The following is a 133,450-nucleotide window of genomic DNA, read 5'->3' on the forward strand; positions in this document are numbered from 1 at the left end:
GCCCTATCCCCCCAGTGCCCCCCAGTCCAGCCAGCCCTTCCCCACCAGTATCTTCCAGTCCAGCCAGCCCGTTCTGCCCAGTGCCCCCCAGTCCGGCCACCCCTTTTCCTGCTATCTCTTCCAGTCCAGCCAGCCTTTTCCTCCCAGTATCCTCCAGTCCGGCCAACCTTTTCCCCCCAGTATCTTCCAGTCTGGTCAGCCTTTTCCCCCCAGTAACCACCAGTCCAGCTACCCCTTTCCCCCCAGTATCCTCCAGTCCGGCCAGCCTTTCCCCCCCAGTATCCTCCAGTCCAGCCAGCCCTTCGCGTCCTTCAGCTTCCCGTGCGTCCTGCAGTCCAGCCAGCCCTTCTCCTACCGCAGCCCCCCCCGGCTCCCCAAATCCTGCCAGCTCTTCCCGGGCAGCCCCCTGTGCCCCCCCCAGTCCAGCCAGCCCTTCCCGTCCTGTGCCCCCCCATGCCTGCCCCAGTCCAGCCAGCCCCTGTCCTACCGCAGCCCCCCCCGGCTGCCCAAACCTAGCGAGCCCTTCCCCTTCCCCTTCCCCGCCTACTCCCCCCTGGGGGTCCCCCAGTCCAGCAGACCCTTCCCCTTCTGCACCCCTCCTTGCATCGCCAAGGCCACCGAGCTCTTCCCTTGCTACGTCCCCCCCCAGCCCAGCAGACCCCTCCCCATTTACACCCCCCTGCACGTCCCCCAGTCCAGCAGACCCTTCCCCTCCTCCAGCACCCCTCACGCCCTCTCCCCGTGCACCCCACAATCGCCGGACCCCCTCCCTCACCACCCCCTGCAGCCCACCCGGCGCCGCGGCTCTTTGTCCCCTCGCCTGCACGTCTGGGGGGTCCCCTCCCCACCCCAAAACCCCGCCACGCCCTGAGCCGGCCCCGCTCCCCGTCCCCAGCTGCCGCGGGACCCCCGTCCCCATGGGGGACGCGCCGGTGCCGGAGCTGGAGGCGGTGCTGGATGGAGGCTCTTGGGACGTGGGGACAACTTTCGAGGGGTCCCCCGCGCCCCCCGGGCCCGTCCGCCTGGGCAGGAACGTTTGCTACGTGGTGCTGGCCGTGCTCTTCAACCAGGAGGTGAGGCAGCCCCCAGCCCCAGTACCCCCCAGTCCAGCCACGCCTTCCCCCCCAGTATCCTCGTGTCCAACCTCCCCTTTCCCCCCAGTATTTTCCAGTCCAGTTACCCCTTTCCTCCTGGTGCCCCCCATTCCAGCCAGCCTTTCCCCCCAGTACCTCCCATTCCAGCCACTCCCTTCCCCCCAGTACCTCCCATTCCAGCCACTCCTTTCCCCCCAGTACCCCCCATTCCAGCCAGCCTTTCCCCCCAGTATCCCCCATTCCAGCCAGCCTTTCCCCCCAGTACCCCCCATTCCAGCCACCCCTTTCCCCCCATTCCAGCCACCCCTTTTCTCCCAGTGCCCCCCAGTCCAGCCACCCCTTTCTCCCCATTCCAGCCACCCCTTTCCCCCCAGTAGCCCCCCATTCCAGCCACCCCTTTCCCCCCAGTACCCCCCATTCCAGCCACCCCTTTCCCCCCATTCCAGCCACCCCTTTTCTCCCAGTGCCCCCCATTCCAGCCACCCCTTTCTCCCCATTCCAGCCACCCCTTTCCCCCCAGTAACCCCCCATTCCAGCCACCCCTTTCCCCCCAGTAGCCCCAGTCCCACCCCGCAGGACGCGGTGCTGCTGGTGCAGGAGGCCAAGCCCGAGTGCCGGGGGCGGTGGTACCTGCCCGCGGGCCGGATGGAGCCCGGCGAGGGCATCGTGGCCGCGCTGCAGCGGGAGGTGAAGGAGGAGTCGGGGCTGGAGTGCGAGCCCCTCACGCTGCTGGCGCTGGAGGAGCGGGGCCCGGCCTGGATCCGCTTCGCCTTCCTGGCACGGGCCACAGGTTTGTGCCCTTTGATGCTCCGAGGGGCACGGGGGGCTTGGTGGGGGTGTCCCCAGCTGGCCCCGTGATGGGTATCAGTGTCCCCTGCCAGCCCCACGATGGGAAGTGGCATCCCCTATAGATATCCCTGTCCCCGTGATGGGTATCAGTGTCCCCTGCCAGCCCCACGATGGGAAGTGGCATCCCCTATAGATATCCCTGTCCCCTGCCAGCCCCGTGGTGGGTGTCAGTGTCCCCACCCACCCCTGTGCCCAGACATCACTGATGTCCCCTGCAAACCCCATGATGGATTTTAGCATCTTTGTGCCAGGGCATCGCTGTCCCCTGCCACCACCCCCCCAAACCCCACACTGGGGTATCAGTGTCCCCTCTCAGCCCCCCCGCTCGGGGGTCTCAGTGCCCCCACCCGCCCCACAACCGGGCCCTTTCCCGCTGTCCTGCTGTCCCCGCCATGCCGGGCCACCCCTGTGCCCACAGGTGGGACCCTGAAGACCCTCGAGGAGGCCGACGCCGAGTCCCTCCAAGCCACCTGGTGGCCCGGGGACCCCCGCGCGCTGCCGCTGCGCTCGCTGGACATCCTGCCCGTGCTGGACCTGGCCGCCCGCTACCGCCGGAGCCCCCCGCACCCCCCGACGCTGCCGCGGGAGTTGCCCTGCTCCCCGCTCTGCCTGCGGCTCCTGCTGCCCTTCGCCAACACCGCCGGCGACCTGTGGGTGCTGCTGGCCACCGCTGGCACCCCACACCTGCCCGTGGTGGCCTGCGGCACGTCCCCCTCCGAGCTGCGCGCGGGGCTGCGCCCGCCCCTGCTGCGGCTGCTGCGGGACTGCCTGGCCTGGGACCCGCAGCCCGGAGCTCTGGGGCTGCTGGGGCTACAGCACCGAGCTGGGGGGCCCGGGGGGGCCGATGGCATCTGCTTCAACGTGGTGCTGAGCATCCCCCCGGGGAGCCAGCGGGACGAGCCCCCCGAGCCCCGCGACCCCGCGCTGCGCTGGTGGCCCGTGCGGGAGGAGGGGCTGCGGGGCCGCATCCTGCAGAGGCTCCGAGCCGCGGTGCCCGTGCGGAGTTAGGGCCCGAAAAAGCTGGATTTGGGAACGGGGGACTGAGCGGGACACGCAGCCCGGGGTCCTGCTGGCCGTGGCGAAGGGGGAAGCCCCGGGATGTGCTGCCCGTGGATGGGGGGTGCTGCGGGGGTGGGTCGGGGTCTGGGGGTGCTGAGAGCAGAAATAGAATAAACCCGGCTGCTGCTGCTGCTGCTGCTGCTGCTTCCATGGCCTTGGCTGCGGTTGGGGGAAATGGGGAGTGGGGTTTTGGGGGTGTTTGGGAAGGGGCACAGGAGGTGGAGCTGAGTCACAGCTTTATTAGAGCAGAGTCCCATCACCCTGGGGAGGGGCTGTGCGGGGTCTGGGGGGGGACAGTCCCCTGCCAGACCCCACACACGTCACACACACACACACACACACGTGTCACACATGTCACACTCCCCCTGCCACAGCGCCAGGGCAGGGGACAATCGAGTCCTTGCAGCTGAGAGGGGGGCACTGCCTCCCACACCCCATTATTGCCTAAAAATTCCCCGCTGGAGCCTTGGGGGGTTCGGGGCAGCTCCGACAGCGCGGGGGGAGCAGGGACCCACCACCCAGGAGGAGCCACAGCACCCATGGCTCCGCACCCAGCACGGGGACGTGGCGTCACCTCGGGGCTGGCCAAGGTGACAACGAAGGACTCGGCGCCTCCTCGTCCTCCTGCGAGGTCCTTCCCGCGGTGCCACGGCCATTCCTGGCTACTGCAGGGCCACCGGGGGCTACCGGAACGTGGGCTGGGCCATCCCCAGTGGCCACCGCAGCCCGGTCGGAGAGGGGAGGGCTCAGAGAGGGGCTCAGGGTGGCCCTTCGGGTGGCCCCTTGACCAGAGCGATGGCAGCCAGCTCCTTGCAGAACTCCTCGAGCACCACCACGCCCTTGAACAGCACCGTGTGATCCATCCTGCGGGGACACCAGCGATGAGGGGGGCTCTGTGGGGTACAACCCCCTTCCCAAAAGGGCATTTTGCTCCCCCCCCCCCCCCCCCCCAGCACTCACTGCTCTCCCGGCACCAGCCCCAGGAGCTGCTGGCGCACCAGGAGCAGCTTGGCCCTGGAATGGGGCACGCGCTGGAGCCGCTGCATCAGGTCCCCGATCACCTGGGCAGGGAGAAAAGAGTCACACCCCGTGTCCAGGGAGTGTCCCCGTGTCCCCACACCCCGGCGGGTGACGTTACCCTGACGAGGACAGAGAAGAGCGAGCGGCAGCCGGGGGCCAGGTTGAGGTAGGGATCCAGCAGGTACTCGTGGAGGTGGGGGTGGGGGAAGGCGGCCAGGTGGGACAGCACCGAGGTCACCTGCAGGTTCAAGCTGTAGGGCTGGCAGGATGGGGGAGATGCTCAGGGGGTGGGGGTCCCCTCGTCCTGAGCCCATCCCCACCGAGCACTGCTGATGCTTTTGGCCACTTTGTCCCCATTATGGGGGTCATGGGGGGGCAGAGGGCAGAGCCCGGTGGGCACCCAGGTGTATCCCTGGTACCTGATCCAGGATCCGGCTCATCCGGTCAAATAGCACCTTGAGGAAGTGTCCCTCGTAAAACGCCACTCGGGGCTGACAGGAGTCCAGGGGCCGGGGGGTCGAAGGCCACCCCCACGGGGCTGCGCTGGCACGGCACGCCTGGACCTGGCAGGGAGGTGACAGCAGGGTGAGAGCCAGCGCGGGGACAGCCACCAGCGGGCTGGGGACCCCCCCAGGCACCCACCATTCCCAAGGCATCGTGCACGTAGGTGTCGTATCCGCCCTCCTCCATGCACGAGGAGGTCTTGGCCTCCTCGGGGACCAGGCAGAGGAAGCTGGAAAAGAGCGGGAGAGGGATGGGGAGGGGGCTGCAGCCGCCCCATTCCAACCCAGTCCCTCCAAACCCCTACCTGCTGACCACCTCGCTCACTTGCCCCTTCCCCGACGGGGCCGATGCCGGGGAAGGATTTTTCGTCGTCCCAAAGTCGTCTGGGAATCCGTCGGTGAAATAGGGATCCTCCTCCAGGTCCCTGTGTGGGGTCAGCGTTAGCGGGGTGGGCGCTGCGGGGCTGCCCCCCCTTGCCGTGCCCCAGCCCCCCTCGCTCACAGCCCGTCCTCCTCGGGGTCCGTCTCGGGGGGCCCGCGCTCCTCGGGCGCGTGGGGGCCGCTCTGCAGGTACGCCCTGGCCTCCAGGTTCCGCAGCACCAGGTTGTGAGCCACGTGCTCGTGGGGCTTCCGCAGGAGCTCCTCGAAGAGCCGCAGGCTGGCCAGGCTGATCTGGGCACGGCCAGCAGGGTGAGAGCCCTGGCACTGCCACCCCTGACCACCCAGCCAGCCCCCCGGGGTGAGCTCACCTCGTCGCACAGGTGGTCGCAGCGGTCGATGAGCTGCGCCCGCAGGGGGTGTGGGGTGTCCCCGGGGGTCTCGGGGTGCCGGTGGGGCCCCAGCAGGAAGAGGACGAGGCGGTTGAGCAGGGTGGGCGCGCGGAGCTGCCGCACCGTGCCCGTCAGCACGGCCGTGGCGCCCAGCACGGCCAGCTCTGACCTGCCAGGGTGGGAGAGGATGGTTGTCCAGTTGTCCAGGGAAAAAGGGGAACCCCCTGCTCCTGGCCCCAAGGGGGTCCTGGAGAGTGAAACACCCCAGCTGGTGCCACTCACATCTGCAGGAGCTGCGGCTGCAGGATTCCCTGGAAAAACTTCTCCTCCACGGCCTCGGTGATGGCATCGGCCACGAGCTGTGGGGCACAGAGGGGCTGAGCGTGGGGAACCCCCCAGGATGAGAGGACACAGTTTTGAGTTGCACCCAGGGAGGTTTAGGTTGGACATCAGGAAGAATTCCTTCACAGAAAGGGTGGTGGGACATTGGGGTGGGGCTGCCCAGGGAGGTGGCGGCGTCCCTGTCCCTGGGGGTGACGTGGCACTCAGAGCTCGGGGCATTGGGCACGGGATGGTCTTGGAGCTTTTTCCCAAACTAATTAATCCTGCGATTCTCACCGGGTGAGCGCCCAGCACCAGCTCATCCAGGAAGTCCAGCCAGCCCAGGAACTCAGCCAGGCTCTCCTTCCCCGGGAAACCCGCGGCACCGGCACCATCCCCCTGCGACCTGCACGGGAGGGAGGACGCGGGGCTGTGACACAGCCTGGGTTGGCACCTGGGACCTCCATCCAGCCCCCCCCCTCACCTCCAGCTGGCCCTGTCCATGGCGAGGACATCAGCAGGGTCAGTGCCGGCGGGCACGGCGCTGTAGAGGTCGCAGAGGTGGCCCGTGAGCAGCTGGCACAGGGCACTGCCCCGCACCAGGCAGGTGGCAGCCGCCTCCTGGGACAGCCCCGCCAGCAGCAGCAGGTTCTCCCGAGCCTTCAGCGCCACACGGCTCTTCTGCGAGGAGGAAGAGGAGGAGGAGGAGGAGAGCACAGGGGTTGTCACACGCCTGGCAGTGCCCGCTGTCCCCTCGTGCCACCCCTGTGCCCGTACCTTGCTCCTGCACAGCCCCACCAGGCAGGTGACGAGGTTGCTGTCCCGGCGTGGCGGGGAGGGCTTGGCTGGAGGGGAGCTGGCAGCAGGGCCCGGGGGATGCTCCGAACCCTCTTCCCTGGGGTTGTCCGGCGGCTCCGGGGCTCTCCTTCCATTCAGGATGTTCTTCCCCTGGAGAGGAAGAGGAGCGGCATCGTAGCCACCACCTTCCTCCTCCTCCTCCTCCTCACCCCGAGGAGCTTTGAGGCGAGGAGGGGGCTGCAAAATGGGTCAAAAGTCCCAATTACAGGAGCCCAACCCCCACTGAGGACCCCACACTGTCCCACCTCCAGGATATAGGGCAGCAGGCTGGGATCCTGCTGGATTTTGGAGCAGAGGACGGCGGCAAACTGCATCTCCTCTTTCTCCGTGCCAGAGCCCAGGCGGTCCCCGCTGAGCTGGAGCAGCTTCTGGGAAGGCAGGGACAGGGATGTGGGGATGCTGGGGGCTCTCTCGCCCCATTCCCGGGGGTGTCACTTCCCAGGGGTGTGGTGGGGACAGGTGGGACCTCACCTGCACGGGCCGGTGGACGTTGAGGTAGTGCAGGAGTGGGTGCTGCAACTGCCCCAGCACCCGGCCGAAGAAGAGCAGGACCTGCTGCCTCATCCCGGGGGGATACTGGGACAGGGACATGTGGACACAGGTCAGATGGAGCCCCGATTTCCCTGGAATTGCCCCAAATCGATCCCCCAGCACATCCCTCCTCCCCTCCCTTTAATAATTAGGGGCTGAACTCGATTCTCTGCATTGAAAGAAAAAAAAACCCGGGGGATTATTTCCCATTTCCCGGCAATGGGGAATTAAAACCCCCAGCACCCCAAAACCCCCGAATCCTCCTGGGTGTGAAAGGACCAGCGAGTTTCCACTTAGATTTGAATAAAAATCTATTTATAGGGGCCATGTTGCTATTATCAGCAACAAAGGCACAGCAGAGGCGTTATATTTGTTGTATATTTGGGCAATATTTACTTTTCCAAAGCTGGCACCTTGTCCTGCAAAGCCAAGTGCAATATGTTAAAAAACCCTCTGTGTACCAGATATTTTAAAAAAAAAAAAAAATCCTTCCTGTGCAAGCGGAGATGTGATGATCCCAGAAAGGATCCCAGTGGTGAACTTTGAATAATCCAACACCCTCCCAAAAAAGCCAAGTTTTCTCTCACAAAAAGCCTATTTTCACCCAAAAAGCCAATTTTCTCAAAAAAGGGGCAATTTCCCCCCCAAAAGAGCAATTTTCCCGAAAAAAGTGCCAATTCCCCCCCCAAAAAGGGCAATTTCCCCCCAAAAAGAGCAATTTCTCCCCAAAAAAGCCAATTTAAAAAAAAAAAAAAAAAGAGCAATTTCCCCAAGAAAACCCCAAGCCCCGTGACCATCTCACGCTTCACAATCTCCCTTTCCCGGTAAAAATGCTCCAAAATGAAAATTGTTGAGGGCCACCACGTAAAGCAGCTGGGAAACGCTGCGGGTTCGGCCCCTCCGGAGGGATTTTCCCGGTGCCTTCTCCCACCTCCGCCTTTCCCAGTGTTCCCAGTGTCTCCAGCAGCTTGTGCTGGAGCAGGTACTCGAGGCACGGCCCGGTCTCGCCCGCCGGGCGCTGCTTCTCCTCGTACACCAGGATATCCAACATCTGCCGGAGGCGCCAGGGAATGTCCGTCTGCCGCGCCGGGATGCTCTCGTCTGTGGATACCGGGATTCGGGGATTCGGGGATTCGGGATTCGGGATTCGGGATTCAGGGATTCGGGATTCGGGGATTCGGGATTCGGGGACTCAGGGATTCGGGATTCGGGGATTCGGGGATTCGGGGATTCGGGGATTCGGGATTCGGGGATTTGGGGATTCGGGATTTCGGGACTCGGGGATTCGGGATTCGGGACTCGGGGATTCGGGATTCGAGGATTCGGGGATTCGGGGATTCAGGGATTCGGGGATTCGGGATTCAGGGATTCGGGATTCGGGGATTCGGGATTCGGGATTCAGGGATTCGGGATTCGGGGATTCGGGGATGGGGGGCTGCAGCGGGGCTCCTCCCCGGGCACGGCAGCCCCGGTGAGGTGCCAGCCGTGCGGCTGGGGCTCTGCCAGGGGTTTTCCCTGATCCGCGGCTGCCCCAAATCCCGCTCCTCCGGAGTGGGAATGACGCTAGATGGCAATGTGAGTGAGGATGGAGTCGCAGCAGCGGCTCCTTCCGCTCCGGCCTAGGGCGCTGCCGGACATCCCGCTCCTCCCGCCGCTGTCCGCTCTCCCGGCGGGCACCGGAGACCCCCCCGAGCACAGCCAGGACCGAGATCCTGCTGGGAATTGGGGCCGAAGCTCTCCCGGCGCTGCTTTGGCGCTCCCGGGGTGCAGCGGGTTCCAAAGGGACGTGTCCCAGCCTGTGCGGCGCTCCCGGGAGTGTCCCCGGTGCGCCCAGCCCGGCGGTGCTGATCCCACCGCGGTGCCAGGGGGTCGGGGCTGGGCAGGGCAGGGCACCCCGGACGGGTAAATCCTCCCATGGTTTGGGAAGGGGTGTCCCGTGCCCTGTCCCCACGTGCCAGGGCAGCCACAGGGCACTGGGGTCCTGTCCCAGGGCATGGGGTCCCACCCCAGCGTGCAGGGATTTGTCCCAGGACTGGGGGTCCTGTCCCAGGACCTGTCCCCTAACCCTGTCCCAGGGCACAGGTATCTTATTCCTAGGCCGGGGACCCTATTTTGGGACACAGGGACCCTCTCCCTGGACACACGGTCCCCTCCCAGGATATGGGATCGTGTCCCAGGGAATGGGGCGCCCTCCTAGAGCACTGCAACCCCCCCTCCTTGGGCACAGGGACCTTATTCCGGTTTCTAGGACACCCTATTTTAGGATGCAAGGATGTCTCCCAGGACACGAGAACTCTGTTCCCACACCACAAGCAAGGAATTTATTCCCACGTTACAGAGACCCCATCCCGGGGCACCGGGCCCGCATCCCGGGAAAAAAGGACCCCACCCCGGAGCACGGGGACCCTCGCCCCGCACCCCACTCACCTGTGGCCTCCAGGTAGTAGCCGGTGATGCCTTTCCAGTGCTCGGTGAAGGCTTCCAGCAGGTCCACGCTGGGCTCCCGCTGCTCACACCGGGATTGGGGTCAGGGGGGCACGGAACCCCCCACTCCCACTCCCTCTCCCGTTCTCATTCCCATTCTCGGTCCCGGTCCCGGTCCCGGTCCCGGTCCCCTTTCCCCCGTGTCCCCCCGGGCCCCGCTCACCGTCTCCACCGCCTGCTGCAGCAGCGCTCCCAGACGGCTGAGCATGGCTGGGACCCCCGGGACCGGCCCCGGCCCCGACCCCGCCGCCGGCCCCGCCGCCCCCGGCCCCGCCCCGCGCCGCTGTCACCGCCCCGCCCCGGGCCCTCCCCCGGCGGCTCCGCTCCGGCTCCCTGCGCGATGGGGCGGGATCCGGGCGGCATCGGGGCGGGAGAAGGGTGGAGGATGGAGGGGCTGGGAAGGTGCCTTAGCCCTAAATTTGCTCCGGGGGGGCGGACTCAGGGCACCGGGATGGGGGCGGATCCCACCAGGATCTTGCACCGGGATAGGAATGGACCCCACGCACCTGGATGGGGACAAACCCCGTGCACACCAGGGTGGGGGATCAACCCCTGGATGGATCCCACAGACTCCTTCACCGGGATTGGGATTGACCCCACAAACTCCTTGCACCGGGGCGGGGATGGAGCCCACACTCACCAGGACAAGGACAAGGACACCCCCCCTTTCCCAGCTCACCCATTCCCGCAGCACAACCCAAGTTGTACGACATTTTTGGGGTTTTATACCTTAAAAAAAATAACATTTCTCCAATTAAAACCAAGCCCTGACAAGCACAGCTGTTGGAAAACCACCCAGGGCCCAGCCCGGGTCCCGCTGACTCCAGGGAATGGACAATCGGATTCCTCCCAAATCTGTGTCCCCCACAACTGCTGGATCCGGGGTCTATCCATACCCATCCCTGTAAATTGGGGTCCTGGGAGGGGGTCTGGGGTGCTGCTGATGGACTGGGCCCACGCTGGGGACAGATCCAGCAGCTCCTGGGAATTCTGTACCCCAGAAACCAGGTGCTGGGATGGGTGGGGGTGCAGCGGGGAGGGACTGGACACCCGCGGGTGGAGAGCTGATATGTGTGTATCGATATATCTGTATATAAAAAATAGATGTGCGTAGTTGTAGCGTTGATACTGATGGATAAAAGTCGAATTCCAGGCTGAATCCAGGCTGGTCCTGCACGATCCACGCGCAGCCCGAGGTTCTCTGGGAGACTCCCGCTCCGGCAGGTGGGTGCTCACATCGCAGACTTCATCTCCCACTCCTGGACAAACGGGGGTTGGAGGCGGGGGGGGTCAATCCCTCATTTCCCTGTGCTGTGGGATCACCCAAACCCTTCCCACCTCCTCGAATCCCGGAGTTACCTTTGTCTTCCGCATCACATTTCCCTTCCCCACGGTGACCGGGGATGGGGGCGGCCTCAGGGCGCTCCTCGCTGACGTGGTGCGCTTCAGCAGCGGCCTGAGGAAGGATCCCTGAGGGAAAACCAGCGGAGAAAGGGTGAGGGCTGCCCTCCAAACCTCGCTCTCCCTGTATTTCACACCTTCCCCAGTGTGCCGCACCTCGGAGCCAGCCGAGCTGGCGGTGGCAGCGATGTGGCCCTTCAGTGACTTGCCGAGGGCCAGCAGGTTCATCTCGGAGCCGGCTTTCAGCCTGCCCTTCACGCGGCAGGCCCTCTCCAGCTGCCCCACCTTCTCCTCCAGCTTGGGAAAGGCTCTCTTCCCTGCAAGGACAGCAGGAGCGCTGCCAAGCCCGGGCACCCCTCAACCCCGCCGGCTGCTCCGGCCAGCACCAGGCAGCGTCCGGCCCAGGGCCAGCGCCCCTCCGTGGTCCTACCGATGAGCACATCCAGCCCATCCCGAGTCCCCTTCCTCTCCGGCAGTGTCAGGGTGTGCTGAGACCGGGAGAAATCCCTGCTCTGGAGGTTGGGGGTCTCCTTTGCCAGCTGTGCGCTGGCAGGCCTGCCCCGGAGAGCTGCCGGTGGTGCTGGGGAGAGAGGGAAGAGCAGGGAGGGTCAGGAGGAAGGGCAGGGGAAGGACGGTGGGGAGGAGAGGCAGGGAAATGATGCTCGGGGGAAGAGCACAGGAGGGATGGTGGGGAGGAAGGGAAGAGGAGGGACTCTGGGGAGAAAGGGCAGGGGAAGGACACAGAAATCCCGGCTCTCGTGGGCATCGCAGCCTCCATCCCAAGCACGAGGAGCTGGGGAATGTGGGGAGACCCCGCTGCACCCCGGTGGAGCACCCAGCCCCTCTCACCTGCCTGCGAGGGTCGGGCAGTGCCCGGGGCGTGGCTGCTGGCACAGGTGGGCAGGGCAGACACGGGTCTCCGGCGCTGCCCTTGCACTGCCCGGTCCAGGCTCTGCTGCTGCGGAGGGAAGCCCGGGAGAAGCCCATGGGCAAGGGGACAGTGGGAGTGGATCCCCCCCACGCTGGCGGTCACGAGTGGGGGGCAAAGAGCACCAGCAGAGGTTACCAGCTGCTGCAGCCGCTCCGCGTTCGAGTAGAGATGTTTGGGGGTCTCAGCTGGCGGGGGCTGCCCGAAGGGGTCGTCCATGTAGGTGTTGGGGGTCGGAACACGGCGCAGCAGCAGCCCCCTGCAAGGAGGGGATCCCGTTATTTCCCACACCCCACAGTGGAGCGGGAGGGCTGGGGGTGGCCAAAATTCTTACCCGGCAGCAGGGCGGCTGCTCGGCCTGGGGGGCCTGGGGGGCCTGGGGGGGGGCCCGTCACCCTTCTTTGGCTCCACTCCTCCCCTGGCCTGCAGGGTCTTCAGCCAGGCTTCCCTCTCCTCATCCGAGCGGGCCTGGCGTGGGGCAGAGTCTGGACTCAGAGAGTGCCCCACGGGGCAGGGTCTGGACTCAGGGAGTGCCCCACGGGGCAGGGTCTGGACTCAGAGAGTGCCCCCCGGGGCAGGGTCTGGGCTCAGCGGGTGCCCCCCGGGGCAGGGTCTGGGCTCAGAGAGTGCCCCCCGGGGCAGGGTCTGGGCTCAGAGAGTGCGCCCCGAGGCAGGGTTTGGGCTCAGGGAGTGCCCCCCGGGAGGGACACAGGGGTACCCCAGCAGTCACTCACCTGCAGCAGGGCGAGCTCCCGGCCGCGCTGGGCGATGCAGATCCGGAGGTTTTGGGGGGACCCGGTGGCCGTCCCCGGGGACACCTCGCAGCCGTCCAGGCGCAGGGCACAGACGGGGCGCTGGGCAGCGCCGGGCTCTGGGAACATGCGCAGGGCTCCGTGCCGGACCGCGCACCACAGCCGCTGCCAGCGCCCGCGCAGCCGCACCGCCAGGAACCCTGCGGGCAGCGCAGTCAGCCCCGGCACGGGGGGCGGGACCCCCCTCGCCCCGTCCCCTCGCACCCCCCACCTCCTTTGGCATCCTCTCCAGACCGCGGGCTGCGGGCAGCGCTCTGCCAGGAGCGATCTTCCTCCTCCTCTTCCTCCTTGCCGAGCTGGGGTGCGGCAGAGAGTGGGGATGAGGAGAGCTCCATCTCGGTGGGTTTTCAGCCCCCTGCACCCTGAGGCCCTCCGCAAGGCAAGGAAACCCTCCCCAGCATCATCCAACAGGGACACCAGGATCTGGGATTGGGTTGTGTTCCTGACCGGTTCCCATTCCTGGGTTTCCCGGGGACAAGCTCACCCTGCTGAGCCTCGAGGAGGGGGACGCTGGCACACTGAGGGCTGCCAGCCCGCTCGGGGCATCGCTGCTGACCTCCTCGATCACCTGCCGAGGGAAACGGGCAGCGCTGCACCCCGGGCTCCTGCTCCCCCATCTAACAAAGCTCCACACAACCCCGGGGTGGGAACTGGGGACAGACAGGATCATCCCCAGCCCCGCCGGGAGCACCGGAGCAGGGCTGGGCTCCCCTTTCGCCCTACCCACCCCACTCCTGCCCGGCTGCAACACCTCCAAACCTTCCTCCAGTCCTCAGCCTGCTGCCGGCTCTGGAAGCCGATAACCAGCACCTCTCCTGCCGTCCCTGTCACCTTCAGGGCGTGGGGCATCTTCTTGCCTCGCTTGTCCTTGTAGGTGACGCGGCAGCCGCGCAGGTCCAGCTCCAGCACCGGCTGCAGGTCAGCGGCGCACCTGAAGCACTGGGGGTGGCACGGAGGGGTCAGGGGGGCACGGAGAGCCGCTGCCACCCTCCATCCCTTCATCCATCCATCCTCCTCTCCAGCCCCTCACCAGCAGCACGTGCTCCCGGACGATGAAGAGCTGCTTCGCCCACTGGCCGAGCCAGCGCTTCCTCCAGAGGAAGCCGCAGAGCTGCGCCTCGGGGCGCCCGGGGGGCTCGGCCTCGGCGCTGGTGGCCGATGGCCAGCGCAGGTAGTGGGCACGGTCCGTCACCCCCTCCTCCTCCTCCTCATCCTCCTCCTCCTCTCCGTACGACTCGTAGTGGCTGCTGTCGCTGTCGCCACCGCCTGGGAGCCGGGATGGGGTCAGGGCGCGGGCGGCACGGGGGTGCTGGGGAGGGGGCGTGGGGGGACCTCACCGGTTGTGCCACGGCCGGGGGGTTCGGCGTCTTCGTAGGAGTCGTCGGCTGGGGGGGACGGGGGAACGCCCGGCACTTTATTCTGGGGGTACAACGGGTGCTCCAAAGGCGCTGCCCCCCCGGGGAACCTCGCAGGGTCCCCCAGGCACTGCCAGGGGGCTCTGCCAGGAGCGGGTGGGCACCGAGGGAACCTTCCAGTCTGGTTGGACGCCTCGTGCGAGCAAGATCGGCCACCGGTGCCATCCCGGGCATCCCCGGGCTCCTCTCCCACCCCCGGAGCCTCTGTGTGAGCCCCCACAGCCCTCCGCCCGTGCCCCCCTCACCCCTCCGTGCAGGCTCAGGGCGCTTCCCGGGCGGCACTCGCAGGCTCTGCCTCCGGCTGCATCCGCCGGCCTGGATCCTGTCGGGAAAAGCGGGACCCGCAGCGCTGTGCCGGGGTGCTGAGGGGTCGGGGACCCCCAAACCGCGCACGGAGGCGGAGATGGGGGGTGAGGCAGAGATGGGGGGTGAGGCAGAGATGGGGGGTGAGGCGGAGCGGGGGACTCACCCGGGCTGGTCCGGCCCTGCGGGGTGCCCGGGGAGGGCGAGAGGCAGCGCATGATCATGTACTCTGCATCCTCTGCTGCGGGGGGAGCGCCGGGTCACGGCCCCGCTCCCCGACCCTGCCCCGCTGCCCACCGGGCACCGGCCGGGGGCTTCCCCCGCCCCCAGACCCGCACTCACACGGCGGGCTCTGCAGCCGGGACAGGAGGTCGGACACCGATTTTTTCTTGGCCCGAGCTGCGGCGCTGAGGCTTTCCCGGTCCAGGATGAGCAGGAAGGACCGCAGGTCCGACAGCAGCTTGTCCAGGTCTGCAGGGGACAGGGACGTGCCACCGCACGCTCCAGGGGACGCTGTGGGCAGGGGTCCCCATCGCTGCCCCCTGCACTGGGCAGGGCTGGGGAGGCCCCGATGCCGTGGGGGTTACGTGTCCTGTCCCACCGGCCCTGCCCTGCTCCGGCACCTGCCCTGGCCGGGCACAGTCCGGCCATTGACGAGCCCCGGGGGCCGGGGGAGGATGAGGAGGGGGGCCGGGACCTGCGGGGATGAAGGCTCCTCTGTGTGCGCTCACAGGGCCGGTTTGTGCCCGGTTGGACCGGGGGAGCCACGGCCGGGGGCTGCGCTGGTGCTGCTCCTCCACGTGCAGAGGAGGAGGAGGAGGAGGAAGAGGACGAAGAAGAGGCCTGGCAGCCTGGAGCAGCTGATGAAGGCTGAAACGCTGGGCATTCACCCACCGCCCCCTCCGAGGGCAGGGACAGCCGGGGACCCCGGCGCTGCCACGCCGGGAAGGACAGGGAGGGACAAGGAGCTGCTTTGTGACTGGAGCGGGGACAACGGGAGAGCCGAGACAGCACCGCCTCCACCCCGTGGTCCCCCGAGAGATTCCGGGTACGGGGAGAGGCTCCCTCTGTCCCCAGAGGTGGCAGTTTGGGGTCCGTGCAGGTGTCGCCTGCACTGAGGGAGCGCGGGGCAGACCAGGACCAGGAACACCCTCAGTCTGTCCCCTGTCCCCACTCGCGCAGGGCCCCCTCACCCCGGGCACCTCCAGCTGCCACCACAGGAGCGGGCAGATGTCCCTGGGTCCCCCGGGGTCTCTGCCCGGCTCCCCCCAGGCCCCTTCCTGCCGTGCATCTGGAATTGGTTTGCATGGCCCCGCTCTGGCCTCTGCTCCCTGCTCCCAGCTGGGATCAAACATTCCAGACCCCAGCAGCTCCTGGCACAGGTCTGGCTGTGCCAGCTGCCCCCACACCGTCCTGATCCCTCCTCCAGTCCCATTTCCCAGCTGGAAAGTGACAGCCCCAACAAAGCCACCACCAGATGCTCCCCCTGCAATGCCCCAGGTGACCCCGACATCCCACATCCCTGAATCCCACATTTCCCTGGGCTAACAGGGATGCAGTGCACCCCAAAAAGAAGGTGGCAGCCCCTGGATGAGGAGAGGGCAGGCGGGGGAAGGAGCCCCCCAGTGCCGGGTGTGTTACAGGGGGCGGGGGTGAAGCCCCCTCCCCCCGAGGTGCTGGCACGGGGGGACCCCCGTCCCCTCCGCGGTGTCCCCGGCCGGGGAGCACACACCCTGCCCGGAGGGAGAGGAAACATCTGGCAGCACAGTCCGGCTGAGCAGCGCCGGAGCTGGGCCCAAACATCTGGATTTCCCTGGAAACCGGGCAAGTGAAGGGGGGAACCAGCTCCCTGCGGGAAAAGGCGGGGGGGGGGGCTGGAGCAGGGGCTGGCTGAAGGGACCTGCGGGCGGTGTGGGGCACACGGGGACTGTCCCCGCTGGCCAGCGGGCCTGGCTCTTCCCCTCCCTTTCTCCTCTCCTCCGCCCAGGCCGAATTCCTCGGCAATGACATCTCCGTCCATTCACCCTTTTGCCCTCGCTGCAGCCCCCCCGCGCTCCCCCCGGCCCCGCTGCCCTCGCTGGGGCTACGATCCGTGCCCGGCGGTGCCCAGCTGTGCCCAGCTGCGCCCGCAGCCGGTGCAGGGCGGGCAGGGGCTGCCCTCAGCCCTGGCCAGGTGCCCGCTGCCTGCTGCCGTGCCAAGGGCAGGCGGCCGGGATGGAAAACATCTGCCTCGGTCTCCAGGGCGGGAGGAAAACGCCCCCCAAACACACACAGAGCGTCTCCTAGCAAAGCTCCCTGCTCCCGCGGGACGCGTCCCGGCACGGTGGCATCCTCATCCTGGTGCCATCCGCGGCGTCATCCTCGGGGGAGGAGGAGGAGGAGGAAGGACGGGGCGGCCCCAGGGATGCCATGGGAACGCGCAGTGCCCTCCTGATGCCAGGCTGCGATTCGGGGCTGCCATTTGGGCTTGGCGCCTCTGCCCGGCGTCCGCGTGGGGTTTTATCCGTGCCATGAGGTGCCCGCGGGGTGCAGGGGCTGGCGAGGTGACCCGGGGGACCCCGGGGGTGGCTCTGGCCCAGCGCGGGATGACTCAGAGGAGGCTGCAGGGAGCTGCTCGCGGCCGCAGCGTGACTCGTCATGTGCGGAGGCTCCAGGCCACGGCTCCAGGGTGGGGACGCTCCCCCCACGGCTGCTGCACCCGCAAAGTGCCCCTGGGAGGGCGCTGGAAGAGGCTCTGGCCTCGCCCACCCTGCCGTGGCACCGCAATGTCGGGGGTGACACCGCGTCCCTCCTCGTCCCCTCGTGTTCATCCCTTCCCCTCCAGCAGCCATCCTGCAGCCCCCCGCACCCCTTTTCCACCCTCTCCTCCTCCCTCTCACCCCTTTTTCCCTTCCACGCCCTCACGGGCACCCCACACCCAGCCGCACCCGCGTGGGCACCCCGACGCAGCCTCCGCCTCGCGCTGAACCCTCTTTCCCCCCTTTTGAGGTTTGTCCCCCCCTCGCCAGCCTCGCATCCCTTTGGACCCCCCGTACCTCGCTGCCGGGACATGGTGCGGGAGCGCTCACATCGTGCTGAGATCGGGACCGGGACCGGGACCGGGACTCGGGCAGTGCTGTCCCGGCCCGGCTCGGCTCGCACACGCCCTGCGGGCCCCCAGCACAGCCCGGCCGGGGCGGGAGGAAGGCGGGGAAGGGCTCCGCATCCTCCTCGGAGCAGCACCGCCATCTGCAGGGACCGGGGCTAGGGGACAAGGCGCGGGTCCGGTGGGGGATTTTTGGAGGAGGAGGGAGGGGAAGCAAAGCTGCGAAGCCGGGCTGGATAAAGCCATTTCACCTTTAATTGTAAGCAAAAAATCACTCTCACGCGGATTCTCCGACACCAGCAAATAAAATAAACTCTAACAAAAACAGAGAAAGTGAATCACTGTAGTCCAGTCCGAAAACAACCCATATTTATATATATATTTATAGATATGTCGTTCGTAGCAGTGAAAGGCAAGTATGGGCCAGTGAATTCCCGATAAATTACATTCTTTACATCCCAACAAGGTCTAGCGGCTGGAAAAGTGGCTGGAAACAGAAACCGGGGAGCGTGGGGGAGGGGGCGACGGGGGGGGGGGGGGGGGGGTGCGGGGAAAGAGGGGTCCTGCCCAAAACGTGTGCCTGGAGAGGGGAGGGGGGTGACAAGGGAAGGTGCTGCCCGGTGCCGAGCCCTGTCCGCGCGGCCGGGAGGGGCCAGGGACACTGCCCAGCCCTGCCGTGGGTGGCCGCGGTGCCCATCGCGAGCCGTGCCCTGCTCCAATCCATCGCCCCGGTTCATCATCCCACTTCAGCATCCCAGTTCATCGCCCCAGCGCCCTCCTGTACCCCCCAAATCATCGCCCCAGTGCCCCCCTGCACCCCCCCAGTGCATCCCCCCCGCCCCTCCTGCACCCCCCCCCCAGTGCATCCCCCCACATCCGCAGCTGGAAATGCACCAGGAGCTGCCTCAGGGTCTCATTGGGACCCCCCCCACACTCCAGTTCTGCCACCCCCTGCCCAGCCCCAGGGTGCTCCCCCTGCCCCTCCGCCCAGGCCGGAGCCGGGGGGTTTGGCAGTGTCCTTGGGGTCCTCGCTGCAGCACCTGGCACAGGCGGGACCGGGGGTGGGGATAAAATTGAGGGGCTGGAGGCGGGCAGGGCAGGATTTGAGCCTGGCTTTGCCGGGAGATCATCGCTCTGGCAGTGTCGGCCCCCAGGCTCTTCCCAAGCCTCAGGGTGGGGGGCAGGGGCACCTTGGGGGGCACAGGGGCACCCCGGGGTGGGGAGGCTGGGGGCGGCGGACCCGCAGGGAGGAGGGGACCTTCCTCACTGCCCTCCCCTCGGACCCAGCCAAAAGCAGAGCCAGGCACTGCTCCACCAACATTCCCGGGGGGAAAAGGGGGGGGGGGGACACAAAGCTCAGAGACCCCCCCAAACCTCCCCTCCTGGCTGAACCGTGCCTGCTGCCGGGCGGGGGCTGCCCCAGGCAGGTTCGAGCCGCCCCAATCCCGTTCCCTGCAGGAGAATTGAGCCGGGGGGGGGGTGGGGGAGGGGTGGGGGGCAGATCTGGGGGACTGGAGGGGCCGGGAAGGGTGGAGGACCCCAATAAAAACCGGCTGAGAGCCCTAAAGCGGTTACACGGCGCGACACGGACGGAGCTCGGGGCCGAGGAGGGCTCAGAAGAGGAAGGCTTTCTTCTTCAGCTCGTTGCGCTTCCACAGCGCCAGTTTGCTGAACTCCTCCGGCGGCATCTCGAACACCTTCAGGAAGTCCTCGGGGGACAGGTGTCGCTGCGGGAGGGGGGCAGAGGTGGTGACAGAGTGCAGGGACCCCTCCCCGGCGCCCCCCGAGCCTGGCGCAGCCCCTACCTCCAGCCTGGTCCTGTCCACGCCGGGAGGGAGCTTCACGCGGCCTCGGTTCGTCACCATCAGCATCTCATAGGGGTAGATCTGCAAGGGGGGGGGACATGGGGATGTGAGACCCTCTGAGAGCCCTCTCGGCCGCATCCAAGCCCCCCCAGTCCCTTCCAAGTCTCCCGGCCCCTTCCAAGCCCCCCAACCCCATCCAAACCCCCCCAACCCCATCAAAGACCCCGCAGTCCCTTCCAAGCCCTCCCAACCCCATCCAAGCCCCCCGGCCCCATCAAAGGCCCCCAACCCCATCAAAGGCCCCCGGCCCTATCCAAGCTCTCCCAGCCCCTTCCACGCCTCCCCCCGGCCCCTTCCAACCCCCCCAACCCCATCCAAGCCCCCTCAGCCCCATCCAAGCCCCCCCAGCCCCGCTCACCTTCTGCTCCAACATGCTGGGCAGGGAGTTCCCTCTGTCCATGCGCCCGCGCTGGCCGTTCTGGGGGGCAAAGCCTGAGGTCAGCCCGGCCCCCCCAAGCCCCCAAAGTGCTGCTCTCCCCCACCCGAACCGGAGCCGAGGTGAGGGGCTGCAGCCTGGGGGTCGCAGACCCTCCCCTCTCCCCTGCAGGGACCGTCCCAGAGGTGGCCCCGGTGCCCGTCCCCCCCTGCCCCGTACGTCACCCTCTCGCTGGGTCTCCGCGTCCGCAGCCAGGTGAGTTCTTACCTGCAGGGCTGGACAGAGAGGGGAGCAGGGCTCAGCCCGGCGACCCCGCTGTGCCCCCCACATTCCTGCCCTAGAGCTGCTTTTCCAGCCTCTGCTGAGCCCGGGTTTGTCCCAGCACTCCCAATCCCTGGGGACACCCTCACATGTCCCAGGACACCCCCGCATTCTCTGGGACACCCCGCTGAGACACCCCCCTGGGACACCCCCACATCTCCAGGGCGTCCCTACATCCCTCCAGGTCATTCCAGCATCCCCAGGAACACCCCCACATGTCCCAGGAACACCCCCACAATCCCAGGGACACCCCCACAACCCCAGGGACACCCCCACATTCCCGGGGATCCCCCCCATCCCATGCTCTGATCCTCACCCGGACTGCCCTTCTCGCTCCCCGCCGAGCCGAACTCCGCCGACTGCAGCTGCGGGGGGACAGCCACAGGGTCAGAGGGGTCACCCCAAACCCCCGAGCGGGGTGGGGGGGACCCCGGCAGTGGGAGGGGGGCAGCTGAGAGCCACTTACCCGGGTGAGGGTGCTCCGGCCGGAGGCGGGGAGGGAGGAGCTCTTGGAGCTCGAGTGCAGGGCTGAGAGAGAGGCGGAGACCGTCAGGGACGTTCAGGGATGGGCAGGGATGGGGAGGGGTGCAGGTGGGATTTGGGGGTGCAGGTGGGATTTGGGGGTACAGGCGGGATTTGGGAGGTGCAAGTGGGATTTGGGGGTACAGGCGGGATTTGGGAGGTGCAGGCAGGATTTGGGGGTACAGGTGGGATTTGGGGGTACAGGCAGGATTTGGGGATACAGGGGGGATTTGGGGGTACAGGCAGGATTTGGGAGGTACAGGCAGGATTTGTGGGGTACAGGCAGGATTTGGGGGGTACAGAGGGGATTTGGGAGGTACAGGTGGGATTTGGGGGGTACAGGCAGGATTTGGGGGGTACAGGCAGGATTTGGGGGGTACAGGCAGGATTTGGGAGGTACAGGGGGGATTTGGGGGGTACAGGGGAGATTTGGGAGGTACAGGGGGGATTTGGGAGGTGCAGGCGGGATTTGGGGGGCACAGGCAGGATTTGGGGATACAGGGGGGATTTGGGGGTACAGGCAGGATTTGGGAGGTACAGGCAGGATTTGTGGGGTACAGGGGGGATTTGGGAGGTACAGGGGGGATTTGGGAGGTGTAGGCGGGATTTGGGGGGCACAGGCAGGATTTGGGAGGTACAGGGGGGATTTGGGGTGTACAGGCAGGATTTGTGGGGTACAGGGGGGATTTGGGGGCTACAGGCGGGATTTGGGAGGTGCAGGCGGGATTTGGGAGGTACAGGCGGGATTTGGGGGGTACAGGCAGGATTTGGGAGGTACAGGCAGGATTTGGGAGGTACAGGGGGGATTTGGGAGGTACAGGGGGGATTTGGGAGGTGCAGGCGGGATTTGGGGGGGTACAGGCAGGATTTGGGAGGTACAGGGGGGATTTGGGGTGTACAGGCAGGATTTGTGGGGTACAGGGGGGATTTGGGGGCTACAGGCGGGATTTGGGAGGTGCAGGCGGGATTTGGGAGGTACAGGCGGGATTTGGGGGGTGCAGGCGGGATTTGGGAGGTGCAGGCAGGATTTGGGGGTACAGGCAGGATTTGGGAGGTGCAGGCGGGATCTGGGGGGTACAGGCGGGATTTGTGGGGTGCAGGCAGGATTTGGGGGGTACAGGTGGGGTACAGGCAGCCAGAGGTGAGGAGGGGAAGGGCCGGGATGCAGGGAGAACAATCCCACTCACACGTGTGGAAGGGCGTCCGGTCCGGCAGCGAGCGAGTTTTTCTCCGGATCGGGAGCGACTTCTCCATCTCCTCCTTCAGGATCAGCTTCCCGAGGTTGGAGGTGACCTGGGGACGAAGGGATAGGGATTGGGATCTGTGCCAGCGCATCCCCAGCCCCTCACAAGGTGCCACCCGCCCCTGACCTTGCTCAGCTCCTGCCGCTGGAGCTCCCGCAGGTTCTTCATCTCCTCCGTGAGATCCTCCTCCTCCTCCTCCCCCCTCTTGGACGCCATCCGCCTCCTCCACTCCGTCTCTGCGGGAAAAGTGGGGATGTTCCACTCATTCCCAGCCCTCCCTGGGGTCTCCAGGAGGGAAAACCCCGCTGTTCCCACCTACCCACGACGGCCAGGGACGGGGGGCACGGCCAGTAGTCGGTCTCGATCTTGGCGGGCTGGTTGGGATCCGGGGGCTGCGCCGCCGGGAATTTGGAGGATTCGATGATCAAGTCCTCTATGAGATGCTTCCCGTGGTGGGCGCTGGAATGGTGGTCTGGGGGGCACAGGGAGGGTGAGGCAGCATCCCGGGATACCCCATCCCGTGGGATACACCCCTCCCACCCCACTCACCTTTCTGCCGGTAGATCGGGGGCTTCTTGTAGATGTTGAGCTCTGTCGTGTCGGTCTCTGGAAGGAAAAAAGGGTTTGGGGTTGGGAATGGGAATGGGATTGGGAAGAGGCTCCGGGACCATCTGGATGGGTCAGTTTGGGGTGCCAGGGGGGTGTTACCGGGTCGGTGGAAGTGCTGGACGCTGCTGCGGGTCGGGGCAGTGCCCTGGCGCGAGGGGGGCAGCGGGGTGCTGCTGGGGGGCCGGCTCTCCAGCCACTCCCGGATGACCTGCGGGAAAACGGGATCGGGGATCAGCGAGACCCCTCCCCAGTTCAGCATCGCCCCCTCCTTCCCGCAGTCCCAGCGGTGCCGGTACTCACCTCTGGAGACGGAGGAGGAGACATGGATTTGGGAGACAGGGAGCGCTGCAGGAGGCAAGAATTCCATGAATTTTAATAGTTTTTAATGAATTTTAATGATTTTAATAACTTTCACGAGCTTTTATGGATTTTTATGAATTTTTATGAATTTTTATGTCTTTATGAATTTTTATGATTTTTCTAATTTTTATTAATTTTTATTAATTTTTCGTGCATTTTAAGTATTTTTACGCTGGAGTTTTATTCCAGCAGCCCCAGCTCTGTGACCCTTTTATCCAGGTGGGATTCTCCCAAAAAAACACTCAGGGAATTCCCCCTCACCTCCCGGCTCCGGGGCAGCTCCACGTGCTCCATGAGCGAGTAGGTGAAATGGGGCTCGTAGATCATCAGGTCCGGGCGTTCGATGTCCAGGATCGCTTTGTCCTTAGGGATGGCAGCCAGATCCTTGTACCCCAGGACCTCGTTGTCCATTTTGGCCTGGAAGGAAGGGAAAACGCCTTAATTCGGAGTGCAGGAAGGGAATTTTTGGGAATGGGGAGAGTTCACATCATCTGTGGCCCTGCCTGGGGGATGGAGAGGGTTTGGGGGCCACATCCCGAGCCCATGGATTTAGGGATGCGGTGGGAAGATGGGAATGACTCCTTACCACGATGCTGGAGGGAGATCCAGGAACGCTGGATCCGCGGGAAGAACAGACGCTCCCAGGGGAGGTCAGTGGCTGCTGGACGGAAAACGGGAGATTTGAGCCCAGGGAGGGGCTCTGGGGTGTGGTCGAGGCGTCGCAGAGGGGCCCAGGGACACCCCTGTGCCCACGAACCCCGGATTCCTTGGGGGTGGGGGATTTCTGGTGGGCACTGGGCGGGCAGGGGACAGCCGGGAGGTGGCGGCGGCTTGGCCAGGACACGCTGCCACCAGAGGGTGCTGCCAGCCTGGGCTGGAGGAGGAGGAGGAGGAGGAAGGCAGGGCCCTGCTAACAGCAGCTCATGACTGCCCCTGTCCTTGGCCACCAGCCCCTGTCCTTGGCCACCCGTGTGCCCTCCCTGCTCCCCGTTCTCCACCACAGTGCCAGCACCTCCAGCACCCTTCCCGGACCCCCAGAACCCTCCCCTGTACCCCCAGCACCCTCTCTGGACCTCCAGAACCTTCCCTGGACTGCCAGTACCCTGTTCTGTACCTCCAGAACTTTTCCCGGACCCGCAGCACCCTCTTCTGTACCCCAGCACCTCGTTCTGTACCCCCAGAAACCTTCCCTGGACCCCCAGCACCCTGTCCAGACCCCCAGAACCCTTCCCGGACCCCCAGAACCCTGTCCAGACCCCCGGAACCCTTCCCATGCCCCCCATACCTTCTGCAGTCTTTCCATTCAGCTGTGGGCTGGCGGGGTTGTGTCAGTCACAGGGTCCTGTGGGGACAGCGGGGGGCTCGGGCGCTGCCAGGGTGGGCACAGAGCGACCCCCGGGCTGGGGGTTCCATCTCCCACCGCCCTCCTGCCACGGGGCCGAGCCCTACACCCCCCAAACCGGGCCCTAAAGTGGCACGAGGCTGGCACTTGCCCAAATATTGCTGTGCTGGCAGCAGGACAGGCGTGCCAGGAGATGCCCGCAGTCAGAGCACGGGCGTGGGGCACCCCACTCACCGCTGCCTCTGTGGCTCCACATCCCTCTGGGCGCCGACACCGCGCTGGGGCTCGGGTGTTCCCTCTGCAAGGGACAGAGAGAGGCGACGGTGACCCGCAGGCTGATGAAGCCACCCCTTGTGAAAGTAGGGCTTTTCCCCCGTGCCTGCTGCGTGTCCCCTGCCCGTGCCCGGTGGCTGCTGACGGTGCTGGCAAGCGGAGCAGCGGCAGTGACGCCCTTTTGTCCCGCGGCCTCGAGAAGGCTCCAGCGGCTGCGGATCGGGCGTTGCTGGGCTCAGCCCCCCACAGCCCCCGGGCCCCGGCCCTGGCCGCGCTCTAAACCCACAATGCCACACACAAAGGGGAAAATTCCCCATTCTCCTCAAAACTTCTCCTTTCACAGGGGAGGGAGCTGGGAAAGCCTCGTGAGAGCCGGGCAGTGACAGCGACAGCAGCGCGGGGACCTCCGGCCTTGACCCCAAGCCTGCAGCCTGGGCACGGGGGGTGAGGGGGTGGCACCGCCTTTGGGAACCCCGATCCTGCTGCCCCACAGCCCCGCGGCTCCCAGGAAGCGCAGAGCCCATTCCCATGGGATGCAGAGATGGAGCCGGACCAGATCTGAGAAATCCCGGAGCATCCTCCGGCAGCGAGGGAGGAGCGGGATGAGGGAGCTCTGCCGGCAGATCCCCTGAGACCCCCCTGCCACGAATAACCCCCAGATTTGTCACTGGGAGGGGGCTTTAGCCCGATGATCCCCATCCCCAGCACCTCCCCGCCCTCCCCAGGGATCCAGGACCGGTGGGATGGGCACTCCCGGCTCGGCACAAGGGCGGCATTGTCCGGGCGGGCACATCCATGAGCTCACACTTTCCAGTGCCGGAGCCAGCGTTGCCCCCCGCCTCCGGCCGCGCTCCAGGGCGCTCGGGACACCGGCGGGGACGCGGTGGCAGCGAGCAGATGGAGGCGATGGCGGAGAACGGGAGCGGAGGGAGCGGCGGGAGGGTGGGTGCGGGGCCGGGTGGATGCGGACGCCGGAGGGGAAGGAAAACAAACGCGAGCCGGGGGTGCGGAGAGACGCCACAAAACTGGCGAGGGGTGCCAGGGCTGCACAAGCACCTCGGTCACGGTCCCCCCCCCGCCCTCCCCGCGCTCCGGGGGACGCGGGGACAGCTTATCAGGCGCAGGCAGGGAGCCGCCGCCCCGATGGCAGCCGCGTTCCCCATGGCAACCTCCAATCTCCCCGCGGATCCGCTGCCAGGTCCCCCGCGTGTCCCGAGATAAGGGACACTCGGCGTGTTTGGGATTTTCCTGGCCAGGAGGGCGAGGGGGAGAGGGGACAGGACGGGGAACACAGCGTGTCCCCCTCCCAGGGCGATGCTGAGAGGACCCACGAGAGAGCTGGGCAGGGAGCATGGAAAAATGGGAGAGATGGAGGAAGGCTGGCTGGATGGATGGATGGATGGACGGACGGACAGGACACGTTCCGGCGGGGCTCACCGGGATGGAGGGGTGCCGGTCCCCCCCCGTGCCGGGGGAGCCGTGGCCGGGGCTGTGCTGCCGCGGGAAGAGGCCGGTTCCCTCCTCCCCACCCCGAGGAAATCCGGATTTGACTTTTCGCAGCCGCCAAAGCCATCAGTGCCCGGCTTCGGGCCAGGGGCCAGGCCGTGAGAACCTCCCCACCGCCCGGGGGGAGAGGGCGGGGACCCCCAGCCTTCCTCCCATCGCCCTCCTCCTCACCCTCACTTCCCTGCCCGTGCCACCGTGCGGGGCCCGGGTACCCGAATTGTGCCGCGGCTGTCGCGGCTCGCAGCCATCAGCGAAAGGCGGGGGACACCCGAGGTCACAAGTTCCCTGAACAGACGGTTCCCGCCAGCCCTGGGAACGGTGTTCGGTGCTTCCCAGCCCAGCCCAACCCCGGCCTCCTCCTCCTCCCGCTCCTCCTCCCACCACAACCTCCAAACAAACACAGCGCAGCCGAGGCCCGGAGCATCCTCCCCGCTCACCGGGGAAACCGAGGCACCGCCACACGCGGGGCCCCACCGGCGACTTGATCGCGACAGGGACGAGCCACGGGGAGCACGTGGGTCCCCGACCCGTGGCTCGCCGGTGTCCGGTTCCTCCTTTGTCCTGATTCTCCCTTTCCCGTCCCCGCCGGGGCATCTCCCGCCAGCGGGGGCGACCCCGTGGCTATTGACAGCCCATCGCTTCCGCTGCATCCTGCGCGGGGACCTCGGTGGCCTTAAAAGCCACCAGCTGCCAGCCCCGGGCGTTTTTCCATGGCTCGGATGGAGGGCGCATCCTGCCGCGGGCACAGGGACGCTCCGTGCCTCAGTTTCCCCGGATGGAAGGTGGGGGGGGGGGGGGGTGGGTGAAGTAGCAACAACCCGCCCACCCCACCGCGGAGCGGGTGGCGATGAAGGAGGCATTTCCACCTCCTCGGTTCCTCCCATCCGTGGAATCTGGGCCAGCGCAGCTGCTCCCCAGCCCTGCCGGGAGGCTCCGGGCCCCGCAGGTTTAGAGAGGGGGGATACGTGGCCTGAACCCCAAAGCTCCCGGCAGTGGGGAGGGGGGGCTAGTCCGTGCCCGGCCCCCCTGGGCCGATGGCCACGCCGCAGCCCGCTTTGGGCCGCGCCTCACGTGGCTCGTAATCTGGGATTAAAGTGGGATTAGCCTGCTCATCCCGCACGCGGAGGGACCCGCTGGGGGTGTGTGCGGAGGCCGCGCCCTCCGGGGCTCCCGCTGGGGGTCTGCGGGTGCCCCCGCGCCCCAAAGGACCCCCCCGGTCCTGCCAGCTCTGGGATAAGCCCCATGGCATGCCCAGCATTGGGTACCTCGGGGTGGGGGGGGGGCCTGGACACCCCAATACCGTGCATGGGGTCACCACAGCGAGGCACCCACCTGGCAGGACAGCGGGGCTGTGGCCGCGGGGTCCCGAGGTGGCAGGTCGTGGCCCAGGTTTTCCTGGGAGAGGCTGGAATTAGCCCAGCCTGGCCACCCACCCTGCACGCCCACAGCCAGGAGCTGATCCTCCCCTGCCCGAGATGGCTCCATCCGTGGCCAAGAGATGGGGGGGGGGTCGCGCTTTGCACCCCAAATTCTCCCCCCAAACCGCTCCCCGATGCTCCATGGCGGTGGGGTGACAGGAATTGGGCCCCTTGGTTCTTTGCCAGGGGGGTTGGATGCGACCAGGGGTGCTCCAAAATCCCCGGGTCCACGGCAAAACCGCGACCACCACGGGCCCGGGAGCATCAAACCCTTCAAGGGGGGTGGGATTGGGGGGTGCCCTCCCAGCAACAGCGCTGAGACCCCACAAACTCACTCCTCGAGTGGGGCTGGGAAGGGCTGGGCTGTCCCGGCCTCCTCCCTTGGGGTACGCGGTGCCCATGGCAGTGTCCCCAGGGAGGGGGGACAACGGTGTCCCGGGGGGGCCGCGGGGTGCTGGGAGCGCTGTGGTGCCGCGGAGGGGGGTGGGGGGGGTTCGGGGAGGGGTCAGCGATGGAGCCCCGTGTCCCCGCGTTCCCCCCTCGGGTCCCCGCCCTTCCCATCCCCCCCGGCCCCCCAGCAAGGGCAGCACCCCGGGGAATGGGGACAAGGTGGGAGCAAAATGCGGGGCTCCCCCGAGCCCCCTCAGCTCCCCGCGAGAGCGGCGGCACCGAAAAGCGACGGCAAAGCCAAGAGCGGCCGCCACGAACCGTCCCCCCCGCACCCCCCCGGCGGCCTGTCCGCCTCCCGTGTCCGCCCGCCGCGTCCCCGTCCCTCCCGAGCCGCGCGGCCGCGCACTCACCTAAGGACGGGGACACCGCATCCCTGCGGCCGCGGGGGGCTGCCGGGGGGATGCCCTGGGCTCGTTCAGCTCGCCCGGCGGCCACCGACTCGCGCGTGGGCTCCCGGGGCTGCGGCGGCTGCGGCTCATCCGAGAGCGTGACAGCGGGGCGCGGGCGGGCGAGCGGGCGGGCGAGCGGGCGAGCGAGCGAGCGAGCCTATCTCCCCCCGCCAGCCCCGCCGCCCGCCGCCCGATAACCGCGGCTGGGCGGGCGTGCGGGGGAGGCTGCGTGGGAGGGTGGGTGGGAGGGTGGAGGAGTGCGTGGCTGCCCGGGGGGGGGTGGCAGCGTGGGTTCGCCTGTCCCCACCTCGCTGCTGGCTCAGTCCCTTTCCCAACAAGAGGAGAATTAGCCGGCATCATGACGAAGCAGTATTGGCTCCCGCTCCTCCCGCTTCCCCGGCACAAAGAGGGAGGAAAACAGGGATAACCCGGCCTGCGCCGCTGCCAGGGACAGCCTGGACCCCCAGCACCTTTCCCCAGCCCCCGCTGGACTCTGGGCGCGGCCACCCCCGCTCCCCCCGCAGCCCCTCGCGGGGATTTTGGCACCCCCAGCCCCTCTCTGGGGGAGGGGTGAGCACCTCACGGGGCTGCGGCAGCCTGGGGTGAGGGAGGGGGGATGGCACCTCCCGCCCAAGCCGACTCCCAGGCTGGGTTTGGGGGTGCTGCGCCCACCCCTCGCTGCCCTGGGAGGGGAAATCCAGCGGGAATTTTCACCCGCAGGACCAGCGCAGCCCAGTGAGGGCTGGGACGAGCTGGGAATCTGCCAAAATCAAGCGCTGGGCTCTGGCAGGGACAGATGTCCCCCCCGCCCCAAGCCCCCCGCGCCTTGGGGGTGGCGGTCCAGCCCCTGTCCGTGGGAAGAGCCCCCAGGTCTGGGAAGCACGGCCGGGCTGGGGCAGGGCAGGGAGGCTGCGGCCGCCTCCATCCCTCTGGAGCCGCTCGGAACGTGATCCCGGCCTCCGGCACGGGAGCGGAGCCGCGGCCGGACCCCGCCGGGGGCGGCGGGGCTGCGTTGGTGCCGCAGCGCTGGGATCCGGAGTCTATTCCCGGCTCTGTGTGGGAGAGCTGCCTGGTGACAGCAGCTCCGTTTCTGGGGCTCCTCCTCGCTGCTTCTGCTCTTTGCTGCCTCAGTTTCCCCCTCCCGGCTCAGGAAAGGGCTGCTGGACCCCCCCTGGATGCACATCTGGGGGGGGTGCGGGCTCAGGGATGCACATCTGGAGGGCGGGATGGACACTCAGGGGGAGGCTCAGCCTGGGCTGCGAGTCCGGGGATGGACACCCGGGGTGCACATCTGGGAGGAAACACCCCCGGGGATGCACATCTGGGGGGATACAGGCCCAGCGGTGAACATCTGGCGGGGATACACCCCCAGGGGGAATCGCACGCGTGTCCTTTAATGCCAGGGCCAGCCTGGCTCTCCGGACCAGGAGCATCCCGGCCTCGGCTCCGAGCTGCCGCCGTCCCCCCGCGCTGTGAGGGGGCTCCGCCGGCCCCAGCCGCCCCCCGGGGCCGTGCCCATGAATAATCGAGGCTGCGGCCGCCTCCCCCTCGCCACTAACCCAGTTTCTCAAGCATGAAGACCATCGCAGCGGCTGCTCGGCGGCTGCCACCTGCGCCCGGGGGCTGCTCGGGCGCCTGACCCGGCCGTGGCACCCGCCAGGGCTCGGCCTCCCAGCCCAGCACCCCACGGGGACGGCGGGAGGAGTTTGGGGACGCCCCGATCCGGCTCCATCCCGCACCACGCGCCAGCTCATGCACCCACCCCCAAAGCCGAGCCCGGCCACGCTCCCCAGAGCTCCCCGTCCCCGCTGGGTCACCCCTTGTCCCGGCGGTGCCCTTCACAGCCGGGCCCAGCGCACGGGGGTGCCCGGGGCGGGGCCCGGGGTGTGGGGCAGGGGGATCAGGCCCTACCTTCACGGGAGCCCATGGCCCGCCGCAGGCAGGGCTGCCTGTCCGCCGGGAGCCATCCCCGCGCCGAGCATCCCCTCCCCTGCGCCGCACGCGCGTTGCCACAGCGACCGCCTCCCGCCGCAGCCCCGGGATGGAGCGCGGAGGATGTGCAGGAGCGGCCCTCGGGCTCGCCGGGAGGTGGAGGGTGGGCAGGAGCGGCCCCTGGGCTCTGCGAGGGATGGAGGGTGGGCAGGAGCATCCTTCGGCCTCACTGAGAGATGGAGGAAGCGCAGGAGCATCCTTTGGCTTCAGTGAGGGATGGAGGGTGGGCAGGAGCAGCCTCTGGCCTTGCCAAGGGATGGAGGATATGGAGGAGCAGCCTTCGGCCTCGCTGAGGGATTGAGGATGTGCAGGACAATCCTCTGGAGCCACTGAGGGATTGAGGATGTGCAGGAGCGTCCCTCGGCCTCCCCACCCTGCGGGATGTGGCCAAGGAACATCCCCACATTCCCAGGGGGACAGGACACAACCCCTGCGTCCCTCTGCGCAGCAGCTGCCTGACCCCAAACCGCCCTCACCGCCTCCCTGCAGGGCCCTGGGGTTTGCTGGGGCAACACCCAGAGGAGCCCGGTGACCTCCACCCTGCGAGGGGCGGCCTGGACACTCCCCACGCCCCAGGGGACACCAGTCCTGTCACGCCAGTGCCACCCCCAGCCCAGCTCATGGGACACGTCTGGCATGACTGGGACCCTGGGGAGGGCAAGGACTGCAGGGATTGGGATGGCAGCGGGGTGGGGGCTGGCACCCACCACCTCTGCAGCCAGGGGGGCTCTGGGGAGGTGCCCTCAGTGGCCTCATGGCCCCCTCGGAACCCCCAGGGCATCCCCAGCCCCTGGAGCACCCCCAACTCCCGGGCCATCCCCGACCCCCTGAGCGTCCCCAGCCCCCAGAGCATTCCCAGCTCCTGGAACATCCCCAGCCCCTGGGAGAGCAAAGCCTTGGGAAAGGCTGGGACGAGACACCCTCCAGTGCACTTTCTGCACAGAGGACATTCCTGTCCCCACCTCCGTCCCCCGCCCCAGGTCTCACCTCAAAAAACAAGAAAGAAGCCGTGTGAGGGTTTTTTTTTTTTCTCTCCTTCTCCAGCCATAATTAAAAAGGACTCACCCTTCCGAGCCCTTTCTATCCCGGGAGGTCGAGAAGAAAGAGAGGGGAGGAAGGGGAAAAACCCTGAAAGAAAAGAGAGGAAGGGCTTGGGAAGGAGAAGAGAAAAAAAAAAAAAAGGGACGGGGGAAAAATTAAAGCGGAGATTACACAAAGGGAACTCCTCTACCTTTGAAGCTTTGGCTAAATTGGGGAGGGGGCGGCGGGGGCAGGGAGGGTCCAGACCCAGCCGGCTCCTTTCTCAAAGCCTTCTCCTTTCAAGAATGTCTCGAATTCCTGCAGGAACAAGGAGCCGGGGCTGTGGGGCCGAAGGAAACGGGAGGGGAAAAATAAAATCACCGTGGCCGCTCGGCTAATTCCGGCCGCCACACCTGGGCAGCGGCGCCGGGCGCATTGTTCGGCCCTAATTGCTGGGTGTTGCATTTCCCTTCTGCTTTAAAGCTTCATTTAACTCAAACTGTTATAATTTTCTCCCCACTGCCCTCCCCAGCCGTGCTGGCGGGGCTTTGTAGGGGCTGGGGGAGCCCCGAACCGGGGATTATGTCCCCCCCAGGGTCCGGCTGCCACCTCCCAGGATATTGTCACAGGGGAAGGCGGTTCTGGGGAGGGGGGAACAGCAGCGGGGTCGGGGGGCGGCGGGGCTGGTGGCCCTAAAAGGGAGAAGAGGGGGGATCGTGATGGTGGAGGCTGAGGGTGATGGGATTTGGGGGGAACAGGGGGTACCAGGCAGAGGGTGGTGGGATTTGGGGGGAACAGGGGGTACCAGAGTGATGCCCTGAGTGTGGAGAACAGGGGGTAGCGCCCTGGGTGCCACTCCAAGGGTGATGCCAGGTGAAGGAACAGTGGGGACCAGGACAATGCTCCAGGGGGGAGCTTTGGGTGCCACAGTGGGTACCAGGCTGAGGGTGATGTCCTGGGGTGGGGAGAGCAGGGGGTACCACACTGGTGCCACTCCGAGGGCTATGGCCTGGGAGTCTGCAGTGGATACCAGCTCTGGGTGATGCCCTGGGTGGGGAGAACAGCAGGAACCCCACCGAGGGTGATGTTCTGCGGGGTAAAACAGCGGGTACGGTGATGGGAGCCACGCCGGGGGTGATGCCCGATGGGGGAACAGTGGGTGCCCCTCTGGGGGTGATGCCCTGGGCACCAGGGCGCAGTAGCCACCCCCAGGACACAAGCTGAGGGACACAGACAGCGATGGTGGCCCCAGGGTGGCCCCAGCAGCAGCCACCTTCAGCCTCCTGCTTCTGTCCCCAGGCACGAGGTGGTGGCACAGGGCACCCTGTGCTGGGTCCCCCCATCCCCAAGAGGGACACAGCAGTGGCAAAGCCTTGGCACAGGAAGGAAAACACCCCCAGGCCCCAGAGTTTGGACACTCACTTTTATTTCCTCGGGGTTTCCTCCTTTACACCAGGAAACTCCCAAGTCTAAAGGTTTAGGCCTAAAACTGACTCATAAACAACAGAATTGGTCAAAACACACAAAATAGGAGCAGTAGCAAAGTAAAAATCACCTAAAGGCATCTTCTCTTTGGCCTGGTGGGCACCCGGGGTGTCCCTGTCCCACCCAGTGCCACCGGGAGAGGGCACGGACCTTCCCCTCCAATAAATAACGCGGAGACCCCACGGGGGTGGGGAGACAAGTGCTGGCCCCGGGGGCTGTGACCCAGAATCCCACCCCAGAGGGGACATCCCACACGTTCATGGCCGGTGCCATCCGTCCCTGGCACCGAGAGCAGAGTCCAGGGGGAGCGGGAGTGTGTCCGGGGGTGGTGGCACGGGGACAAGGCTCTGGGGGCTGACAAGGGCACAAAGGCACGGGGCGGTGAAGGTGGATTCCACGGGATGCTCCAGGGATTCAGCCACCAGTGACCACCTCCTGAGGGGAGTGGACAAAGGCACTGGACACCACAGAATGGTCCAGGGGTTCAGCACCCCACTGCCCATCCCCAAAGGGCTGAGGAGGGAATGGACAAAGGCCCTGGACACCATGGGATGCTCTAGGAATTCAGGGTCTCAGTGACCATCTCTGAAAGGGAGGGGACAAAAGCCCTGCCGCCCCTGGGATACTTCAGGGATTCAGGACCCCACTGCCCATCCCTGAGGGGAGTGGACAAAGGCCCTAGATCCCCTGGGATACTCCGGGATTCAGGACCCCACCCACCAGCGCCCACCCCCAACCCGTGCCCTCCCCGCCCTCGGGGCGCTTAAACCCCGAAGCGCTTTCAGAAAAACGGGGAGACCCTCGGGGCGCTGGGAGCCGGGGCAGCGCCGGGGGAGGGCGGGGACAGCTCCGGCCCCGGGCGGGGACAGCTCCGGCCCCGGGGTTACGTGCGGGGACCGCGGGTGCGGCGGGAGCGGCGGGTGGGGGACGAGGAGCCCACGAACTCGAACTGCTGCTGGCGCTCGGCGTTGGGGAAGGGCAGCTGCCCCCGGTAGAGGCGCTTGATGAAGTGAGCCTCCCGCTGGTTCTGGCGGCTGCGGGAGGCGCGGCGGGGCCGGCCCCGGCGGGTGAAGGCCATGTACCAGCCCTCGTAGCGCGCGTTCTGGAAGGCCGTGTAGTTGTTCTCCAGCACGATCTCGGTGAAGATGCAGTCCTTGCTCTTCCCGTTGGGCTGCGGGAGGAGGAGAGAGGGGGTTGAGGGCCGGCGGCGGTGGGATTGGAGAGAGGTTGGAATGAGCCAGACCATCCCTGCCATGCCTCAAATCCATCTTTATCACCCCAAAACCCAGCTCTGCCACCATCCTTGACACCATCCTTGACACCCCTCAGCTCATCTGTCAGCCCCAGTCCACCCCTGACACCAACCCAAGCCCATCTTTGTCACCCCCCAAAACCGGTTTTTTCACCCTAAAACCCATCTGTGTCACCTCCAGCCCACCCCTGCCCCTCCCTGCATAATCTTTGTCGCCATCTCTGAAACAGCCCAGCTCATCTGTGCCCCCTGCCACCTCCCAAACCCATCTCTGCCACCCCAAAACCCATCCCCACCACATTCCCTATGGATTCCACCCCCGTGCACCAGGAGCTGCTCCCTGGATCCTCCCCTTGTGGTGTCCGGCCCGAGCAGCACAGGGAGGACGGAGGAAAAGGGCTCAGGGAGAGCACCCCAAAGGTGCCCAAAGCGACCAGGGACCGGTCTGGCCGGGTTCCCAGGCTGAGCTCCAGGGATCTGGGGGAGCCTGGGGGTGCCCAGGACTCACTTTCCCGATGAGTTTCCCCCTCTTGCTCATGCAGATGTACTTCTCGCTCTCGGCCCCCTTGATCCGCACGCGGCTTCCGAACGTGTCCGTCTCCACGATCAGCTTGGCTGCGAGGAGGGGACGTGTCCTACGAGAGCTGGGACACCCCCCCGAGGGGCTCCCAGCCCCCACATCCCCCCCATGCCCTTCCCCCTGCCTCCATATCCCAAAAAGAGGGGCTGGACACGGAGAAAGAAATGTCGTTTCTTTGGGGAAAACCAGGAGTTGTCCCCTGTGCTGCTCCCTTCCACAGCAGGGCAGCCCCAGGCTCCTCCAAGGAAGCTTCCTGAGATTTTTTTTTTTTCCTTCCAAGAGGAAAAAAAAAAAAAATCCCTCCAGGATCCTTCCGAGCGAGCCAGGAGGGCAAAATTTCCTTTCCCAGGGAATTTCCCCATCCGTGGTGCCAAAGGGACTTTGTGGAAACCCAAATCGGGCAGGTGATGAAGGCACAGCACTTTCCTTCCCCTCCGGCACATCCAAACCATCGGAATTCAGGGATTTCTCCAGGAATTCCGTGGGTTTTCCAGGCCCAGACCGAACCCAGCACCTGCCGGGTTAATTATCCTCGTCCTCATTGTTCCTCCACAACATTCCCAGCTCCGGAGCAGCACGGAAATCCGTGACTGCGGCCGGGAGAATCCAGGGAAAGCCCTGGAAAGGCCGTGACTCAGCGCTGGGAAAAGCCTTTCCCGAAGCTTCGGGCTGTTTGTGGGGCTGTGATGCCCCCTCAGCATAGAAAACCCCTCGGGAAAGGTGGGAAAAGCGGGAAGGGATCTGTCCCAGGTGGACTCTGCCCACCACCTATGGGTATTTAGGAGGAGGACTCCGGGATCAGGCGATTTTCCTCAGGGAAAAGTTGTTTGCCCGTCTCCGGGAAGGGATTGGAAAGCACAAGCCCTAAGTGTAGGGGTTATAAATACTTCACAGAGCCAGAGAAATCCACAATTTGGGAAGTTTTGAGGTCAGGGCTGGCTCTTCGCAGCTGTGCTCTCACGGGAGAATGATTTTTTTTGAGGCGATTTTTGGGTATAAAACCACCTGGAGCCGGAATTCCTCCACACACCACGGAACTCTTTGGGAAGAGCCGCTTCCCAGGTGATTCCCAGCCTTTCCCTGAGCACCACGGGCGGGGTGTTGGCAGCGCCGGGATCCCAAACCCCTGTCCTGCAATCCCTGAGGAAGAACCCGAGAAAAGAGGTACCAGGGGAGGGGGATGCACGGTGGGGGTGTGGGGTTGGGTGAGGGGGTCCTGACCCATCCCTTTCCCTGCCCAGGGCTCTTCCCGGCTCCTGCGCAGCCGGGTCAGGAGGAAAGCGGCTCCGTCGGAGCAGGACAGCTAAAAATCCCGGGAAACCTCTGCCAGGAGGCTGAGAGGAATTCGCTGCTGCGGCGTCAGGAGGGAGCCTCACCGTATTTGTTCCCGTCCTCGGCGGTGGCCGTGATCCTTTTTCCGTGGACCTGGACGTGCTTGCCGCTGGTCCGGCTGTAGAGTTGGTACTCCCGGATCTGGCGCCGGCTCAGCTGGTCCGTCATGGCCCCCTGGTCCCTCACGTACTGGTTAAAATTAGGAGACGGTTGGTTCTCCCCCTTTGTTTACAAAGGGAAAAATCAAATCAATTCGTTTTGGGATGGCAAAGGGAAGGGATGGGTGGGAATGGGCTCGGAGGGGTCGTGGCACCTCCTTTGAGGGTCGCAGTCACCTTCCCTTGGAGCAGGGAAGGCTTTGGGAGAGGCAAAGAGCGTTCCCTGAATTCCAAGCAGAAGCGGGATGTCGGGAAGGATTCTCCCCTCCCATCCCCGGGGTGCTCAGCAGGAATGAGGGACACGCTGGGAAGCGGGAGCTGAGCTGGTGAAACACCCAGCGGGTCCCTCACGGGGGGTGAGGCGCCCTAAATCACCCCCCCAGATCCCAGGAGCAGATGCCCTAAATCCCAGGAGAGGAGCCACCCGTTCCCAATCCACCCTGGGAACGGGGTAAACGCCGCGGGGACCCCGGAATAGCTCCGTGGCTTTTCCTAAATGAGGGATGTTGGAGGGAAAAGCGGAGCTGATTAGGGCAGGTGAGGAGGGGGATTTGGGGTGGGCAGCCCCTGCCCCGCTCCGAATTCCAACCAGAACATCCCAAGGGAAAACTCGGCTTAATCCCGGGGCTTTGGGGCAGCATCTGAGAGACCCCGACCCCAAAACCAGCTCTGAAGGGGGCCGTGGGCAGGGGATGAGAACCAGGGGTGGCATCTCCTGCTGGCAGAGGGGGACATTTGGGGTCCCAGGGCTCAGTTTGGGGTGCGCAGCATCGCCCTGGGGGGGTGGGTCAGGACCCGCCTCCCGCATTCCCAGGCTGCGGAATCGCCTCGCTGGGTGGGAATGCACGAGGGTATCTAGCCCTGGGAGGGTGGGGGGGCACGGCCCGCCCCCCCCAAATCCCTCCCCACCACCTTTGTGTGTTCCCGGGGACTCATTTCCTGCCGGGATCCGCTTTAAAGCCTTTGGGGTTGGCCGGGGGAGGTGGGATGGGATTGGGATTGCGGGGGGGGGGGGGGGAAGCGGCCCCTCCCCATCAAAGGCGCTTCCCTTCCCCTCTCATTTCCAAAGAAATAAAAGCATTTACCTTGGGAAGGGGGGAAAAAAAGAGGCGAAAAGAAAGAAAAAAAGGTCCCGAGGATGTTTTAATGCCGCGGGGGCCGCAGCCCCGGGGGTTTTGTTCGGGCGCTGGAGCAGAGGGTGCTGATATGGAACAGTGGATTTTAAAAGCTGCTGCTTTTCTAAAGCTCAAAAAAAAAAAAAAAAAAAAAAAAAAAAAAAAAAAATGGTCGGAGCAGCCCCAGAGGGTTTGGGGGAGAGGGGAGGGGGTGTCCAACCTCGCACCCCCCCGCTGGCGGGGTCCAGACCCCGTTAATCCCCTCGGGGCGAGCCCCGGCAGTGTCCGGCAGCTCGAGGGTGACGGAGCTGGCACGGCCCTGCCCGAGCGGGGCTGCGGGAAACGCGTCCCTCGCTGGGCTGGGGTCCCTGCCGGCCTCATCCCGACCCTCCGGAGGGGTCTGAGGGGGTGACCCCCATCACTGAACCCCCTCCTGCAGCCCCTCGAGGTCACAAACACCTCCGGTGGGGACACGACCCCACGGGCACCATCCCCGCATCCCGCCCGGAGCTCTGCCCCACTCGGGATGGAACTCCCGGGAAAATCCCAAACCCCAGGGCACCAGGCGCCCCCCAAAAGCGAAGGGTCAGCTCAGGGGGTCACCGAACGCAGCCTTCGCCCACCCCGGGGTCAGCAAAGCCCCCACACCTACCTGGGTCTGACAGGAGAACATGAGCAGCTGGAAACATCTGCGGAAAAAAGGGAAAACCGGCGAGTTTTGGGTGGTTTCTCCTTCCCCCCCACCCCGGGAGAAAGCCAAGAACAACCCGGGGACACCCCCGCGAGCCGCAGCGGGAGCTCGGCGCTTACATGGAGAGGTTCTGCAGGGTCAGGGGCTGCATGGCGCTGCTCGAAGCCCCCCGGCCACCGCCGGCCACCGCCAGCCCCTCTTCCCTGGGAATGCTCCGGTCCCCTCCTTCTCGGGGCGGCCGAGGGGACGAGCGGGTGAATCCCGGGATGCGCCGAGCCCACGTGCGATGCCCAAGGCTCCGGAGCAGCGACGGCTCATGGGGGAGGCAGCGGGGCTGGGGGCTTCTCCTCCTCTTCCTCCTCTTCTTCTTCTTCCTCGGGCCCTGGGGGCTGCTCGTCCTACGCCCGGGGGACATCCAGCGCCATCCTGTCCCCTGCGCCCCCTCCCCATCAGCCGCCCGCGCTGGGCCCGGTGCCCCCGGGCAGGGCGGTGCCCGCAGCCCCCCGCCCCATGGAGCCCTCGCCGTGCCGGCCCCGAGGGGGGACACGGGCGGCGGGGGCGGCTTTAAAGGTGGGGAGAGCCCCGCAGGGAGGGGCTGGAGGTGGCCCGGGAGGGAGAGGGTGGGATGGGGCAGGAGGAGGGGACGGCGGAGGTGGGCTCGGCTTGGGGGTCCCCATCTCCCCCCGCCCCAAGCCGCGGGGACACGGTGAGGGCAGCAGGCCGAGGGGACAGAGGGGTTTTGTCACCGCCTCATCATCAGGTGCCTCACCCAGCACAGCGGGGTCTCACCCTCTGCTCCAGCGCTGGGGGGCTCTGGGGAGCCCCCCCTCCTCTTCCCATCCCGCAGGGGGAGGTCGGGGACCCCCCCCCAGGCACCGTTTGCTGGGCCAGGGAGGTGCTAAACGCCCGATAAAGACCCCGGCGGGGAGCTGGGGATCCCCTGAGGGGTCAAACCGCACCGGGGGGGTCAGTTCAGAACTCACCTGCCTTCACTCGTGCCTCAGTTTCCCCCAGGCGCCGTGGGAAAGGCAGGAGAGGGAGCAGCAGGGATCCACCCCCCATCCACCGGCGGGGGGGGGGGGGCGATCCCATGAAAACAACCCAAATTAACCCCCCCGCTGCCTCCACACCTCCCGGGCCAGGAATTCAGCCCAAACCCCCCCCCCCCCCCCAAACGGGGCAGCCCCCAGATCTGGGATCCCCTCCCACCCCCATCCTGGGGGGGCTCAGCAGCCCTGGGGGCTGCGCCTCCGCCCCCCCATCCACGGGGGATGATTGATGGATGTGGGGCCGTCATCACCCCCGGGATGTGCCCCCGGTGTGGGGCGGGGGGCCCGGGCGCTGTCAGCACCTCCCGGGGGGGCCCCGCTGTGCAAACAGCCCCTGCGGGGTGAGGACAGGCGGGAGGGACAGCGCTGCCTGTCACAGCTCCCGCGGTGGCCCTGGAGGACAGAAACGGCCCTGTGCCCCCCGTTCCCATCCCAGCAGCTCCTCAGCCCCCTCCCGGGTGGGTGCAGAGCGGGATTAACCTCCCTGAACTGTCCCATCCCCGCCCCACACCTGGAGCAGCCCCATAGCGGGGGTCAGGTTCCCTCTGGGAGCCCCCCCTTAGGATACAGCGGCACCCGGGGGGCTCCGGGCCCTCCCCAAATCCCGGTGCCAAGGCCAGGTCCACGGGATCCAATCCTCTCCCCGCTGCTCCCTAATCCCCCTTTGTCCCCTATCCACAGCACCCCACGGCTGAGGGGCAGCCTCCGGCGCCCCAAATCCAGGGAAGCGGCTTCCAGCAGCTCCATCCAGGGTGGGGGATGCTCCCACAGCCCCCCCCAGCGCCAGCACGGGGAGCCAGGAGTGCAAAATGTGCTTTATTTAGGAACGCCACCACCACCCCCAGCGGCTGCTGCTTCCAGGAATCCCGGCACCTGGAAGGGAAGGAGAAAAAAGGATTTTACCCGCGGGGATCCCAGGATGACCACGCCGTGGGGACGGAGCCGCCCCAACCCCGCACTGGGGGCTCCCCCGGGTCCCTCCCAGCTCCGTAGGGAGCCGGGCTCCGCATCCCAATCCTCACCGGGCCGGGCTCTGACGGAATTCCCGTTATTTCTTTGGTGCTTTCCTGCCCCGGCCGGCTCCGCGTCCCTGCAAGAACGGGGAGGAGGCTGAACGTGGGGACCCCCCCCCCCCCCAGCCTGGGGGGCCCCAAACCCGCGTTTCTCCCCCATTTTTGGGTCCAGCAGCTGCTGCTCATCACACACCGACCCCTTTCCCTGCCCCGGAGCCGCCAGTCCTGTGTTATCCCGTGGGAGAACGGGATGCAGGGGAACACCCCAAGCAGCTCCTACCTTGCTGGGAAGGGGATCCTCAGGGGCGAGGCTGTTCCTGCTGGGAGAGAAGGGGAGGGTTGGGATTAGGGGTGCCGGCAGTGGGAGATCCCCCGCTCCAGCTTCTCCCTCCATACTCACAGCTCATCCTCCTTTTCCAGCTTCCTTTTCTACGGGAGAGAGAGAGGGAGGGAGAGGTGGGATGGGGACTCTTCCTCCCCGAGGGATGAAGGCCACGGCTCATCCCCTTAACAGAGAGGGGTTTGGGGTCCCTGCCCCCTTTCCCCGTGGCACAGGGACCCCTCCCCACTCCTGACCCCACCCGCGGGGTGCTGACCTTGGCAGCGCTGCCCTTCCGGACACCCGAGCCCTTGGGGGGCTTCTTGGGGGTCTCTTCTGCTGCTTCCTCTTCTTCCTCCTCCTCCTCCTCGTCCTCCTCATCCGAGCTCAGGGTCAGCACTGCGGGAGAGCCTGGCTGAGCCCCCAGACCCCGCTGGGGGTAGGGGGGTCACGGGGTGGGGGGACCCCGATACTCACTGGACACGTGCTGGCCGCTGACATAGACGGGGCCGGAGCCGGCTCGGAGGTGGAAGGTCACCGGGGGGGTCAGTTCCAGTCCGGCCAGCATGGCCTAGAAAACGGGAATGGGAACAGCTCCTGGCAGAAATCCCCTCCCCAGGGGGAGCAGAAACGCCCTCCCCAGGCACTCACCGTGGGCAGCACCGACGGCTTCAGCGTGGCCAGGGGCACGGGGGTCCGGCTGTCCCCGTCCTCGGCCACCACCTCCACCACGTGGAATTCATCGCGGGCCGTCTCCCCCAGGCAGATCTCGAGGGGAAAGGAAATCAGGAAATCCCCTCAGGACCCCCCCAAAACCCAGGTACTCCTCGCCCAGGACTCCCGGGGATTTTTGGGGCAGAGGGGCAGCGGGGTGTGGGCATCCCCCTGCCCATCCCTCACCACACGGAATTCACCCCAGGCCACCTCCCTGAGGGACTGAGGGGAAAATCCCACCCAGGTACCCCTCTGCGGGATCCTTTGGGGGGCAGCGGGGTGAGAGCAATCCGTCCTCAGCCGCGATCTCCACCCCGTAGGATTCATCCCCCAAACTGCGGGAAGAAGATTCCCCCCAGGACCTCCATCAATCCCAGGAATTTGGGGAGCTGGGGGGGGGGGGGGGGGGGGGGGTACAATCATCCCCCTCCCTGCCTGCTCCGATCTCTCCCACGTGGAATTCATCCCGGGATATCTCCCCTGGACAGCGAGAAGAACAATCCCCCCTTCACCCCCTCCCGAGCGTTTTTGGGGTCACGCACCGTGCGCAGGACCAGCTGCTGCTCGCAGTGCCATTCCTCGGGCACCTGGAAGGTGTAGGAGCTCCTCCCGCTGCTCAGCTCGCACCCTGCGGGCACCAGGAGGGGACAAATCCATGGCATTGGGGGGGTCCCGGGCAGGGAGGGGCACCCCGGAGCACCCCCCCAGCCCTACCGGGGTGTGGGGCTCGTGGCACTCACCCCAAAGGATGGACACGGGTTTCTCGGATCTGCTGTCGGTGCTGTCCGTGAGGGACATGGCTCGGGGGTGTCACAGCCTGGGGGGGGACACGCAGAGCTGTGGGACCCCCCCCCCCCCCAACCTGCAGCACCCCCAGTCCCCCCTCCCCAAGAGGCTCACCCTAAAAAGCGCCTCAATTCTCAGCCCAAGGGGAACCCCGAAGACAGCACGGTAACCCCACAGCGGGCACTTATAGGGGCACAGGGACCCCACCCACCCCCCCAGTCGCCAATTAAGCAGGTAATTAGTTAATTACCCCCCAGCTGTGGGTGCTAATGAGCCCCCTCCTCCCCGATGTGTCACAGGTCACCGTGTTGTGACATCCCTGGTGGCCCCACCCCGCGTGTCCCCTCGCCCTGTGTGTCCCCCGATGTCCCCCCCACGTCCCCACGCGTTGTCCCGTGTCCCTCGATGTCCCCCCGTGTCCCTACGCCTCCCGTGTCCCTCCAAACCTCCCATTCCCCCGTGTCCCTGCGCTCTCCGTGTCCCCCCAATCCCTCCTGTCCTCCTGCCCCCCGTGTCCCCCTGCCCCCGTGCCCCCCCCGTCTCCCCCGTGTCCCCCCGATCCCTCGTGTCCTCCTGTACCCCGTGTCCCCTCCACGTCCCCCCGCGTTGTCCTGTGTCCCTCGATGTCCCCCCGTGTCCCCTCCCTGTCCCCTCGTGTCCCCCGCCCCGCGTGTCCCATCACACACCGGTTCTGCGTGTCCCCTCGTGTCCCTCCGTCCCGTGTGTCCCCCCCACGTCCCCCCGCGTTGTCCCGTGTCCCTCGATGTCCCCCCGTGTCCCTACGCCTCCCGTGTCCCCCCATAACTCCCATTCCCCCGTGTCCCTGCGCTCTCCGTGTTCCTCCGATCCCTCCTGTCCCCCTGCCCCCGTGTCCCCCTCGTGTCCCCGTCGTGTCCTCCTGTACCCCGTGTCCTTCTGCCCCCCGTGTCCCCCGCGTGTCCCCCGCGTGTTCCCCCCGATCCCTCCTGTCCCCCTGCCCCCCGTGTCCCCCCCGTGTCCCCTCCTTGTCCCCCCCCGTCCCCGTGGGCGGAGCCGCCGCTCCTCTTCCGGCAGCGATGGCGGCGGCGGGGCTGGCGGGGCTGGTGAGACCGGGGGGGACCGGGGGGGACCGGGGGGCCGTGGGTGACCCTGTGTGACCCTGGGGGGGCCATGGGGGCCGTGTCCCCCCGCTGTGGCAGCTCCGTGTCCCCCGCAGGGCCCCGGCGAGGCCGCGGCGGCCGCTCAGGCGCTGGCGCTGCCCGCGGAGTCCTTCGGCAACGACGTGAGTGGGACTGGGGGGACTGGGGGGCCTTACTGGGAGGGGTCAGAGACTGGGAGGGAGTCACAGATTTGGGGGTGTCACAGATTTGGGGGTCCCTGTCCTCGCAGAGGGGTCCCAGACTTGGGAGGGTTCCAACTTTTGGGGTCCCTGTCCTGGGGGGTGTCAGATTTGGGGGGGGGTTCCAACTTTTTGGGGTCCCTGTCCTGGGGGGTGTCAGATTTGGGGAATTCCATTCCTGGGGAGTCCCAGTCCTCAGGGGGATGTCCCGGTCCTGGGAGGGGCGTCCCAGCTTTGGGGGTCCCGGTTTTGGGGGTCTCAGTCATGGCAGGGGGGTCCCAGCCTTGTCCCCCGAGAGGAGCAAAATCCCAAAAGGAAGAAAATCCCCCCGGAACAGGAGGAGAGGAACCCCAAGAGGATGAAAAGCCCCATGAAGGGGGGAAGAAAACCCCCAAAAAGGGGGAGAGGGTCCCCCAAATGGGAGGAGGGACCCCCCCAAGGGGAGATTTGTCCCCAGAGGGGGGGTCCCAGCTGTCCCTGATCCGTGTCCGGCCCCGCAGCCCCGCGTGGAGCTGGCCTGGGCCATGAAGGCTCATCAGCACGCCCAGGTCTACTTCAATGTGAGTCTGGGGGCTCCGAGTGCTTTGGGGGGGGGAGCTTTTAGGGGGGTCCCAGCTGACCCTGCACCCCCCCCCACGCAGCTCATCTCCTCCGTGGACCCCAAATTCCTGAGCCTCACCAAGGTGGACGACCGGATCTACGAGGAATTCCGCAAAACCTTCCGGGACCTGCGCGTCGACGTCCTGGACCCCGAGGAGCTGAAATCGGAGCCGGCCAAGGCGGTGGGTGGGGGGCTCGGGGGGGGTCTCAGCGGGATTTTTTCCCCCCTTTTCCCGGGATTTTGGGGGTGCTGAGGGTATTTTTACTCTTCCCCCCCCATCCCAGAAGTGGCGCCCGTTCTGCCTCCGCTTCGAGGGCGTGGTGGAGGATTTCAACTACGGGACGCTGCTCCGGCTGGATTCCCGGCGGGAATACACGGAGGAAAACACCATCTTCGGTGGGAAACGGGGTGAGAGAGCTGTAGGGGATCTCAAATCCATAGATTTCCTTGGAGTCGATCCTTTTCCTGCTTTTTCAGCCACCAGGATCCAGTTTTTCGCCATCGAGATCGCCCGGAACAGGGAAGGCTGGAATGACGAGGTTTACAGCAGCGCCAGGGAGCCGGCGGCTTCGGAGGGAAAATCGGGATGAGGATTGGGAAGCTGGGCCGGGATGAGGCGGGCAGGAGCCCCCAGGCTCGATTCGAGGGGAGCAGGAGCCCCCAGCCCCGCTCCGGGATCGTTCCCAGGCTGGGAAGGCTCTGGAAGGACGGAGGGGCTGGAGCTGCTCCTGCTCCTCCAGCTCCGACTGTAAATAAATGTTTGGAAATCCCAATCCCGGTGTTGGGATCCCTGTTTGAAAATCCCAATCCCTGTGGGGTTTGGGGGTTCCCTGGGGTGTCCCCCCTCCCCTGTACCCCCCAGCTGCTCGCAGGGATGGGGAGGTTGTTCCCTAAAATGGGGGAAAACTTCCAGGAATTGGGGCCAAATCCAGGTGGTTTTTGGTTGGAGCTTTGCTCGCTCCGCTCGGGGCTCGAGGATCATCCACCCCCACCCCGAACGAAATCGGATTTTGGGGATTTGGGGATTTGATTGGGAAAAGTCACCCTGCAGGAGAGGGCTGGGGGTGTTGGGGGGATCTTGGGGTGAAGAGGGAGAGCTCAGGGGGAGATCTCGGGGTGCAGGGAGAAATCATGGGGAGAACTCGGTTTAGAGATCTTGGGGTTCTGGAGGAAAACTTGGGGTGCTGAGGAAGGTCTTGGGGTTCTGGGGGAGATCCCGGGGTGCAGGGCAAGACCTTGGGGGCCGGGGGGGGGAATCTCAGGGTTCTGGGGTGAATCTCAGGGTGTAGGGGTGAACTTGGGGTTCTGAGAAGGAACTCAGGGTTCTGGGGTGAATTTTGGGGTTCTGGGGGTGCTCTCAGGGTTCTGGGGTGAATCTGGAGGTGCAGAGAGGACTCTGAAGATGATGGGAGGAATCTCGGGGTTCTGGGGGGGTCTCTCAGGGCTCTGGGGTGAATCTTGGGGTTCTGGGGGTTCCCTCCCGGTCCTGGGGGGACTCTCAGGACTCTGGGGTCAATCTCAGGGTTCTGGGATGAATCTTGGGGTTCTGGGGGGGACTCTCACAGTTCTGGGGGTTCCCTTACGGTCCTGGGGGGACTCTCACAGTTCTGGCGCAAATCTTGGGGTTCTCTCACAGTTCTGGGGGTTCTCTCACAGTTCTAGGGGGACTCTCAGGGTTCTGGGATGAATCTTGGGGTTCTGGGGTTTCTCTCATAGTTCTGGGGGGTCCCTCACGGTTCTGGGAGTTCTCTCAGGGCTCTGGGGTGAATATTGAGGTTCTGGGGGTTCTCTCACAGTTGTGGGGGTCTCTCAGGGTTCTGGGGGGACTCTCAGGGCTCTGGGGTGACTCTCGGGGTTCAGAGCTGAGTTTTGAGGTGCAGGGGGAATCTCGGGGTGCAGCCAGAGCCGTGTCAGTAGAAACCATTGAGTTTTATTTGCAGTCACAATGCTTACACTGTTTGCAGCAAACACCCTTACAAGTCAACCAGCATCTGCTCACGCGGAAAAGGACCCAACACACAATCGCCAGAGGAAAAGAAAAAGAAGAAAACAAACCAAAAAAAAAAAAAAAAAAAAAAAACCAACCAAAACAAAATCCAAAATAAAATTAAAATCAAAATAAAATTAAAAAAAAAAAATTAATTAAAAGAGTTTAATTGGTGTCTGGGAAGAGAAACTGAAGCCCTAAAAGGCCCGAGTGTCTGTGGGGAGAGCTGAGCAAGAGGATGCACACGACTAGCAGCAACAATAGTGGGGAAATACAAGGCAAAGGGGTTCCCTCCCCCTCAGATCCCTCAGATCCGTCAGTTTTCCATCCGTGGATATCCCAAACATCGCTTGGGGTGACTCAAGAGAAGAAATGGACTCGTTCCCAAGGGCTGCTCGACGCTTCCTGCTGGGCAAACCTTGGGAAGAACCCGAGGAGGAGGAGGAGGAGGAGGAGGCCCCTGTGCTGCCGCCAGCTCCTGCTCCAGCCCGGGAAAAACGGGAAAAAGAGATGGAAAAGGAGGAGGAAAAGGAGGAAAGGAGGGCCCTGGGAGGGGCTACTGCTACAGAGGGGACAGGAGGGACACCCACGAGCAAGCACGAACGGAGGGGTCACGTCATGGCTTCGAGTTCCCAATAACGAGGGCGAGACGGGACCGGGAAATTGTGATTTCGAGGGGGGGCTTAATAAGAAAAAATATACATTTGGAATTTTACAATGCCTTTTTTTTTCTTTTTTTTTTTGTTTTGTTTTTTTTTTTTTGTGGTGGTTTTTTCTTTCGTCGTCGTCGCTGTTTTTTAATTTTTTTGTTGGTTTTTTGTTATTTTTTTTGTTTGTTTTGTTTGAGTTTTTGCTTCTCTCTACAGCTCATGTCACTAAATAGATCTCTGCACTTTCACACAGCCACCCCCTCGCCCAGTAAAGCTTCAGGCCACGCTTTCCTCACTCGCATTCACAACCCTCACACCAGCACTGGGTGCACCAGGACTCTGTAAAAATTCCAATCACACTTTGTTTTTTGTGGGTTTTTTTGTCATTTTGTTGGCTTTTTTTTTGTTTTTTTTTTTAAATCATCATTTTGGTTTTTGTGTGGGTTTTTTTTTTTTTTTTTTTATTTTTTTTGTGTTTTTTTTTTTTTAAATTTTTTGGGTTTTTTTTTTTTTAATTTTTTTTGCAGTTTTTTTGTGTCCTCTTTTTTGTTGTTTTTTTTTTTTTTTTCTTTTTTTTGTCTCCTTTTTCTGAAACTCAATATAAACCTTGTTCCAAAATGTTATGAAAAAATGTACATGTTTTATACAAGGCAGGCTTTGCAGCAGAGCAATTCCACATTCCAGCCTGGGAGAGAGAGAGAGAGAGAGAGAGAGAGAAAAACCTTGGAATTCCTGCACCTGGATGATGCCCTTCCAATGGAAAACACCTGCCCAGGTGAGCTCAACCTGCTGCTCCCTCCTCCCTCGGGGTCCGGCCGCGCTCCAGCCCTGGGGAAGGGCTCCAGCCCTGGGGAAGGGCGGGGATTTGGGAACGCCCTGGATTCTTTCCTCGGGAAAAAGGGAGCCCTCGGGGCCAGGAGAAGGAGAAGCTGCCGGAGGGAGGTGTCAGCTCATCATGTCGTTGCTGTTGACGCCGTAGCTCGAGTTCTTCATGGAGTCGTTGACCTCCCGCCGGAACGCCGACAGGTTCTGGGTGAACCTGGACGGGTGGGAAGGGAGATTCCATCATTCCAGAAGCTCTCACAGGGTGTGGGGTCCTACCCAAAACCTGGCAGTGACCCCCTGGGTGTTGTGGCCGTGGGGTTTTTAAAGCCCATCAGGGATGGGGGTCCAGCACATGGGAAGTTTCTAATTGGAATGGGGATATCTGGAAGGAATTCCTCCCCCTGGGAGGGTGGGGATGGGATTCCCAGAGGAAAAGCTGTGGCTGCCCCTGGATCGCTGCAAGTGTCCAAGGCCAGGTTGGAGCGCTCTGGGATAGTGGAAGGTGTCCCTGGATGGGATTTAAGGTCCCTCCTAACCCAAACCATTCCATGATTCCAGGCATGAATCCATGAAGAAATCCCATGGGAAGTTTCAAACTGAAATGGGGATATTGGGAAGGAATTGCTGGCTGGGAGGGTGGCGAGGGGCTGGGATGGAATTCCCAGAGCAGCTGTGGCTGCCCCTGGATCCCTGGAAGTGCCCAAAGCCAGGCTGGAGCAGCCTGGGATCGCAGAACGTGTCCCTACCCACGGATATTTCAACTCCCTTCCCACCCAAACCATGCCAGGAGCCCGACCCCGAGGCAATCCCACGGGAAGGCGCCCATTCCAGGTTTTCCTGGCGGGAGGAGCGGCTGGCACTGACCTGTCCCTGTTCTTGGTGAGCAGGTTGCGCTCGATGCCCTCCATGAGGTTCTCGAAGCAGAGGTGCATGGCCTGCTGCTTCTCCGGGGGCTGGCTGTTCACGATGCTGTTCCTCAGGTCCGAGAAATACTGGGAAAGCAGGACAAGGAAGGGTTAATTCCCAGCTTTGGGGTAGAGCACCCACTCCCCAGGATGGTGGGAATAAGGAGGGAACGTGGGTGGATGAATGGATGGAGTTGGGACTCCGCAGCTCCAAGGAGGGCTGTGGCCTTTCCCAGCCACAGCATCGCTCCAAGGCTTCCCTGGGAATGTTTGGGAATGTTCTCCTGCCTCAGCCAAGCTGGAATGGCTTTGGGATGGAGCACACAGCCCCAGGATGTCGGGAATAAGGAGGGAATATCCCAGCTTTTGAAAGGATGGAGTTGGACTCCTCAGCTCCAAGGAGAGCTGTGACCCCTCCTGGCCATGGGATCACTCCAAGGCTTCCTTGGGAATGTTTGGGAATGTTCTCCTGCCTCAGCCAAGCCCTTTTCCAGCTGGGATGGATCCTTTACCTGCTCGTTGAGCAGAGGCTGGGACATGGACCTTGGCTTTGGGATAGAGCACAAACCACCCAGGATGTTGGGAATAAGGAGGGAATATCCCAGCTTCTGAACGGATTTCATTGGATTCCTCAGCTCCAAGGAAAGCTGAGACCCTTCCTGGCCATGGGATCATTCCAAGGCTTCCCTGGGAATGTTCTCCTGCCTCAGCCAAGCCCTTTCCAGCTGGGATGGATCCGTTACCTTCTCGTTGAGCAGGATGAGGCCGAGCAGAGGCCGGGACATGGACCACTGGTTCCTGCAGTCCTCGAAGATGATGATGTTCAGCACCGTCGAGAGCATCTGGGATAGGGAAAGGAGGGTTAAAGGCAGCCCTTCCATCCCATCCCATCCCATCCCATCCCATCCCAGCTCCCTCCCTGCCCTGGGAGCTGGGAATCACCTGGGATGCTCCTGGAACAGAGCTCTGAGCACTGGGAATCAGGGAATTCAGGCTGGAGGGACAGGACAGGGGAGTGACTTCATAAGAGGGTGGGATATCGGGAAAAATCCTTCCCTGGAGGGTGGGGAGGGGCTGGGATGGAATTCCCAAAGGAAAAGCTGTGGCTGCCCCATCCCTGGAAGTGTCCAAGGCCACGCTGGAGCAGCCTGGGATAGCAGAAGATTCCCAGGGGGTGGGATGGGATATTTCAGGTCTCTCCCACCCAAGCCATTCCATGATTCCACGGATCCAACCACCTGCCCAGCACTGCCAAGGCCACGTCAGGGACAAGAAGAGGATCTGGAGCCTCCATGAACTGCTGGAGGCTTCCCTGAGGTGCTGAGAGCTGCTGGAGTGGTGATTCCTGACACATCCCAAGGCATCCACGGGAATATTGCCCCATCTCCACCTAAACTGGTGTTTAAATACCTTGGGAATCTCCTCATCCTTCCCTGAGTTTCCTTCCACAGCCACCTCAGGCTGAAGCCAGGATCTAACCTGGGCTTGGAAGACGAGATTCCTCTTTTTAGCCTCAGAAAACTCAGCCTGCATCCCAAAAAAAAGCCGGATGCACCGGCGAGGGGGGAACAAAACTCCCTGCTCCCACACGGGAATGGTGCTGCCGCTGCTGAGCACCAGGGGAGAGCACCAGAACTGCATTCCCTTAAAAAAAAAAACAGGGAAAAGCCCGTTTTTTGGGCAGTCCAACTGCTGTTCCTTGGGATCAGCAAAACCTTGGAGCAAGGCTTGGAATTGCACCTGAGGAGAGGTGGAATGCTGGCAAAAAACAACTCCCTGTTTATCCCAAAAAACGATTCCCCGTTTCTCCCGTTTATCCCAGAAAACAACTCCCTGTTTCTACTGTTTATCCCAAAAAAAAAGCTCCCTGCTTATCCCAAAATACAACTCCCTGTTTATCCCAAAAAACGATTCCCTGTTTCTCCCGTTTATCCCAGAAAGCAACTCCCTGTTTCTACTGTTTATCCCAAAAAAAAAGCTCTCTGCTTATCCCGAAATACAACTCCCTGTTTATCCCAAAAACCAACTCCGTTTCTCCCGTTTATCCCAGAAAACAACTCCCTGTTTCTCCCGTTTATCCCAAAAACCAATTCCCTGTTTCTCCCATTTATCCCAAAAACTAGCTCCCTGTTTCTCCCGTTTATCCCAGAAAACAACTCCCCGTTTATCCCATAAAACAACTCCCTGTTTCTCCTGTTCATCCCAAAAACCAACTCCCTTTTTCTCCCGTTCATCCCAAAAACCAACTCCCTGCTTCTCCCGTTTCTCCCAGCAAACACTTCCTTGCTGCAGAGCAGGGAAGAGGCAGGCTTGGCGCGCTGAAATGCCAGCTTTTCCCGGGAATTGGGGCGCTACCTGCTGGATCATCTCCGGGTGCTGCTGCATGATGTGCAGGAAGCGGTCGCTCTCCTGGGCCAGCGGCGTCGTTCTCTTCTTGGTGCTGCGGGACAGTTGCTTGAAGAGATAAGTGACGATGTGGTCCAGGCAGGAGCAGCAGCCCGTGCAAACCATGGTGTCTGTGGGAACAGGGAAAATCCCCAGGTTGGGATGCTGCTGGAAAAGCTCCCGGGAAGCGTCGGCGTTTATTGGGGTCGTTGGTGTTTGTTGGGGTTTGTTGGTGTTTGTTGGGGTGGTTGGTGTTTGTTGGTGTTTGTTGGGGTTTGTTGGTGTGGTTGGTGTTTGTTGGGGTTTGTTGGTGTTTGTTGGAGTTTGTTGGGGTGGTTGGTGTTTGTTGGGGTTTGTTGGTGTTTGTTGGTGTTTGTTGGGGTGGTTGGTGTTTGTTGGGGTTTGTTGGTGTTTGTTGGTGTTTGTTGGGGTTTGTTGGGGTTTGTTGGGGTTTGTTGGGGTTTGTTGGGGTTTGTTGGTGTGGTTGGTGTTTGTTGGGGTTGTTGGTGTTTGTTGGGGTGGTTGGTGTTTGTTGGTGTTTGTTGGTGTTTGTTGGAGTTGTTGGTGTTTGTTGGGGTGGTTGGTGTTTGTTGGGGTTTGTTGGTGTTTGTTGGTGTTTGTTGGTGTTTGTTGGTGTTTGTTGGTGTTTGTTGGGGTGGTTGGTGTTTGTTGGGGTGGTTGGTGTTTGTTGGTGTTTGTTGGTGTTTGTTGGTGTTTGTTGGTGTTTGTTGGTGTTTGTTGGTGTTTGTTGGGGTGGTTGGTGTTTGTTGGGGTTTGTTGGGGTTTGTTGGGGTTTGTTGGGGTTTGTTGGGGTTTGTGGGGTGGTTGGTGTTTGTTGGGGTTTGTTGGGGTTTGTTGGGGTTTGTTGGGGTTTGTTGGGGTTTGTTGGAGTTGTTGGTGTTTGTTGGAGTTGTTGGTGTTTGTTGGAGTTGTTGGTGTTTGTTGGTGTTTGTTGGGGTTGTTGGGGTTTGTTGGTGTTTGTTGGGGTTTGTTGGGGTTTGTTGGGGTTTGTTGGGGTTTGTTGGGGTGGTTGGTGTTTGTTGGGGTTTGTTGGGGTTTGTTGGGGTTTGTTGGGGTTTGTTGGGGTTGTTGGTGTTTGCTGGTGTTTGTTGGGGTTTGTTGGGGTTTTGTTGGGGTTTGTTGGGGTTTGTTGGGGTTGTTGGGGTTGTTGGGGTTTGTTGGGGTTGTTGGTGTTTGTTGGTGTTTGTTGGTGTTTGTTGGTGTTTGTTGGGGTTTGTTGGGTTTGTTGGGGTTTGTTGGGGTTTGTTGGGGTTGTTGGTGTTTGTTGGGGTTTGTTGGGGTTGTTGGTGTTTGTGGGGTTTGTTGGGGTTGTTGGTGTTTGTTGGTGTTTGTTGGTGTTTGTTGGTGTTTGTTGGAGTTGTTGGTGTTTGTTGGTGTTTGTTGGGGTTTGTTGGGGTTGTTGGGGTTGTTGGTGTTTGTTGGTGTTTGTTGGTGTTTGTTGGAGTTGTTGGTGTTTGTTGGTGTTTGTTGGTGTTTGTTGGTGTTTGTTGGGGTGGTTGGTGTTTGTTGGTGTTTGTTGGTGTTTGTTGGTGTTTGTTGGAGTTGTTGGGGTTTGTTGGTGTTTGTTGGTGTTTGTTGGTGTTTGTTGGTGTTTGTTGGTGTTTGTTGGTGTTTGTTGGGGTTGTTGGTGTTTGTTGGTGTTTGTTGGTGTTTGTTGGTGTTTGTTGGAGTTGTTGGTGTTTGTTGGAGTTGTTGGGGTTTGTTGGGTTTGTTGGAGTTGTTGGTGTTTGTTGGAGTTGTTGGTGTTTGTTGGTGTTTGTTGGTGTTTGTTGGAGTTGTTGGTGTTTGTTGGAGTTGTTGGGGTTTGTTGGGGTTTGTTGGAGTTGTTGGTGTTTGTTGGAGTTGTTGGTGTTTGTTGGAGTTGTTGGTGTTTGTTGGTGTTTGTTGGTGTTTGTTGGAGTTGTTGGTGTTTGTTGGAGTTGTTGGTGTTTGTTGGGGTTTGTTGGAGTTGTTGGTGTTTGTTGGAGTTGTTGGTGTTTGTTGGAGTTGTTGGTGTTTGTTGGAGTTGTTGGGGTTTGTTGGAGTTTGTTGGTGTTTGTTGGTGTTTGTTGGTGTTGTTGGTGTTTGTTGGTGTTTGTTGGGGTTGTTGGTGTTTGTTGGTGTTTGTTGGAGTTGTTGGGGTTTGTTGGTGTTTGTTGGTGTTTGTTGGTGTTTGTTGGTGTTTGTTGGGGTTGTTGGTGTTGTTGGTGTTTGTTGGTGTTTGTTGGTGTTTGTTGGTGTTTGTTGGAGTTGTTGGTGTTTGTTGGAGTTGTTGGGGTTTGTTGGGGTTTGTTGGGGTTTGTTGGGGTTTGTTGGGGTTGTTGGTGTTTGTTTGTTCAGGGATCAGCCCGAGTTCCTCCCTGAGAGGAGGGTGAAGAAAAGTCTGGGAGAATTGGGAATGTTAAGCCTGGAATGTTCAGGCTGGAGGGGTTTAACTGTGGCCTGAAGGGAGGTGGAATTAAAAAGGAGAGAGGTTGTTTATAGGGATGGGATACACGGAATGCCAGAGGGCAGGGATGGATGGGATTTTGGGAAGGAATTCCTGGCTGGGATGGAATTCCCAGAGGAAAATCCGTGGCTGCTCCATCCCTGGAAGTGTCCAAGGCCAGCTTGGAGCACCCTGGGATCGTGGAAGCAGTCCCTGGGATTGGAACTGGATGGGCTTTAAGGCCCCCCCCAGCCCAAACCATTCCAGGATTCCCTGATCCTACAAATGGTTCCGTTTGGAAGGGATGAGCGTTGGGGTCACCGCTCCAACCTCTCCCTCTCCACAATTCCAGCTTTTCCCAGAGATGGAACTCCCCCACCTGCTCTCCCAGTTTGATGTTCGACCTCAAACTCTCCACTCAGAGCACCGGAATCTCCTCCCACTTCCAACCCGAATCCCTGAGGGCCCCGGGAGAGCAGCAGGAGTTACCGAGCGCCGTGAGCCCCTCGGAGATGGAGGACAGGATGTACATGATCACGTGGGGCTCCAGGCTGGCGATGAAGTTCATGTGGTCCTGGGTGAGAACTTCCAGCAGGGAATAGTAGGACTGGCTGAGCTTGGGATAATCCTGTGGGAAAAGGAGGGAAAAATCCAGTTTTAAGGACTTGTGGAAGCACCTTGGATTCCTAAATCCAGCCTCTCGTGAATCCCCTGGAATGTGCTGATGAATGTCATGGGAAGAACAAATCAACCTCTCTTCCCAGAATATTCCAACGGATTTCCCACCTTTTCTTCTCTCCCAACAAACCATTCCATGATGTTCCCAGTGCTGCTCTATCCAATCGTTTTTCCCGCTGTTTGTTTTCCTGGGGACAGGATGGGCTCTCTGAATTCCCAAAAATCACCCTGAGGAAGGGCCACACACCTTCCCCATCTCCCAGCACTCCTGGGATTTTTCCAAAGGGTTCCCAGCTCCAGAGCTCTGTGTTTCCAGCTCTGGCCATATAAATATCCCAAGAAATTAAACCAGGAACGTGCTGGATGCAGCCAGAGGTGGCACAAATCCCTTCACATCCCGGTAATAAGGATTGGGAGGAAAACTTGCTGCCCTCTCTCCTTGATTTTGGAATGATAACAGGAATTATTCCTTGGAATTGCTTTTCCAGGCAGGATTGTGCTGATGGGAGTGACAGGGTTTGGGAGCACGGTTCCATGGAGATCCCAGCCCGCAGGGAAGCACAAACCTCGCTCCAGGATGCGGGGTTTGGATAAAGGAGCTCCAGGAGAGCTGGAGAGGGATTTGGGACGAGGGATGGAGGGAGCAGCACCCAGGGAATGGCTTCCCAGTGGAAAAGGGGAGATTTAGGTGGGATATTGGGAAGGAATTCCTGGCTGGGAGGGTGGTGAGAGGCTGGAATGGATTTCCCTGGAGATGCCCCCTCCCTGGAAGTGTCCAAGGGATAACCTGGGATAGTGGGAGGCATCCAAGGCAGGGGGGGAGGGAATGGGATGGGATTTAAAACCCATCCCAATCAAAATCCTGGGAATTATTTGCACGATGCCTTTCCAACCCTCACCCACAGCAGGTGGGAATGGGATGAGATTTAAAACCCATCCCAAGAGAAATCCTGGGAATTATTTCTGTGGTGCCTCTCCAAGCATCACCCAGACCCCGCATCACAAATCCCTCCGTCCCTGCAATCTCTGCATTCCCTGTTCATGCTCCAGCCTTTCCTGGGATGCTCCCAATCCCTCGGGATGCTCCCAATCCCTCGGTGTAGGAACCCAGAGTGCTGAGAATATTTCTCTGCCTGTTTTTAAGGGTTTTTACCCCCCTGAACAACGCTGGTTTAGCTTCAAACCTTGGAAAAAATTAGCAACAGTCAGACAAGAACTGGAAAATGCAGAGGTGGGAATGAGGTGATGGACGACGATGGGAGATTGGCACAGGGTGGAAATTTAGAGGTTTTGGGCTTCTCTTTGTAGTAAAGAGATGAGAGTAAAAAAGATCCAAGTGGAGGATTGTTGTTGTTCTCTAAACCTTCTTCTCCTTCTTCTACCACTCCACGTTCTGCAGTAAAAGTGGTTTGGGATGATTGGATAGAGAATTCCGCAGTTCCTGCCCGTGTTACTGAATAACGGGTAGGAAAGTGAAAATAATGCACGTTTTTAGTAACTATTGGTTAAAATATCTTTAAAAGGCTGTGTAAATCTTGATAATTGGACTCATTCCTACTTTCCTTCCTTCCATGCTGTACCTGGCTCACGCTGGTGGCTCTGTTCCTCTGATAAGACTCAATAAAGAACTCTCTGGAAGCATTGAAACTCCAGGAAAAGTCTTGGCTTATCTTTGAAACTCCTTGCAAGGATTTCAGTAAATTCTCTCCCATCAGGAGGGATTTGATTTAGGGCACGGCTCGGTGTCACCTCACCTCGTGTCAGAGGTCAGCAAGCTGAGTCTCAGAAGTGATGTTCTTCCTGTATGACCTGACAGAACCTATCAGTGGCCAGTTTGAACATGGACAATTCTCTGAGCCACTTAAAGTTGTGACCCCCTCTGTGATCCACACTTAAGAATAAACAAACCCCCCCAGCTCTCTCTCGGTTCCAGCGCTGGGACAGGTGGCTGCGGGGCCCGAGTGGGGGCCAGCGGGCCCAGTGGGCCCGGCTCAGGCCAGGCCGGGCCACGGCTCCAGGATGACCCCCCCAGCAGGGCTGTGGTAGCCAGAGCGGCTCGGAATGCCCCCCCCCCTCCACTGCCATAAGCCACATTCCAGCTGCAAGGCCGAGGTGAGATTGACCCTTTTATTGCTGTGAAGAGCTGAAAACCTGAGGGAAGAGAGAGAGGAGATGCTTAAAGCTGAAATTCTGTTGTGAAGCTCTGATATATCAGAGTATCCCGTTGTAATTTCATGAAGATCTGGGGGGTGGAGTGTTCAACTCGTGAGCAAAAGCACCTGCGCTGAGATAGGCAGATGCTGACACAGCTGTAATTTCATGAGAAGTTTGGACAGGGAGAGATGGAAACGATGAGGACTTTGGCTCCAAATGGGAAAGGAGAAACCTCAGCTCCTAGAGATGGACCTGATGAGGACTTTGGCTCCAAATGGGAAAGGAGAAACCTCAGCTCCTAGAGATGGACCTGATGAGGACTTTGGCTCCAAACAGGAAAGGAGAAAACCTCAGCTCCTAGAGATGCTCCCAGAGATGGTCCTAGAGATGAAGATGAGGGGGACCCTTTGCTCCCAGGGAAGGAGAAGGGCCTCTGTTCTTAGAGATGAAATGCTCCCAGCGATGGGTGAAGAGAACTTTTGTTTCTGAACGGCTCAACCTTAAAACTGTACCCCAAAAAACTTCAAGAGTGGACCCTCGAAAGCAGTTGTGGGAAAAGCTGCAAGTCGGGGGAAGGGGCTCACATGCGAGCAGAGAGACTCCTCTTCCTAAATGGACTGAACAATATTTGGATGTGGGCGGCTGTCTCGTTGTGATGATGTTTTCATAGCACGAGCAAGAAGAGACTTCTCTTTCTAAATGGACTGAACAAGGTTATTATGGAAGTGGTAACAGACTGAACATCTCCAGGGTTGTCTTTTTCCATTGTCAGTGGGAGAAGGGAGGAAGGTGGGGGGAGGAGGAGAGTTCTGAAGGTGTGGTGTAATTTTTTTTCCCTCTTTTAGGTCTGTTCATAAACTTCTTTCTATTCTTTCAAGTTTGGTGGCTGCTTTTTTCCTCCTAATTCTTATCTCACAGAAGATAAACAGTAATGAGTATTTCGGACCAAACCACGACACCTTGGGATGCTCCCAATCCCTGGGGAAGCTCCCAATCCCTCGGGATGCTCCCAATCCCTCGGGATGCTCCCAATCCCTGGGAATCTCCCAATCCCTGGGGAAGCTCCCAATCCCTCGGGATGCTCCCAATCCCTCGGGATGCTCCCAATCCCTGGGAATCTCCCAATCCCTCGGGATGCTCCCAATCCCTGGGGAAGCTCCCAATCCCTGGGAATCTCCCAATCCCTGGGAAGCTCCCAATCCCTCAGGAATCTCCCAATCCCTGGGGATGCTCACAATCCCTGGGAATCTCCCAATCCCTGGGGAAGCTCCCAATCCCTGGGGATGCTCACAATCCCTGGGAATCTCCCAATCCCTGGGGAATCTCCCAATCCCTGGGAATCTCCCAATCCCTGGGAAGCTCCCAATCCCTCAGGAATCTCCCAATCCCTGGGGATGCTCCCAATCCCTCGGGAATCTCCCAGTCCCTGGGGAAGCTCCCAATCCCTGGGGATGCTCCCAATCCCTGGGAATCTCCCAATCCCTGGGGAAGCTCCCAATCCCTGGGGAAGCTCCCAATCCCTTGGAAAGCTCCCAATCCCTGGGGATGCTCCCAATCCCTCGGGAAGCTCCCAATCCCTCAGGAATCTCCCAATCCCTCAGGAAGCTCCCAATCCCTGGGGGAGCTCCCAATCCCTTGGGATGCTCCCAATCCCTGGGAATCTCCCAATCCCTGGGAATCTCCCAGTCCCTGGGGAAGCTCACCAGGAGGTCGCTGTGGGGGATGGAGAGCAGCAGTTTGATGAAGGTTTGCAGGGCGTTGTCCAGGGCGTCGTCCCCGTAGAGGCGGAAGACGCCGAAGTTGACGTAGCTGCCGCTGAGCGCCGCCTTCAGCATGGAGAAGCAGATGGAGATTCCCTTCAGCTTCAGGGCGTAGACCTGATCCTTCGGGACCTCTCCCAGCGTCAAGATGCGATTCCCTGCGCGCACCGGGACGGGAGCGGGGTCAGCATTCCAGCGGCCGCATCCCAACCCGCGTTCCTGGGATCCCCTCCCTCCAGGGTGCGGGGAGGTTGTGAGGATTTAGCCCCAAGGGAGGGTTCAGGGCCTGGTTCCAGGGAAAAGTCAGGCTCTGCAGGGTAAGGGGGAATGGACTTAAGCGGAAAGATGGGAAATTTGGGGGGGAAAAATGGGTTTTTTGGAAAAAATTCCTCCCCCTGATGGAGGCGGAGTTGGGATTCCAGTGGTTGTATCCCAACCCATCTTCCCAGGGTTCCTCTCCTTCAGGGGGCAGGGAAGTGAAAGGGGAGTGAGGGGTGGGTGAAGGTTCCAAGGATTTATGGCCAGGGAAAAGTCAGGCTCTGCAGGATAAGGGGGAACAGCCTTAAGCTGAAAAATGGGAAATTCAGATGGATTTGGGGAAAAAATTCCTCCCTGTGAGGGTGGTGAGGGCTGGGATGGAATTCCCAGAGAAGCTGTGGCTGCCCCTGGATCCCTGGAAGTGCCCAAAGCCAGGCTGGGATAATCTGGGATAGCGGAAGGTGTTGGGATTGGAAGTGGATGGGATTTAAGATCCTCCCAACCCAAACCATCCTGGAATTCTCCAGCACAACTTTGGATCAGATGGGATATTGGGAAGTGATCCCTGGCTGGGCTGGAATTCCCAGAGAATTCCACATCCCTGGAAGTGTCCAAGGAACAACCCAGCACACTGGAACCCTGCCCATGGATATTTACAGTCTCTTCCAACCCAAACATTCCATGACTTTCCTAGGAACCACGGCAGAACCCAATCCCACGTGGGAACAGGCAACCCCGAGGACGGGAATGTTTCTCCCTGTCCCCTGGGGCTGCCAACTCCTTCCCTGTTTCCCCGGTTTTTCCCTGCCCACCCTGAGCTTCCAGCAGCTCCCAGGGTATCCAGGGTGTGTCCATGGATGCCTCCAGGGCAGCTGCAGGCCCTGGCATCGCTCACCGTATGTCGTGATCATCTTGCTGGTCTCCCGGAAAAGCAGGATCCCGTTGGGAGAGGACACATCGAACTGCAGCCGTTGGGATCTATGGGAAAACAGGGCATGGTCAGAGCCACCAGACTGATCCAGGGGCTGGGAGAGCTGGGAATGTTCACCTGGAGAAGGGAAGGATCCAGGGACACCTCCGAGCCCCTGGCAGGGCCTAAAGGGGCTCTGTAGATACAAAAATGCTGCTAGCGAGGATTTTCTTGCTATTTTCTAAGTCCGTGAGAGACTTTTCTCTCTCACAGGAGAGGTAGCAGGGAATGTAAACACCCAAGCCACCTGCAACCTTGGAAAGTCTTGTTTATGGTAGAGTAGAAAAATATTTTGACAATGGATTTTTTAGGATTTTAGCCAATCACCCCAAGGGGGGCTGATCCTTAGTTCAAATAGATTATGAAGAAAAAAGCCTATAAAAGAGTTTGTAAAATAATTAAATCAATCAATCTTGCTGCACAATTCCTGCCTGCTGGATCTTCTCCTCCTCCTCCTCCCTACGGCTGCGGGACACGGTGATGCACCCTGGGGCCCAGGCCTGTGGTTAACGGGGCTCCAGGAGAGCTGGAGAGGGACTGGGGACAAGGGCTGGAGGGACAGGACCCAGGGAATGGCTTCAAAGTGACAGAAGAACGGCTTAGATGGGATATTGGGAAGGAATTCCTGGCTGGGATGGAATTCCCAGAGCAGCTGTGGCTGCCCCTGGATCCCTGGAAGTGCCCAAGGCCGGGTTGGATTAACCCGGGACAGTGGGAGGTGTCCCTGTCCCTGCCATGGGATGGCATTTAAGCTCTTTCCAACCCAAACCATCCCAGGATTCAGTGAATTCCAAACTGCAGCTCCAACACCCCTGGGAATAAAACGGGAGCGAGCATTCCAGGAGCTGCTGCTCCTGGGACTCCCTGATCCCAGGGCTGCTCCCAGAGTTCCCCACAGCGCCCTGGGCTGGTGGAGAATCCTGTTGGACACAGGCACAGGGGACAGGAGCTGTGCTGGCACACCAGGAGGGGCCTGCATCCCTGGGATCTCGGGAATATTCCGGCTTTGGGGCTGGAAATGCTGCCCTGGCAGAGCCACACCAACATCCTGGGAGCAGCCCAGGCTCGCCGACAGCTCCAAGAATTCCAAGCCGGGCATTTTTTCCCCTCCAGTGGCTCCAGCTCCCAAGTGAAAGGCAGAGAGCAGCCCTGGGCACCTCTGGAATAAATCCCTGGATGATTTCCAGCCAGGATTGCATCCCAAAGATGCAGCCTGCCAGGATGGATTCCCAACAGCTGGAATCTCAACCTCGTGTCCCTTCCCACCGGAGCCAGAGCATCCTCCTGACAACATTCCAAATTATCCCACACAGATCCCTCCCTGCTGGAAGAACAAAGGCTCATCCTAAGGGATACAGGGCACCCCCAATTCCCTCTGGATTGATCCCAAGGCATACAGGCACCTCTCTGCCTTCTGGATTGATCCAGAAGGATACCCCAAGTGATACAAGCACCCTAATTCCAGAGGGATACAGGCACCCCAATTCCCTCTGGACTGATCCCAAGGGATACAGGCACCCTAATTCCAGAGGGATATGGGCACCCCCAGTTCCCTCTGGATTGATCCCAAGAGATACAGGCACCCCAATTCCCTCTGGATTGATCCCAAGGGATACAGGACACCCCCAATTCCCTCTGGATTGATCCCAAGGGATACAGGGCACCCCCAATTCCCTCTGGATTGATCCCAAGGGATACAGGACACCCCCAATTCCCTCTGGATTGATCCCAAGGGATACAGGCACCCTAATTCCAGAGGGATATGGGCACCCCAATTCCCTCTGGATTGATCCCAAGGGATACAGGACACCCCCAATTCCCTCTGGATTGATCCCAAGGGATACAGGGCACCCCCAATTCCCTCTGGATTGATCCCAAGGGATACAGGACACCCCCAATTCCCTCTGGATTGATCCCAAGGGATACAGGCACCCCAGTTCCAGAGGGATATGGGCACCCCAATTCCCTCTGGATTGACCCCAAGGGATACAGGACACCCCCAATTCCCTCTGGATTGATCCCAAGGGATACAGGGCACCCCCAATCCCCTCTGGGCTGGAAGGGAAGCTCCCTTCATTCCAGCTCCAAATCCAAGCAGCTTCCAGGGAAAACAAGGTTCCTTTGGGAATAAGAAGATTTTAAGAATGAAATGAAGAGTTTCCTGCCACTTGGAAATGGAAGCATCCAGGGCTGATGGATTGCAGCTCTGAATCCCAAATGTGGGATTGGCTTCCCTGTAAAACATTCCCAGTTTTCCCCTCCTTGTTCCCCTTTTAGAGCAGCAAAAGATGGGAAGAAAGAAAACAAAACCAGGCAGCAACAGCCACACGAGGCAACAACCACACACCCACAGAGGGGCAGAATCAGCTTTAAATCCCTTCCAAGCTGAACAATTCCACGAAATCCCAGATTTTTGGGGATGTTCCTACCTGTTATGGACCAGCTCAGCCATGAGTTTGAGGACAGGGGTGGTGCAGGCTGGGTCGTGGTACCAGAGCTCGATGGCTCGCTGCAGGATGGGCATGTAGGAGGGGTAACTGCCAGGGAAAGCTAAGGAATTCCCAGCTTTTCAAGGCCAAAAATTCCCTGGAAAAGGAATTTTCTGTGAGCACTGCAAAGCAGGTTCATCAATAGGCTCGGGTAAGGACGCTGGGATCTGCTCTCCTTGAATCGTTGTTGTTTTATCCCAGACCAAAGAAAGGGTAATAAAAATCAGGATGAAATCCTTGAAGGCTCAAAGACAAAAATCCCAATTTTTTAAGGCCAACCAGAAGTCAGAAAGGTTTTTTTTGGAAGGAGAGGGAAACCCCGAGGATCTGCCAGTGCCTGACCTTCAGCAGGCACGGAGCAGTTGGAATGGCTGCGTGTTCTCAGCAAAAGGACGCGGATTCCTCGGGAAAAGGACACGGATTCCTCGGGAAAAGGACGCGGATTCCTCGGGAAAAGGACGCGGATCCCAGCGCTCCAGGGAGCGAGAGGAAACGCTCTGGGAGCTGCTGGGATGTATCCGTGCAAAGCTCTGCCATGCATCCATGAAAAGCTTTGTGTTTTCCAGGTCAGGCGTGGAAAAACCCCAGCAATTCCTGGGGGAGCAGCTTTTTGGGATAACTCGGGAGCAGAGCGAGGCCGAGCTGCTGCAGGGCTCGGGAAAAGGACTCCGAGTCATCTGGAAACAAAGGGGAAGGCCCGGCCAGAGAATTCCCAGGGCAAAGGGGATGGTTGGAGGCATCCCCTGAGGGATGGGAGGTTGAGGGCTTTGGGAATGTTTGGGAATGTCTGGGAATGTCTGGGAATGCAAGGATACATCCACTCGAAGAGCATCATGAAGCTGGTCTTGGCGTTGAAGGCGAAGGCGATGCCCCGCAGGTCCCGCACCAGCCCCACCAGGGTTCTCTGGGGGCACGAAAGGGTTAAAGCATCAGCGAGGGAGAGGGAAAGGGAATAAAACAGAAAAAAATAGAATGGAATGGAACAGAATACAATAGAATAGAATAGAATAAAATTAAATAGAATAGAATAAAATAGAGTAAAATAGAACAGAACAAAATAGAATAGAATAGAATAGGATGGAATAGAACAGAATAAAATGAAATAGAATAGAAAAAAATAGAATAGAATAAAATAGAACAGAACAAAATAGAATAAAAGAGAATAGAATAGAATAGAATGGAATAGAATGGAATAAAATAGAATGGAATGGAATAGAATAAAATAAAATAAAATAAAATAGAATAGAGTAGAAAAAAATAGAATGGAATAGAATAGAATACAGTAGAAGAGAATAAAATGAAATAGAATAGAATAAAATAGAAGAGAACAAAATAGAATAAAAGAGAATAGAATAAAAGAGAATAGAATAGAGTAGAATAGAATAGAATGGAATGGAATAGAATAGAATAAAATAAAATAAAATAGAGTAAAATAGAATAGAATAGAAAAAAATAGAAAAAATAGAATAAAATAAAAGAATAGGATACAATAGAATAAAATGAAATAGAATAGAACAAAATAGAATAAAAGAGAACAGAATAGAGTGGAATGGAATAGAATAGAATAGAACGGAATAGAATACAATAGAGTAGAATAAAATAGAATGGAATGGAATAGAATAAAATGAAATAAAATAAAATAAAATAGAGTAGAAAAAACCAGAACGGAATAGAATAGAATACAATAGAATAGCATAAAATGAAATAGAATAGAATAAAATAGAACAGAACAAAATAGAATAAAAGAGAATAGAATAGAATAGAATAGAATGGAATAGAATGGAATGGAACAAAATAAAATAAAATAAAATAAAATAGAGTAAAATAGAATAGAATAGAATAGAAAAAAATAGAAAAAATAGAATAAAATACAATAAAATAAAATAAAAGAATAGAATACAATAGAATAAAATGAAATAGAACAGAACAAAATAGAACAAAAGAGAATAGAATAGAGTGGAATGGAATGGAATGGAATGGAATGGAATAAAATAAAATAAAATAGAGTAAAATAGAATAGAAAAAATAGAAAAAATTAGAAAAAAAATAGAAAAAACAGAATAAAATAGAATAGAACAGAATAGAAAAATAGAAAAAATAGAATAAAATAAAATAAAATAAAATAGAGTAAAATAGAAGAGAAAAAAATAGAAAAAATTAGAAAAAAATAGAAAAAACAGAATAAAATAGAATAGGACAGAATAGAATAGAAAAACAGAAAAAATAGAATAAAATAAAATAGAATAAAATAAAAGAATAGAATAGAATAGAATAGAATAAAATAGAATAAAATAGAACACAATAGAATACAATAGAATAAAATAGAATAAAATAGAATAAAATAGAATAAAATAGAATAAAATAGAATAAAATAGAATAGCATAAAATATAGTAAAATAGAATAGAATAGAGTAGAATAAATAGAATGGAATGGAATAAAATAAAATAGAATAGAATAGAATAGAGTAAAATAGAATAGAATAAAATACAATAAAAGAGTAGAATAGAATAGAGTAGAATAAAACAGAATAGAATAAAATAAAATAGAATAGAATAGAATAGAACACAAGAGAATAGAATACAATAGAATGGAATAAAATAGAATAGAATAAAATAGAATAAAATGTAATAAATACAAAAATATTATAAAATATAATAAATGAAATAAAAAATATCATAAAATACAAGAAAATGTATTAAAGATAATTCAAATAAAATATAAGAAAATATACAAAAGAGAATAAAATAGAATAAATACAAAAATAAAATAAAATAAAATATACAAAATAGAATAAAATAGAATTAAAGAAAAGAGAATAAAATAAAATGTAAGGAATACAAAAATATAATCAATAAAATGTAATATCATAAAGTACAAGAAAATAGATTAAAGCATAATTAAAATAAAATATTAGAAAAGATACAAAATAGAACAAAATAGAATAAAATAGAATAAATACAAAAATAAAATAAAATAAATAAAATATAATAAAATACACAAAATAGATTAAAATAGAATAAAATGGAATAAAATAGAACAGAATAGAATAAAATAAAAAAAAAGTAATCAAATAAAACAGAACAAAATAGAATAGGATGGAAAATATATAAATAGAATAAAACAAAATCAGTATAAAAATAGAATAAAATATAATCAATAAAATAGAATGGAGTAAAAGATAAAAATAGAATAAAAGATAAGAAAATAGATGAAAACATAATAAAAGAAAATATGAAAAATAGATTCAAATAGAATAGAATAAAATAGAATTTCATCAAATGTCATAAAATAAACCAAAATAAAATCTAATAAAATAAACTCTAATATAAGAAAAGAAGTAAAATAAAATACCATAAAATGTAATAAAATAAAATAGAACAAACTACCATAAACTACCCTAAAATAAAACAAAACAAAATAAAAATAAATAAAAAGATAATAAAAGAAATAAAATAAAAATAGCATCAAATGTAATAAAAGAATAAAATACAATAAAATAGAATAAAATAAAATTAAGTCGAATGAAATAAATACGAATTTAATAAAATAGAATAAAATAGAATAGAATAGAATAAAATAGGAGAAAACAAATAAAATAGAATAAAATAAATAAAATAAATAAAATAAAGTACAATACAATACAATAAAATAGAATAAAATAGAATAAATAAAATGGAATAGAATAGAATAAAATAAATAGAATAAAATAAAATAAATAAATAAAATAAAATAAATAAAATAAATAAATAAAGTATAATACAATACAATGAAATAAAATAAAACAAAATAAAAAAATAAAATAAAATAAATAAAATACAATAGAATACAATAAAATAATAAAAATAAAATACCATAAAAAAAAATACAATAAAAGAAAAAAAAATAAATAAAATACAATAAAATAGAAATAAATAAATAAAATAAAATAAAAACAAATAAATAAAATACAATAAAATACAATAAAATACAAAAAAATACAAATAATAAAACCAAATCCAATAAACTAAAAATAACAAAAATAAACTACAATAAAATAAAACCAAATCCATCAAATACAATCCAATAAAAATCCAATCAAATCCCATCAAACACCAAAAAAATCGGGATTTGTTCCCCCCGTGCTCCCCCTGGGCCCCCGCCCAGCCCCGGGAAGGCCCCGAGGGCACCGGGGGGGCACCGGGGGGGCACCGGGGGGGCAGGGCAGGGGCAGGGGCAGAGCAGGGGCAGGGCAGGGGCAGGGGCAGGGCAGGGGCAGGGCAGGGGCAGGGCAGGGCAGGGGCAGGGCAGGGGCAGGGCAGGGCAGGGGCAGGGGCAGGGGCAGGGGCAGGGGCAGGGGCAGGGCAGGGGCAGGGCAGGGGCGGGGCAGGGGCGGGGCAGGGGCAGGGGCAGGGCAGGGGCAGGGGCAGGGGCAGGGGCAGGGCAGGGGCAGGGCAGGGGCAGGGGCAGGGGCAGGGGCAGGGCAGGGGCAGGGGCAGGGGCAGGGGCAGGGGCAGGGGCGGGGCAGGGGCGGGGCAGGGGCAGGGCAGGGGCAGAGCAGGGGGCAGGGCAGGGGCGGGGCAGGGGCGGGGCAGGGGCAGGGCAGGGGCAGAGCAGGGGCAGAGCAGGGCAGGGGCAGGGGCGGGGCAGGGGCAGGGCAGGGGCAGAGCAGGGCAGGGGCAGAGCAGGGCAGGGGCAGAGCAGGGGCAGAGCAGGGCAGGGGCAGGGGCAGAGCAGGGGCAGGGCAGGGGCAGGGGCGGGGCAGGGGCAGGGCAGGGGCAGAGCAGGGCAGGGGCAGGGCAGGGGCAGGGGCGGGGCAGGGGCAGGGCAGGGGCAGAGCAGGGCAGGGGCAGGGGCAGGGCAGGGGCAGGGCAGGGGCAGAGCAGGGGCAGAGCAGGGGCAGGGCAGGGGCAGGGCAGGGGCAGTGAGGGGGCAGTGAGGGGGCAGCGAGGGGGCAGCAAGGGGGCAATGAGGGGGCAGCGAGGGGGCAATGAGGGGGCAGCGGGGCCGGGCCGGGGGCAATGAGGGGGCAATGAGGGGGCAGCGGGGCCGGGCCGGGGGCAATGAGGGGGCAATGAGGGGGCAATGAGGGGGCAGCGGGGCCGGGCCGGGGGCAGCAAGGGGGCAATGAGGGGGCAATGAGGGGGCAATGAGGGGGCAATGAGGGGGCAATGAGGGGGCAGCGGGGCCGGGGCCGGGGGCAGCGAGGGGGCAATGAGGGGGCAGTGAGGGGGCAATGAGGGGGCAATGAGGGGGCAATGAGGGGGCAGCGGGGCCGGGCCGGGGGCAGCGGGGCCCGGCCGGGCTCACCTTGGCCTCCTGCTCGTTGAAGGAGTTGGTGCTGAACATCTGCGCCACCGTCTCGAAGGCTGCGGTGAGCGGCAGCATGAACTGCTCGTACTGATCCTCGTCCTCACCTGCGGGCACAGCGGGCACGGCGTGGGCATGGGGTGGGAATGGGGTGGGAATGGGGTGGGAATGGGCATGGGAATGGGAATGGGCATGGGAATGGGCATGGGAATGGGGCATGGGAATGGGGTTGGAATGGGGTGGGAATGGGCATGGGAATGGGAATGGGCATGGGAATGGGGCATGGGAATGGGGCATGGGAATGGGAATGGGGCATGGGAATGGGCATGGGAATGGGAATGGGCATGGGAATGGGTATGGGAATGGGTATGGGAATGGGGCATGGGAATGGGGCATGGGAATGGGAATGGGAATGGGCATGGGAATGGGGCATGGGCATGGGAATGGGGCATGGGAATGGGGCATGGGAATAGGGCATGGGAATGGGCATGGGAATGGGGCATGGGAATGGGAATGGGAATGGGGCATGGGAATGGGAATGGGGCATGGGAATGGGCATGGGAATGGGAATGGGCATGGGAATGGGTATGGGAATGGGTATGGGAATGGGGCATGGGAATGGGGCATGGGAATGGGAATGGGAATGGGCATGGGAATGGGGCATGGGCATGGGAATGGGGCATGGGAATGGGGCATGGGAATAGGGCATGGGAATGGGCATGGGAATGGGGCATGGGAATGGGAATGGGAATGGGGTGGGAATGGGCATGGGAATGGGCATGGGAATGGGAATGGGAATGGGGTGGGAATGGGCATGGGAATGGGGCATGGGAATGGGGCATGGGAATGGGAATGGGCATGGGAATGGGCATGGGAATGGGCATGGGGCATGGGCATGGGAATGGGCATGGGAATGGGGCATGGGAATGGGGCATGGGAATGGGAATGGGGTGGGAATGGGCATGCGAATGGGAATGGGGCATGGGAATGGGGCATGGGAATGGGGCATGGGAATGGGGCATGGGAATGGGAATGGGGCATGGGAATGGGCATGGGAATGGGCATGGGAATGGGCATGGGGCATGGGAATGGGCATGGGAATGGGGCATGGGAATGGGAATGGGGTGGGAATGGGGCATGGGAATGGGCATGGGAATGGGCATGGGAATGGGCATGGGGCATGGGAATGGGCATGGGAATGGGCATGGGAATGGGCATGGGGCATGGGCATGGGAATGGGCATGGGAATGGGAATGGGGCATGGGCATGGGAATGGGAATGGGCATGGGAATGGGAATGGGGCATGGGCATGGGAATGGGGCATGGGAATGGGAATGGGAATGGGGCATGGGCATGGGAATGGGGCATGGGAATGGGCATGGGAATGGGCATGGGAATGGGGCATGGGAATGGGGCATGGGAATGGGCATGGCCCTGTTCCTGCAGGAAATGCCCCTTCTCCTGGGAATGGCCCCTTATCCTGGGAAATGCCCCTTTTCCTGTGGATTGATCCCAAACTTGGTGGGATGGGAAAATTGATCCCAAGTTTTGGAATGGGAAAATTGATTCCCAGTTTTGGAATGGGAAAATTGATCCCAAAGTTGGTGGGATGGAAAATTGATCCTCAAATTTTAGGATGGGAAAATTGATTCCCAATTTTGGTGGGATGGGAAAATTGATCCCCAAGTCTTGGAATGGGAAAACTGATTCCCAGTTTTGGGATGGGAAAATTGATTCCAAACTTGATGGGATGGAAAATTGATCCCAAATCTTGGGATGGAAAACTTGATCCTCAATTTCACCGGGATGTTCTCAGCATCAACCCCAATTCCCAAACCCTTTTCCTTCTCCCATTTGCGTTTTCCCATCCCAAATCCCTTCCTGGTGATGCTACAGCTCCCTAAACATCAGGATCCAGCTCCAAAACGCTGGAATTGTGCTGGAATTCCCAGGAAAATACCTAAATCCACCATGAGCAGCCGTCCCAGGGCCGTGTAGAACGTGGTCCGACACCTCATGTCCGTCAGGTTGGATTGATTGTTGATTCCCAGGAAGGAAAAGTGCTCGCTCTGGAAAAGGAAAAACGGGATGGGTTGAGGAGGGAAAAGCCTCCCCCCACCACTCCAGGCTGGATGCAGGAAAAATTCCCTCATGGAAAAGGTGGTGAAGGGTTGGTACGGGGTGGCCTGGGCAGCAGGGAGTTGTTTTCCCTGGAAACGTTGGGAAAACGTGTGGATGTGGCACTTGGGGACACAGGGAATGGTGGTTGATCCTAAAGGGCTTTTCCAAGCTGGAAAATTTCGGGAAGCACCACCCTGAGCTGGCTCCTGGGGATGCCAAGTGGGTCCAGGGTTCTGGAATGGGCACCTGCAGCATTCCCGGAGCCACCAGAGGGCAACAGGAGCTGCAAATCCCGCTGGTCTCCCTCCCTCTGGAATTCCCGGCTGTGCCTCTGGAGCAGAGCAGGAATGTGCTCCTTTAGGGAATCCCTCAGGCTCATTCCCAGCTCTTCTCCAGGGAAAAATGGAATCCCAGACTGAACCCAGACTGTGAGAATGCCTGGAAATATCCCCTCATTCCAGGGATGCATCCCTCATTCCAGCAGGGAATGCAAACCCTCTGGAAGTGCTGCTGGGAGCCCGAGGGCTCCAGTGCTGGGAACGTCCCGGAATGGAAATCCTGGAATGGTTTGGGTGGGAAGGGATCTGCAATCCCATCCTTCCACCAGCCCAGGCTGCTCCAAGCCCCATCCAGCCTGGCCTGGGAAATTTCCAGGGATGAATCTGGATTTAGTGGAGAGCAGATCCCACACGGATCCTTTGGGAATGGGAAGCGCCAACAAATCCCAGCCCCTCCAAACCCAGGAGTTTTAACCAAAAACCCCAAAATTTTAACAAAAATCCCATTTTCCAGAGGCTCCTCCAGCACCACGGAAGCACAGGGAGCCGGATCCACTTCCAAAGGGTGTGGAATTCTCCCAGCTGGAGATGCTGGAATTCCAAAGGGTATCCAGGTGTGGAATTCTCCCAGCTGGAAGGGTTGGGAATGAGGCAGAGAGGGAATGGGAAGCGCCACCAAATCCCAGCCCCTCCAAACCCAGGAGTTTTAACCAAAAACCCCCAAACTTTCACAAAAATCCCATTTTCCAGAGGCTCCTCCAGCACCATGGAAGCACAGGGAGCCGGATCCACTTCCAAAGGGTATCCAGGTGTGGAATTCTCGCAGCTGGAAGGGCTGGGAATGGGGCAGGGAGGGAAGGGGAGCGCTCACCGTGTGATTGTTCAGCATGAACTGCACGGCGCTGAGCTTCACCAGCTTCCTCACGCTGCTGTAGGTGCAGGGAGGTCAAGGAAGAAACCCTGGAATTCCTGGAAAAACACTTCCAGAGGCAGGCTGGAGGAAAGGGATTGTGCCTGGATTGCTCGAGAAATTTGGGATTCTCTTTGGTTTTTTCGAGGATAACCCAAGCTGGCCTTGGGGAGACCCCCAGTGAGCACCGGGGGAAAAACTGGGGTAGAACTTCTGGAATTTCTGGAAAAACTCGGGGTCTGGAACTTCTGGGACTTCTGGAAAACCAGGAGAGAGACTGGGATCTGCTCAATTCCAAAGGAATTCTGATCCACAATTAAAAAACCCCCACTCCAGCCACCCACTGGAATTCCTGGAAAAACACTTCCAGGGCCAGGCTGGAAGAAGGGGATTGTGCCTGGATGACTCAATAAATTGGGAATTCCCTTCTGGTTTTTCCAAGGATAACCCAAATTGTGCAAATCTCGGCTTGGGGAGACGCCCAGTGAAAAAGGGTCTGGAATTTTGGAATTTTTGGAACTTCTGGACTATTGTGGAAGTTTTGGACTTTCTGGAACGTCAGGAAAACCAGGAGAGAGACCGGGATCTGCTCAATTCCAAAGGAATTCGGATCCACAATTAAAACATCCCCACTCCAGCCACCCACCGGATGAGGCCTGGAGCCTCATCCCGCCCTCCTCATTCCCAAAAACTCCGGGGAAAAGCAGGAATGTGCAGGAACTTCCGCCTCCCTCGGCCCTGCTCCCAAGGGATCCCGAGGATCCAGGAGCTCTTCCCAAAGGATATCCAATGGAGAGGTCATTGAGCAGCTGCAGCGTCTTGGAGGTGATGGGCTCGCAGCGGCCCCAGTACTTCAGGTTGGTGATGCTGCGGGAGAGCAAAGAGGGACGGTCAGCGGGATGGGCCGGGATTCTGCCGGGAATTGTGGCGGATTTTGCCGGGATTCTGCCGGGAATTGTGGAGGATTTTGCCGGGATTCTGCCGGGATTTGTGGAGGATTTTGCCGGGATTCTGCCGGGAATTGTGGCGGATTTTGCCGGGATTCTGCCGGGAATTGTGGAGGATTTTGCCGGGATTCTGCCGGGATTTGTGGAGGATTTTGCCGGGATTCTGCCGGGAATTGTGGCGGATTTTGCCGGGATTCTGCCGGGAATTGTGGAGGATTTTGCCGGGATTCTGCCGGGATTTGTGGCGGATTTTGCCGGGATTCTGCCGGGAATTGTGGCGGATTTTGCCGGGATTCTGCCGGGAATTGTGGCGGATTTTGCCGGGATTCTGCCAAGATTTGTGGCGGATTTTGCCGGGATTCTGCCGGGAATTGTGGCGGATTTTGCCGGGATTCTGCCGGGAATTGTGGCGGATTTTGCCGGGATTCTGCCGGGATTTGTGGCGGATTTTGCCGGGATTCTCCCGGGAATTGTGGCGGATTTTGCCGGGATTCTGCCGGGAATTGTGGCGGATTTTGCCAGGATTCTCCCGGGAATTGTGGCGGATTTTGCCGGGATTCTCCCGGGAATTGTGGCGGATTTTGCCGGGATTCTGCCGGGAATTGTGGAGGATTTTGCCAGGATTCTCCCGGGAATTGTGGTGGATTTTGCCAGGATTCTGCCGGGAATTGTGGTGGATTTTGCCGGGATTCTCCCGGGAATTGTGGCGGATTTTGCCGGGATTCTCCCGGGATTTGTGGAGGATTTTGCCGGGATTCTGCCGGGAATTGTGGTGGATTTTGCCGGGATTCTGCCGGGAATTGTGGAGGATTTTGCCGGGATTCTCCCGGGATTTGTGGAGGATTTTGCCGGGATTCTGCCGGGAATTGTGGCAGATTTTGCCGGGATTCTCCCGGGAATTGTGGAGGATTTTGCCGGGATTCTCCCGGGAATTGTGGAGGATTTTGCCGGGATTCTACCGGGAATTGTGGAGGATTTTGCCGGGATTCTGCCGGGATTTGTGGAGGATTTTGCCGGGATTCTGCTGGGAATTGTGGAGGATTTTGCCGGGATTCTGCCGGGATTTGTGGAGGATTTTGCCGGGATTCTCCCGGGATTTGTGGAGGATTTTGCCGGGATTCTGCCGGGAATTGTGGCAGATTTTGCCGGGATTCTGCCGGGAATTGTGGCAGATTTTGCCGGGATTCTCCCGGGAATTGTGGAGGATTTTGCCGGGATTCTGCCGGGATTTGTGGAGGATTCTGCCGGGGTTTGTGGTGGATTTTGCCGCTTTTCCATCTCCCGCCAGCACCAGGGCAGAGAATCCCTGAGCTCCCATCGGGCTGGCTGGAAAATGATCCTTTGGATAACCTCGGATGCCAAGGTGCCCCTGGAATTGTGTGGGATTGCCTTTGGAATTGTGTGGGATTGCCCCTGGAATTCCATGGGATTGCCCCTGGAATTGTGGAATGCTGCTGGGCTGGGAAAAGCGGGATGAGCAGAGCTCCAGGGGAGGAACGGCAGCGAGGGCGGAGAAGGGCTGGGGAGCTTTGGGATGCGCCGGGCACCGGGCTGGGCCCAGAGGCTGCAAGGAATGGATCAAAAATGGATCAAAAATGGATCAAAAATGGATCAAAAATGGAAAAAAAAATGGATAAAAATGGATAAAAAAATGGATTAAAAAATGGATGAAAAATGGATTAAGAAATGGATTTAAAAATGGATCAAATGGAAAAAAAAATGGATTAAAAATGGATAAAAAAATGGATCAAATGCATAAAAGAATGGATAAAAGAATGGATTAAAAAATGGATAAAAAATGGATCAAATGGATAAAAAAGAGGATAAAAAATGGATAAAAATGGATAAAAAAAAGGATAAAAAATGGATTAAAAAATGGATCTAAAATGGATCAAATGGGTAAAAAAATGGATGAAATGGATTAAAAAAAGGATAAAAAATGGATAAAAAAATCGATAAAAAATGGATAAAAATGGATAAAAAAAGGATAAAAAGTGGATAAAAATGGATTAAAAATGGATCAAAAAATGGATAAAAATGGATAAAAAAATGGATTAAAAAATGGATCAAAAAATGGATCAAAAAATGGATAAAAATGGATAAAAAAATGGATTAAAAAATGGATGAAAAATGGATTAAGAAATGGATTTAAAAATGGATCAAATGGAAAAAAAAATGGATTAAAAATGGATAAAAAAATGGATCAAATGCATAAAAGAATGGATAAAAGAATGGATTAAAAAATGGATAAAAAATGGATCAAATGGATAAAAAAGAGGATAAAAAATGGATAAAAATGGATAAAAAAAAGGATAAAAAATGGATTAAAAAATGGATCTAAAATGGATCAAATGGGTAAAAAAATGGATGAAATGGATTAAAAAAAGGATAAAAAATGGATAAAAAAATCGATAAAAAATGGATAAAAATGGATAAAAAAAGGATAAAAAGTGGATAAAAATGGATTAAAAATGGATCAAAAAATGGATAAAAAATGGATTAAAAAAAGGATAAAAAAAACGGATAAAAGATGGATTAAAAAATGGATCAAAAGGATAAAAAAATGGACAAAAATGGGTAAAAAAAAGGATAAAAGATGGATTAAACAATGGATCAAAAAAATGGATCAAATGGATCAAAAAATGGATTAAAAATGGATAAAAAAAGGATAAAAAAAGGATAAAAATGGATAAAAATGGATAAAAAAAGGATAAAAAGTGGATGGATCAAATGGATCAATAAATGGATAAAAAATGGATTAAAAAAAGGATAAAAAAATGGATAAAAGATGGATTAAAAAAGGGATCAAAAAATGGATTAAAAATGGACAAAAAAATGGATAAAAATGGATTAAAAAATGGATCAAATGGATCAAAAAATGGATCAAAAAATGGATTAAAAATGGATAAAAAATGGATCAAATGGATAAAAAATGGATTAAAAATGGATCAAATGGATAAAAGAATAGATAAAAGAATGGATTAAAAAAATGGATAAAAAATGGATTAAAAATGGATCAAAAATGGATCAAAAAATGGATCAAAAAATGGATTAAAAATGGATAAAAAAAAGGATAAAAAAATGGATAAAAGATGGATTAAACAATGGATCAAAAACTGGATAAAAAATGGATAAAAAAATGGATTAAATTAATAAAAAAATTGATCAAATGGATAAAAAAATGGATAAAAAATGGATCAAATGCATAAAAAAATGGATGAAATGGATTACAAAAAGGATAAAAAAATGGATAAAAGAATGGATAAAAAATGGATTAAAAAATGGATAAAAAATGGATTAAAAAATGGATCAAAAAATGGATTAAAAATGGATCAAAAAATGGATTAAAAATGGATAAAAAAATGGAAAAAAATGGATTAAAAAAGGATTAAAAATGGATCAATTGGATAAAAGAATAGATAAAAGAATGGATTAAAAAATGGATCAAAAATGGATAAAAAATGGATTAAAAATGGATTAAAAAATGGATACAAAATGGATCAAAAACTGGATGAAAAGGATCCAACTGCAGCTCGGAGCCGTCGGGTGCCGCGTTTGCAGCGCTCCGGCTCCGAACTCCAAGGAAAAGCCTGGAAGCAGCTCTGGGCCCCTTCCCGCAGCGCCAGAGCTGCCGGGGACCGGGAACGTGGGCTGGGAACGGCGCTCCCGGCGTTCGGATCACCGGGAAAGGATCCCAACAACCCCCGGCACGGGGCTGCTGGGGGCGAGTCCGGGCGGCAGAACTCCAACCTCAGCTCCGGGAGCGCCCGAACCCGGAGCAAACCTGGCCTGGCCTGGAGCAGGCAGAATTCCAGGGTTTGGGCAGGAATTGCAGGGGTTTGGGTGGAAATTCCAAGGGTTTGGGCAGGAATTGCAGGGGTTTGGGTGGAAATTCCAGGGGTTTGGGCAGGAATTGCAGGGGTTTGGGCAGGAATTGCAGGGGTTCGGGCGGAAATTCCAGGGGTTTGGGCAGGAATTGCAGGGGTTTGGGCAGGAATTCCAGCGGTTTGGGCGGAAATTCCAGGGGTTTGGGTGGAAATTCCAAGGGTTTTGAGCAGAAATTCCAGGGGTTTGGGCTGAAATTCCAAGGGTTTTGGGCTGAAATTCCAGGGGTTTGGGCAGGAATTCCAAGGGTTTGGGCAGGAATTCCAGGGGTTTGGGCTGAAATTCCAGGGGTTTGGGCAGGAATTCCAAGGGTTTGGGCGGAAATTCCAGGGGTTTGGGTGGAAATTCCAGGGTTTTGGGCTGAAATTCCAAGGGGTTTGGGCTGAAATTCCAAGGGTTTTGGGCTGAAATTCCAAGGGTTTGGGCAGAAATTCCAGGGGTTTTGGGCTGAAATTCCAAGGGTTTTGGGCTGAAATTCCAAGGGTTTGGGCAGAAATTCCAAGGGTTTGGGCTGAAATTCCAAGGGTTTTGAGCAGAAATTCCAGGGGTTTGGGCTGAAATTCCAGGGGTTTTGGGCTGAAATTCCAGATTTTTGGGCTGAAATTCCAGGGGTTTGGGCTGAAATTCCAGGGGTTTGGGCTGAAATTCCAAGGGTTTGGGCAGAAATTCCAAGGGTTTGGGCAGAAATTCCAGGGGTTTTGGGCTGAAATTCCAAGGGTTTTGAGCAGAAATTCCAGGGGTTTTGGGCAGAAATTCCAAGGGTTTGGGCAGAAATTCCAGGGGTTTTGGGCTGAAATTCCAAGGGTTTTGGGCTGAAATTCCAAGGGTTTTGAGCAGAAATTCCAGGGGTTTGGGCTGAAATTCCAAGGGTTTGGGCTGAAATTCCAGGGGTTTTGGGCTGAAATTCCAAGGGTTTTGGGCTGAAATTCCAAGGGTTTTGAGCAGAAATTCCAGGGGTTTGGGCTGAAATTCCAAGGGTTTGGGCAGAAATTCCAGGGTTTGGGCTGAAATTCCAGGTTTTCAGGCTAGGACCAATCCCTCCGAGTGCCGTTTTTCCCGGTGCTGGCTCCAGGAAATCCCAGGAATTGTGGTTTTTCCACTTACATCTTCCCGATGAACACGCTCAGCACCATGGTCTCGTCGTTGAGCCCCAGCACCTCGGAGAGCCTCCGGTACAGCTGCCCAAAAACAAACAAAAAAAAACCATGGAAAAAAGGCTTAAAAATTGCCAGGAAAACCAGGAATGATCCCAAAAAATCTGTTTGTGCTGTGCAGGAGAAAGGGATGCTTTGGGATTTTGTTGTTGTTGTTTGGGGTGATTCCGTTGATCCTAATGCTGATTTTTGCTCTTTTTTTTTTGGTCATAGCAGCAGCACTCTGAACTAAAGGAGGACTGGTGTTTTCCCTGGAAAATTCCCAGGAAAATGGGACAGAACTGTGCTCCTCCACCTCCAAACACAGCCAGGGATTTGAGGGGATTTCTTTGGAATTCTCGGCACTTCCCAAATCCCTGTGAAGAGATTTGACCCCACTTTGATTTCTCCTCCAGGAATGAAGAGAAGCCAAGGCTGGAGCAATATTCCCACTGGTTTTTCCATTGGAAAAAGGTTATTTTCCATCCCAAAAGAGGCACCAGCACAGCTCCAAATGCCTTGGGATGAAGGGAATTGGGATTTATTCCCATTTTAAAGCTCAGGGGGCTCCTGGGTGTTTGAGGTGACCACAGGAATAAGAAAACCAAGGAAAAATTGAATCCAAGTCTCCAATCCTTGGCTCTTCCCGAGATTCCCAACCCAGCTGAGCGTTTGCAAAGTCAAAACTTGGGAATAAACGCAGGAATCACAGAAAATGGGATTTATTTTTGGCTAAACCAAGGAGAAATCCGTGAATTCCGCTGGTTTTCCTTGGAAAAGAGTGGGATCCCTGGAATTCCCGTTACCTTGGAAGACTTCTGCACCTGGTCCCCGATGTAAATCTTGCGGAATTGCTCGAAGAAGCTCAGCATGGCCAATTCCAGCTTCTCATTCCCGGCCTGCGCCAGCCGGGAATCCGTCAGGTTCATCAGCTGCAGCACCCTGGGAAGGTGGGAAAAGAGGGAAAAGTGGGAAAAAAGCGGGAAAGAAGTGGGAAAAAGTGGGAAAAAAGTGGGAAAGAAGCGGGAAAGAAGCGGGAAAGAAGCGGGAAAAAAGCGGGGAAAAAGCGGGAAAAAAGCGGGAAAAAGGTAGGAAAAAGTGGGAAAGAAGTGGGGAAAAATATGGGAAAAAAGCAGGAAAAAAGCGGGGAAAAAAGTGGGAAAGAAGTGGGAAAAAAGCGGGGAAAAAAGTGGGAAAAAAAGTGGGGAAAGAAGCGGGAAAGAAGTGGGAAAAAAGCGGGGAAAAAAGCGGGAAGGAAGCGGGGAAAAAAGCGGGAAAAAAGTGGAAAAAAAGTGGGAAAGAAGTGGGGGAAAAGCGGGAAAAAAGCGGGAAAAAAGCGGGAAAAAGGTAGGAAAAAGTGGGAAAGAAGTGGGGAAAAATGTGGGAAAAAAGCGGGGAAAAAAGGGGGGAAAAAAGCGGGAAAAAAGCGGGAAAAAGCGGGAAAAAAGTGGGAAAAAAAGCGGGGAAAAGTGGGGAAAAAAGCGGGAAAGAAGTGGGAAAAAGTGAGAAAAAAGTGGGAAAAAAGTGGGAAAGAAGCGGGAAAGAAGTGGGGAAAAAAGCGGGGAAAAAGCGGGAAAAAAGCGGGAAAAAGGTAGGAAAAAGTGGGAAAGAAGTGGGGAAAAATATGGGAAAAAAGCAGGAAAAAAGCGGGGAAAAAAGTGGGAAAGAAGTGGGAAAAAAGCGGGGAAAAAAGTGGGAAAAAAAGTGGGGAAAGAAGCGGGAAAGAAGTGGGAAAAAAGCGGGGAAAAAAGCGGGAAGGAAGCGGGGAAAAAAGCGGGAAAAAAGTGGAAAAAAAGTGGGAAAGAAGTGGGGGAAAAGCGGGAAAAAAGCGGGAAAAAAGCGGGAAAAAGGTAGGAAAAAGTGGGAAAGAAGTGGGGAAAAATGTGGGAAAAAAGCGGGGAAAAAAGGGGGGAAAAAAGTGGGAAAAAAGCGGGAAAAAGCGGGAAAAAAGTGGGAAAAAAAGCGGGGAAAAGTGGGGAAAAAAGCGGGAAAGAAGTGGGAAAAAGTGAGAAAAAAGTGGGAAAAAAGTGGGAAAAAAGCGGGAAAGAAGCGGGGAAAAAGTGGGAAAAAAAGTGGGAAAAAGTGGGGAAAAAAGCGGGAAAGAAGTGGGAAAAAGTGAGAAAAAAGTGGGAAAAAAGTGGGAAAGAAGCGGGAAAGAAGTGGGGAAAAAAGCGGGGAAAAAGCAGGGGAAAAAGCGGGAAAAAGGTAGGAAAAAGTGGGAAAAAAGTGGGGAAAAATGTGGGAAAAAAGCGGGAAAAAAGCGGGAAAAAAAGCGGGGAAAAAAGCGGGAAAGAAGTGGGAAAAAAGCGGGGAAAAAAGCGGGATAAAAAGCGGGGGAAAAAGCGGGATAAAAAGCGGGAAAAAGCGGGGAAAAAAGCGGGAAAGAAGTGGGAAAAAGTGAGAAAAAAGTGGGAAAAAAGTGGGAAAGAAGCGGGAAAGAAGTGGGGAAAAAAGCGGGGAAAAAAGTGGGAAAAAAAGTGGGAAAAGGTAGGAAAAAAGCGGGAAAAAAGTGGGAAAAAAAGTGGGAAAAGGTAGGAAAAAAGCGGGAAAGAAGCGGGAAAGCAGAGGGAAAGCAGAGGGAAAGCAGAGGGAAAGAACAGGGAAAGCAGAGGGAAAGCAGAGGGAAAGCACAGGGAAAGAACAGGGAAAGAACAGGGAAAGGAGAGGGAAAGAACAGGGGAAGAACAGGGAAAGAACAGGGGAAGCACAGGGGAAGAACAGGGGAAGCACAGGGGAAGAACAGGGGAAGCACAGGGGAAGAACAGGGGAAGAACAGGGAAAGAACAGGGAAAGAACAGGGAAAGAACAGGGAAAGAACAGGGAAAGAACAGGGGAAGAACAGGGGAAGCACAGGGGAAGAACAGGGGAAGCAGAGGGAGGGGAAGCAGAGGGAAAGAACAGGGAAGGGAAGCAGAGGGAGGGGAAGCAGAGGGAAGGGAAGCAGAGGGAGGGGAAGCAGAGGGAAGGGAAGCACAGGGAGGGGAAGCAAACGCCCGCTGGGGACGGGCACTGAGCACGGAGGGATTGCCCGGCTGCTCCCAGGGGGGTGGGGGATTGGTTTTTCCTCAATTTCTGCGGGAATTTGGGCTCAATTCGATCGATTTGGTACCAAGCAGCGAGCAGAAGGCTCCTCCTGGCTGTGAAGCTGTTTAAGGCTCCTCCAGGCCTTCCAGCAGCGCTGCAGGGCTTGGATTTGCTCCGGAATTGAATTCCAGGTGCTTTGGAATCTCCCAAATTCCTCTCAGGTGCCTCCCTCCCCCATAAAAATCTGGGTTTAGAGCCTTTCCCACGGCGTTTTGGGTTTGTGGGAGCTGCAAAATCCCACCTGGGATGGGGGTGAAGGGATTTTGGGATAAATCCAATCGGATATTCCCCAACAATTCCGAAAGATATTCCTTTGGGAAGTGCCACCAGGCATAAAAGGGGAGAGAAAATCAAATTGAAATCAACTTTTATGGATATTTATCATAAACGGTGGCTCTAAAACAGCTGGAGTTTAGTTGGGATCCCAGAATTTTCCCCCTCAGGAATTCTTTTTCCACCAGCTCAGCTTCCTCACCTCCTTTTCTCCGCCCGGATTCCAAGAGAAAACTTTCAGTGGGAGCAAAGCTTTGAGCTCCAAGTTCCCACATCCATTAATTAAAGCTTCCACTGGGTCTCAATCCCAAAAAATCCAATTAATGACATCACCGAATTTGAATTTTCCAAGCCCAATATTCCCAAGTATTTATGGACAAAAGCCACTTTTTTGGGTTATTAAGTGGGAAAAAGCCTTTTCCCCTCATCCCAGCAAAGAACCACCAAGCATTTAGTGATCAATGAGTGAATAATCAACCAACAATTAGCCAATAATTGCTTTTTCCATGCATTTAGTGATCAATGAGTGATAATCAATCAATAATTAGCCAATAATTGCTTTTTCCATGCTTTTAGTGATCAATGAGTGATAATCAATGAATAATTAGCCAATAATTGCTTTTTCCATGCTTTTAGTGATCAATGAGTGAATAACCAATCAACAATTGGCCAATAATTGCTTTTTCCATGCTTTTAGTGATCAATGAGTGAATAACCAATCAACAATTGGCCAATAATTGCTTTTTCCACGCATTTAGTGATCAATGAGTGAATAATCAATCAACAGTTAGCCAATAATTGCCTTTTCCACGCATTTAGTGATCAATGAGTGAATACTCAATCAATAATTAGCCAGTAATTGCCTTTTCCAGGCTCTTTGCCCCTCATTCTTTGTCAGAACCCAAATTCCCAGGGGATTTCAATCCCAAAAATCCACTGAACGACACGACAACATTGGAATTTTCCAATTACGGACAAAACCCAGGTGGGGTTACGAAGCGGGGAAAAGACTTTTCCCATATCCCAGTAAAAAACACCACGTAATTCACGAATAATTAGGGAATAATTAGGCAGTAATTAAGGAAGAATTCCCTTCGCCACACTCTCTCCCCCCTCCCTCTCTACCACAACCCAAACTCCCTTCGGGAATCGACCCCAGCACTTCCCACCCAGCGCCCGCCCCCTTCCAGCCGCGTTTCCCACTGGAATATCCCAGCTGGGAAAAGGGCAAGAACGCTTTCCCGGCTTTCCCAGGAGCAGATTTTTCCGGAATATCCCGGAGTGGAGCATCCCTACCGACAGACCAGCTCTCCGTCCATGGCGTCCTGCTCATCCGTGCTGGCGAAGGACACGCGGCCGCCGATGACGGCGCCGATGATGTACACGAGCCACGTCAGGCGGCCTGCGGGCGGGGGCACGCTCAGGGCTGGCCACCCTCCTCTGGCAGTGGGCGGCCCAGCCCCAAAGAAATCTGTTTTCTCCCCAAAGAAATCCATTTTCCCCAAAGAAATTCACTTTCCGCCCAAATAAATCCATTTCCCCCAATAGAAATCCATTTCCCCCAATAGAAATCCACTTTCCCCAAATAAATCCATTTCCCTCAAAATAAATCCATTTTCCCCAAAAATTCCACTTTCCCCCCAAAGAAATCCATTTTCCCCCCAAAGAAATCCATTTTCCCCCCAAAGAAATCCATTTTCCCTAAAAGAAATCCACCTTCCCACGAAAGAAATCCATTTTCCCCCAAATAAATCCATTTTCCCCAAGAGAAATCCATTTTCCCTAAAAAATTCCACTTTTCCCCAAATAAATCCACTTCCCCCAAATAAATCCATTTCCCTCAAAATAAATCCATTTTCCCCAAAAATTCCACTTTCCCCCCAAAGAAATCCATTTTCCGGCCAAATAAATCCATTCTCCCTAAAAGAAATCCACCTTCCCACGAAATAAATCCATTTTCCCCAAGAGAAATCCATTTTTCCCCCAAAATAAACCCATTTTCACCAAAAATTCCACTTTCCCCCCAAATAAATCCATTTTCCCCCGAAATAAATCCATTTCCCCCCCAAATAAATTAACTTCCCCCAAATAAATCCATTTCCCCCAAAATAAATCCATTTTCACCAAAAATTCCACTTTCCCCCAAAGAAATCCATTTTCCCCCCAAAATAAATCCATTTCCCCCAATAGAAATCCACTTTCCCCAAAATAAATCCATTTTCCCCAATAGAAATCCATTTTCCCCCCAAAGAAATCCATTTTCCCCAAAAAATTCCACTTTTCCCCAAAATAAATCCATTTTCCCTAAAAGAAATCCACTTCCCCCAAATAAATCCATTTTCCCCCAAAATAAACCCATTTTCACCAAAAATTCCACTTTCCCCCCAAAGAAATCCATTTTCCCCCCAAAGAAATCCATTTTCCCTAAAAGAAATCCACCTTCCCACGAAAGAAATCCATTTTCCCCCAAATAAATCCATTTTCCCCCCAAAGAAATCCATTTTCCCTAAAAAATTCCACTTTTCCCCAAATAAATCCACTTCCCCCAAATAAATCCATTTCCCCCAAAATAAATCCATTTTCCCCAAAAATTCCATTTTCCCCCCAAAGAAATCCATTTTCCGGCCAAATAAATCCATTCTCCCTAAAAGAAATCCACCTTCCCACGAAATAAATCCATTTTCCCCCAAAGAAATCCATTTTCCCCCAAAATAAACCCATTTTCACCAAAAATTCCACTTTCCCCCCAAATAAATCCATTTTCCCCGAAATAAATCCATTTCCCCCCCAAATAAATTAACTTCCCCCAAATAAATCCATTTCCCCCAAAATAAATCCATTTTCACCAAAAATTCCACTTTCCCCCAAATAAATCCATTTTCCCCCCAAATAAATCCATTTTCCCCCCAAATAAATCCATTTTCCCCAAAATAAATCCATTTTCCCTAAAAGAAATCCACTTCCCCCAAATAAATCCATTTTCCCCAAAAATTCCACTTTCCCCAAATAAATCCATTTTCCCCCAAAATAAATCCATTTTCCCCTCAAAGAAATCCATTTTCCCCCAAAAATTCCACTTTTCCCCCAAAGAAATCCATTTTCCCTAAAAGAAATCCACCTTCCCACGAAATAAATCCATTTCCCCCTCAAATAAATCCATTTTCCCCCAAAAATTCCACTTTCCCCCAAAATAAATCCATTTTCCCCTCAAATAAATCCACTTCCCCCAAATAAATCAATTTCCCCCAAAATAAATCCACTTCCCCCAAATAAATCCATTTCCCCCAAAAGAAATCCATTTTCCCCAATAGAAATCCATTTTCCCCCCAAATAAATCCATTTTTCCCCAAAAATTCCACTTTCCCCCAAAATAAATCCATTTTCCCGCAAAATAAACCCATTTTTCCCCAAAAATTCCACTTTCCCCCAAAATAAATCCATTTTCCCCTCAAATAAATCCACTTCCCCCAAATAAATCCATTTCCCCCAAAATAAATCCATTTTCCCCCAAAATTCCACTTTTTCCCCAAAGAAATCCATTTTCCCCCCAAATAAATCCACTTCCCCCAAATAAATCCATTTTCTCCAAATAAATCCATTTTCCCCAATAGAAATCCACTTTCCCCCCAAATAAATCCATTTTCCCTAAAAGAAATCCATTTTCCCCCCAAATAAATCCATTTTCCCCTCAAATAAATCCACTTCCCCCAAATAAATCCATTTCCCCCAAAATAAATCCATTTTCCCTAAAAGAAATCCACTTCCCCCAAAAAAATCCATTTTCCCCCAAAGAAATCCATTTTCCCCAAAAAATTCCACTTTTCCCCAAAATAAATCCATTTTCCCTCAAAGAATTCCACTTCCCCCAAATAAATCCATTTTCCCCAAAAATTCCACTTTCCCTAAATAAATCCATTTTCCCCCAAAATAAATCCATTTTCCCCTCAAATAAATCCATTTTCCCCAAAAATTCCACTTTCCCCCAAATAAATCCATTTTCCCCCCAAATAAATCCATTTTCCCCAAAAGAAATCCACTTCCCCCAAATAAATCCATTTTCCCCCGAAATAAATCAATTTCCCCCCAAATACATCAATTTCCCCCCAAATAAATCAATTTCCCCCCAAAATAAATCCATTTTCGCCAAAAGAAATCCACTTCCCCCAAATGAACCCATTTCCCCCAAATGAACCCATTTCCCCCAAATGAACCCATTTCCCCCAAATGAACCCATTTCCCCCAAATGAACCCATTTCCCCCCAAATGAACCCATTTCCCCCCAAATAAATCCATTTTCCCCCAAATGAACCCATTTCCCCCAAATGAACCCATTTCCCCCCAGTCAATCCAGCCCCATCTCCAGAGCAGCGCCACCCCCACAGGGCCACCGCCCCCAGGAGAAACCGTGAGCGATCCCTCCCCTCCGGGGGGATTTTCCAGGAATTCCCAGCTCCTGGAGGCACAATTCCATCAGGAATTCCCAGCTCCAGGAGGCACAATTCCCTTGGGAATTCCCAGCTTCAGGAGGCACAATTCCCTCGGGAATTCCCAGCTCCTGGAGGAATGAATTCCCAGCTCCTGGAGGCACAATTCCCTCGGAAATTCCCAGCTCCTGGAGGAATGAATTCCCAGCTCCTGGAGGCACAATTCCCTCGGAAATTCCCAGCTCCTGGAGGCACGATTTCATTGGGAATTCCCAGCTCCAGGAGGCACAATTCCCTCGGGAATTCCCAGCTCCTGGAGGCACAATTCCATCAGGAATTCCCAGCTCCAGGAAGCACAATTCCATCAGGAATTCCCAGCTCCTGGAGGCACAATTCATTCGGGAATTCCCAGCTCCAGGAAGCACGATTCCACTGGGAATTCCCAGCTCCAGGAGGCACAATTCCCTCGGGAATTCCCAGCTCCTGGAGGCACAATTCCATCAGGAATTCCCAGCTCCAGGAAGCACAATTCCACTGGGAATTCCCAGCTCCTGGAGGCACAATTCATTCGGGAATTCCCAGCTCCAGGAAGCACGATTCCACTGGGAATTCCCAGCTCCTGGAGGCACAATTCCCTCGGAAATTCCCAGCTCCTGGAGGCACAATTCCCTCAGGAATTCCCAGCTCCTGGAGGCACAATTCCCTCGGAAATTCCCAGCTCCTGGAGGCACAATTCATTCGGGAATTCCCAGCTCCAGGAGGCACAATTCCCTCGGGAATTCCCAGCTCCAGGAGGCATAATTCCTTTGGGAATTCCCAGCTCCTGGAGGCACAATTCCCTCGGAAATTCCCAGCTCCTGGAGGCACAATTCCCTCGGGAATTCCCAGCTCCAGGAGGCATAATTCCTTTGGGAATTCCCAGCTCCTGGAGGCACAATTCCCTCGGGAATTCCCAGCTCCAGGAGGCATAATTCCTTTGGGAATTCCCAGCTCCTGGAGGCACAATTCCCTCGGGAATTCCCAGCTCCAGGAGGCATAATTCCTTTGGGAATTCCCAGCTCCAGGAGGCACAATTCCCTCGGGAATTCCCAGCTCCTGGAGGCACAATTCCCTCGGGAATTCCCAGCTGGCTGTCTCACCTTCCTGCACCGCCAGGTCCATGGGGGTGGCGCTGGCGCTCTGCAGCAGCTCCTGGTAGGACTGGGCGGACTGGTCGAAGAGCTGCACCAGCAGCGCGCACGTCTTCTCGTACTCGCAGCGCCCGATGGTGGAGAGCTGGTCCAGCTGCTGCTGCACCAGCCCCGTGTCCTCCAGAGGGTCCTCCAGGCCATCCCTGCGGGAGGAGAAACCGCGTGGAAAAGGGATTCAGCGCTTGGGAAAGGGATTCGGTGCGTGGAAAAGGGATTCAGCGCTTGGGAAAGGGATTCAGTGCTTGGAAAAGGGATTCAGTGCTTGGAAAAGGGATCCGGCACGTGGAAAAGGGACTCAGTGCTTGGAAAAGGGACTCAGTGCTTGGAAAAGGGATCCAGAGTGTGGAAAAGGGATCCGGCACGTGGAAAAGGGATTCAGTGCTTGGAAAAGGGATCCAGAGTGTGGAAAAGGGATCCGGCACGTGGAAAAGGGATTCAGTGCTTGGAAAAGGGATTCAGCGCTTGGGAAAGGGATTCGGTGCTTGGAAAAGGGATCCAGAGAATGGAAAAGGGATCCAGAGCGTGCAAAAGGGATCCGGCACGTGGAAAAGGGATCCAGAGCGTGCAAAAGGGATTCAGAACATGGAAAAGGGATTCAGAACGTGGAAAAGGGATCTGGCACGTGGAAAAGGGATTCAGAATGTGGAAAAGGGATCCAGAATGTGGAAAAGGGATCCAGAATGTGGAAAAGGGAGATCCAGTGCATGGAAAAGGGATTCAGCGCGTGGAAAAGGGATCCAGCGCGTGGAAAAGGGATCCAGCACGTGGAAAAGGGATCCAGAATGTGGAAAAGGGATCCAAAGCATGGAAAAGGGATCCAGCACATGGAAAAGGGATTCAGAACGTGGAAAAGGGATCCGGCACGTGGAAAAGGGATTCAGAATGTGGAAAAGGGATCCAGAATGTGGAAAAGGGAGATCCAGTGCATGGAAAAGGGATTCAGCGCGTGGAAAAGGGATCCAGCGCATGGAAAAGGGATCCAAAGCATGGAAAAGGGATCCAGCACGTGGAAAAGGGATCCAGAATGTGGAAAAGGGATCCAAAGCATGGAAAAGGGATCCAGCACATGGAAAAGGGATTCAGAACGTGGAAAAGGGATCCGGCACGTGGAAAAGGGATCCAGTGCGTGGAAAAGGGATCCAGCACATGGAAAAGGGATTCAGAACGTGGAAAAGGGATCCAGAATGTGGAAAAGGGATCCAGCACGTGGAAAAGGGATCCAGCACGTGGAAAAGGGATTCAGAACGCGGAAAAGGGATCCAAAGCATGGAAAAGGGATCCAGCACGTGGAAAAGGGATCCAGCACATGGAAAAGGGATCCAGCACGTGGAAAAGGGATTCAGAACGCGGAAAAGGGATCCAGAGCATGGAAAAGGGATCCAGCACGTGGAAAAGGGATCCGGCACGTGGAAAAGGGATCCAGCACGTGGAAAAGGGATCCAGCGCGTGGAAAAGGGATCCGGCGCGTGGAAAAGGGATCCAGAGCATGGAAAAGGGATCCAGAGCATGGAAAAGGGATCCGGCACGTGGAAAAGGGATCCGGCGTGTGGAAAAGGGATCCGGCGCGTGGAAAAGGGATCCGGCGCGTGGAGGCAGCCGGAGGTACGGGGAGAGCGGGGTGCTGGAGGCGCCGCGGAATTGGAGGGTGGTGGGAGGTGAGAGGAATGGACATTAAATGTCAGTGGGAAATGAGGAGAGGAGCAGTGGGTCAGGGGAAAGCTAAAAATCAGGAGAGGAGCAGTGGATAAATGAGGCGGGAAAGCCAGAAATCAGGGAATAAATAAGGTGGAAAAGCCAGAAATCTGAGTGGGAAATGCTAAAAATCAGGAGAGGAGCAGTGGATGAGGTGGAAAAGCCAGAAATCAGGGAATAAATAAGGTGGGAAAGCCAGAAATCAGAACAGCAATGGATGAGTGGGAAACGCTAAAAATCAGGAGAGAAGTGGATAAATGAGGTGGGAAAGCCAGAAATCAGGGAATAAATAAGGTGGAAAAGCCAGAAATCAGGGCATAAATGAGGTGGAAAAGCCAGAAATCTGAGTGGGAAACGCTAAAAATCAGGAGAGGAGCAGTGGATAAATGAGGTGGAAAATCAGGAGAGGAGCAGCGGATCAGGGGGAAAAGCCATCGGCACCTGGTGGGAGCAACCTCTTCTTCCATCCTTAAAGTTATCCATTTCTTTTAACATTTATCCATTTCTTTTAACATTTACCCAGGTCTTTTAACGTTTATCCATTTCCCATAACATTTATCCCGTTGTTTTAACAGTACCCACTTCCTTTAACATTTATCCAGGGGTTTGAAGGGAATGGGCAGTGCCAGGAACAAAGGCTCTGGTTGTGTTCCTACAGCACAACTTTTCCATGGGAATCCTTTCAGTGCCTTTTCTTTTAAATGCAGTAAATTCCACAAGAAATCAGAAAATTCTGGAATGATTTGGGTTGGAAGGGACCTTAAAACTCATTTAATTCCACCCTTTCCATGGGCAGGGACACCTCCCACTATCCCAGGTTGCTCCAAGCCCTGTCCAACCTGGATTTGAACACTTCCAGGGATGGATGATCCAGAAGAAAAAGGGATAATCCCATCAGTTTTCCCTAAGAGAGGCCTTATTTTCCTATATTTGACCATTTGTTTTCATCCAACACAAACACACACCCGGGAGGATTCATCCCACACAAATCCAGGCACGACAATGGAATTCTGGAGGCTGATTCCTTGAAATGAATTAAAAATAAAAGGTGCTTTTAGGTGGAATTTGTGCGGAGCTGGGAGAGTGAAGTGAGTCACACTTGGCTCACATTCCCCCTCTGCTCTGATGGGGATTCTGGGATGCTGCAGATCCCGGGAAGATGAATCCTACCCGGAACATGTCGGACACAGAGATCAGCTCAGCCATGGGAGATTAAGCAGGGTCTCAAAAAAAAAAACAAAACCAACCCAGCTTAAAAAAATAAACCTCTTCTAAAAAAACCAGCCAGGCTGTGATTTAGGAAAGCTCCCTCAGAAATCCTCACAAAACTTCCTGCTCTTGTGGCTGGTTTTAAAGGAAAACTGGGAAGAGAAATATGCTGGAGCCTGGAGTGATTGTTCTGGAGCTGACAATCCTGGAATTATGGAATGGTTTGGGAAGGGATGGTGAAGTTCATCCCATCCCACCGTCTGCCATTGGCAAGGGCTGCATCTTTCCAGAGGGACACAATCCCGGCTGGAAATCATCCAGGGATTTATTCCAGAGGTGCCCAGGGCTGCTCTCTGCCTTTCACTTGGGAGCTGGAGCCACTGGAGGGGAAAAAATGCCCGGCTTGGAATTCTTGGAGCTGTCGGCGAGCCTGGGCTGCTCCCAGGATGTTGGTGTGGCTCTGCCAGGGCAGCATTTCCAGCCCCAAAGCCGGAATATTCCCGAGATCCCAGGGATGCAGGCCCCTCCTGGTGTGCCAGCACAGCTCCTGTCCCCTGTGCCTGTGTCCAACAGGATTCTCCACCAGCCCAGGGCGCTGTGGGGAACTCTGGGAGCAGCCCTGGGATCAGGGAGTCCCAGGAGCAGCAGCTCCTGGAATGCTCGCTCCCGTTTTATTCCCAGGGGTGTTGGAGCTGCAGTTTGGAATTCACTGAATCCTGGGATGGTTTGGGTTGGAAAGAGCTTAAATGCCATCCCATGGCAGGGACAGGGACACCTCCCACTGTCCCGGGTTAATCCAACCCGGCCTTGGGCACTTCCAGGGATCCAGGGGCAGCCACAGCTGCTCTGCGAATTCCATCCCAGCCAGGAATTCCTTCCCAATATCCCATCTAAGCCGTTCTTCTGTCACTTTGAAGCCATTCCCTGGGTCCTGTCCCTCCAGCCCTTGTCCCCAGTCCCTCTCCAGTGGGAGACCCCTCAGCCGTGTCCTCTCCAGCGGGAACACCCCCACCTCTGCCAGCCTTCCCACCCCTCAGAGCAGCAGGAAAAGCGCTCCCAGCCCTGGCATTCCCTCACCTGAGGATGATGTGCACGGATTCCAGGCGGGAGGTGATGTAGGCTTTGGTCACCTCAGGGGTGTAGGTCTCCAGCATGTGGGGCTCTGTGGCCTTCACGTAGGGCACGGAGGCAGCCAGGCGCTGCCACAGGCTCAGCAGGTAGTGCACACTGTTGGGAGCAAATTCCCAGTGCTTCCAGAGGGAAAAGAGAAGGAATACAAACCAGGGAGTTATGATTTGTGTTGTTTGATTTAAGTTTTTTCCACAGAATTTGGGCTGGAAGGGGTTTAAAGCTCAGCTCGTTGCACTTTCCACTGGCCAATGCCTTTAATGGCCTGGTTGTCAAATTAACCGGGAATTTCAGGGCTCGCTGTTGGGAGTAAATTCCCAGTGCTCCCAGAGGGGAAAAAAAAGGAAAACAAACCAAGGAGTTATGATTTGTTTTGTTTGACTTGACTTTTCTTCCACAGAATTTGGGTTGGAAGGGGTTTAAAGCTCAGCTCGTTGCACTTTCCACTGGCCAACATCTTTAAAGGCCTGGTTGCCAAATTAACCAGGAATTTCAAAGTACACCTGGATCAGCACTCAGTAATCACTGGGAGATAATCCCAAATTCCCAGGACATGGAGCTGAGCCTCCAATCCCAGGCCTCACTCAGTTCCCACACACTGCACAGCCCCGAGCTGCTTCCCAGGAATCACAACTGAACAAAGGAATTCTCCAAGCTCCACAATTTTTTAAACCCTCTCCTGTGCAGGGCTGTGGTGGTGAGCTGTACACACCGCTGGAAAACTCAGTGGGAATATCCATGATATTCCAATTACTCCCAACCCCGCTGAGTGCATTGGAAGAGTGAAGTGAGACAGAATTCTAAAAATAAACCTTATTTAACAAGTTGGGGTTTTTTTCCCTGCTAGGATATGGAAAGCCTCTGGAGGCATGGCAACAACTCTGCCTTCCCCCACAGATTCCATTCAGGAATTCGCAGAATGATCCATGCAGGGTTGTGTCACAGCCTCCCTCTGGGGTTCGGGGTAAAAATGAACCAGATGAGAAGCTCTTGCCTTGTTTTCCAGGGAATCCAAGGGGCAGGAAGAGGGAAGGGAAGGTTTGTACCTGCAGGCTGGTCACGGTGAAGTTGGCGATGAGCCGGATCACCTCGGGGTAGTTCTCCACCTTCACCAGTTCTCCCAGTTGGTAATTGCTTTTCAACCGGGCCAGCAACCGGCAGAACTCGTGGTAATTGTTGGGGTCTGACAAACTCTGAGGGGACAGAAAGAAAAGGGGGACTCGGGAACGGCTCTGCTGTCACCTGGAATCACACAGGTTGGGAAAGAGCTCCGAGAACAAGTCCAAGCTCCCAACAAATCCCACTCTGCCCATTAAACCGGTCTGGAACTGCCACATTTACTGGTTTTTGGGCACTTCCAGGGATGCTGACATCCCTGGGCAGCCTGCTCCAGTCCTTAAATACTCTTCCAATGGAGAAGTTTTTCCTAATACCCACCCTTGGTGGTGGAATGGCAAGAAACAGGAGAAAGCAGCAAGACCCTTCTCCCCTTTGCCAAGTATCCATGTCCACATTCAGGAGGGACATTAAATGGATTTTTGGGGATGAAATGTGATGAAGAGGACACAGAGCCCTCATCCCACCTGGAATACTCACCTGGGGGTTTTCCAGTATCCGTTTCACTCCATCCACGAGATGAGATAAGAACTTCGCCCGCTCGGCGTTGTTGAAGAGGGAGCGGCGCACGGAGGCGATCTGCACCAAGCAGGATAAAACCTGCCAGCACGCAGGAAAATGGAAAAAAACACAAAAATCGGGATGAGAATAAGGAAATGAAGAGGTTTTCCCCTCACGACACGAGCGGTGACTGAGGTTTGGTGCTCCTTTAGGGACAGAACAGCTCCTTCACCTTCGCAGCGGAGAAAGAAATTCCAGCACCCAGAGGAACAGCTCCATCCCAAGAGTCACAGAATCATGGAATTCCTGAGGTGGGAAAAGCCCTCCAAGGTCAGAGTCCAACCTTTGATCCCAGCCCAGAGCACTGAGTGCCACATCCAGGCCTCCTTCCCTGGACACCTTCAGGGATGGGGACTCCAATCACTGATCCCAATGGAATCATTTCAGCTTTCCATTCAAAAAAGGAGTCTCACACTTCAAATCTCTCCTGAATATTTGAGGCTTGAAATTCAGGACTAGCCATTAACCCTCCACCAGAATAAGTGGAGTCTCTCCACGGAACAATTCTTTCTGAAGGCCCTTCCCTCTCAGCTTTGTTTTCACTGAGCTTTAATCATGGGTAATATTTATCATGGAGATAAATGCCTGGCAGGCCATTTTTTTGTATTTTTTCAGAAGAAATAATCCAACTTTCAGCTCAGTTGTGCTCTTGGCCCTTTCATCCCAGTGGGACACGGCCTAGTTTGGAAGGGTGGAAGGAGAAATTCCATTCCTTGGGGTGTTTCCCAGCTTGCTCCCTACTCCTGGTGTGGTTTTAGGACCTGGTTTGGGAATAACAGGGGCTACGTTCCTCAAGGGGATGAGCAAACAGGAGATTCCAAGTTGTGTGAGGGGAAAGGAGGTTGGAATTCCAGCAAAAATGTGTTTTTTAGGGAAAATCCAACCCTGTAGATGCTCCAAAACTCTCAGCAGCACTTGGACACTTCAGCACAACCTGGGGCACCTGAACCTCCAGGGAATCTCCCACATGAATCCTAAAATAAAGGAAAATAAACCCTGGACTTACCAGAGGAGAAAACGAAGGAGGGATGGAATGATAAAGATCAAAAAACAACTGAAGGGTCGAAGAATCCAAGAATGCTGCAAGACAAGAGAGGATTTTACCTCCATTTACAGCTTCCCACAGGTCTAATCCTTATTTTATTACCCATGGCACATGGATTTGTCACACCAAAGCACCACAATTCCACGAAAATTTCCCCAGGATTTTGTATTTTTAACGCAAAAGCCTTTCCTAGAAATAAAGTCACCCACTGGCACTTGGAACTGGGAGAAAATGACAGGAAGGTATTTTCAGAACACAATCTGTGCAAGTGCCTGTCAAATGCCTGCTGGGAACAGCAGGATGTGGGGAAAAGGTGCCAAGTTCTGCCCTGCTTTTTTAAAAAAATTCCGTTTTCCTGGTGGTTGGACTGGGAGGTGAAAGACTGGAAGGGAAAAGGGGTTTTAAAAGCAAGATAAAATCCCAAAAGTGAATTAGGTGGATTTAAGGCTGGGTTTAACCTCTGGCTTTGGGTTTAACCTCTGGCTTTGCACGCCCAGGTTTATTTGTGCCAAATCAGAGGGTTTGAGTGTTTTCCAGGTGGGATGCTGTGCATTCCTGCAGGAATCACCTGATCTCCAACTGGTTGGGATCTGCACAGTGCAAAGATCATCCGAGGACTCGTCCGTGGAGGTGCCGATGAAATCGAAGTTCAGGCAGTTGTGGGTGAGCTTGAGGAGCTGCATCAGCAGCCCGTGCTGGCTTTCATCGTTCAGGTTCAGGTTCTTCCCAGAAGCCTGTGGAAAACGTGGAATTAAGACCAGGAAAAGGGGAAATTAAATCCAGGTGGCAGCGGAATTGAGGCAGGACTTCACTTGAAGCAAGATGGGGCTTTGTGGAACGAGCACCAGGAGTGTTTGTAGAGGCAGTGAGTCCATAAATATATCCCAGAGTCTTTCCAGGACATGGATAACAGGCAGCATTCCCATTTCCCTCCCTGAACTGCACAGGCACGAGGCTTGCCAGGGATGCAGGAGATCAGGGAATTCTCATTAATGTTAAACACAACCCCCCTTTTCTGCCTGACAGGAATCCTGGGCTCTCCTTCCCATGGGAATGAGCAGCTGCTCCAGGCAGGGAAAGCTGGGACACTCCCATGACACAGAGAACTCCCTGGACATGGAATTCCGGCTCATTTCTCTGCAGTTTAAACACATCTTGGTCCTTTTATCCTTTGTATCATCACCCTGGGCTTAAAATGAACTCATTCCAGCTTGAATCCATCCCAAATAGTTTGGAAAAGTTGGGATTTTGGGTGTCCTGTGCAGGGCCAGGGATAAGGATTTACTTGTCAAAGATACTGAAAATGGAACCCAAATTTCTCCTCTCTTTCCTGATGCTTAAAGACAGGGAAGTTTAAACCCAGGATCCAGGGATGGATTTGCAGTTGGAATCGTGGAATTATTTCTGTGTTTGTGGCGTGGTTTGTTATTTATTTTATATTTATTTATTATTTAAATAAAATTAATTATTAAATAATTATTTAAATAACAATAATAATAACAATAATAATAATAATAATAGTAGTAATAATATGGATTTCTTTAGAAAGGAAATTTCCTTAATAAATCCATTTTTTCCCTGAAAAACAACCCCAGAGCAGAGTTTTTAGGACCAGAGTGCTCATTCCAGGAAGGAATTTCATCCCAAAATAGCTGCCCCAACATCTCACTTCCCAAAAAAGATTCCAAACCTTTCCTTACCTGTTTCAGTAAACTGCAGGACAGGGTGAAAATATCAAATAAAGAGGAATCCCGGAAGGAAGAGGCAATTTTCCTGTGCTTGGTCAGGGGGTGGGTGGTGTCCGCCTGGATTGGGAGAGAACCAGGGCTCAGAGCTCATGGGATGAGACCAGGAAAACCAGCAGGAACCCTGAGAAGCACTGGGACATCGAGCTTGCCCTCCCCACAACTGCCTAAACCAGCGGGATGCAATTCCACAGCTTTTCCACGGATAAATTCACATTCCTGGGGTTTTGGTGTAGCCCTGCCATGAAGCTGGGCTGGGTTATTCCCAATTTCTTCCCAGTTTTACTTCAATCTCTGCCCCAATCAGCAAAACAACGTTTTCAGCAGCATTTGGGGATTTTAGGAACGGGAATGGCCGGCTCCAAAGGGTTAAATCCCAGCTGGAGCTGCTGGGCAGGCAGGGATAAGCACCAGGAATTGAAATTCCCTCCTGAACCCAGATGGAGAGGAAGGAAAGTGGAAGGAGTTATCCAGGGATAGCCAGGCTGGACTTTGCTGTTTTATGGGATAAATTCCAGTCCTGGATCTGTCACCGGATCCCAGAGCTGAGGAGCAGCAAAACTCAGAGCACTTCACAGCTTTTTTTTTTTTTCCAGGAAAAGGGGGAAAGTGAGGAAAAATTCCCATTTTTGCCATCGATACGAGCCAAATTCCTGGGATGGGCACTGGGTTATCCCGGTGGGATGCAGAATTCCTGCATAAATATCCATTTTTATATGTTTATTTTACTGTTCCTCACTTAAATTTCAATTTCCAAAACACCCTCCAGTATTTGAGGAACCAGGACAGCTCCAACATTGGATTTTACACCTGAATTTTCCCAACAATTCCATGGAGGATCCCAACACTCCCATCCTTTATATTTTATGAGAGAAGGAAAAGCCCCAACAGTTGGTGGAAGATCCAAGCTGGACCTAAATTTGTCAGGTGCTTTAATACCGAAATTATTCCTCAGTTCAGACTACTGGGAATTCAGGGAGTTGAGGAAAATGAACATTATTTAATTCCCATTTAAAGCCCTTTGTGGGTATGGAAAATACCATCCCAATTTTTGTGTTGATCCCCATTTTCCTGTGTCCTGGCAGGTTTTATCCTGCTTGGTACAGATTGCCTCCAGGATTTCTCTGGATTAGGCAACATCCCAGAAAAATCCAAAGTTAGTTACTTTGTGAGACATTAAAATCAAAATCCTTTGTTCCACCTGTTTCTTTAGGAAAATCAGAGACTTTTACACCCATCGTGACCCTCAGCTCAGCACTGCAGCAAAACCTGCCTGGCTGAGGGGAAAACCATGGGAAAACCATGGGAAAACCATGGAAAATCCACGGAAGATGGGACAGCACCAGCTAAAGCTGCTCATCCCAGATTCCAGCAGCAATTCCAAGAGGCAGCACAGCCTTGGAGGGATCTTAAATCCACCTGGGAAAAGCTGGGCCAGGATCGGGCCTGGCCAGGCCCCAGGGGCTGTGAAAGGGACACGGCCCAGAGAATCCAGCAGGATTTGTGGGAAATTAATCCCAGAAATTCATTCAGAGTTTCATCCTGATGAAAGGGATGGTTTAAAAATGGGCACACTTGGATAATTTTGGTTTTATCTCCCTGGTCATGAGGGAGGGGCTGAAAATCAGAGACTTTTACACCCATCGTGACCCTCAGCTCAGCACTACAGCAAAATCTGCCCGGCTGAGGGGAAAACCATGGGAAAACCATGGGAAAACCATGGAAGATGGGACAGCACCAGCTAAAGCTGCTCATCCCAGATTCCAGCAGCAATTCCAAGAGGCAGCACAGCCTTGGAGGGATTTTAAATCCACCTGGGAAAAGCTGGGCCAGGATCGGGCCTGGCCAGGCCCCAGGGGCTGTGAAAGGGACACGGCCCAGAGAATCCAGCAGGATTTGGGAGCTTCCTGCTGGGAACACTGGGAAATTAATCCCAGAAATTCATTCAGAGTTTCATCCTGATGAAAGGGATGGTTTAAAAATGGGCACACTTGGATAATTTTGGTTTTATCTCCCTGGTCATGAGGGAGGGGCTGAAAATCAGAGACTTTTACACCCATTGTGACCCTCAGCTCAGCACTGCAGCAAAATCTGCCCGGCTGAGGGGAAAACCATGGGAAAACCATGGGAAAACCATGGGAAAACCATGGGAAATCCATGGAAGATGGGACAGCACCAGCTAAAGCTGCTCATCCCAGATTCCAGCAGCAATTCCAAGAGGCAGCACAGCCTTGGAGGGATTTTAAATCCACCTGGGAAAAGCTGGGCCAGGATCGGGCCTGGCCAGGCCCCAGGGGCTGTGAAAGGGACACGGCCCAGAGAATCCAGCAGGATTTGGGAGCTTCCTGCTGGGAACACTGGGAAATTAATCCCAGAAATTCATTCAGAGTTTCATCCTGATGAAAGGGATGGTTTAAAAATGGGCACACTTGGATAATTTTGGTTTTATCTCCCTGGTCATGAGGGAGGGGCTGAAAATCAGAGACTTTTACACCCATTGTGACCCTCAGCTCAGCACTGCAGCAAAATCTGCCCGGCTGAGGGGAAAACCATGGGAAAACCATGGGAAAACCATGGGAAATCCATGGAAGATGGGACAGCACCAGCTAAAGCTGCTCATCCCAGATTCCAGCAGCAATTCCAAGAGGCAGCACAGCCTTGGAGGGATTTTAAATCCACCTGGGAAAAGCTGGGCCAGGATCGGGCCTGGCCAGGCCCCAGGGGCTGTGAAAGGGACACGGCCCAGAGAATCCAGCAGGATTTGTGGGAAATTTATCCCAGAAATTCATTCAGAGTTTCATCCTGATGAAAGGGATGGTTTAAAAATGGGCACACTTGGATAATTTTGGTTTTATCTCCCTGGTCAATAAAGCGGGGCTGACAACAGGGCTCACACTCATCTTCACTAAATAATTCCTTATCCTTGTTCTTCCCCCTTCCCATCCCAGAAAACCATACCAAAACATGGGAAAAGATGGAAGATGCCAGTGAAACAAAACAATCCCTCAAGACAGGAGCTCTCAGCATCTCAGCATGAACAGGCAGCGACCGTGGACAACAACAACAAAAAACCCCCAACAAACACAACAACACCCCCCTCAAACACCTCCCAGACAGCAAAATTCCCAAAAAAAAAAAACCCGGAAAAGGCAGGACACAACAATATGAATGAGAAAATTGGACACTTACTTCACTGAGGAAGGCTGTAGCACTTACTTGATTAATTTCATTCGTTAGTTGGGACAGGATTGTCACTCCTATGATGCAGTGCTCTACACTGTCCTGGGGAGGCAAAGGCACAGGCACAGCGTTCACTGGGCTGCACTTCCAAGGATTCATTTCCTTGGAAAAATTCCTGGCTAGAAAAGCTTAATCCTTCTTTTTCTGAGTGTGAAATAGCCCAGATTGTGAATTTCAAACGTGCTTTTAAAATCCGTGAGGCGAAAGGTTCTAAAGAGGAACCAAAATCAGGCCCCTTTATTCCATATTTTAATATTTTAATATTATCATTGCAATTAATTATTTTATTAAGATCTTTTTCCTGCGATGTCCTAACCCTGAGCAGATTTTTTGGGGGAGTTTTTCTATTTTTTGGGGTCAATTTTAAGGCAAAACACATGGAAAACGTTGGGAAATAAACTCCCAGCCGCCCATTTTTAAGCCCCTTTTCCCAAAGAATCCCATTTTTCCCCTTCTCCTCAACAAGGAGCCAGCTGTGGGTGCAGATTCCTCTTCCCTAAAAAGCTGAAAGCCTGGATGTAAGGATTGCAGAGAAACAACCTGAAATTTGTTCCTTTTCCCCAATTTCTGCACCTAAATCCTGGCTCTGCACCTCCTGCCCTAAACTCCAGCTCCAAAGACTCATCTGCAATCGAGAAATTCAGGAATATTTCAGGATTTGGGGACCTCGGGCACAAGAAAATCCCAGGAGAAGCCCTTGGAAAAGGCCACGGAAGCACCTCTGGCTCCAGGGAAGCCTCCTGGATGTTTTGGCAGCCAGGAAATGGGATTGGAGGAGGAATTGTCTCCACACTAATTAATTAAAGGTCTTAATTACAAATCCCACGTCCCCTGGGCCGGGAGCAGGAAAATGAGGGATGCAGCTCTGGGAATTGCAGCCAAAAGCACCTGAGGAATATTTGGGATGGAGGCCTGGAAAGCAACGGAATCTTTGAATGGCTCCATCTCCCAATCCGCTTCACCGCAGCGAGAGGGAAACGCCAAAACATCCGAATTTAGCCAAAAAACCCGGGATTTGGCTAAAAAACAAGGATTGAGCTAAAAAAAAAATTCGGATTTGGCTAAAAAAATTAAGGTTTAGCTCAAAAATATCCAGATTTGACTAAAAAATATGCAGATTTAGCCAACAAATATTTGGATTGAGCTAAAAAAAATTCGGATTTGGCTAAAACAATTAAGATTTAGCTAAAAATATTCAGATTTAGCTAAAATACTTGGATTTAGCTAAAAAAATACTTAGATTTTGCTAAAAAATATTTGGATTTGGCTAAAAATAATCAGATTTGGCTAAAAATAATCAGATTTGGCTAAAAATTATTCGGATTTCGCTAAAAAGTATTCAGATTTAGCTAAAAATATTCGGATTTGGCTAAAAAAATTTGGATTTAGCTAAAAAAAATTCGGATTTAGCTAAAAAGTTAAGATTTAGTGAAAAAATATTAAGATTTAGCTAAAAATATTCGGATTTAGCTAAAAGTATTAGGATTTAGCTAAAAAATATTTGGATTTAGCTAAAAAGTATTCAGATTTAGCTAAAAATACTCGGATTTGGCTAAAAAAATTAAGATTTAGCTAAAAAATATTTGGATTTGGTGAAAAATATTCAGATTTAGCTAAAAAAATATTCGGGTTTGGTTATAAAATACTTGGATTTGGCGAAAAATTATTCGGATTTGGCTAAAAAATGAAGATTTTGCTAAAAATATTCAGATTTTGCTAAAAGTATTCGGATTTAGCTAAAATACTTGGATTTAGCTAAAAAAATATTTGGGTTTCACTAAAAAATATTTGGATTTAGCTAAAAAATATTAGGATTTAGCTGAAAAAAATTCAGGTTTAGCTAAAAACACTTGGATTTGACTAAAAAAATTTAGGATTTAGCAAAAAAAATACTATTTAGCTTAAAAAATATTAGGATTTAGCTAAAAGTATTAGGATTTAGCTGAAAAATATTCAGGTTTAGCTAAAAATATTCGGATTTAGCTAAAAAATATTCAGATTTGACTAAAATATATTCAGATTAGGCTAAAAAATATTCGGATTTGGCTAAAAATAATCAGATTTGGCTAAAAAATATTAGGATTTGGCTAAAAAAATTAAGATTTAGCTAAAAATATTCGGATTTGGCTAAAAAATATTCGGATTTAGCTAAAAATATTCAGATTTGGCTAAAAATATTCGGATTTGGCTAAATATTCGGATTTGGCTAAAGAATACTTGGATTTGGCTAAAAAATATTTGGATTTGGCTAAAAAATATTCGGATTTCGCTAAAAAATATTCGGATTTCGCTAAAAAATATTCAGATTTAGCTAAAAATATTGGGATTTGGCTAAAAAATATTCGGATTTAGCTAAAAAAATTAAGATTCAGCTAAAACATACTAGGATTTACCTAAAAAATATTCGGATTTGGCTAAAGAATACTTGGATTTGGCTAAAAAATATTTGGATTTGGCTAAAAAATATTCGGATTTCGCTAAAAAATATTCGGATTTCGCTAAAAAATATTCAGATTTAGCTAAAAATATTGGGATTTGGCTAAAAAATATTCGGATTTAGCTAAAAAAATTAAGATTCAGCTAAAACATACTAGGATTTACCTAAAAAATATTCGGATTTGGCTAAAGAATACATGGATTTGGCTAAAAAATATTCGGATTTGGCTAAAAAATATTCGGATTTGGGTAAAAGTATTGGGATTTGGCTAAAAAATATTCAGAGTCGGGTAAAAAATATTCGGGTTTGGCTATAAAATACTTGGATTTGGCTAAAAATTATTCGGATTTCGCTAAAAAGTATTCAGATTTAGCTAAAAATATTCGGATTTGGCTAAAAAATATTCGGATTTGGCTAAAAAATATTTGGATTTGGCTAAAGAATACTTGGATTTAGCTAAAAAATATTCGGATTTAGCTAAAAAACATTCAGATTTAGCTAAAAAATATTTGGATTTAGCTAAAAAATACATGGATTTGGCTAAAACACATTCAGATTTCGCTAAAAACATTCAGATTTCGCTAAAAATATTCACATTTAACTCAAAAAATTCCGATTTAACTCAAAAAAAAAAGGAGCCGGTTGCCCTGGGAAGCCGCTCCTCCAAAGCACCGACACAGAAGAGGCCGAGCTCCCGCAGAACAGCTGGAAAAGCGCTGGATTTGGGGAATGCCGGCAATTCCAGGCGGGAATCTGACCTGCAGGAACCTGGTGACGTCGTTGATGACGTTCCTGAAGACGTACTCGTCCTTCTGGCAGTCGAACCAGCCCAGCTTGGTGATCCTGGCGTAGAGCTGGATCAGCGCCTGCGTCACGAACGTCGCCAGCTTCGGCCTCGTGGCCAGGTAGTTGAGCACATAATTCCCTGGAAAAGAAGGAAAAGATGGAGCTGGAGGGAAAATCCAGCCCTGGGAGGGGTTTCCAGGTGTTTTCCACCAAAGGGAAAAGGAGCTCTGGGGAGGTTGGTTGGAGAGAATGGATGCAGGGAGGTGAAAGGGATAGGGGGGATAAGAGGTGAAGGGTGGGGTTTGGTTTGGGAATCGTAGGAATGCAGAGTGCCGGGAATATTTCTCTGCCTGTTTTTAAGGGTTTTTACCCCCCCGAACAACGCTGCTTTTACCTCCAACCTTGGAAAAAATTAGCAACAGTCAGACAAGAACTGGAAAATGCAGAGGTGGGAATGAGGTGATGGACGACGATGGGAGATTGGCACAGGGTGGAAATTTAGAGGTTTTGGGCTTCTCTTTGTAGTAAAGAGATGAGAGTAAAAAAGATCCAAGTGGAGGATTGTTGTTGTTCTCTAAACCTTCTTCTCCTTCTTCTACCACTCCACGTTCTGCAGTAAAAGTGGTTTGGGATGATTGGATAGAGAATTCCGCAGTTCCTGCCCGTGTTACTGAATAACGGGTAGGAAAGTGAAAATAATGCACGTTTTTAGTAACTATTGGTTAAAATATCTTTAAAAGGCTGTGTAAATCTTGATAATTGGACTCATTCCTACTTTCCTTCCTTCCATGCTGTACCTGGCTCACGCTGGTGGCTCTGTTCCTCTGATAAGACTCAATAAAGAACTCTCTGGAAGCACTGAAACTCCAGGAAAATCTCGGTTTATCTTTGAAACTCCTTGCAAGGATTTCAGTAAATTCTCTCCCATCAGGAGGGATTTGATTTAGGGCACGGTTCAGTGTCAGGAATTGAAGATGTTGGGAAAGGGTTGGATTTAGCCCTGGAACACAGCTGGAAAAAGGGTGGGATTCCCACCCTCAAACCTCATCTGTTGGCTCCGTCAGCTCCAAAAATCAGGGAATTCTGAAGGTTGGAAAAGCCCTCGAAGGTCATGGAGGCCAAGCCCCATCCTCAAGGGCCGCCTCCACTTGCAGGGATGGGGATTCTGCCTGTTCCAAGGCTGGAAAAGCCTTCAGATCCCAAGTATTTCCAGAGCTTTCCCTGGAGATGCCAATCTCCCGTATCATTGGTAAAAAGGAAAGCAGGCTGAGGCATTTCCTGCTTCCCTGGAGGATCCAGGAAAGAGCAGGGATGGATTAAATCCCCAAAATCCAAATCCAAATGATATTCCAGACACCCATAAAGGCTTTTCTGCCTTGACCACAGCCTTGGAAAAGCCGATTTTGCATTCCAAGGGAAATGTATCAAATCCACGTGGTTTATTCACCAGACCACGCAGCTGCCATTCCCTTTTATCCCAAAAAATTCCGCCTATCCAGCCTTGAACTCTGCTAACAACACAGCCAAGCCACCCCATCCACAATAAACCTTTGGAGCATCCCAAGTGGAAAGCCCACAGCTGGCAGGGAACCTCCCACCCACGGAGAGGAGTCTCTGTGACCAAGATTCCATGGATTTGGTGGGAAAAAATTCCATACTCACGGATATCTATTCGCTGCTCCAGCGGCAGGGGGTTGTTTGTGCGTGACACCAGTTTGGTAAGGCAGGTGGCTGCCAGTAACTGGGAGTAGGAAGACTGGAAAAAACAAAACCACAGGGAAAACAAATCCAAAAAAAAAAAAAAAAAATTGGAATTTTAATTCATGGAGCAGAAATGGATTTGAAGCAAATTCCACACCCCCCCCCCCCCCCCGCCATGGAATTTAATCCTAAAGTGAAACAAGTTGGAGTTGAGGAAAGGAAGGAAAAGCTTTGGAAGAGCAGAACACCATGGAAGTGCCACTGGAAACTGCCAAAATATTGAAATTTCCTTCCATTCCATGCTGGAATGATCCCTGGGAGCCACAGGAAAGGGATAATTTAAATTAAAAAGCAGCTTCCAGTTGTTATTAAATACAGGTTAAAATGTGTTTCCTATGGATCACTGAGCTAATCCTGGGATAAAAATCACGGAATTCAGCCACCTCAATCCCTTGGTTTGGTTTTTTTGTTTTCCTTCTGACCTGGCAAAGCAGGAGAGAAATCTTTAAGCATTCCCATTTGGAAAAATAAAGGAAAAATAGCCAATTTTATGGAATTCAACCTGAATCCCAGAGTTGCCCAGGACAAGGGATCAAATTAAGGGATTCTCCAAACTCCTTTGGGAAGGGCTGGGACTCCCTGACTTGGATTTCTTGTGGTATTTATCAGCTGCATGGGAATTCCAGGATCCTGGAATGGTTTGGCTGGGAAGGGACCTTAAATCCCATCCAGTTCCAATCCCGACACCTCCCACTACCCCAGCTTATCCCAGCCTGGCCTTGGACACCTCCAGGGATCCAGGAGCAGCCCCAGCTTCTCTGGGAATTCCACCCCAGCCTCTCCCCACCCTCCCAGCCAGCAATTCCATCCCAAAATCCCACCCTAATCCCCACCCTGTGCCAGTGGGAAGAACAACCAGAAACCCCAATTCCAGCTTGGAAGCTGCAATTCCACCTCCAACCCCGGCTGCCCGCAGCAGGAACCGCCTCGCTCGGATTTCTCGCGCCGTTTACGAACACCAAAAGCTGCGCTCGGGGCTGGGGGCAATTCCCTCATCCAAGGCTGGAATTCCAGGCTTTTGGGGGATCTCTGGGGATGCACTCACGCTGCCTCTCTCGAGGAGCAGCTGGCACTTGCTCAGGCAGTCGGGGCTGTTGGTGAACTCCACCAGCGCCTTCTCGGCCTGCAGGCGCGTGGCCGTGTCCGTGGTCTCATAGAGCTGCTTGCACAGGTTCTCCAGCTGGGCCAGGCTCTGGAAAACACGGAAAAACGGCATTTGGGCACACCTGGAAATGTAGGGAGAGCTAAAAATTTAGGGATGGAAGGGATGGAAGGGATGGAAGGGATGGAAGGCGAGTCCTCTGCACTGTCACCCCGGTGTTGTGTTTGTGCACGCGCAAATTGAGCTTTCCGTAGCTTCTCCTTTCCCTTTCCTTTCCCTTTCCTTTCCCTTTCCCTTCCTTTACCTTTCCCCTTTCCTTCCTTTCCCTTTCCCCCACCTTTCCCCTTTCCTTCTTTTCCCTTTCCTTTTCCTTTCCCTGTTGGGGGCCTGCTGTAACATTTCCCCTTTCCTTCCTTTCCCTTTTCTTTCCTTCCCCTTTCCCCTTCCCTTCCCTTTTCCCTTTCCCCTTCCCTTCCTTTCCCTTTTCCCTTCCCTTCCTTTCCCTTTTCCCTTTCCTTTCCTTCCCTTTCCCCTTCCCCTTTTCTTCCCTTTCCCATTCCCTTTCCCTTCCCCCTTCCTAGTTCCCCCTTTCCCTTTTGTTGTTCTGTTGGATTTATGGAATTCCCTACAGGGGAATTCCTCTCATTTTCACCTTTTCCATGGAATCACAGACTGGTTTGGTTTGGAAGAACCTTAAATCCCATCCATTCCCATCCCCTGCTGTGGGCAGGGACACCTCCCACTATCCCAGGTTATCCCAGCCTGGCCTTGGACACTTCCAGAGATCCAGCCACAGCTTCCCTGGGAATTCCATCCCAGCCCCTCCCAGCCAGGAATTCCTTCCTGATATCCTGAACTTCACACTGTCAAATTCCTCCCAAACTCAGCTCGTGTTCCCTTTGCATGGAGCCATAAAGGATTTCATGGAATCACGGAACGGTTTGGGATGGGCATTCCCAATTCCCACTGTCCCTCAGCACCCCAGGACAGCGGGAGGAGCTCCCCCTGAACCTCCTCCATCACCGCATCCCAACCCCCCGGAGCAGGAACGGAAGGAGAACGGGATGGAGCCTCGCTGGACGCCTCCAAAGGGATTGGAAACCACCAGGCAGCTCCCGAGTGCTCAGACAGCCGGAAAATATTCCCAGGAAATGGGATCGGGGCGGATGCTCCCCCCCGGTGACACCCGAGGTGTCCCAGTTAAAGCGCGGATTTGCAGCTGGATACAAACATTCCCTGGGGATTTTCCTGCTGGATTAACGAGCAGCTGTTCCCACCTGGAGCTTTCCAGGGGGGATCATTCCAAGCTGGGAATTTTGGGCTTTTCCAAAAACCAGGAGAGCGCTGGCTGTGGGATTTCTTTCCGGGAGAGGTTGTTTGGGATGAGGCTCCGGGATGAGCCGGTGGATGCAGCAGGGAACATTCCCTACACGGCAATTCCAGGCCAAAACCACCGGGAATTTGGGATCTGTGCTGCCAGGATAACAGGGAAACACGGAGAGGGACCCTCTGGAATAATTCCCTTCTTTTTCATCCCATCCCAGAGCTGTGATTCGTTGTTATTTTCATTTGTTTGGGAATAATCTCATGGAAAATGTTGCTCCAACAGCTTCACTTCCATTCCCTGGCCCGCACAGGAATCCCTGGGAAGCAGCTCCACCTCCTCAGCAGGAGAAGGATGAAGCACATCCCACAAATTCCAACAATTCTGGGACAAAACCCCCCAAGTTTTTACAATTTTCCAATCCCTGTGCAGGAATTCCGGGAGAAACCTGGGAATGGGGCTTTCCTTGCGGCCACTTCTCTTCCCACTTCCAAGGAACGATTCCCAGCGATTCCTGACTTGGAAGCCGCTTTTGTGTGACACTGGCAGGGACAAAACTCCCTTGTTTGTGCCTGATCCGTGCCAGCCTTCCCATGGATCCCGGGAATTAACTCCCTCGGAGCCACGGGAAAAACAGGGACACAATTCCCAAAGGCAGGAACAATCCAAGGTCCCTCACAAGGGAATTAAAGCCCAGAATTCCCGTGGAAAACATCACAGGAAAAGCAAGGAATTATCCAGGAGTGAATCCAGCAGGGAAGGGAAGTGCTGGATTATTCCCAGGGGGATTCAAATCCCAGGTTTTAGTGCTGTGTCCCTGATTTCCTTCCACAGGATTCCTCTGGATACGGAGCTCGGAGGGGGCTGTGGGATGAGGGGAATTTAAGGACACGTGGAAAAAGCCCCAAATCCCAGGAGAGCAGCTCCAAGGGAAAGCTGAAATCCCTGGAAATTTGGGGAGGTTTCATCCTTAATTTCCATTAAATTTCCATCGTTTTATTTGTTAATTTCATGTGCACAAATATCCAAGGGAAAAAAACCCCACCAAATTCCTGCTAACTGCAATCCAACCAAAGAAACCCCGATGAAAACCCCAATTTTTGGGAATTCTCACCAACAAATTCCTTCACTTTCTTCCTGACTTCCTTATTACAACCAGGCAGAGCAGCTGAGCTTCCCTGATCCTTCATTCCACGAAATTTTCAGGATGTTTGAATCCCACCAGGAGCATCCGAGCCAGGCTTATTCCAGGCTGGAATGGGCAGGAATTGGGGTCATTCCCGGTGCTCCCTGGGCAGGTCCCGCTCCGAGATAAGAGCGGCACTGCCGGGACGATTGTGCCGGAGGGAGCTCTGGGGGACGCAGATAAGGAGAGGACGGGGAGCCAGCAGGCCTTGGGAGCCTCCGGAGCCTCTGGAATATCTGGAACCTCTGCCCACAGGGAAAACCAGCCCTGGATACAATTCCAATGAATCCAAAGTGGTGCTGGAGAATTCCAGGATGGTTTGGGTTGGGAGGATCTTAAATCCCAATGCTGACGCTTTCCACGATCCCAGATTATCCCAACCTGGCCTTGGGCACTTCCAGGGATCCAGAGGCAGCTCCAGTTCCTCTGGGAATCCCATCCCAGCCAGGAATTTCTTCCCACCATGCCATAAATTTCCTCTCTTTCAGCACTGGCAACAATCCCTTGTCAGTTTTTCCTTGTCCTCCAATATTTCATGCCTAAGGAACATCGACCAGGCTGGGATTGCTGGGAATGTTCAGCTGGAGAAGGGAAATTCCAGGGAGAGCTCCAAGCCCCTGGCAGGGCCTGAAGGGGCTCCAGGAGAGCTGCAGAGGGGATGGAGGGACAGGACCCAGGGAATGGCTTCCCACTGGGAAAGCGGAGATTTGGGTGGGATATTGGGCAGGAATTCCTTTGGGAAGGAGTGAGGTGAGCACTGGGAATCATCTCCAGCTCCCTGCGGCTGGAAGGGAATCCAGGAATGAGCCTTTTCCAGCCTTTTCCAGCAGGGTGTCCTTGGACTGTAACTCCTGCAATCGCTGGGTCCACAAACAGGGCACAGGAATTCCCACAGGAATTCCACCGCAACACCGGGATGGGGCAGCATGAGGCTGAAGTCTTGGAAAAGACCACCTGGAATTACTGGATTTGGTTTTCCGGTCAAGCTCGGGTGGTGCAACCTCTGGAAAAGCCGGAATTGAACCCAGAGCCCCATGGATCTCCTTCCTGGCTTCTCCCTGCTCTTCATTTTCCAAGGAATTCACACTGTTGAGGTGTCAGATCCCTGATTTCCCTATTCCCAGCAGCCACCTCAGCCTGAAAATCATGGAATTTGGGTTGGAAAACACTTCCAAGATCCAAATCCAAGAGTTCTCCCTGCAGTGCCAAGGCTGCCACTGAACATTCCCAAAATGCCACATCCAGGTGGATTTTAAATCCCTCCAGGACATCCTGGGACCTCCCAGTATCCCAAATTTCCTTCATTTCAGCTTCCAGGACATCCTGGTATCTTCTCCCTATCCCTTTCCAGCCAATGGAAGTGACCATTTTTAATCATTCCAAGATTTCCCAAATCCAAGGCAAAGGAAACATCCAGCACAGCCCCAGGATCCATCCCTATCCCAGAGAGGAATATCCCCATGGAATTGCATCCCACCTTGGGGCAGCAGCATGGAAATCACGTCAGGAAGTGAAATTCAAAGGAAAAATGGGAAAATCTGCTTCCAAAGGGGAAAAAAAATGGGATTTATGACCCCCCCCTTGCCTCCTCCGCTCCAAGGAGGATCAAGTGATGCTTCCAAAACTTGGAAAATCCCAAAAATATTCATTCCAAGAGCTGTTTATTTGCAGAAAAGTTGGTGCTGGAATAATTTTCTGGAAGGATTTTCCTTCCCAGGCACCCCGGATCATCTGATCCCGCTCTCCTGCATTCCCATCACTGCATCCTTTGTTCCCAGACATTTCCCTTTGGAGAGCCAGGGAAGCAGATCCGAGCGCAAAATTCCCACCAAAACCTGCAGGGATCACTCGCAATTCCCAGAATTTCTGATTTTTCAGGATGAAAATGAGGTCAAATCCATTAAAAAAACGGGTTTGGGCTTCACCATTCCAGGTAAAATCCGTAAAAAGTGGTTTTGGGGCTTCATCACACTGGGAAAAATCCATCAAAAATTAATTTGGGCTCCACTGCTCCAGGTAAAATCCATGGAAAAATTTTTGGGCTTCATCACACAAGGTAAAATCCCTAAAAAAATGGATTTGGGCTTCATCATTCCAGGTAAAATCCATAAGAAGTGGTTTTGGGCTTCTTCACTCCAGGAAAAATCCCTGAAAAAATGGATTTGGGCTCCACCACTCCAGATAAAATCCATAAAATTTTTGGGAGCTTCTTCACACCAGGTAAAATCCATAAAAAAATACTTTTGGGCTTCACCAAACCAGATACAATTCCATAAAAAAATCTTTTAGGGCTCCAGCACATCTGGTAAAATCCATAAAAAATGAATTTAGGTTTCATCACACCAAATAAAATCCAGGAAAAATCTTTCTGGGCTCCACCACGCCAGGTAAAATCCATGGAAAATCTTTTTGGGCTCCGCCAGACCAGGAACAAATCCTTAAAACTGGATTTGGGCTCCACCACAACTCCCAAAGTTCCTCTGGGAATATTTGCCACCCAAAGCGAAGCTCTCAGGAAGCAGCAGCAGGATTTTCCCAACTTCCCAAACCCTGCCCGGCTGCTGCCAGCTGGGATTTATTCCCAAATCCCTGTTCCCATTAAACCAAGATCCGTTCCCAAAGCTTATTCCATAAAAACACCTCTGCACTGCTCGCTCTGGAGCCAGGCTGGGGTTGCTGGGAATGTTCAGCTGGAGAAGGGAAATTCCAGGGAAACCTTGGAGCCCCTTGCAGGGCCTAAAGGGGCTCCAGGAGAGCTGGAGAGGGACTGGGGACAAGGCCTGGAGGGACAGGACACAGGGAATGGCTTCCCACTGGGAAAGGGGAGATTTCTGTGGGATTTTGGGAAGGAATTCCTGGCTGGGAGGGTGGGGAGGAACTGGGATAGAATTCCCAGAGGAGCTGTGGCTGCCCCTGGATCCCTGGAAGTGTCCAAGGCTGGGTTGGGATAAGCTGGGACAGCGGAAGAATTCCTTCCCAAAATCCCATGTAAACCTCCTCTCTTCCCATTCCAATCCCTTTCCCCTTTTCCCATCACTCCAAACCCCTCCCCAAACCCCATCCAGCTCCCATTTTCAGCTCCGTTTTTCCCACACCGCAATTCCGGGTGCTGCGAGTTTGCAAATCCCTTTTCCAGCCGTGGAACATCTCCCAAAGTTCTGCTGTTAAACTTTAACCCCGCCGAGCACAACAATCCCAACCCCTCCAGCTCCAACTTCCACCTTGCTCAATCCAAGATTTAACACGGAAAACCCGGATTTGAAGCCGAGTTCCGGCTGCATCCCAAGGAAAATCGGGATTGTTTCCCTGCAGGAAAATTCTGGTTAATCATGCAGCAATCCCTCTCTTCCCATGGGATCTTTTCCCAGGACACAATTCCCAACCACATTCCCGGCCAACCTGCCTCTCTCCCGGGTTAATAAACTGCTCACCCTCGTGGTTCCCGGGATTGATTTATTCCCAAAGTTCCAGGGATAATAAATAACTCCCAGGAGTTCCAGTTTATCCAAGTTTATCCAAGGTTTTGGCCTCCATGCAAATCCAGCGCCGGCTCAACCAAAATACGATGCAAAAACCACCCCCAGCTGCGCCTGGTTCGACTTCTGCTGCCTCCGACAGCGGCGGCAGCGGCTCCTCATGGGGTCTGGGGTCCCTTCAGAGGGTTTGGGGTCAATTTCAGAGGGTTTGGGGTCCCTTTCACAGAGTCTGGGGTCCCTTCAGAGGGTTTGGGGTCAATTTCAGAGGGTTTGGGGTCCCTTTCACAGAGTCTGGGGTCCCTTTCACAGAGTCTGGGGTCCCTTCAGAGGGTTTGGGGTCCCTTCAGAGGGTTTGGGGTCCCTTCACAGGGTTTGGGGTCAATTTCAGAGGCTTTGAGATTCCTTCAGAGAGTCTGGGGTCAATTTCAAAGGATTTGGGGTCAATTTCAGAGGGTTTGGGGTCAATTTCAGAGGGTTTGGGGTCCCTTTCACAGGGTTTAGGGTCCCTTTCAGCAGATTTTGGGCCCTTTCCGAAGGTTTAGGGTCTCTTTCCAAGGGGGTTTGGGTCCCTTACAGAGGATTTTAGGTCCATTTCAGAGGGTTTAAGGTCCCCTTCAGAGGGTCTAGGGACTCTTCAGAGGCATTCTGGGTCCCTTTCAAAGGTTTTAGAGCAAATTTCAGAGGGTTTGGGTCCCTTTCAGAGGTTTTAGGGTCCCTTTCAGTGAGTTTTGGGGTGCTCTCAGAGGGTTTAGGTCCCGTCGAAAGAGTTGAGGGACCCTTTCAAAGGGTTTTGTGTTCCTTCAGAGGGGGTTTGAGCCCCTTCCTTGGGGTTTTGGGTCCCTTTCTGAGTGGGTTTTGGTCCCACTCCGAGGGTTTTAGGTCCCTTTCAGAGGGATTTGTGTCTCTCTCGGAGAGTTTAGGTAATTTTCAGAGGGTTTAGGTAATTTTCAGAGGGTCTGTGGACACTTTCCATGGGGTTTTGGGCCCGTTCAGAGGGGTTTTGGTCCCTCCAATCCAGCCTGGAAGCCGCTGCCATCCCTGATTTCCCTCCCGGCTCCCGCCCCACGAACCTCTCCCCTCCGGCTTTCACTCTGAACACTCATTAAACACCTTCCCCCAACTCCAGGTCCCCACACGGCTGCAAAACGATCCGGACCCCGCTGGAATACGATCCAAACACATCCCAAGGATCCCCACAAGGACGCGAATGCCAACAGCGAGACCAGGGAGCTGATCCCCCAAAAACCCCGGGTGAGAGGAACAGGGACAGCGGCTGACAGCGGCGGCCTGGCTGCTGCTTTCCGAGGGGAAAACCGGGATTTGAGCGGCCTTTTCCCAAATATTTCCTTACCGGGACCCCACAGCGGCGGCGAGAGAGGGGGCAGAGAGATGTGGGGGGACACGGCTGGGAGCAGGGAGACCCAGCGGGGACACGGGTGTGGGACACGGTGGGGACGGGGACACACGGCGGGGGGACACCGGGAGGCACCGGCGGACACGCGATGGGGCCGGGGGGACACGGCGTGGACACGGGGGACACACGACGGGGACGGAAGGAGCCGCCGGCGGCCGGGGGGGATCCACGGTGGGGACACAGGGACACACACAGGGACACACGGCGCGGACACCGGGACACGGGGGGACACCGAGAGGCCGCGGCGGCGGCGGCGACACCTCCTCAGCGAGCGGGGCCTGCGGGCCGCCGCCGCCTGGGCCGCGCCGGGCCTGGCCGGGCCTGGCCGTGCGGGGCTCGGCCGCGCGGGGCGGGGGGGCGGCGCGGGGGTGCCGGGAGGGCGGCGGGCGAGCCCGGAGGAGCCCCGCGGCGCGGCCGGCGCTCACCTGCACATGATCCGCCATCTTGCCCCATTCATGCTCCGCTCGCGCCTCCGCCCCCGCCTGCGCCGGGCCCGGCGCCACCGCGTCCCCCCGCGCCGCCGCCCGCACCGCGCATGCGCCGCGCCGGGACGCGCCCCCCCCCCCCCGCCGCCCGGGCCCCGCCCCCCGCGCGCGGCCCCGCCCCTTCCGCGCATGCGCCCGCCGGAGGGACACGCCCCCCGCGCCCGCCCCGCCTATCCGGCGCCTGCGCGCGCCGAAGGGACACGCCCCTCGCCGCTTAAGCCACGCCCACAAGGCGGTGGCCACGCCCCGCGGGGTGCGCGCGCCGCTTCAGGCCACGCCCCGCCCCGCCCAGGCCACGCCTCCTCGCCCGTGCGGGGCCTGCGCGCGGCGCCGGGACTCGCCCACAGCGCCCGGGCCACGCCCCCGGTGCGCGCGCGGCGCGCGGCGTCTGACGTCACGGCGGCGGCGCGGCGCGGAGGAAGGAGGGAGGGGCGCGAGCGGGGTTTGTTGACACGGCCTTAAAGGGGCCGCGCACCCCCGCGACCGCGGCGACAGCGGCGACAACGGGGACACCACTGTGACCAGGGTGACCAGCACGCCCTGTGCCCCCAGTATAACCAGTGCCTCCAGTGTCACCAGTGTGACCACTGACACCAGTAGGGCCAGTGCCCCCAGTGCCCCCAGTATAACCAGTGTTACCATGTGACCACTGACACCAGTAGGGCCAGTGCCCCCAGTGCCCCCAGTATAACCAGTGTCACCATGTGACCACTGACACCAGTAGGACCAGTGCCCCCAGTGCCTTCGGTGCCCCACTCCCAGGCCCTCGCACCAGTGCTCCCAGTTACCGCAGCCCAGCCCCAGTGTCTGCCCTGCCCCAGTGCTCCCAGTTCCCCCATCCCCCATTTCCCTCCCCGCGCTGCCGCAGCCTCAAAACCTCTTCCTCCCCCTCCCCCTCCCCCTCCTCGCCCTCACCTTCCCCATTTCCCCCCAACCCCCCCCTCCCATGGCTCCACCGCCCGCACTGGGAGCACTGGTTTGGACTGGGATGCTGGGCAGGGGCACGGCTGGGGGGTCGCCGCCCCCTGGGGCACCCCCGGGACCATTTCCCAGGTGGGAAAAGCCTGGCAGGGCCGTGGCAGGGCTGCCCAGCGCCCGGTGGCCTGTGCCCGGTGGCCTGTGCCCAGTGCCCAGTGTCCAGTGTCCAGTGTCCAGTGCCCTCCCCTGTGCCCAGTGTCCTGCCCAGTATCCTAGCCGGTGACCAGCGTCTTGTCCAGTGTCCTGCGCCCTGCCCAGTGCCCAGTGTCCTGCACTGGTGCTCAGTGCCCTGCCAAGTGTCCTGTGCCCGGTGTCCTCCACCAGTGTCCAGTGCCCTGCCCAGTGCCCGGCGTCCTGCCCCAGTGTCCTGCAACTGTGCCCAGTGTCCAGTGCTCTGCCCAGTGCCCAGTGCCCAGTTCCCAGTTCCCAATGCCCAGTGCCCAGTGCTCTGCCTAGTTCCCTGTTCCCAGTGCCCAGTTCCCGGTGTCCTGCCCAGTGACCAGTGTCCAGTGCCCAGTTCCCAGTGCCCACTGTCCTGCATATGTGCCCAGTGTCCAGTGCCCTGCCCATTTCCCAGTGCCCAGGACCAGTGCCCAGTGCCCAGTGTCCAGTGCCCAGTTCCCAGTGCCCAGTGTCCAGTGCTCTGCCCAGTTCCCTGATCCCAATTCCCAGTGCCCAGTGCCCACTGTCGTGCACCTGTGCCCAGTGTCCAGTGCCCTGCCCATTTCCCAGTTCCCAGTGCCCAGTTCCCAGTGCCCAGTGCCCAGTTCCCAGTGCCCTGCCCAGTGTCCAGTGCCCTGCCCAGTGCCCAGCAGCACCACAGGGTGGCACGCGGGCGTGTCCAGCAGTGCCACACCCACCTGTCCGGCGGTGCCACGCCCGTGTCCCTGTCCCCGCGTGGGGACCCACAGGAAGCCACCGCCAGCGGAGGAAACGGCGGAGCCCGAGCTGAGCACGTCACGAGCTGAGCCGGCCCCGGTGGCACCGGGGAGGGGACGCGGCCCCGAGGGACCCCCGGGGGACACTCCGGACACGCCGGACATGCCGGAGGTGCTCGGATGGAGGAGCCGGTGGTGAAGCAGGGCGGGATCTACCTCCAGCTCCAGCAAACCTTCGGGAAGGTCAGGGGGATTCGGGGGGTCCTGGAAAGCCACGGGGGCGTTGGGATGTGGGGTCCGGGGGTGAATCCCATGGGAATGGGATGATCCCACCCGTTGGATGCTCAGTGTCCCTTCAGGCAGCGCGGGGGGGGAGGGGGAACGGGAGGTGCTGGGGGTGCTTTGTAGGGACCCCCCAAGAGAGGCTCTGCAGAGCTGGGGGTGACGGATGTGACCCCAGAGCTGAGGGGTGACAGATGCCACCTCCAGAGCCACGCTGGGTGACGGATGTGACCCCCAGAGCCGCAGTGGGTGACAAATCCAACCCCCAAAGCCAGGGGGATGAGGGATGTGACCCCCAGAACCACAATGGGTGACAGCTACAACCCCCCCCCAGAGCCACGGGGTGACAGATGTGACCCCCAGAGTCACGGGGTGACAGATGTGACGCCCGGAGCCACAACAGGTGACTGATGTGACCCCCCAGAACTGGGGGGGGTGACAGATGTGTCCCCGAGCCCCACGTTGGGTGCTGGATGTGACCCCCAGAGCTGCCTTGTGTGACAGACGTGACCCCCAGAACCACAATGGGTGACAGCTACAACCCCCGCCAGAGCCGAGGGGTGACAGATGCCACCTTCAGAGCCACGCTGGGTGACGGATGTGACCCCCAGAGCCACGGGGTGACGGAAGTGACCCCGAAAGCCACATTTGGTGGCAGCTCCACCCGGTGGGTGACAGCTGTGGCCTCCGAAGCCGCGCTGCTTCCGCCGCTCATCGAGGCCGGGGTTGGGCAACGGCTCTGAGGGGAAGGAGCTGAGGGGCCTCTCCTGCTCCTCTCCCGGGTTTTGCTCCCCGTGGACCCCATCCCGAGGGGATCCACGCCACGGGAAGGGCAGCGATCCCAACATCCCATCCCGGGAAAAGGGAGCCGTGTCCCAGCACGGCCCGCGGGCCCCGGAGCTGCCGGGGAGGATTCGCTGCCGGTTTTGGGGCTGACTTCCCCTGCCCCCACTTCCCCTCTGCTGTGGGGCCTCCCACGCTCCGGGACCCGGAACTGCTGCTCCTGCCAGGGGAGAGTCGAAAAGTTGGGGTTTTTAGGGAAAATGGAAGGAAAAAGGAGCTGAAAGTCGTTCAGGGCTGTGGGAGGCTGCAGATGGGGGATTGGGATTGGAGTTGGGATTGGGTGAGCCTGGGATGCTGCTGGTGCTGGAAAGGCCTTGCTGCATGCCAGGGATGTTTATCCAGGGATTTTTAAACCCCAATTTATCTCACCCCCACCTTCAGCCAGTCCTGGCTGCAATGCAGGATCCTGCAGGGCTTTGCACCCTTGTCCTGCCTTGGGGTCCTGCATGATCACGAGGGGATAAAAATTCCTGGAAGGATAAAACCCTCCTGGGAAGGCAAAACCCCACTGATTCATTCTCCCCACGGCAGAAATGGAAGAAGTTCTGGGGTGTCCTGTACCGGGAGAGCTCCTGCTCCACGGCCCGCCTGGAGCTGCTGGAGGGCTCGGGGCCGGCGGAGAGGCTGCGCAAGGCCGAGGGTGGCCGGCGCCTGGTCCGGCTCAGCGACTGCGTCCACGTGGCCGAGGCGGGCGGCGATGCCACCTGTCCCAAGGACACCGTCCCCTTCCTGCTGGAGACCACGGACCGGCGATTCCTCCTGGCTGCCGACAGCGCCGAGGCGGCCGACTGGATCCAGAGGCTGTGCGAGCTGGCGTTCCCGGTACGCGCCGGGAAAAGCGGGGTAATGGGCTTGGGAAAGGTGGGATCCATTGGGAGGGATGGGACCCCTCACCTGTGCGCTTTCCCCGGACAGAGGAGCCGGGAGGAGCCGGCAGCGGCCAAGGAGGGCCCGCCGGGCTCGCTGGGCACCGAGGGCGAGTTCTCCATGGAGGAAAATTCCCTGTACAGCTCCCGGGGCAAAGGTAGGAGGAGTAGGGAAGGAGAAGCGGGGCTGGGGCTGCTGCGTGGGAGGCGAAATCTCCTCCCCAAAAACCTCTTCCTGCTGCGGTTGGCGGCGCTGGCTGTGCTGCGCTATCGGCAGTGGCCGGAGCTGTCCAGCCCTTATCAGCCGGACACCACTGCCCCGGCTGGGGGGTCACCCTGGCCTCTCTGCGGGGTGGGACACATGTCCAGTGTCCACCCCGTCCATCCCCAGCTGGCCTGGAGCAGATTGCTCTGGCTTGAGGGGTCACTCTGGCCCCTCTGTGGGGTGGGACACGTGTCCAATGTCCACCCTGTCCATCCCCAGCTGGCCTGGAGCAGGTTGCCCTGGCTTGGGAGGGTCACCCCAAGGTCCTTCTTGGGGTGGCACACGTGTCCAGTGTTCACTGTGTCCATCCCTAGCTGGCCTGGAGCAGGTGTTTGAGGTGACAGTGAGGGTGACGCCGTCGTCGCAGCGCTGCCGCCTCCGGGGCCGCTGCATCCTGCGGGCCGGCGAGGAGGCGCTGGAGCTGCGGCACCTCCAGAGCCAGGAGATCCTGTACAGCTGGCCCTACCGCTTCCTGCGCCGCTTCGGCCGGGATAAGGTCAGTGGGGTGCGGGAAGGCCGGGCTGGCCGTGGCCGTGGCCGTGGCTGTGGCGTGGGGACTGACCCCAGCCCCCCGCAGGTGACCTTCTCCTTCGAGGCCGGCCGGCGCTGCGCGTCCGGAGAGGGCAACTTCGAGTTCGACACCAGGCAAGGCAACGAGATCTTCCAGGCCATCGAGGCGGCCATCGACGTCCAGCGGGGCCGGGGGGCCGAGGGGCCGCGCTGGGGGGGCCCCGCGGACGAAGCCCCACGGCCGCTTGACCACGCCAGGACGCCCAGCTGGGCACAGGGCCACGAGGAGCCCAAGTGCCCCTCTGGGGAGGGGAAGGTGCCCAAAGGGGAGGGGAAGGGGGTGAAGGCCAAAGCGGGGATGCCGCCCGGGGCTGGGGAGCCCTCGGGGCCCTTCCAGGCGTCGCGGGGTGCGGATTTTCCCTACGCCGAGCCCTGCGATTCCCTGCGCCGCGGGAATGCGCCGGCGGTGCCGGAGAAGGGCTGGAGGCAGGACGGTGCCAAGGTGGAGTCCGAGTACGCCGTTCCCTTCGACACCATCGCCAAGTCCTTCCTGGCGCGCCAGCTCGGCGGCCTGGGCTGTCCCCAGGAGGGGCTCCCCGAGCCCCCGAGTGGCCCCAGGGAGGCAGAGAGGGGCCGGCAGCCCCCCGGCCGCCCCACTGCCCCCAAACCCGAGCACATCTACGACGAGCCCGAGGCTCTCTGCGCCCTCTCCGTGTACGACGAGCCCGAGGAGGTGAAGGGGGAGGCGTGGAGGCTGCAGGCGGCCCCCGAGGAGCCCCCCGGGCAGGGCTGTCCCTACAACCCGCAGCGCGATGACTACGCCGTCCCCAAAAGGCCCGTCCCGCTCCGCCAGCCCTTCCTGCTGCAGGGCAAGGAGTGGCTCGGCGACAACGAGTACGACAACGTGGCCCTCAAGGGGGCCAAGAAGAGGAACCTGCAGTGAGCGGGAGCGGGGGGACGGGAGGAGGGGACACCCCAAATGCCCCGATCGGGCTTTACCCCAGCCCCGGCTGGGCTGAGACCAGCCCAGCTCAGCGCACCCATGGCTGGGGAGGGGGCACGGGGACACATCTGGGCAGCGGTGCGGCACAGCTGGGTGGCGGCAGGGGACATCCAGGTGGCGGCAGGGGACAGCTGGGCAGCGCTGGGAGCGGGATGCGCCCACTGGAGGGCAGTGCGAGCCCGCCGGACGGGCGGCGCCCGGGCAGGGGTCCCCCCGCAGCCCCGCAGCCGCAGCCCCGGGACCCCAAATCCCGCTCCTCACCCGGCGCAGCCTCGGGAGCAGCGGCTCTGCCCCCCCCACATCCCCCGGGATGCACTTCCAGAGGCAGCTGGGGCGGGAATGGGCCTGGGATGCTCGGTTGGCGCACTTCGGCAGGGATGCGCACCCGGAATCCCCCGGGATGCAGCTCCCACCCCATGGGATGGACGATGCTCATTCCAGGGATGGACATCCCAGATCCCCCGGGATGCAGCTCCCACCCCATGGGATGGACGATGCTCATCCCCAGGCATTCAGATCCCACAGCCGAGGCTCGCTGTGCCCCCAGTGCTCCCAGTGCTCCCAGTACGTTCCAGTGCCGCGGCAGGGCCAGGTCCTTCCCTGTCCGAAGGTCCCTCCAGCTCCTCGCTCAGCAATCCCACAAATTCCCGCTGTTCCAGCCACACTTTTGTTTTTAATTCCTGTTATAGCCCCCCTTTCCAGCCCCTCTGGATTCCAGATGGAATACTGGGCTTTATTTTCATGGAGATTTTCACGGCTGGCTCCAGTCCTCCCAGTACAAACCAGTACAAACCAGTGCACGGCCTCTGGGTCATCCTCCCTTTCCTCCTCCTCCTCTTCCCAGCCACCTCCAGCCTTTCCTTGGATACATCCAGCCCCTCAACCAGACCCATCCCAATTCCCCATGGGTATTTCCCTGGCACCTGGATCCTGCTGGGACCCTCCATGGACACCTTGGACCCCCCCAGCTCCATCCCCACCCCGGAGAGACCTCGGGATCCCAGTTCCTCACCACCCCATCAGGTTTTCCATGGAAAGCGCAGACATTCCATGAATTATTTATAATCTCTCCCAATCAAAGGGAACGCTCAGGTGCTCCGGTTCATTTCCTGGATCCCGCGAATCCAAAGGGCGGATTTTAATAAGGCAAATTAAGTGCTTTTAATGAGAGACGCTGATTAAAGCTCCGTATCCATCGCTGCATCCCGGGCGGGATTGAAGGGAATGGGATGCGCAGGTGGGATCCTGCTCCAGGTGGGAAAAACACCTAAAATTGGGCCCGAATAAAGAAAAATCCCACATTTCCAGCACAGTTTTCCACACAGGACCAAGGAAAATCATTGCCGTGCCCTGGAAGGGTTTTGGGAGATGCTTCCCATCCTTTCCCAGACCCATTCCCATGGAAAAAAGGGGCGGTCCCTGTCCGTTCCCGGGGCTGGTTCCCATCTCCAGACTCAATCCAGGAGCATTCCCGAGCTGGAGCCAGGGGGACTCCTGGCATTCATCGGGAATCGATCGCTTGAGCACATGTTATTATTAATTAATTAACGCTCATTAGGGGGTTATTAATTATTCATCAGAGTTAACACAACCCTCCCTCCGCCAGCCCAGCTTCCCGCTCCATCCCTGCTCCTTCCGCCGTTTTCCTTCCTTAACCAAAGGGATGGAAACACTTCCCAGGCTTCGCTTCCCGATCCTGTGGGAAGCCAGGCTAACGAGGGATCGCCGGGAACGGCCCTATAAAAACATGGGAAGACTTCCCAGGCTGCACTTCCCAATCCTATGGGATCTGTAGCGGGCAGCCAGGGATCACTGGGAATGGCACCGATCATGTTTTAGAGGCAGCAGCAGGGATTGGGGGAAATTCTTTGAATTTTGGTGCTGGAATTGCGTCCCCTGCCTGCCCCATCCCCATGGATGCGGCTTAGGGTGGAAAAGGGGACCTGGCCTGGAGGATAAGTCTGGGTGAGGAGGATTCCAAGCTGGAAAAACCCTTGGAAGGGCTCGGCGAGGGGCTGGGCTGGGAAAAAAATCAATGGAAAAGAGGGAGGGAAGAGATTAAAGCCCAAAGCTCCAGACAAATGGAGAGATTTAATCTGATTTGGGAGTTATTGTCCTCATCGAGTTATGTGATTATGAATCATTTAGGAGCAGGGATGAGCAAAACAGGGATTTGTTCCGAGCTCCGAGGGGCTCCCGAGCCTCTTCCCAGGAGAGGAGCAGGGGCAGAGCCGCATACCCGGGATGGAGAAGGGCACGGAGCAGCATCCCGAGGGAAAGCCGGGCTGGGGAGGCTTGGAGGGGCAGAGCGAGGAATGAGGGGTGTGGGAGTCTTTGGGATGGGAAAATAGGGATTGGGAATGACCAGGAATGCAGCCCTGGGGCGGAAAACCGGGAGGATCCCAAGGGAAAGGTGGGCCGGGAAGGGCAGAGCGAGGAAAGTGGGATAAGGAGATCTTCGGGATGGAGAGGATGGGGAAGGGATCAGGGATGCAGCCCTGGGGCAGAAAAGTGGGAGGATCCCAAGGGAAAGGTGGGCTGGGAAGGCTTGGAGGGGCAGAGTGAGGGCTGTGGGAATCTCTGGGATGGAGAGAATGGGAAAATTGGGATTGGGAATGGACCAGGGATGTATCCCTGTGGAGAAAACAGGGAGAATCCCAAAGAAAGGGTGGGCTGGGAAGGCTTGGACAGTCAAGGCACGGAAAGAGGGGTGCAGGAATCTCTGGGATGGGGAAAACAAGGAACAGACCTGCTGCAAACCGGGATGGGGTCGCTTCCCAAGGCCTGGAGATGCCGCTCCCGGGCATTTTTCCCATTTTCCCCGCGGCTCCGCACACCTCGTGGAGGCAGCTCGTTTTCCCATTAGTGTCTCCTTGGATTAGGGATGCGCTCGCTCTCCCGCTCCGGCCGAATCCCAGGCGCCAGCAGGAGCTGCAAACTGCGTTAGGGCCGTGCCGAGGAGCCCCTAACGGCATTAGCGGGGAGCATTAGAGGTGCTGAGTGACAAGGAGCTCATCAGGCCGGGATTGATGGAAATCCCATTCCCGGAGCTGGCAGGAGCAGGGCCCTTCATTCAGGAAAAATTGGCTAATTGGGGAGGTCTGGATTCTCTCCGCCTGTCTCGTTCCCGGAGCTCCTCGGGATGTGGGATGTACGGAGGTGAGGAGAAGGTGGAGGTGGTGGAGCGGGGGGAAAGCTCCTAAATCCACCCATCCTATTTTTCCCTGCCCTTTTGGCGGCTTGAGGATTCCCAGACTGGTCATTCCTGGGAATTGCAGCATTCCAGATCCAGGGAAAAGCAGGTTCACGGCTACTGGGCTCTTTCCTGCCCTGGGCTGCAGCAAAATTAATTGGCAATCACCGGGAGTCCACACGGCCGGACTTTGTTGGGAAGGAAGCCGTAAAAGCTGCGCGTCCGCAGCCGTAATTCCTTCATCCCACATTGATCCCGCGGCCTCTGCTGCCCACGGATCGGCCGGGGGGACGTGCTGGGCATCGATCCCGGGCACCTCGGCCAGCCCAGAGCATCCCTGATCCCTGCCCATTCTGGGAGTGATTCCCAGTCTGATCCCAGCCCGGAGCATCCCTGACTGTTCTGGGAGTGATTCCCAGTCTGATCCCAGCCTGGAGCATCCCTGACTCTTCTGGGAGCGAATTCCCAGTCTGATCCCAACCTGGAGCATCCCTGGCTCCTGCCCGTTCTGGGAGTGATTCCCAGTCTGATCCCAGCCCGGAGCATCCCTGACTGTTCTGGGAGTGATTCCCAGTCTGATCCCAGCCTGGAGCATCCCTGACTGTTCTGGGAGCGAATTCCCAGTCTGATCCCAACCTGGAGCATCCCTGGCTCCTGCCCATTCTGGGAGTGATTCCCAGTCTGATCCCAGCCCGGAGCATCCCTGACCCCTGCCCGTTCTGGGAGTGATTCCCAGGCTGATCCCAGCCCTTTGTCTTCCATCTCCTTCCCGCCCTTATAAATATCTGGGAATATTTACAATTATGGCTTTTTTGGGAAAAACGCCTCCATAACTGCTGTTGCACCAAAATCCTGCCGAGGGATGCAGGGATGGAGGGAAAGTTTGGGGAGAATCTGTGGGATTGAGGGGTGCAGGAGGGCACAGCAGGACTCTCCCACTGGGATGAGATCCCGAAGTGAGACCCCATGGGATGGGAGAGGAGAGTGAGCAAGGGAAAACCTGGATCGATGGAGCAGCCGGATTTGCTGCTGGGGCCCGGAGGAGACAAGGAGGGCTCGTGCCAAGGGTGTGGAAAAGCTTCTGGAAAGGCAATTTCCAGCTGGTTCTGCTCCAGGGAATCGCTGTTTTTATGGGATGCTGCTGCTAGATCCATATTTTGTATGGAATTCTGCAGCCCTGCTGGGCTGGGGGTTAATGCGAGCAGGGGAAGGGTCCCCACCCTGCCCCGTGAGCCCCCAAATCCCTCCATGGCAAATTCCAGCCGGGAATTTTTGATGGAAGCTCAAACTGTGTTAGGACAGCCCGGCCTGGAAAACACTGGAGCTCTTTGGGTCGTGTACCATGACGGGAATCCCATTAACGGGATCATGAGAGGATGTGTCCACATCCCGAATTCCAGAGCCTGCCTGTCCCTCCCTGCTCTCCCCTTCTCAGGGCAGGATGTGTTTAAAAGCCTGGCTTGAATCCCGGGATTTTTCCAAGCCCTCATCTCTCCCGAGTCTCCATGGAAGTGAATGTTTAGTGTGTTCCTTTCCCTCGATCTGCGGTGTTTGAGCCAAAATAATGCTCCGTGTGCTTCCCGAGCTCCTCCGCAGGCGGATTTTGTCAGGAAATATAAATATCCCGACACCCACCTGCCCAGGCAGCGAGAGAAGGCGCAATCCCACCCTCGGCACTGCTGGGAACGATGGGAATTCTGCAGCTTGGAGAGGCCCTGGCTCCCCAGAGAAGCTGTCCCTGGATCCCTGGAAGTGTCCGAGGCCAGGCTGGAGCAGCCTGGGAGAGTGGGAGATGTTTCTGCCCATGGAAGGGACCTTAAATCCCATCCAGTGCCACCCCTTCCATGCCCAGGGACACCTCCCACTGTCCCAGGCTGCTCCAGCCTGGCCTCGGGCACTTCCAGGGATCCAGGGGCAGCCACAGCTGCTCTGGGAATTCCATCCCAGCCCCTCCCCACCCTCCCAGCCAGGAATTCCTTCCCAATATCCCATCTATATCCCTGTGTCCTGGCACTCCAGCAGATTCCCTGTGTCCAGGGCTGTTCCCGCAGCACCCACAGAGGGATGGGAGAACAGAATCCTGGAATGCTTTGGGTTGGAACGGGATGAGCTTTAAAGTCCCTTCCCACCCAAACCATTCCAGCATTTTCATGCTGCCCTTCCCATCCAGGTGGGATCTGCTCCCTCCGTGCCCCTGCCCAGCTTTCCCCAGGGGATCCCTGTGCCCGCGTGTGCCCATCCCGGTGGCACGGGGCACACGGAGCCGCCACCTTTCCTGGGATCCGTCTCATTAGAGCCGGGAAGCGGCGGAATTTCCACCCTGCTGCTCCCTGCGAAGGGGGAGCCAATTACCAGCAGCTGGTGAGAGCCGAAAATTATTATTAATTTCCAAGCGAGCATATGCTGTGTGTTAACAACCCCCGTGCCGTGCCAGAAGGGCCCATCCCATCCAGATGGCTCAACCTGCCTTGGGAATGATTCCTGCCGGGCTCTGCCGCCGCTCCGGAGCGCTCAGGGATGAGGGAAGGGGACATTCCATGCCTGGATGGCAGCAGGAGCGCGGCCCAGGGTGACCGGCAGCGGCTTTTAGTAAAAATAAACCCTGCGCGCTCCACCTGGGCACATCCCGGTGTCCCCACAGGCAGGGACAGGGATGTGGCGGCTCCGAGAGCGGGAGGATCCCCACGGATTGATAAGGAATATCGCAGCGTGTGTTATGGGAGGATAAACGTGCTAATAAAAGTTAATTAAGGAAGGTTTTGTTCCCAAGTTAATTGAGGACGGTTTTGTCCCCAGCCGGCACTGCTGTCCCAGCAGATCCCACCAGCATCCCGTGGGATGCTGGAAGCTCTCCCTGCCCCTCTCAGCCCCCTGCTGAGATTCCCTGGATTTATATTCCCATGAAAGCTGGATCGTTTTCCTTCCTGCCCTGCCCAGAGAGGCGTTTCCCTGCTGGACTCATGGATTTCCAAAGTTTGTGGGAGCGCTTTGGCACCCAGGCTGGGGAGCACAGGAATTCTGCTGCTCTTCCGGAGCCGTGGGAATCACAGGGAGAGTTCAGAGCAGCTTTTCCTCCTGGATTCACAGCAGCCGCATCCCAAAGAGCTGGTGTGGAAGTGAAGGATGGGTTCTATTTCTCCCGGGAAGCGGGAGCCGGTGCCTCGGGATCCCTTGGCACCGATCCCGGCAGGCCCAGCCCGGTGTCCTGACCCTGGGCAGGAGCAGATATCCAGGGAAAAAAGGGGATTCAGAGCATCAGGGACTCATTTGGACACAGATCCTCCCCAAAAGGGATTTTCCTTCGGACATCCACATCTTCCAGCAGGACTTTTTCCTTGGGAAGAGTTTGCCCAGCTGCTCCCGCGGGTTTCCCTGCATCCCGCTCTTCTCCATCTTTTAGTGACAGCAATAAACGGAATTCCTTGGGAGGGCTGGATCGACACGACCCCTCTGGATTAACAACCCCCCATCCTCCCGCACGGAGCATCCCCTGCCGCACCCAGACCCACTCCCCGATCCGAGGGAATCGCGGAGCCTTTTCCCTGCCGGGACGCCGCTCATCCCCCTGGAGCTCCGGGAAGGGGGCGGCGGGAGCATCGGCGTCCCTTTAAATCCCACAGCTGGAATCGGGAGCGAAACCTCTCCAGGGAAGAGGGGTAAAAATAGCTCCGTGTCAGCGGCCGCGGGAGCAGCCGGGGCTCTGTCAAGGGCAGGGGCGAGCGCTCGTTATAAATAGGAGTCATTAATTATTCCAGCGGGGACGCGGCGCTTAATGAGGGCTTGGGCTGACACCGGCAGGAAGATTGCAGCATGGAGAGATGGGATCCAGGGTCCTGCGAAGATCCGGAGCCCTGGGAAGGGCGGGGTGGAAGCGCTGCGCGTCCCTGCGGGCACGGGGGTGCTGGGAGGGCAGGAGGAGGAGGAGGAGGAGGAGGAGGAGGAGGAGGAAGAGGAGGAGGAAGAGGAGGAGGAGGAGGAAGGAGGAGGAGGAGGAGGAAGAGCAGGAGGAAGAGGAAGGAGGAGGAGGAGGAGGAGGAGGAGGAAGGAGGAGGAGGAGGAGGAAGAGCAGGAGGAGGAGGAAGGAGGAGGATGAGGAGGAGGAGGAGGAGGAGGAGGAGGAAGGAGGAGGAGGAGGAGGAAGGAGGAGGAAGGAGCTGCTCCGTGCCAGGGAAAGAACAACATCGGCATCTGAATTCCAGCCCTGCCAGCCGAGCCGACACCTGGCGACGGAGCCGTTGTGTCCCAGAGCTGCGGGCAGCGCTTCATTTTCACTTTAATTTTAATTTTTAATTAAAACCAGCGGTCGCCGCTGCCCCAGCGCCCCGAGCGGGGCCCGGCTGGGGAGGGGCTGCCCAGGGCACCTCTGGCACCCCCCGTGTCCTCCCCCGGGATGTGCCGGCTCCTCCAGGACTCTGGAATGCCAGGACCCGGCGTTTCCCACCCGGGGCTGCCTCAGCGGGGAGGGTTTAAGAAAAATGAGGAAGAACAGGAGGAAGAAGAGGGTTTGGGAGGAGCAGAATGTGGGGTTGTGGAGAGGACAGATCCATGGGGCGGGATGGGGCGGTTCCAGCCGCATCCTGCCCCTCACCCTGGATACAGGCCGGGAAAACCTCCCCAGCTCAGCACAGGACGGGGTTGCGGTCCCATAAAATAAACATTGGGGGGATAATGGGGAGGAGGAGGAGCTGAGCACAACCCCGGAGAAATATCGGGGCATGAAAGGAGCGGAAGCTGCGGCAGCTTCGGGATGGAGCCTTTTCCCTGGATCTCCTCGGCTCCCGGCCCTTCCAGGGGGGATCCCGGGATGTTTGGAGCCTGAAGGATCTGATGCTCTGCCCCAGCGCTGGGCTGAGCACGATGGGGGGGAACTCATTGCACCAAATGCCCGAGGTGTGGGGCTCCAAAATCCCCGATCCCAGATTTCCCGGGAGGAAAAGAGGGCGTGGAGAGGCTGATCCGTGGAGCAGCTCCCGATCCTGCTGACCCAGCCGGGAGATGATTCACGGCCGCAGCGCTGCCGTGCGTTTGTGCATAAGGAAGCGATAATGGAGATGAAGCAAGTCCATCGTCTCCGCGGGATTTATGGAGCGCGGCCGCAGCTCCCGACCTTTCGGGCTCTCCCCGGCATCCCATAGGGCTCAGCAGCGACCTCGCTCCAGCTCCGGCTCTTCCTGGGAAGATGCGACCCAGGGAAAGTGGGAAACAGCACGAGTGAGGTTTTGAGCGCCCCTGGCTCTGTTTTGGGGCGAGGAGCGCCCAGGGAAGGGAGCGGAGTTCCCGGGTCATGGAATGCTGACCCTGTCTGGACCAGGACCAGGATGGAGGAGCCTGGCAGGGCGGGAAGGGCAGCTCTGGGCTCCTCCTTGCGGATCTGCTCCTGAGGGAGCCGGGGGTGTCGGGATGAGTCTGTGCATCAGCACCCGCAGTAATCGAGTTAAAAACCCAATCACTGACTCACAGATCCACTTTTCCATCATTCCGAGCTCATGGACACCCCAGACTCCCGTCTGTTTCCAATTAGCCCGGCTCTCCTGGCCCCGTGCCAATGGAATTCGTGTTCTCATCATCCTCACCCTGTTCCCTGAGCACGCAGCCTCCAGAGCCGAGGGGAAATGGGGAAGAGAACCACGAATTCACAGCACGGACCCGAAATCCCACGGGCAGGGACACTTCCCTCTATCCCAGGTTGCTCCAAGCCCCGTCCACGCCCTGGGACACCGCCGTGTCCGAGGTTTGGGTACCCCATGGATGGAGCCCCTCGTGCTCCGTGGGGATGAGGAGAGCCCAGAAAAGGAGCGGAATCAGCCGGATCTGCCGGAAACAGCAGAGCTGTCCCAATATTCCCATCCCCAGGCTCCACCGCCTGGCTTTTCCCCTTCCAGGCCCGTTCCCAAGGAGCCGATTCCCGTTTTTCCCGGAGAGTGCAGTGCCCCCATTACACTTTAACCCACATCCCATAATTGCAGCCGTCATCTCTTTTCCGTCCCCAAAGTCCCGTTAGGGCCGGGCCCGGCCCTTCCTCCTGCCCTGGCTGAGTGCTCCCCTGACCCCCCTCTCCAGGGCTGCTGCGCTTCTTCCTCCTGGAATATTGATCCCAAATCCCCCTCAAGGGGATCTGCTCTGTTCTTGCTCCATTTTCCCGCTGCTGTTGCTGCGTCTCCACATCCCCCCAAACCCAACAATCCCACAGCTTTCCCCCTCTCCGCTGCGTCCAACAGGGCCAGGATTGGGAATTCCAGGATTTCGAGAGCAAAGATCAAAGCACGAGAGGAGACGGCTTCAAACAAACCCTCCCGGGCTGGTGGCAAAGAGCATTCACCTGTGTTGGGAGCGATTTCCTTTGGAAAACTGGGGGGAAAACCGCCAAACCCCTCATTTCACACCCCACAAAGTCCAAAATCAGCCTGAACCCCCACACTGGGCTTTTAATGCCTCCCCAACTCCTCCGTGCCCCCAACTGCGTGTCCCAGAGGTGGGATTTGGGATGAAAATCTGCTCCCAGCTGAGCTCCCATCAGCAGGGCGGGCAAGAATGACCCCAGGTACCCACAGTCACCCTTTGGTGTCACCCTCCGGGACAGGAGGAAAGCCTAAAGGCACCGCCAGCCTGTCCGAGCCTCGTGAGCCGTGAAAATGGTGAACCACGAAGAAAAATGGGATCCTTGAGGGCTTTTTCCCACCCGGAGCGGGCCCGGCGCTTCCGCCCGTCTGCAGCAGGGTTCTCGCATCCCTCCGGATCCTCAACCTCCCTCTGCCGCCGGAGTTTGTTTGTTTGCGCTGCCTGACAGCTCGGCCTCCCCCCCGCATCCCAGACGAGAGCGGAATGCATGCTAATCAATTCCGGATCGGCAGCGGCACCCGCAGCCGGGGAAAAGCTGCTGGAATTACAAAGGGAGCCTGGCGGCCGCACCTGAATTCACCGCTCGGCCCCAGCTCGCTCCTGCGGGGCGGGGATGCGGGGAGGGGATGTGGGATGCAGGAATGGGGCAAAAGGCGAGCAGGGATGGGGTTTGGAGCAGGATTAGGGTGCTCACACGGCGGACAAGCTGCACCCTGCTGCTTTTTTCCTCCACCGCCGCACCCCGCGGCTGCTCCCGCGGGCCCCCGGCAGCGCCCGGGATGCGGCAGGGAAGATTAGGGCTGTTTCCTTTTCGCCGGCGAGGAGCGTAATCCCCCCTTTGAAAGGCGCATCCTGCGCTTGATGCTTCGTGACATTAATATTATCATCTCCAAGCAGCCGCAGAGCCCGGCTGTCGCCCGCGATTAGGGCACTGACACAGATCGGTGCAAGATTTCACAAGCGGCTCATTACGGCTGACTCGGGCTCGGCGCGGCTTATATAACTCATCTTGCATAAACCTGTCACCCGCAGGAGCTGCTCCGCCGCCCGGCCCCGCCGGATGCTCGGCAGGGCTGCTTCGGGGGGTTTCAAGGCCACCGAGTGCTCCCCCCGCGCTGTCCCCGCCTCGCTGAGCTCCGTGCGGGGAGGGTTTGGGGCTCTAGAGAAGGGTGGGAGGGCAGCGGGGTTGTGCTGGAATGGGAGGGGCTGCCAGGGAGTTGGAGCAGGGTTGGGAGGGGTTAAAGGACCCCCAGATCCTGGGGCGGGGGGGGGCGTGTGAAAGGAGACCCCCAGAATCCGGGTTTGCTGGAGAGTCAGACTGGTTTAGAGGAGGATATTTCAGGAGAATGTCACAGGTTTGTGAGGGGCTAAAGGAACCCTGGAACCCCGGAGCGCTGAAAGGACCCTCAGATCCCTGGAGGAACGAAAGGAGACCCCCAAAATCCCGGGTTTGCTGGAGAGCCACACTGGTTCCGCTGGAAGAGGAGGATCTTCCAGGGAGATGTCACAAGTCTGGGAGGGGGGGAAGGAGCCCCGGAGCCCCCCAGGATCCCAGATCTGCTGGAGAGCCATGGATGGGGGCGGGTCCTGCAAGGAACCCCCTCCTGCTCCCAAATGAGCGGGACCAGGGCTGAGCCGCACTCTGCTGCTGCCGCTCCTGGGAGCCTCGGGAGGCAGGATAATAATTCCAGCGGCTGGAGCCGGGCCAGGGCTCGGCGCGGAGGTCGGGGACTGTCAGGGCGAGCCGTGGCTCCGCTGATGGCCTCGAACAGGCGGGAGCTCGCCAGGTCCTGCCGCTGGAGCGGGAATTGCGGGAGAGCTGCTGCCTCCAGCAGCACGGTGGCTCCCGAGCTCTGCCGCGGGGCCTCGGAGCCGCTGACCCTGCGCGGGCCTGGAATCCTGGGGACAGGGATGTTCCCAGGGCAGCGGGGACCTCTGGAATTCCGTGATGGTGACTGGGATGCTCCCAGTGCGAAGCTGGCACGGGGACGTGTGACAATCCATACTGGGTACTGGGATGCTCCCAGTGCGAAGCTGGCACGGGGACGTGTGACAATTCATGCTGGGAACTGGGATGCTCCCAGTGCGAAGCTCGCACGGGGACGTGTGACAATTCATGCTGGGAACTGGGATGCTCCCAATCCAAGGGATCCTGTGGCACCGCTGGCCTGGCACCCAGTTCTGGGAACTGGGATGTTCCCAGTGCAAAGCTGGCACGGGGACGTGTGACAATCCATGCTGGGAACTGGGATGCTCCCAATCCAAGGGATCCTGTGGCACCGCTGGCCTGGCACCCCGCGCTGGGGTTAGGGGTGTCCCAATGCAAAGCTGGCACCGGGACCTGTGGAATCCCAAGCCGGGGCCTGGGATGCTCCCGGTTCATCCCTTGCCGCTGCAGAGCCCTCCCAGCAGCGCTGCCAATGTGACCCCGCTCCCCGAAGGGCTCCTCAGCGGTGGCAGCAGCGCCGGTGTCACCTCCCTGCAATTAATCAGAGCAGTCATTAGTGACTGCAGACAAACCGCGCTCGGCGCTCGGCAAAGCCTCTGCCGGCTCCTGCCAGGCGCGGGGGGCTGACGGCAAAATTTGGGGTGTTTTCCCCCTCATTTCCCAACATTTCGGGTCTGAACCTCCCCCCGGAGCTCCCAGCCCGCGTTCTGGGGGGGTTTTGCTCCATCTCGGGGGTGCTGAACGCCCCCGGTTCCCACAGAGGGGTTTTTTGAGGGGTGCAAAGCCTCCCCTGGGATCTGCGCTCCCCCAATCCCTGTTTCTGTGGGTCCTTGGGTTTGCAGCGTTTGGGATCGGGCGCCTGATGAACAAAACAAACCCACGAAAGCCGAGCTCCCGCAGCCGCCGTGTAATTATTTCCACGCTACCTGAGCAAGAGGTGGGAATTCTTGCCAGTGCCTGTTGTTCCCAGACATCTCGGTGCCGAGGATGCCAGGGGATGCTCGCGCTGGCCAGAACAGCCTAATTAAGGATAAATCATTAATGATGAGCCCTGCCTTGCTGGCAAGCTCCTGGTAGTACTGGGGCGGGGGATGGGGTGGATGTGGCACCAGTTTAGCTGCGGGTGACAATCCCATGGATGCTCCACAGGGTGCTGCCACCTGGATTCCTGTCTCACCCCTTCCTCCGTCCCCTTTTTCCTCTCCTGTCGCTGTTGAACCACCCCTGTGTGACATCTCTTCCCAACATCCAGCCCCAGCCTTATCATTAAATGTAAATTACGGGGAATAATCGCTGGCGGGAGCAGCCAGGAGAGGAATCGGCGAGCCTGGGATGGGCTCTTAGCTGGGAAAATGGAGAGAGGAAACAAAATCTGGACCATTAGCCCGGAGAAACAGCGGCCGCTTCCCCCTCCCGTCTCCTGGCAGAGCTCCTGGGTGGCTGATCCAGTTCCTCTTGCATTTGGGAATGAGAGGGTGAAGAGGAATCGCCGCGCCCCGGGTGGCAGTGCCCGCTTTTCCCGCTCCCTTCCAGATCTCAAATCCCCTTTTCCCCGCACCGATGGAGGCGAGGTGGGAGCCTCCAGCCCGGTCCCGGCTCAGCTCCTCTAATCTGCTCCTGTCAGCGCCGCCGGGGCTGTGGCAGCCGCTCCGAGCGGGACCGAAATCCGCCTCCCTAAATCCGGCAGGATAACGCCAGGCAGGCAGGGAGATGTTATCCGCTCGCTCCCCTCTCCCCGCCTCCCGCTTCTCCTCCCATCCCTCCTGGCAGGCCCTGCCTCCTCCTTTTCCTCCTCCTTGGAAGCAGACAGGGATCCTGCAGGGTTTGGGGGTCTCTCAGCGCCCCACGCAGCGCTGGGACCTTTCCATCCCCCTCCGAAGCTCCTCTGCAGCCCTGCCAGGCTGCGGGAGCCGATTCTCCGGGGGAAGAGCAGCGTGGCCATCAATTAGAGGCCTAAAACCCGATGATTTTATCAATGGGAGGCGGAATTCGCTGTCCCGGGTAATGGGAGCACCATGTCTCCAATTAAAGTTGGGAATATTCATCCCGGAGCCGGGGCCCGTCAGGAGCCGACGTTTATTGGGCTGTCAAAGTCAATCTCCTTCAAGAGCTGCTTCTCCAAGCACTTTGGACTATGGATCCTTTCTGCCTTTTTTTTAAAAAAAATCAGTTTCGGGTGGGTTTTGTTTCCCCTAAAAGGCGAGAAATCCAGCGGCACAACCCCATCCCATTCCGTGGAAGCTCTTCCAGGTTAATTATCATTACGGAAATGCAGGGATTCCAGATGTGAGGCCGGGATCCTTCCTGGGTGACTGGAGTGCGCTGGGACACAGCCTGGGAAGCTCTGGGCTGTGCCGGGAATGTGGGATATCCCAAAAAACCAGAAGCGAGCAGGGACGCTCTGCCCTGGCTGTGCCGGGAATGTGGGGTATCCCAAAAAAAACCAGAAGCGAGCAGGGACGCTCTGCCCTGGCTGTGCCCCGCTCCAGCGGGACGCTGGAATTGCTGTTTTGGGATGCAGGCAAATCTCCAGGCTCCCACCTGAGCCACCTGCCAGCCTCTGGATTGCTGCCTGGATGCTCCAGCCACAAAAAAAAGCGTGGAGCAGGGGATGCTGTCAGGAAAATTGGTCGCGGCGAGGGCTGGCCCCGGCGGGTGACAGCAGCCTTTGTCACACACACGTCTCCAGCCACCGCTGGTTTTGCTCCACTCCCAATTCCAGCGGTGGAGGGGGGAGGATCCTCCTGATTTCCAGCACAGCAGGGAGGGAAAAGGTCTCCTCCAGGCCTCTCTGCTGGTGCCACCTCGCAGGGGGTGGCAGTGCCACCTCCCCGGGGACAGCGGGGATTGACGGCTCTGTCTCCTGTCGTTGCTCCACGCCGGGAGAAGGAATATTTTTAACGCCTCCTTCCACCGCTCCAGGCTCCCCCACCTGCGCGGAGGGGATTTAAACAGCTTCCAGCCCCATCCTGGGATGTGCTTGGAATTCCTCCTGCCCTGTTTCCCTCACCCCGGGGCTCCGCGGGGGTCTCGGCTCTCAGCCCGCTCCATCCCATATTGATCCCCCTCTCCCTGTCTGGATCTCTGTCCCACGGATTTGCAGGCTGGGTTGGAGATGGGGATGTGGTGTCTGGCTGAGCCCGACCCTATTAACATCCCTGGGCAGTGGAATCCATGGACGGGGGGGGGGGGAAACCATCCCAGCAGTAGAACCCCCAAGGCATTTCCAGAGCTGGGTGGAATTCTCTGTGCCCGGGGATGGGGAGGGGGGGTCCCAGGGCTGATCCCCCCCAGAGGACCAGGACAGAGGCTCAGTGAGCCCCTCTGTTCCTGGAATTCCGGCTCCCGGGAGCCGCGTGCCCGGGGCTGTTCCAGGATATTTTCCAGACCATTTGCATGGGCACCTCCAGGTCATTTCGATCACTTTAAGCCACTTATCTGCCCATTTTCCAGCCCATAATATTTGCCTAATTCGATTACTCCGCAGCCTCCGAGCGCTGCAGGGAAATCATCGGGAGATATTACCCGGAGCGAGGCAGCTGGAGCCGCTTCCAGCGGGGCTCTGCCCTTGCTGGGGACACCCCCGGGGCCTGTCCCCATCGCTGCCACCCTCCCAGGAGCTGCCAGCCCCTGCCCGCGGTGCGGCCACCCCCAGCTCGCTCCAAGGCTCCCAGTTTATCCATTCCAGGACAAGCAGGAGGGATTGGGATCAAAGTCCTGGAGCTGCAGGCAGGGGAGGGGACCCCAACTGGGCCCTTGGAATGCGCTTGGGACAAGCAGGATGGAGAGAGGGAAGGAGGGAGGGAGGGAGGGAGGGATGTATGGATGAAGGGATGGATGGATAAAGGATGGATGGGTGGATGGATCCATGGATGGAAGGATGGATGGATCCAGGGAATACAGAGATGGATGGACAGAGGGATGGATAGGTGATGGATGGATGGATGGATGGACAGAGGGATGGATAGGTGATGGATGGATGGATGGACAGAGGGATGGATAGGTGATGGATGGATGGATGAATGGAGGGAGGGGGGAAGGAAGGAAGGAATTCGGAAGGAAGGAAGGAATTCGGAAGGAAGGAAGGAATTCGGAAGGAAGGAATTCGGAAGGAATTCGGAAGGAAGGAATTCGGAAGGAAGGAATTCGGAAGGAAGGAATTCGGAATTCGGAATTCGGAAGGAAGGAAGGAAGGAAGGACCATGGGGAAGAGGGAGGAATGGTTGGATTCCATCTTTTCCAAGCTAAATGATTCCCCGATCCCGCGAGGATGGAGAGAGGGGATTCTGCCTCTGGACACAGCGTGGAACCGCAGGATCCGAATCCACTTCCAGGCTCGTTCCAGCGGCTCCGGGGGGAGCCTGGCAGGGCAATCAATGCCAGGGCGCTAATGAGAGGTCCTGAGTTAATTGGCAGGAGCCGTTGCCTAAATGAAGATTCCGTATGCGCAGGAGGAGCCGGGATCGGCCTGGATTCGGAGCTGGGCACATCCAATTTGTGCCGGCAGCAGCCTCGGAAGCTCAATTAAGCTGCTCTGGCTTTTCTAATCAATCCCACCCCATTCCCCCCGGGCTGGGGAGGGGGTGAAGGCAGCAGGGCCATGTCTGGATTCCAGTTCCAATGGAAACGCCATCCTGGGAGCCACAGGGAGCAGGGAATTTGCTTCCCTCATTTGCATGTTGTTATTTTTTGACTTACAAGTAGACCCCCAAGTTTTCCTTTGGAAGGGAGTTCCTGGAAAAGCCAGGTTTGAGGTTTTGGAAGTGTCATTCCCGAGGGAGACCGGCTTTGAGCTGCAGGATCCGCTTTTCCAGCAGGGTTTGGATTGTTTGGAATATTATCGTTGTTCTCTGCACCCTCTTGTCCTCCTGGAATGTTCCTCAGAGGAACCCGGGGGCGACCGGGAATTGCGGTTTTCCCACCGTGTCCGTCCGGGATGTGGAGGATTTGCTCTGCGGAAAGGGAAGGATTTCCCACGGCTTCTCCAACGGGGATTCCCTGCCCGCCGCCCCGGACGGAGACGGGAACGGGGATGAATTTGGGAAGGGGATGGAGCCGTGCATGGACTCCTTGGGCTCTTGGAGCATCCCCGTGCCCAGCCCAGCTCCCCGTCGCTATCTTGCTTTTCCCGGTGGATTCTCTTCCCTGTGACCACCCTTGGGAGCGGCCTGAGGAGCAGGAAAACCTCCCCCAGCCACAGGAATTTGTCTCCCTGAGGAAGAGGATGGACCAGCAAACCCCAGAGGAGCAGCCCCACGCCGTGCCCGCGCTGAGGATGGGATCAGCCTCATTAAATTCCGTGTTTTCCCCCATAACCCAACCCTATTTTAATGAAGGACGGGGTCGCGCGGGGTTGGCGGAGCTGCTGAGCCGCCCCAGCTCCCACCGGGAGCCGCCGTCCTGACTTCCAGCACCAAAAGATCCCTAATTAAGGGATTCCAGCACCAAAATATCCCTAATTAAGGGATTCCAGCGCCGAGGAAAAGAGAAGCGGCAAATCCCAGCTGGAGAGCCCTGACCTCATCCCTGCGCTCCGGGGCTCCGCCACCCCCTCGGCCGTGTCCCCACGGAATTCCCATCTCCAGAGCTGCCTCCAGGCCCCGGCAAGCTTTTTCCACGCGGAACGCGGGGCTCGCTGGGGAGAAAAAGCGGCTGAGAGGGGCTTGGCCGAGGTGGGAGAGCCTGGGGGGACGGGAAGAGATCAGATCCCGGGAATGCTGCTCCTGCCGCCGCCTGGGAGCGGAGCGGAGCCATAAATACTCCTGCTGACACAGCAGGGGATGAGACAATCCAAGGAGCCGAGGCATTTGGGGATCATGCCAAGGGCCCCGGGGGCGAGCGGTGCCAGCGGAGCCGGGAGTGGCGGTGGCACCTCCCGCGGTGGCACCTCCCGCGATGTTTTCCCAGGATCTGTCCCCTGTGATGTCTCACACCGGGGTGGCACCTCCCGCCTCAGCCTTTCCCGCGGCAGGGACGCGATCCCAGCTCCCGCCCATCCCGGTTTGACACGCGCGCGGGGGGGTTTTCCTCGCTCCCTTCCCAGCCCGGCAGCCGCGGGTGGGGCTGTGCCAGGCTGCCGGGGAG

At 56.4% G+C, this 133,450-nt stretch overlaps 9 protein-coding genes across 22 annotated transcripts; 3 read left to right on the forward strand and 6 right to left on the reverse strand.

The window, feature by feature from the left end:
- Window positions 1–917: 917 nt before the first annotated feature.
- Window positions 918–3,067, forward strand: NUDT18 (nudix hydrolase 18). 3 transcript variants are annotated; one of them, XM_032092028.1, is made up of 3 exons: window positions 918–1,073; window positions 1,671–1,884; window positions 2,362–3,067. In XM_032092028.1, the coding sequence occupies exons 1-3, from the start codon at window positions 918–920 to the stop codon at window positions 2,949–2,951; spliced, it is 960 nt and encodes a 319-aa protein (XP_031947919.1). In that variant the 3' UTR covers window positions 2,952–3,067. The 3 variants fall into 3 exon arrangements, with proteins under 3 accessions (XP_031947919.1, XP_031947920.1, XP_031947921.1); XM_032092029.1 differs by having other exon boundaries at window positions 941–1,073; window positions 1,649–1,884; XM_032092030.1 differs by having other exon boundaries at window positions 941–1,073; window positions 1,652–1,884.
- A 154-nt stretch (window positions 3,068–3,221) lies between these two features.
- On the reverse strand, window positions 3,222–9,754 carry FAM160B2 (family with sequence similarity 160 member B2). 2 transcript variants are annotated; one of them, XM_032092013.1, is made up of 17 exons: window positions 9,653–9,754; window positions 9,433–9,511; window positions 7,937–8,106; window positions 6,946–7,050; window positions 6,720–6,839; window positions 6,394–6,564; window positions 6,101–6,297; window positions 5,914–6,022; window positions 5,578–5,654; window positions 5,275–5,464; window positions 5,028–5,197; window positions 4,831–4,950; window positions 4,665–4,755; window positions 4,442–4,585; window positions 4,141–4,281; window positions 3,963–4,063; window positions 3,222–3,866 (listed from the first exon to the last, which is right to left on the reverse strand). In XM_032092013.1, the coding sequence occupies exons 1-17, from the start codon at window positions 9,695–9,697 to the stop codon at window positions 3,761–3,763; spliced, it is 2,136 nt and encodes a 711-aa protein (XP_031947904.1). In that variant the 5' UTR covers window positions 9,698–9,754; the 3' UTR covers window positions 3,222–3,760. The 2 variants fall into 2 exon arrangements, with proteins under 2 accessions (XP_031947904.1, XP_031947903.1); XM_032092012.1 differs by having other exon boundaries at window positions 6,720–6,842.
- A 440-nt stretch (window positions 9,755–10,194) lies between these two features.
- LOC116435569 (actin filament-associated protein 1-like 2) lies at window positions 10,195–17,525 on the reverse strand. 4 transcript variants are annotated; one of them, XM_032092011.1, is made up of 17 exons: window positions 17,384–17,525; window positions 14,691–14,819; window positions 14,515–14,586; window positions 14,291–14,367; window positions 13,968–14,049; window positions 13,661–13,896; window positions 13,390–13,569; window positions 13,115–13,198; window positions 12,842–12,926; window positions 12,553–12,770; window positions 12,153–12,286; window positions 11,957–12,077; window positions 11,740–11,848; window positions 11,321–11,470; window positions 11,047–11,207; window positions 10,849–10,959; window positions 10,195–10,748 (listed from the first exon to the last, which is right to left on the reverse strand). In XM_032092011.1, the coding sequence occupies exons 3-17, from the start codon at window positions 14,570–14,572 to the stop codon at window positions 10,722–10,724; spliced, it is 1,833 nt and encodes a 610-aa protein (XP_031947902.1). In that variant the 5' UTR covers window positions 14,573–14,586; window positions 14,691–14,819; window positions 17,384–17,525; the 3' UTR covers window positions 10,195–10,721. The 4 variants fall into 4 exon arrangements, with proteins under 4 accessions (XP_031947902.1, XP_031947901.1, XP_031947900.1 ...); XM_032092010.1 differs by having other exon boundaries at window positions 12,553–12,689; window positions 14,515–14,589; XM_032092009.1 differs by having other exon boundaries at window positions 11,740–11,845; window positions 14,515–14,589.
- A 141-nt stretch (window positions 17,526–17,666) lies between these two features.
- DMTN (dematin actin binding protein) lies at window positions 17,667–30,128 on the reverse strand. 5 transcript variants are annotated; one of them, XM_032092035.1, is made up of 18 exons: window positions 28,070–28,226; window positions 27,184–27,246; window positions 24,307–24,370; window positions 24,016–24,072; window positions 23,317–23,391; window positions 22,992–23,147; window positions 22,671–22,715; window positions 22,470–22,578; window positions 22,311–22,367; window positions 22,081–22,233; window positions 21,888–21,997; window positions 21,705–21,810; window positions 20,462–20,523; window positions 20,312–20,360; window positions 19,942–19,949; window positions 19,657–19,716; window positions 19,239–19,319; window positions 17,667–19,160 (listed from the first exon to the last, which is right to left on the reverse strand). In XM_032092035.1, exons 4-18 carry the CDS (start codon window positions 24,031–24,033, stop codon window positions 19,047–19,049), a joined length of 1,203 nt encoding a protein of 400 aa, XP_031947926.1. In that variant the 5' UTR covers window positions 24,034–24,072; window positions 24,307–24,370; window positions 27,184–27,246; window positions 28,070–28,226; the 3' UTR covers window positions 17,667–19,046. The 5 variants fall into 5 exon arrangements, with proteins under 5 accessions (XP_031947926.1, XP_031947928.1, XP_031947923.1 ...); XM_032092037.1 differs by lacking the exons at window positions 27,184–27,246; window positions 28,070–28,226 and adding an exon at window positions 30,020–30,128 and having other exon boundaries at window positions 23,317–23,388; XM_032092032.1 differs by lacking the exons at window positions 27,184–27,246; window positions 28,070–28,226 and adding an exon at window positions 30,020–30,128.
- A 3,360-nt stretch (window positions 30,129–33,488) lies between these two features.
- Window positions 33,489–37,884, reverse strand: FGF17 (fibroblast growth factor 17). The gene is made up of 5 exons (XM_032091814.1): window positions 37,853–37,884; window positions 37,695–37,731; window positions 35,814–35,991; window positions 34,366–34,472; window positions 33,489–33,776 (listed from the first exon to the last, which is right to left on the reverse strand). The coding sequence occupies exons 1-5, from the start codon at window positions 37,882–37,884 to the stop codon at window positions 33,489–33,491; spliced, it is 642 nt and encodes a 213-aa protein (XP_031947705.1).
- Window positions 37,885–39,585: 1,701 nt separating this feature from the next.
- Window positions 39,586–41,954, reverse strand: NPM2 (nucleophosmin/nucleoplasmin 2). 3 transcript variants are annotated; one of them, XM_032092052.1, is made up of 10 exons: window positions 41,865–41,954; window positions 41,569–41,645; window positions 41,371–41,456; window positions 40,766–40,882; window positions 40,592–40,685; window positions 40,392–40,513; window positions 40,196–40,224; window positions 40,076–40,115; window positions 39,805–39,872; window positions 39,586–39,655 (listed from the first exon to the last, which is right to left on the reverse strand). In XM_032092052.1, the coding sequence occupies exons 2-9, from the start codon at window positions 41,624–41,626 to the stop codon at window positions 39,831–39,833; spliced, it is 588 nt and encodes a 195-aa protein (XP_031947943.1). In that variant the 5' UTR covers window positions 41,627–41,645; window positions 41,865–41,954; the 3' UTR covers window positions 39,586–39,655; window positions 39,805–39,830. The 3 variants fall into 3 exon arrangements, with proteins under 3 accessions (XP_031947943.1, XP_031947944.1, XP_031947942.1); XM_032092053.1 differs by lacking the exon at window positions 41,865–41,954 and adding an exon at window positions 41,729–41,836 and having other exon boundaries at window positions 40,076–40,112; XM_032092051.1 differs by lacking the exon at window positions 41,865–41,954 and adding an exon at window positions 41,729–41,836.
- Window positions 41,955–42,669: 715 nt separating this feature from the next.
- On the forward strand, window positions 42,670–44,306 carry PBDC1 (polysaccharide biosynthesis domain containing 1). The gene is made up of 6 exons (XM_032092054.1): window positions 42,670–42,696; window positions 42,810–42,875; window positions 43,433–43,492; window positions 43,574–43,714; window positions 43,818–43,929; window positions 44,011–44,306. The coding sequence occupies exons 1-6, from the start codon at window positions 42,670–42,672 to the stop codon at window positions 44,121–44,123; spliced, it is 519 nt and encodes a 172-aa protein (XP_031947945.1). The 3' UTR covers window positions 44,124–44,306.
- A 2,409-nt stretch (window positions 44,307–46,715) lies between these two features.
- XPO7 (exportin 7) lies at window positions 46,716–110,297 on the reverse strand. Of its 2 annotated transcripts, none has more exons than XM_032092003.1 (28): window positions 110,202–110,297; window positions 102,320–102,466; window positions 101,176–101,269; window positions 99,486–99,652; window positions 96,267–96,332; window positions 93,006–93,110; window positions 91,874–92,039; window positions 91,267–91,340; window positions 90,180–90,299; window positions 89,630–89,776; window positions 88,533–88,705; window positions 84,504–84,697; window positions 80,237–80,342; window positions 76,390–76,525; window positions 75,555–75,628; window positions 70,405–70,485; window positions 69,580–69,643; window positions 68,270–68,378; window positions 66,310–66,416; window positions 61,838–61,926; window positions 60,963–61,070; window positions 58,459–58,541; window positions 57,249–57,463; window positions 53,203–53,341; window positions 50,256–50,416; window positions 48,644–48,742; window positions 47,860–47,987; window positions 46,716–47,209 (listed from the first exon to the last, which is right to left on the reverse strand). In XM_032092003.1, the coding sequence occupies exons 1-28, from the start codon at window positions 110,217–110,219 to the stop codon at window positions 47,116–47,118; spliced, it is 3,264 nt and encodes a 1,087-aa protein (XP_031947894.1). In that variant the 5' UTR covers window positions 110,220–110,297; the 3' UTR covers window positions 46,716–47,115. The 2 variants fall into 2 exon arrangements, with proteins under 2 accessions (XP_031947894.1, XP_031947893.1); XM_032092002.1 differs by having other exon boundaries at window positions 96,240–96,332.
- On the forward strand, window positions 108,474–117,198 carry DOK2 (docking protein 2). Its single transcript, XM_032092024.1, has 7 exons — window positions 108,474–108,527; window positions 109,489–109,613; window positions 112,151–112,360; window positions 113,774–114,064; window positions 114,158–114,266; window positions 114,688–114,869; window positions 114,951–117,198. Exons 3-7 carry the CDS (start codon window positions 112,298–112,300, stop codon window positions 115,824–115,826), a joined length of 1,521 nt encoding a protein of 506 aa, XP_031947915.1. The 5' UTR covers window positions 108,474–108,527; window positions 109,489–109,613; window positions 112,151–112,297; the 3' UTR covers window positions 115,827–117,198.
- Window positions 117,199–133,450: the final 16,252 nt, after the last annotated feature.

Source organism: Corvus moneduloides, chromosome 27, assembly GCF_009650955.1.
Source record: "Corvus moneduloides isolate bCorMon1 chromosome 27, bCorMon1.pri, whole genome shotgun sequence".
NCBI classification, from domain to species: Eukaryota; Metazoa; Chordata; class Aves; order Passeriformes; family Corvidae; genus Corvus; species Corvus moneduloides.

What these genes read in the sequence shown, in the direction of transcription:
- NUDT18 (XM_032092028.1), top strand. Translation starts at nt 918, where the DNA reads ATGGGGGACGCGCCGGTGCCGGAGCTGGAGGCGGTGCTGGATGGAGGC. An exon ending in CCGTGCTCTTCAACCAGGAG is followed by an intron (nt 1,074 to 1,670) that starts GTGAGGCAGCCC and finishes CCCACCCCGCAG; the next exon opens with GACGCGGTGCTGCTGGTGCA. An exon ending in CTTCCTGGCACGGGCCACAG is followed by an intron (nt 1,885 to 2,361) that starts GTTTGTGCCCTT and finishes CTGTGCCCACAG; the next exon opens with GTGGGACCCTGAAGACCCTC.
- FAM160B2 (XM_032092012.1), bottom strand. Translation starts at nt 9,697, where the DNA reads ATGCTCAGCCGTCTGGGAGCGCTGCTGCAGCAGGCGGTGGAGACG. An exon ending in GACCCCGAGGAGGACGGGCT is followed by an intron (nt 4,951 to 5,027) that starts GTGAGCGAGGGG and finishes GACCCCACACAG; the next exon opens with GGACCTGGAGGAGGATCCCT. An exon ending in TCTTCTCTGTCCTCGTCAGG is followed by an intron (nt 4,064 to 4,140) that starts GTAACGTCACCC and finishes CTCCCTGCCCAG; the next exon opens with GTGATCGGGGACCTGATGCA.
- LOC116435569 (XM_032092008.1), bottom strand. An exon ending in GGGAGCTCGCCCTGCTGCAG is followed by an intron (nt 12,287 to 12,552) that starts GTGAGTGACTGC and finishes GCCCCACGCCAG; the next exon opens with GCCCGCTCGGATGAGGAGAG. An exon ending in AGCAGCCGCCCTGCTGCCGG is followed by an intron (nt 12,078 to 12,152) that starts GTAAGAATTTTG and finishes CCCTCCTTGCAG; the next exon opens with GGGGCTGCTGCTGCGCCGTG.
- DMTN (XM_032092032.1), bottom strand. An exon ending in CTCCTCCTCCGTCTCCAGAG is followed by an intron (nt 22,579 to 22,670) that starts GTGAGTACCGGC and finishes GTTTTCCCGCAG; the next exon opens with GTCATCCGGGAGTGGCTGGA. An exon ending in CCGGACGCCCTTCCACACGT is followed by an intron (nt 20,524 to 21,704) that starts GTGAGTGGGATT and finishes CCTCTCTCTCAG; the next exon opens with CCCTGCACTCGAGCTCCAAG.
- FGF17 (XM_032091814.1), bottom strand. Translation starts at nt 37,884, where the DNA reads ATGCAGCCCCTGACCCTGCAGAACCTCTCCAT. An exon ending in TGTTCTCCTGTCAGACCCAG is followed by an intron (nt 35,992 to 37,694) that starts GTAGGTGTGGGG and finishes TTGTAAACAAAG; the next exon opens with GGGGAGAACCAACCGTCTCC. An exon ending in CGAGGACGGGAACAAATACG is followed by an intron (nt 34,473 to 35,813) that starts GTGAGGCTCCCT and finishes CCCTCCTCGCAG; the next exon opens with CCAAGCTGATCGTGGAGACG.
- NPM2 (XM_032092052.1), bottom strand. Translation starts at nt 41,626, where the DNA reads ATGTCCCTCACGGACAGCACCGACAGCAGATCCGAGAAACCCGTGTCC. An exon ending in ACCCGTGTCCATCCTTTGGG is followed by an intron (nt 41,457 to 41,568) that starts GTGAGTGCCACG and finishes TGGTGCCCGCAG; the next exon opens with GGTGCGAGCTGAGCAGCGGG. An exon ending in AGGATCCCCTTCCCAGCAAG is followed by an intron (nt 39,873 to 40,075) that starts GTAGGAGCTGCT and finishes CCGTTCTTGCAG; the next exon opens with GGACGCGGAGCCGGCCGGGG.
- PBDC1 (XM_032092054.1), top strand. Translation starts at nt 42,670, where the DNA reads ATGGCGGCGGCGGGGCTGGCGGGGCTG. An exon ending in CGGAGTCCTTCGGCAACGAC is followed by an intron (nt 42,876 to 43,432) that starts GTGAGTGGGACT and finishes CCGGCCCCGCAG; the next exon opens with CCCCGCGTGGAGCTGGCCTG. An exon ending in AATCGGAGCCGGCCAAGGCG is followed by an intron (nt 43,715 to 43,817) that starts GTGGGTGGGGGG and finishes CCCCCATCCCAG; the next exon opens with AAGTGGCGCCCGTTCTGCCT.
- XPO7 (XM_032092002.1), bottom strand. An exon ending in TGCTCCTCGAGAGAGGCAGC is followed by an intron (nt 101,270 to 102,319) that starts GTGAGTGCATCC and finishes TGTTTTTTCCAG; the next exon opens with TCTTCCTACTCCCAGTTACT. An exon ending in GCTGCTCATGGTGGATTTAG is followed by an intron (nt 66,417 to 68,269) that starts GTATTTTCCTGG and finishes CTGTGCCCGCAG; the next exon opens with GTGAGGACGAGGATCAGTAC.
- DOK2 (XM_032092024.1), top strand. Translation starts at nt 112,298, where the DNA reads ATGGAGGAGCCGGTGGTGAAGCAGGGCGGGATCTACCTCCAGCTCCAG. An exon ending in TGTGCGAGCTGGCGTTCCCG is followed by an intron (nt 114,065 to 114,157) that starts GTACGCGCCGGG and finishes TTCCCCGGACAG; the next exon opens with AGGAGCCGGGAGGAGCCGGC. An exon ending in GCCGCTTCGGCCGGGATAAG is followed by an intron (nt 114,870 to 114,950) that starts GTCAGTGGGGTG and finishes AGCCCCCCGCAG; the next exon opens with GTGACCTTCTCCTTCGAGGC.